At 42.2% G+C, this 144,179-nt stretch overlaps 1 protein-coding gene across 1 annotated transcript; it reads right to left on the bottom strand.

The window, feature by feature from the left end:
- Positions 1 to 35,534: 35,534 nt before the first annotated feature.
- chsy1 (chondroitin sulfate synthase 1) lies at positions 35,535 to 143,931 on the bottom strand. The gene is made up of 3 exons (XM_060941093.1): positions 143,182 to 143,931; positions 136,177 to 136,672; positions 35,535 to 38,416 (listed from the first exon to the last, which is right to left on the bottom strand). The coding sequence occupies exons 1-3, from the start codon at positions 143,505 to 143,507 to the stop codon at positions 36,821 to 36,823; spliced, it is 2,418 nt and encodes an 805-aa protein (XP_060797076.1). The 5' UTR covers positions 143,508 to 143,931; the 3' UTR covers positions 35,535 to 36,820.
- Between the last annotated feature and the right edge of the window lie 248 nt (positions 143,932 to 144,179).

Below are 144,179 nucleotides of genomic sequence, written 5' to 3'. Positions count from 1 at the left end.
CATGATGGTTTGTTTGTTTGTTTGTTTGTTTTATCTGTAACCGCTTATCCCGTGCAGGGTCACAGGGGGCAAGCTGGAGCCTATCCCAGCTGACCATGGGCGAGAGGCAGGGTACACCCTGGACAAACTCATCACAGGGCTGACACACACACATATAGAGAAACAAACAACCATTCACACTCACGGTCAATTTAGAGCCACCAATTAACCTGCATATCTTTGGACTGTGGGAGGAAACCCACACAGACATGGGGAGAACATGCAAACTTCACACAGAAAGGCCCTCACCGGCAGCTGGGCTCAAACCCAGGACCTTCTTGCTGTGAGGCGACAGTGCTAACCACTACGCCGCCCGATCATGATGGTAATGTTAGATAAAATTATGTGATGGATGTTGCTGTGTCCAGATTCTGAAAATCAGGTTTTGAATGTAGACATGACACATACTGACACAGTACATTAGAAATTAGCAAAGGTGGACAGTAACAAAGTATATTTACTTGAGTACTGTACTTAAGTACACTTTTTGAGTATCTGTACTTGAGTATTATTTTGGAAACTTATGACTTTAACTTCACTACATTTGAAAGACAAATATCGTACTTTTCACTCCACTACATTTCTATCAAGGCCCTCGTTACTTGTTACTATGAAGCAGCTTTGAAAGTGAATGTTTTTTTCTTTTTTTAAACATGATTGTTTTTTTCGCCAGTGACACTGAGACAGCCGATCAGTAATCACTAGGGTCACATCACGTCCATAGACTGGATAAAATCAAGTTCAGTGATTTCTCCGCAGCGTAATTTAACACGATCAGTTGATGGCAGAATGGGGAATGCACGCACTCATGGCTATCCCTAGAACCCATGTTTCAGTTTTCTGAAAGAAATAAAGATTTGTTTCATTTTAAATGTTTGCTTTGTTTGCCGAAAACGAACCACATCACAGCCTATAAAAACCCGCCGTCCAACCTGTGGACGCATATTGACGTATATAAACATTTTATTCCAAGAGAAAGCTTGCAATAAAGTTGTCTGTGCTTTTAGAGCTAGTGATAACGTTGCAATAGCTACACAGTCTGGTTAGTCAAATGACTTTCTATGGATTTGCCCGCCAAGTTGCTGTAGCCTTGTCCACGGCTAATGTTAACACACAGCTAGTTAACTTGGACACTGTTAGTTAGCATGTAAAAACGGAGTTATGCTAACATGAATAACATTTAACTTATCTGAAGTCCTTTCAGAAATATGTTTTAGCATAATCTTGCCAAATAAACAAAATGTAGAAATCTTTCTTTTCTAGTAACGTTAGCTACCCAATATGATTTTGAGTTTGAAAAGAGTTTGCTAGCGGGCGGCACAGTGGTGTAGTGGTTAGCGCTGTCGCCTCACAGCAAGAAGGTCCTGGGTTCGAGCCCCGGGGCCGGCGAGGGCCTTTCTGTGTGGAGTTTGCATGTTCTCCCCGTGTCCGCGTGGGTTTCCTCCGGGTGCTCCGGTTTCCCCCACAGTCCAAAGACATGCAGGTTAGGTTAACTGGTGACTCTAAATTGACCGTAGGTGTGAATGTGAGTGTGAATGGTTGTCTGTGTCTGTGTGTCAGCCCTGTGATGACCTGGCGACTTGTCCAGGGTGTACCCCGCCTTTCGCCCGTAGTCAGCTGGGATAGGCTCCAGCTTGCCTGCGACCCTGTAGAAGGATAAAGCGGCTAGAGATAATGAGATGAGATGAAGAGTTTGCTAGCATGTCAGGAGTTTCACTGACTAGCTAGCTTAACATTAAACCACCATGATGGCACAGCATGTGTTCATTTTGTGAATTCACATTTCTGTCTTTGGTAATGTTAACATTGTAGCTTTTGTGACCTTGCATAATTACTATAGCTATGACGCATTTTTTACCAGTAGCCAAAGAGGAAAAAACTAGCTAGCATTGATGATTCTGACACTGCCAGAGCTGTGTCAGAACACTACCATGCTGCTTTATGGGGGTGGGTAAGAGTGTTAAAATAAAAAAATAAAAATAAAAATCGCAATGGATCTTTTTTGTCAATTCAGTTGATTCATTTCGTAACATTCTACCAGGTGTTTATTCTACAGGTTCTACAAGTTAGTCAGTAAATCTAGTAGGTTGCTTCAGAGGCATTAGGTTTTGTCAGCGTTGTGGCAATAATACAATGCGTTGACAGAAAATGTACTTTTAATATTTAAGTATTTTTAAAAGCAATTACTTCAGCACTTTAACTTAAGTAAAAATTTTGACTGGACAACTTTCACTTGTATCGGAGTAACGTTTGACCAGTGGGATCTGAACTTTGACTTAAGTAATGAACTTTGGTACTTTGCCCACCTCTGGAAATTAGAAATATTTTTATTAACTTTCTAAAATTAGTCTTTCCACAGAGATATGCATGTAGATAAGGAGACAGTTAAACAAATATGGCTCCCTTTTCTCTTTTGGAGGTAATTAGATTTTAAAATCCTAAAACTTGAAATCCGGTTGGTACAGTATGTGTGCTAAACACAAACATATTTCAGTTCCGCCTGTAGTTTTCAAAAGTACAAAATTATATTGGTTATTTGTCATTTTGCTAGTAATTATATTAGATAACACCAAGTACACAAAACTAAATTGATGAGTATTCTTAAGTAATTTGTAAATATATTACATTTCCTAAGTAATTTAGGAGGAAAAAAGCTAATGGCAGTGTTAATTCATCACATGGAGCAGCAAGATACTGTAACTGCTGTGTTAGCACTCTGACTACACCAACAAATGGATGCATAACAATTAGGACAAAGCCAAAATTAGGTTGATTTTCTGTATAGGTCACAGTGTACAGTAGAACACAAAAATGTCTGAGTACAGAAAATACAGTAGTCATTGAATTATTTCTATTTTCTATTTCATTCTATTCTATTTTTTTTAGAAAAGATGAGATAACTGATGAGCCTGCTTACGTTTTTATCCCCCGCTGGCCGAAAGGCCCAAAGGGGGATTACATCGTGGCGATTTCCGTCCGTCCGTCCCGGGAAGGGTACTCACCTTCTGAAATCAACTCCGCTCACAATTTTGGGAGGAATTTCACAAAACTTGGCAGGATTCTTTGTTGTATGTCGGTACTACACGTTGTAATTTTGTTAAATTTGGTCACATTTTACCAGAGTTACAGCCCTTGATTAACAAAATTATACTTTGACAATTTCATGAGAGTGTGTTTTCCTTCTGAAATCAACTCCTCACAATTTTTGGAGGAATTTCACCAAACTTGGCAAAAGGCATTGTTATATGTCGGTAATACGCATGTTGTTATTTTGCTCAATTAAGTCGCATTTTACCAGAGTTGTGGCCCTTGATTAACAACCTTGTACTTTTACAATTTCATGAAGATGTGTTTGCCTTCTGACATCGACTCCTCTCACAATTTTTGGAGGAATTTCTCGAAGCTTAGCAAAAGGCCTTGTTATATGACGGTAATACGCATATTGTGGTTTAATTTCGTTTGTGAAAATTTTACCAGAGTTTTGACCCTTGGTTAAATAACTTGTACTTTGACAATTTCATGAGGGTGTATGTTCTTCTGAAATCAACTCCTCTCACAATTTGTGGAGGAATTTCACCAAATTTGGCAAAAGGCTTTGTTATATGACAGTTATACTCATATTGAAATTTCATTTAATTTGGGTAAATTTTACCAGTTATGCCCTTGATTATTCACAAACTTGTACTTTGGCAATTTCATCAAGGTGTGCTTGCTTTCTGAAATCAACTTCCCTCACAATTTTTGGAGGAATTTCATGTAATTTGGCAAAAAGTTTTTATTCCCCGCTGGCCGAAAGGCCTGAAGGGGGATTATGTCATGGCGATGTCCGTCCGTCCGTCCATCCATCCATCCATCCGTCCTGGGAAGGGTACTCACCTTCTGAAATCAACTCCTCTCACAATTTTTGGAGGAATTTCACAAAACTTGGCAGGATTCTTTGTCATATGTCGTTAATACACACATTACAATTTCATTCAATTCAGTCGCATTTTACCAGAGTTATGGCATAGTTGCCAGAGAGGGATATTGTGCTCTCAGAGCACTCTTGTTCAATCTACAAGTGAGCTGAGACAGAAACCTCTGCTCAGAGGCCCTCAAGGAATGCTGTTTAGACCACCTCAGCAAATGAATGAGTGTTAACTGAAGTTTTCACCCCAACATTCAGTCCTAAGGACTGTCAGCTTCAGATGATTGAGAGTTCTCTAGGACGCTGCTCCAGGGCTCAGAAGTAGGGCCCATATTACCCTCTGTATATAGGAGACATATAAGAGTTCATTATGACATACAGTGCCGTATGTAGTTAGATGTCTAGCTTCTAGCTGAATATGCAGGTTGAGGATTGAAAATACCATTGATCAGGAGTTTATTTTGCGATTGTCCATGTACAGTATCAGTCAAAAGTTTAGACACCCCTACTCATTCATAAGCTTTTCTGTATTTTAACTATTTTCTACATTGCAGAACAATACTGAAGATAGCAAAACTATGAAATAACACATGGAACATATATGGAATTATGTGGTAAACAAAAAAGTGTTAAAAAACAAAATGTGTTTGATATTTTAGATTCTTCAAAGTAGCCAGCATTTACCTTGATGATGCTTTGTACACTATTGGCATTATCTTAACCAGCTTCATGAGGTCGTCACTTGGAATGCTTTTCAATTAACAGGTGTGCCTCGTCAAAAGTTAATTAGTGCAATTTCTTGCCTTCTTAATGCATTTGAGATCAAACAGTAAATAATAAATGATAAAAATACAGTAAATAGCCCGATTCCACAACTGTAGCAATCCACATTATGTCAAGAGCAACTCAACTAAGTAAAGAGAAACGACATCCACCATTACTTTAAGACATGAATCATCTATTAATTAATAAAAATAAAGAAAAAAAACATTGAATTAGATGGTGTGTCCAAACACTTGACTGGTACTGTATCTTGTATCTTCTTCTTTAGTGTTCTGCCTGATGGCAGGTCCAGCTCCGACATCCATCACAGAGTTTCTAGGGAGCATTACAGTAGTGGTTTCCCATTGCCGTCTACTAGATCATCATAGAGGTTTTCTCCTCTCAACCATTCACACCTATGGACAATTTAGAGTAGCCAGTTAACCTAACCGCATGTCTTTGGACTGTGGGGGAAACCAGAGCGCCTGGAGGAAACCCACGCAGACACGGGGAGAACATGCAAACTCCACACAGAAAGGCCCCCCCATGTCTGCGTGGGTTTCCTCCCACAGTTCAAAGAAATGTGGTTAGCTTAACACCACACTCACAACCCGCTGTAAGTGTTTTGGACACGCACAGGTCACAGGGTTTGGTAGCTTGCAGCTGTGCCGCAGGGTCGCGGTGAACCCAGGGGAAAGTTTTGGGGAGGAGTACAGGCAAAGTACTTGTCAAGTACAGGTTGCACGCCTGACTTCCTCGAGGCGTGGGAAAAATTGTCCCGTTAGCCCGTGGAAAGCGTAGGTCTGACACATGTGATCAGTGCGTGTTGAATGAGTGTGGAGTGCGTGTGACTTACATTTTACCAGTTTCCTGCGCTAGGAGTACGGGCCGCACTTGTGAAGCATGTGTGACGCACGTGATTAGCACGTGACAATCACTCATGACTTGCGTGTGATGCAAGCCAGGAGTGGGTATAAAACCAGTGTGTCTGCATCATTCTGCATCTGTCTTTCGGCTGAAGAACAATATCGCTTTGTGCTGCTCCTCAGCTTCTATCATCTGCCTATAAGGGTCCAACTCCCTCAGTCGTTGCGGCGGTATGGCAACAGCCATCTTCTTCCCTTCTACCATGCTACACTTACATGATCGGTTCCTTGCGAATATATATACCCAGAGTCTTGCCCTGCGTGTCACATGTGTGTTGCGTGCGCTGTGTGCACGCCATACATAGGGATAGAAAGTGAGATGTACTTCTGTCTTGGGGGCCACACAAATAGCAAGTGTGGAGTACAATGACCGTGTGTCACTCGTGCGTCTTACTGTTATCGCAAAAAGCCCCTACTAGGTTTTTTTTTTTTTTGGCCGGGTCAGGCAGTGTATACAAATGTAGATATATTATATATACACAGTAGTGCTCAGAAGTTTACATACACTCATCATGGACATGAAAGTTATAGCAATATTGGGCAATGATTTTGTTGAACTGCTTGTTTTCTGGGGAAGAATGATTGTACAATATACATCTGTAATAGAAAAAAATAATAATTTGGTGTACAATTTTTACTTTGTTTTTTTTTTAATCAACACAGGGCCAAAATTATAAATACAGGGTCAAGAATATACATACCTCCACTTAGACTATTAATTCAGTGGTGCTGAAAGCTCCAAAATACCTTCTGACTTGCCAAGTCCAAGGCCTCGTAACCTCCTGTTAGTGATCATGATTGACTACAGCTGGTAACTTCTCTGTGCGAACAGAAAAAGGGTTTGTTTGACAAGTACAAATTATTGGGAGGTGCAGCCACTTTGCAAAAGTCTGAAAGAAGATCCAAAGTGTCACCTTCAGCTGAGAGGAAATTGGTTCAGATTGTCAAGAACAACCCAGGAACTACCAAGGCACAGACCTGCCAAGAACTGGAAGCTGCTGGAACACCAGTGTCACTGTCTACAGCCAAGCAAATTTTATATCACCATGGACTGAGAGGCTACCATCCAAGAAAGAATCCATCCATTATCTGTAGCCGCTTATCCTGTAGAGGGTCATGGTTGAGCTGGAGCCTATCCTAGCTGACTATGGGTCAGAGGCAGGGTCACGGGCGCAGATAGAGGGGGGGACGGGGGGGATTCGTCCCACCCAGATTTAAATTCACCTCATTCGGTCCCCCCCACTTATAGGGAGGAAAAAACGCCTATGCTGTCTTTCTTTGCATAAGGCAAACCTCACGGAAAAATCAAAAGACTAATTACCATTCGGTTTATTGAGGTGCACAGCAGTACATACATAGTTGCAACTGCGCAGACTGCACGGGTTGCGAGCTCGAGCTTGGTTGCTATGGTTACCCACAACAAGTTTGACAGGCATATCGGGGACAGCTCCTCCTAGTTCAGGACCCCAACACGGCATGATGAAGGGTGCCAAAAGGCAGAAAATGATTGCATCATTTAAAAAAAAAAACGACTGCAAGTAAACTGTGCCTTACTTTATCATATCACCTTGCAATTTTTTGATAGTCTGTTCAAAGTAATGTCGTAGTGAAAGTAAAATCGTACGGAGTAGAGATGCCTTTCTGGTAGCCTCCTTCTTTCAGTGGTAGCCTGTAGATACAGTGCTCAGAAGGCAGTTTTAATGTTTAATCTGGCGTTCCCTGCCATAATTTCAGCGAGCATATTGTTTCATAAGAAAACTTTGCGAAGAGTTGTTGACTGACTGCCGCTCACGCAACACACAAGCATAGTTAGAAAGTCAGGATGCACTGGTTTACACTTTACACACACACACGTAGCCCAGCCTCTCGCTATGTTTAACAGTTGGAACTTAGCGGTTTTAAAACTAGTTTAGTAGTTTTGCAATTTCTGTGCGTGATGATAATGTGTAAACTTTGGATTTCCATAGGCTATGTTAAAATGTTATCATTGTCCTGGCCTGCAGGTAGTTCCTGGTGATGGCAGTGAGGGAGGTGAAATAACATGTATACACACTACCGTTCACAAGTTTGGGGTCACCCAGACAATTTTGTGTTTTCCATGAAAAGGCACACTTTTATTTACCACCATAAGTTGTAAAATGAATAGGAAATATAGTCAAGACATTTTTCTGGCCATTTTGAGCATTTAATCGACCCCACAAATGTGATGCTCCAGAAACTCAATCTGCTCAAAGGAAGGTCAGTTTTATAGCTTCTCTAAAGAGCTAAACTGTTTTCAGCTGTGCTAACATGATTGTACAAGGGTTTTCTAATCATCCATTAGCCTTCTGAGGCAATGAGCAAACACATTGTACCATTAGAACACTGGAGTGATAGTTGCTGGAAATGGGCCTCTATACACCTATAGAGATATTGCACCAAAAACCAGACATTTGCAGCTAGAATAGTCATTTACCACATTAGCAATGTATAGAGTGGATTTCTGATTAGTTTAAAGTGATCTTCATTGAAAAGAACAGTGCTTTTCTTTCAAAAATAAGGACATTTCAAAGTGACCCCAAACTTTTGAACGGTAGTGTGTGTGTGTATATATATATATATATATATATATATATATATATATATATATATACACACAAAATGGAATCATTTGCTGACAGCTCAGTCCCCCCCAGTTCAAAAATCCTATCTGCGCCCCTGGGCAGGGTACACCCTGGACAAGTCTCCAGATCATCACAGGGCTGACACATAGAGACAAACAACCATTCACACTCTCACCTACAGTCAATTTAGAGCCACCAATTAGCCTAACCTGCATGTCTTTGGACTGTGGGGGAAACCAGAGCACCCAGAGGAAACCCACGTAGACACGGGGAGAACATGCAAACTCCACACAGAAAGGCCCCTGTCGGCCACTGGGCTCAAACCCAGAATCTTCTTGCTGTAAGATGACAGTGCTAACCACTACACCACCGTGCCACCCAAGAAAGAAGTCCCTGTTCCAAAATTGATACCTTCAAGTTCAACTAAAGTTTTCAACTGACCACATGGACAAAGACGCATCTTTGAAGAAAGATGACTAGTTTAGAATTGTTCTGCATAACCTCAAACCATCACCTAGACTGTTGAAACTTGGATTCAATTGGGTGTTCCAACAGGACAGTGAACCCAAACATACGCTTCCTGGTTATGGAATGGATAATGTAGGCTAACATTAAGTTTTTTGAATGGCCTTCCCAAAAGTTCTGACCGCAACCCTATCAAAAATTGTGGTCGGTGTAGGAAACCAACAAATTTATTGAATTCTACTAATTGTGGCAAGAAGAGTGATCAAACATCCAACCAGAATTCTGCCAGAAGCTTGTTGAAGCTGGTCAAGGTGTAACTTGCTAAGGGGCATTTAACTAGGTGTGCTGTATGGATATTTTTGACCCTGTATATATTATTTTGAGCTTGTGTTGATTTCATAAATCCCAAATAAATTAAAAACCAAATTCTTGTAACAAATTCTTGCTTTTATCTATTAAATGTGTTTTGTACAAATCATTCTTCCCCAGAAAAAGAACAGTTAAAAGAAATTATTGAAAGCCCAATTTTGCCATGACATTTCATGGCCATGATGAGTGCATCTAAACTTCTGACAACTAGAGAGAGAGAGACCCTATGTTGCATTAATTAGACTATTTAATTTGTTTATTTGCCTATTGGGCAGTATGGTGGTGCAGTTGGTTAGCACTGTTGCCTCACAGCAAGAAGGTTCTGGGTTCAAGCCTAGTGGCTGATGGGGGCCTTTCTGTGTGGAGTTTACATGTTCTCCCTGTGTCTGTGTGGGTTTCCTCTGGGTGCTCTGGTTTCTCCCACAGTCCAAAGACACACGGTTAGGTTAACTGGCTACTCTAAATTGTGTGTGAGAATCACTGAGAGGGGAAAACCTCTATAATAATCAAGTAGAAGGCAATGGGAAACCACTACTGTAATTCTTCCCTAAAGACTTTGATGGCTGAAGCTGTCAGAGTGGCCACGTCACTGCAATGATATGCCAGATAGATAGATTTGCCTATCAAAACAACAAACTGGTTCATATAGGTTACCCCCATCTCCCACTGCAAATCATTTCAATCCACCATTTGCTTTGTACAGTTCTTCAACTGAGGACAGCCATTTTGTAAATATTGAAAATAGCGTCAACGTATTTTATCAGCAGAAAACCCCGATTTTGGCTAGAACAATAATTTTTGACTGTTGGCCAGAGGTCAGCCACAGAGATATCTGCTGGGTTTTCCCAGATTGCCTCACATATGTGAAGGAAGACACCCTCCCACACTGCAGGAACAGGACTGGGGAACAGAGCTGTGGTGTCAGGCAAGAAAATGCTTTTGGTCTAGTTTGATCCAGCTGGCTCTGTTTGTGTAAACTGTCCTTCATGTCCATCTGGGGCGTGAAGACGCAGTAGCTCCCAAACAGCAGGAAAAAAAAAAACATAGCAAGACTTGTTCCTCTCTGAGTACTGTCATGTTTCAGGCTTCACACTAGCCAAGTAGCAATTCTCTCTTCTGCTTCCCTTACTGATCTCACACATATACACATCTCTATTCCATGGTTCTCTCCGACACAACACCAGACTTAAGCATACTCACATATGGGCAAGCCTCTGCATTCCAATAACAAGATATTTCCTTGCACACCAGTGGTCTTATATGGTAATATATAAAAACGTATGCCACAGTTTGGCTTAGCATAGGTGGATATTGTCTAGACTATTAAAATTAAATAAACTTTTGAATCATTTTACTGAATCTTGATATTTTTTCCACCTGCTGCAGTCAGAGATGGACAAAAAAAACCCTACATGAAATCAAAATGTAGCTATATCCTGAATGTAAATGTATCAGAAACCTCAATGGGAGGTTTGTTATAGGAAATCAATCAAAAACAGGGTTGTATTGTGTGGCCTGACGCAAAGCAGAGTTACTGCTACCATGCCAAACTGAATATTTTCCTATAACAGCATGTCCTGAGGTGTTTTATTCCCCTTAAACAATTTACCAAAAGTTAGATTTGTTATTCAAGAAAAACACATCATACTTTTTAAAATCAGTTTATAGACTCATTTTGTGGAACAAGTTCCTGCTATCACTTGCATTCCTCACCAGCCTCTTTGTTTTTCTCTCATTATATTGGGGAGTAACTGAAAAGTACAAAGTCTTTTGTCCAGAAAGTTTTCCTCCTGTGGCGGAAAACTTAAAGACTCTTCCTCCTTCCATAAATGTTAAATAAGTACATCTTTACCACGGGCGATTGCTCTAAGACAACAAGGGAGGCTCAGCCTCCTCTAAAAATGACAAACATCGTGTAGGATGAATTGCGCTAGGCTTATGTTATAGCCGACCTTATAACATTGCTATTTCAGATCCAGAATCATAGAAATATATGTGCTCAACCCAACTACAGTGTGAAATCATTCCGTTATAACTTTCCCCAGTTCACCTAATGTGTACGTGAGTTTTTCCCCTTCGTGAGAGCGCGATGCAGCCCAGCCTCAGTGGACTTCAATGGCATTTGGGAGCTCTGCGCTTTTCAATCTCAAAATGCAAGACGGTTATTGGACAAATACTGCGAAAACGCCCGCCCACCGGACTCCGAGCCTCACAGTGGGAGGGACATGGCAGTTTCCGCGAGGAGACTGGTGATTGGTGAAAGCGGCCGGATATTTTCTTTGATTGACAGCTCGTTTCAACTATAGACAGGCAGCGGTGAATCTCAGTTCAATCCCATGCGGATTCACAAGTGCTGTGGTGTATTGTAAGAGATCAGCTTACATTTCGATTTCATTCATTACATACGGTTTCTACCAGCTTTTTTAGTTTGTATATATTTTCATTGTAAATAAAGTGTAAATATAGGGCGGCACGGTGGTGTAGTGGTTAGCGCTGTCGCCTCACAGCAAGAAGGTCCTGGGTTCGAGCCCCGGGGCCGGCGAGGGCCTTTCTGTGCGGAGTTTGCATGTTCTCCCCGTGTCCGCGTGGGTTTCCTCCGGGTGCTCCGGTTTCCCCCACAGTCCAAAGACATGCAGGTTAGGTTAACTGGTGACTCTAAATTGACCGTAGGTGTGAATGTGAGTGTGAATGGTTGTCTTTGTCTATGTGTCAGCCCTGTGATGACCTGGCGACTTGTCCAGGGTGTACCCCGCCTCTCGCCCGTAGTCAGCTGGGATAGGCTCCAGCTTGCCTGCGACCCTGTAGAAGGATAAAGCGGCTAGAGATAATGAGAATGAGATGAGATAAAGTGTAAATATAGTGTTGTCAAGTTTGCTATCTTAGTTCCAGAAATTTCGTTTATTTCAGTGACTGAACTTGAACTTGAGGGGGCTAGTCAGCTAGCAAGAAAGCTGCGCACGGATGCCAAGCATTGCTGATTTAATTTTGGCGAAGCCATTTGCCAGTCTCCCTTTCGAGGAAAAAATTAAAATTAAAGAGCAGGGTAGACCAACGCCTCAAATTGACTTGGTGAAAAAGGTAGGGAATAATACTCGTTCCTTTCAGCTCTCCTGGTACGAGAAAGTGAATTGGCTAACAGCAAGTGACCCACATCAACAACAGTAAATAGGCTACTTTAGTAATATGTCATGGATAGACCAAAAATATAGAATCTATTTAAAATGTTTATGCTGAGTATATTATATTGGAATATATATTTTTCTGGATATGAATTAAACACAGCTACAATTTGGAAAACATTTTTAAACAAAAACACAGCCGAGAACATTTCACATTACAGACCTGGATTAAAAGTGAAGGGTTATCAAAATTGTCAATAAAACATTTCTCAGTCAAAATAAGTAAAATATAGGGAAAGTGCTATTGAATGAAATGTGTGGCACCCAGCTCTATGTTTGGCTCCCCAAGGTCAGTGCTTGTGCCTATTCCAGAACACTCTGCTGTTACTGCTGAGGTTCCTGACAAAGAACTACTTTCAATAATGATCAATTTTTAAACAACATGCCACAATTTTAAAATATAAAATGTTAAAATATACACACACACCCAACACCACCATCATGTATATTGGACAGTAGGCTAATGAGCCAAAAGAACCTGTTATTTCACAGTTTGTGACCCTGCCAACAATCAGCCAGATCAGAGGCAAGAGAATGGGCAAAATTGATGTGTTTTTTCTTTTTTCTTTTAAAATCTGGAAATATCGTGACCGACCAGCCTCACCTGTTTGAAAGACTACCAGCCGCCACTGATCTTTACAGAAAGCTTCATGTTATCAGTTTGTGAAATGGCACTTTTTATCTGTTATTTATTAGTCTTGGATTACATGGAGGTGGCACAGTGGTGTAGTGGTTAGCACCGTTGCCTCACAACAAGAAGGTTCTGGGTTCAAGCTCAGTGGCCAATGGGGGCCTTTCTGCCTTTCTGTGTGGAGTTTGCATGTTCTCCCCATGTCTGTGTGGGTTTCCTCCGGGTGCTCTGGTTTCCCCCACAGTCCAAAGACATGCATGTTAGGCTAATTGGTGGCTCTAAATTGACCGTAGGTGTGATTATGAGTGTGAATGGTTGTCTGTGTCTATGTGTCGGCCCTACGATAACCTGGCGACTTGTCCAGGGTGTACCCCGCCTCTCACCCATAGTCAGCTAGGATAGGCTCCAGCTTGCCTGTGACCCCGTACAGGATAAGCAGTTAGGGATAATGGATGGATGGATTACATGGAATGTCCACCATACATGTTCCTGTGAATGAGTTGTTTTTTATAGAAATGATAATGGATTCTCATGATCACATTCATATAAATGATTTGTTTGCAGATAGCATTACTACCAGAGCTGCTGTTATAGAAAACTGTTCAATACCTTCACACCAATCAGATTCAAGAATTTAACACTGGTGTTATAAACAAAAATTACTTGTCTCCAGTTTGTTTGGATCTAATTTATATACTGATTTTTTCAATGACCAATTATGAATTTAAAAAAAATTAATTTCTATAATTCATATAAAGTATGCATTTACCCAGTTATGATAGTTAATGACACGTGGTTTCATTAAGCAAAATGCAGGTTAGAAGCAATGGCCCACATATTTATGAAGAGAATGAGACTACCATTTTGTTAGAAATTAATAATAAGCATATTTTGTAAATGGGCGGCACGGTGGTGTAGTGGTTAGCGCTGTCGCCTCACAGCAAGAAGGTCCTGGGTTCGAGCCCCGGGGCCGGCGAGGGCCTTTCTGTGTGGAGTTTGCATGTTCTGTCCGTGTGGGTTTCCTCCGGGTGCTCCGGTTTCCCCCACAGTCCAAAGACATGCAGGTTAGGTTGACTGGTGACTCTAAATTGACCGTAGGTGTGAATGTGAGTGTGAATGGTTGTCTGTGTCTATGTGTCAGCCCTGTGATGACCTGGCGACTTGTCCAGGGTGTACCCCGCCTTTCGCCCGTAGTCAGCTGGGATAGGCTCCAGCTTGCCTGCGACCCTGTAGAAGGATAAAGCGGCTAGAGATAATGAGATGAGATGAGATATTTTGTAAATGTTATAATTGCACAGTCTGTTTTCTAGAGGTTTACTTTTTCAATAATTTTCAATTATTACTTCAGTAAGAGAGTAAGGCATGAACCGCATACTTTCAACTCCAGAATATTTCAGGTGTTCTCTAAAGGAACTCGTAGGCATGTACAGTAGGTTAAGGGTGTAATTCCACTTCCTGTATCTGTTTAGTATCTTATTAATCTATATCTGTATTTGGATTTAAACTGAATTGGCTGTGGCCTAAATGGGAACATTGTTTGTTTGTTTGTAATAAAGCCTATTGCTGTGTCTGTGAAAACACTGGCAATAAAACAGAGTTAGAAAAGCCAACACTGTCAGTATGGTTTGTTCATTCTTGCCCTGACAGTTCCTCAACCTCAGCTACAGTGCCTTGCAAAAGTATTCATCCCCCTTGGTGTTTGTCCTGTTTGGTTGCATTACAAGCTGGAATTAAAATGGATTTTTGGAGAGTTAGCACCATTTGATTTACACCACATGTCTACCACTTTAAAGGTGCACATTTTTTTTTTTAATGTGACACAACAATTAAGATGAAAAAACAGAAATCTGGAGTGTGCATAAGTTTTCACCCCCTTTCATTTGAAACCCCTAAAATAAAAGCTGGTCCAACCAATTCACTTCATAACTTACATAATTAGTTGATTAAGATCCACCTGTGTGCAATCAAAGTGTCACATGATGTCTGTATAAATCAACCTGTTCTGGAAGGACCCTGACTCTGCAGCAAGCAACATGAAAACCAAGGAGCCTCCAAACAGGTCAGAGACGAAGTTGTGGAGAAGTATAGATCAGGGTTGGGTTATAAAAAATATCCCACACTTTGAATATCCCACAAAGCACCATTAAATCCATTATAGCAAAATGGAAAGAATATGGCACCACTACAAACCTGACAAGAAAAGGCCGTCCACCAAAACTCACAGACCGGGCAAGGAGGGCATTAATCAGAGATGCAAAAAAGACACCAATGATAATGCTGAGGGACCTGCAAAGATCCACAAAGGAGATGGGACTATCTGTCCAGAGGACCACTTTAAGCTGTACACTCCACAGAGTGGGGCTTTATGGAAGAGTGGCTAGAAAAAAGTCATTGCTTAAAAAATCACATTTGGAGTTTGCCCAACAGCATGTGGCAGACTCCCCAAACACATGGAAGAAGATTCTCTGGTCAAATGAGACAAAAATTGAACTTTTTGGCCATCATGGGAAATGCCATGTGTGGCGTAAACCCAACACCCTCAGAACACCATCCCTACAGTGAAGCATGGTGGTGGCAGCATCATGCTGTGGGGATGTTTTTCATCTGCAGGGACAGGAAAGCTGGTCAGGATTGAAGGAAAGATGGAAATACAGGGTAATTCTGGAGGAAAACCTGTTTGAGTCAGCCAGATGTTTGAGACTGGGACAAAGGTTCATGGTCTAGCAGGACAATGACCCTAAACATACTGCTAAAGCTACACTGGAGAGGTTTAAAGGGAAACATTTAAATGTCTTGGAATGGCCTAATCAAAGCCCAGACCTCAATCCAATTGAGAATCTGTGGCATAACTTGAAGATTGCTGTACACCAACACAACCCATCTAACTTGAAGGAGTTGGAACAGTTCTACCTTGAGGAATGGGCAAAAATCCCAGTGGCTAGATGTGCTAAGCTAATAGAGACATACTCCAAGAGACTTGCAGCTGTAATTGTAGCAAAAGTTGGCTCTATAAAGTACTGACGGGGGGGGGGATACTTATGCACACTCCAGATTTCTGTTTTTTTTCATCTTAATTATTGTTTGTATCACAATAAAAAAAACAATGTGCACCTTTAAAGTGGTAGACATGTTGTGTAAATCAAATGGTGCTAACCCCCCAAAAATCCATTTTAATTCCAGCTTGTAATGCAACAAAACAGGACAAACACCAAGGGGGATGAATACTTTTTCAAGGCACTGTATATCACTTTAGCTCCTATCGTCTAGAGTTAGGACTGTGTATTATTGTTATTTTTTTAAACCCTGCTTGAACAGTTATTATTTTTGTTTCTACCTGGCCATGATAATTGCCATAACGAATTACCTACTAGTCTAATTTATTCCACCGCAAGCCTGACCAGGCAGTTACTAAAGATGAATGAATGAATGAATGATCATCACATGTGGCCTGCAAGCTTCATGCACACCTCTCAATCAGATGCCCTGTGAAAACCTTCTGGCAAGCTTCTTTTAAAAATAAAGTGAACCTCCTTTTCATGTGCATTGAATGTATGAACACAATTTATTCATATTCAGTTACTTCCTTATTATAGGTGAATCTCGGAGATGGGCACATTTCAAACTGTATTCGAATCACATTAGACTGAAGTGTGCAAGCAGGGCAATATATAATCTACTTTTCTTAAATACAACCACAAGTTGGCCTAGTGGTTAGCGTGTCCGCCTCTCAACCAGGAGATCATGAGTTCTACTTGCGGTTGGGTCATACCAAAGACCATCATAAAAATGGTACCTACAAATGTCTGGCAATACAGATGCAAGTAGGGAAGTCAAACTCTTCTGGTTACCAGAGGACTGGCCCCCCACTATAACCCTAGCTGTATAGGCAAGAGGCAGAGGGCTACAGTATGGAAACAGAGACTGGTGCTGCACCCATACACCTTAAAGAGTTGGTTAGTACTGGGACAGGAGACTACCTGGGAAAACCAGATTCTGGTGTGATAGGGACTTTTTTTTTTTTAAATACTTTTCTTAAATACAGCTCATGCAAATAGTTTGGCGTTGTCTCTTAGATGACCTAAGAACTTATTTGGGCTATTGTGTCCATGTAAACAGAGCCGCTCTCCATATCTGTTTCCCACAAGGACTCACACACAAAGAAAGCTATTGAAGAGTAAAACTGTGTAAACAAAACCGTATAAATGTGTTTCATTATTTGGGCTGCAATCAAAACCTGCAGGCGACTGGCAAAATTCCTCATCAATAACACAAAAACTGAAGAAGGTATTAAATAAGTGAGTTTCATGAAAGCTCTCATATCACATCTTGTCCCAGCAGATTGTAGAAAGCACAGCACAATAAATAAGAATGAAAAGCATGTAATCAGGAGCAGACCTGACTGTTCATAATCATGTTCTGTGAGAGAATCCATCTCCCCTGTGCTATTATGTTGCATATAACTCAGACTGTAATATACTGGAACAATAAGAAGAAGCTCAATGTAGTTTTAGAAAGTATTATTTGACAGGGGCATACAACAAAAATGAGACTGACCTGTCATCAGCTGGTCTGGCACACATCCCTTTCCCCCCCTTTTTGCACATCTGGGTCCAACTAATACTGCTGGTTTTGAACCAGATTGCAGAGAAAATCTGGTCTTTTCAATGTTGAATATATTATATAACACCTGGTGTATTTAACAGTCATTTTTACAGTGACATTAGTTGTCAATATGTACCAGTTACTATTAAGTGATGCAATTTAGGTGTAATTATGACCATAAATGCAAAACAGAGAGATTAAACAGCAGCACCGAGTAATTCACAAGGGGCTCTAAATATATGTGCTCAGCATTTCCAGAACAATGGCTCGGTTGTTCTGGGGTGTTTTGTGTTTGGTCCATATGCAGATACTGCTTCTTTTGCTCATTAAGCAGCAGCTGTTGCAAAAAAGAAAGAAAGAAAAAAACAGCCCCACTGTCTGAAACCCACCATCACCCTTTATATCATCATTGAGGGATTGCTGAGGAGAATGTGTCCTTAGAAGAAGCTATAGGACTTAATCCTATAAGCTATAGGACTTAATCCTGACAGCCAATGGAAGAACAAATGGCAGAAATAAACGTAGGTGAAGGTAAAATGTGTGCATTAATTTCTGACATCTTATCTCATTATCTCTAGCCGCTTTATCCTGTTCGACAGGGTCGCAGGCAAGCTGGAGCCTATCCCAGCTGACTACAGGCAAAAGGCGGGGTACACCCTGGACAAGTCGCCAGGTCATCACAGGGCTGACACATAGACACAGACAACCATTCACACTCACATTCACACCTACGGTCAATTTAGAGTCACCAGTTAACCTAACCTGCATGTCTTTGGACTGTGGGGGAAACCGGAGCACCCGGAGGAAACCCACGCGGACACGGGGAGAACATGCAAACTCCACACAGAAAGGCCCTCGCCGGCCACGGGGCTCGAACCCGGACCTTCTTGCTGTGAAGTGACAGCGCTAACCACTACACCACCATGCCGCCCATAATTTCTGACATACATTTCATAATTTACATTGACAAAATTATATCAACAAAATTTATATTTGTAGTTAACTGCATTACCAGACTCCAATATATAAGCTTAATTTAAATCACTTAATAAACATTTACTTAAAATGTAGGTAATTTTCTGTTCTGTGCTCGACTTCTAATATGTGCCCGGCTTTATAATACAGTATAAATCTTTTCACGAGAATGTGATGCAATGGTCTCAGAGGCCTTTATTCATATTTAAGCATGTGTCAAAAGGAACAGTTTCTCTCCTACCTCAGCAGTTTCTTTTAATCATGTAAGCTGAAGCCTTTATATTTGCTTGTTAAGTTTATTTCATCATGTCCAGTAGAACATTATACCTAAAGAACTGATGGCTTAAGAAGAAAATTGGTTAAATAAGTTTATTATATGGGCTAAATAAAAGGAATTTTATGGTTCGATTCCCTGGACCAGCAGGAATGGCTGAAGTGCCCTTGAGCAAGGAACCTAACCCTCACCTGCTCCCCAGGCTGCCCTAGGTATGTTGTATGTTGCTCTGGGTAAGAGTGTCTGCTAAACACCGTTAACGTAATGTCGTGGTCACTGATGCATCTGATCCAGGCTTGAGGCGAACCATGTTTGGTTGATTTGGGCAGAATTGCAGGAGTAGGGTGGTTTCCTTTCTGCACATTCACACACACATTCACACCTATGGGCAATTTAGATTGGCCAGTTAGCCTAACTGTATGTCTTTTGGACTGTAGAGGAACCCAGAGCACCTGGAGGAAACCCACACAGACACAGGGAGAACATGCAAACTCCACACAGAATGGCCCCCGTTGGCCATTAGGCTCAAACCCAGAACCTTCTTGTTGTGAGGTGACAATGCTAACCACTACACCACTGTGCCGCCAATGTAATGTAATATAATGCCATGTAATGTAAAAATAGATACAAGAATTAATTTGAAGGTAAAAAGAAGTTTGCAAAGCAACTGACTGAAGGGCATCAGAGATAGATGGAACCATACCTTGGTCTCCCATGAGCTAAGATAGTTCTCTTATATCGCGTCCACATGGGCAACGATCAGTAAAATATCAGGTCCATATGGCAACGCAACGCTTGCTGAAAATGATGCAATACACATGCCACACCTCTAGGGGCGCTGTAAGATGGTCCCTTCGGAGACACCAGAACAATAGAAGTAAGGACGCATGCGCATAAACTATTATGCGTGAGACTTCATATTAGCCACAAAGTCAGAAAAATCTGTTCATAAAATTACGTTATAATGACCAAATACAATGAAAAGTATTTTTCCAGTCTCACCTGTGAAAGGTAATCCCATGTGATCTCGTTTGGATGGCAAACCTGTTGGTACAGTTAAACGCAGCACATGAATGAGGCATCTTTATTCTCCGCTTTGACCCATCCAATATGGCGGCGAGGATGACGTATGATTCTACGTGGAAGGCGGCGTCTTTAATGGTCCGGAATAAATTGAATGCTACACGTTGATGGATTAATTTGTTCTTCTACGCCCTTTTTGAGGAATGTATTGTAGGACTTAAGCCAACATCTGAAGAGGTGAGATCGCTCCTTTTTTTCCCTATTTTTGCTGGCGGGATTGACTCTGCCCTAAGGGCAGAGTCTCTCACTCTCTCTCTCTCACTTTGCACCATTACACAATAAATACTCACAGTGAAAATATTTTGTAAGCGCGTTTCATGAACCAAGTTATAGGATTTGTTGACAACTCGCATCGAGTTCATTACACTTCTACCCGGCGTGAAGCACTCACAGTCATGTGGTTGTGATGTCATCGTAAACAAATCCGTTCTACTCATCCAGACGACTTCGCAACGGCAACGTTGCCAGATCTTTCCACTCTGGAACCCGTTCTCAAAAGATTGCGTTTTGGGGCACCCAAAACGCCGGTGCCGTGTGGACGCCAGGCCGAAACGATAAACAATTTTATCGGATTCACCTGAATCCGTTGCCGTGTGGACAGGGCCTTAGTCTCTCCCAAGAGTTGCAATCATGGGGTGAGAACTCAGGGAGATCAGACTAATCAACATTTTCAACTTACTGTCCAGCGACAGCACATCATAGTAACAAAAGGCAATATAATGTCCCATTTATGCCATAAGACCATACAACAACCCATCTTTACAAATGACCTTGAGTACCTCGTATAATAACACTGAACTACAGCCACGTACACAACTTACAGTGGTGCTTGAAAGTTTGTGAACCCTTTAGAATTTTCTATATTTCTGCATAAATATGACCTAAAACATCATCAGATTTTCACACAAGTCCTAAAAGTAAATAAAAAGAACCCAGTTAAACAAATGAGACAAAAATATTATACTTGGTCATTTATTTATTGAGGAAAATGATCCAATATTACATATCTGTGAGTGGCAAAAGTATGTGAACCTTTGCTTTCAGTATCTGGTGTGACTCTCTTGTGCAGCAATAATTGCAACTAAACGTTTCCAGTAAGTCAAGTCAAGCTTATTTGTATAGCGCTTTTAACAATAAACATTGTCGCAAAGCAGCTTTACAGAATTTTAATGACTTAAAATATAAGCTAATTTTATCCCTAATCTATCCCCAATGAGCAAGCCTGTGGCAATGGTGGCAAGGAAAAACTCCCTCAGACGACATGAGGAAGAAACCTCGAGAGGAACCAGACTCAAAAGGGAACCCATCTCCATCTGGGCAACAACAGACAACATGACTATAACATTAGCAGTCCTAACATAAAGTCAGCTTCGTTGATGCTATAAACCCCCCACCGACAGAAACCCGAGCGCAAAACCGTTCACAACAACCGCAGTCCCAAAGTCAGCAAGTCAACTGCAGTCCTAGAGTCAGCAAGTCAACTACAATCCCCAGCCACAAAAGCACCACTGCAAGAGTCCAGAGTGTCCTCCAGGTAACTGTTGATCAGTCCTGCACACCGGCTTGGAGGAATTTTAGCCCATTCCTCCATACAAAACAGCTTCAACTCTGAGATGTTGGTGGGTTTCCTAACATGAACTGCTCACTTCAGGTCCTTCCACAACATTTCGATTGGATTAAGGTCAGGACTTTGACTTGGCCATTCCAAAACATTAACTTTATTCTTTTTTAACCATTCTTTGGTAGAACGACTTGTGTGCTTAGGGTCGTTGTCTTGCTGCATGACCCACCTTCTCTTGAAATTCAGTTCATAGACAGATGTCCTGACATTTTCCTTCAGAATTCATTGTTTCATCAATGACGGCAAGTCGTCCTGGCCCAGATGCAGCAAAACAGGCCCAAACCATGATACTACCACCATGTTTCACAGATGGGACAAGGTTCTTATGCTGGAATGCAGTCTTTTCCTTTCTTGAAACATAATGCTTCTCATTTAAACCAAAAATTTCTATTTTGGTCTCATCCATCCACAAAACATTTTTCCAATAACCTTCTGGCTTGTCCACGTGATCTTTAGCAAACTGCAGATGAGCAGCAATGTTCTTTTTGGAGAGCAGTGGCTTTCTCCTTGCAACCCTGCCATGCACACCATTGTTGTTCAGTGTTCTCCTGATGGTGGACTCATGAACATTAGCCAATGTGAGCGAGGCCTTCAGTTGCTTAGAAGTTACCCTGGGGTCCTTTGTGACCTCACTGACTATTACACGCCTTGCTCTTGGAGTAATCTTTGTTGGTCGACCACCCCGGGGAGGGTAACAATGGTCTTGAATTTCCTCCATTTGTACACAATCTGTCTGACTGTGGATTAGTGGAGTCCAAACTCTTTACAGATGGTTCTGTAACCTTTTCCAGCCTGATGAGCATCAACAATGCTTTTTCTGAGGTCCTCAGAAATCTCCTTTGTTCCTGCCATGATACACTTCTACAAACATGTGTTGTGAAGATCAGACTTTGATAGATCCCTGTTCTTTAAATAAAACAGGGTGCCCACTCACACCTGATTGTCATCCCTTTGATTGAAAACACCTGACTCTAATTTCACCTTCAAATTAACTGCTAATCCTAGAGGTTCACATACTTTTGCCACTCACAGATATGTAATATTGGATCATTTTCCTCAATAAATAAATGACCAAGTATAATATTTTTGTCTTATTTGTTTAACTGGGTTCTCTTTACCTACTTTTAGGACTTGTGTGAAAATCTGATGTTGTTTTAGGTCATATTTATGCAGAAATATAGAAAATTCTAAAGGGTTCACAAACATTCAAGCACCACTGTATCTACGTTAGCTCACCTCATTAAAGGTGCATTAGGTAAGATTAGTTTATAGTCTATTCCTTTCAATATTAGATCTCTAATCGTTAGGTGGGTTCAACATTTGAATGATTCCTGCTCATGTTAACGAAGCTCCGCTGCAGGATTGTAGGTGGCCCATATAGTATCTTTAAAATGACAGAAAGCAGGCCCATCCAGACACAAACGAGCATAATAGACCAGCTGTCAGTTCTGACCCTATTTCAAAGTTCCTGTGTTGTTACTGGACAGGGAACCAAATGGAACAAGACCTGTACTGTTTTCCAGCAAGATGAGATTAAACAATATTTAATAGACAATAGCCCTCCTGGAGAAACTAAATGGGAGTTGGGACCCTTCAGGCAGACCGAGACTTCAATATGCATAAGTACAGTATGTACAGTATATACGTTCAGCATCTGGCCACAACCTGCCCACATGAGAGTTAAAATGTTTGACTTTTTTTGTTGGGTCTAAATGGATCCCAGTCATGGTCTGCACCTCTATTTTGATATAAACGTTAAGCAGATAATTAAAGAAATCATAGTGACGGCAATAAACTTGTGCCAGTGTGGAAACATTTCGGTTTTCCACAGTTCTGTACACATGGTGCGTGTTTGCCAATAACCAAAGCCAGCATGTCCTTTGCTGAAGCCATTGGCAGAAAAACACATTATAATGGAGATAGATTTTGCTCCGTTTCTAAGCACACATTGCATTATAAACCATCAGAATACAGCCCAAGAAAAGCAGTACAGATACACTATTTGACATATAGATGAGGGCCAGTCACAGCTAACCGTAGCAATTTTATGAATTAATAATCTGATTCATGCATATTATGTGAAAATGTCTTAAATTTTATTTTCTTGTACTTTTTGCTATTGTTATTTGTGAATGTGAAAAAACTATAATCCTAATCCTTTCCTAAGAACCTAATCTATACTGTACCTGTCCGATTCATTATAATATTACTTTCTCAAAAATGTTCAGATTCAACATTGAACATTTTCAACCTATTAAATGGTGAGATGTAAGAAAACCCCATACTGTTAAAATATGTGGAAGCAATTACACTTTAAAACATGTACGACGTCCTACAATGCAGCCTTTTTATCCATTCTGAGAACAATGTGGACATGTCAATGTCGTGTCAACACGAGAATGTTTTTCAGATATTTGAGGTCACAAGTGAGGTGAATATACACACAGACGAGTAAAGCTAAAATTGTTATATGGCTACTTCAATAACAAACAACTTCTGTTCCTTATTCTTGAGTAATTCTCTTTAACAGCACTTGTGTTCAAACAAATTTTCCCTGTAGCAGTAGTAGCTTCTCACTTCCTGTGCTTTGGCACGTAGCGTTATCAGTGTCACCGATTTGGTTAAATTATTCCGGATGTTGGTTTAGTGCTGATTTCCACTTCAGGATTTGAGAATTGTCTGGTTTGTGTTCTTGTCATATGCATTTCTAAAGAAGGCATGGAAGTTTTACCTGGAACTGCATGTCAGTGCAATTACCAAAGTTAACTTGATGAATAACATCCATGACTCATGTGGACTGACAGAGGTTACAACATGTCTTTTGAAATTAAACACTGTGTCCAAGAAAATGAAATACAAACCCACACAATTACGAAACAGAACATTTTATAAGAATTTGCAAGAGTCAGCTTGTAGATACGAGTATTTACGTAATGTTCCTATTTATCCCAATTGATATGTTTGGTGTTTAAGCCTTTCATGCATAAATAATTCTAAAACAAAGACTTTTATATGTTTTTATGACAAGAAATGGCAGGTCAGTTTAAATAAATGCTGACTTTTTCTCAAACTTGTACATTAAAAAGCAAAAGCTAGCAGCTACTGAATAACAAAAATATGGTTTAATAATTATTTCTAAAAATACCTGGGAAAAAATATGAATTTTTTAGGTCTCAGTTTTTAAATGCCATAAATGATTAAAAATGTCCATTCATTTATATATTGCCAAGATATGTGCCAAGATCTGTTACCGTCAGCCATGTTGGATTGGGAGTGTTGCAGCACCACTTAATCAGGATAATGGTTCAGATAACATGACGGTAATAGAGAGGTGATTTAACATAACTTATGTATTTCTTAAAGGAGAACTGAAGTCATTTTTAAACTTGCTTTATTTCTTAATTAACGTGTTATTCAATTACGTTTTCGGTTTTAGTAACCTTATATCATGACTCGTATTGGCAACTAATTGCAATTAAATATTATACTTATCAGCTGATTCGGTTTTTAGCTATGTTGAATTTAGTTTGTTTGGTCCACAGCAGGCGTCGCTTATCCACACGATCTTCACGAGACTTGTGTGAGACTTCGACACGTCAAGTGTCAGCACCGCCATTTTGAAAACTGTTTTCCAAATGAAATATTGCATAAAAACGAGTTTAAATGACGATTACTGCCTACTTTTTTCAAACTTTCCTGATTGCTATCAAAACAAACAAAACTACTGGCTTGATTACATCAGCATTCGAAAGAGGGCGCGCGTGTCTTTTGACAACGTTGGCAGATGTTGGTCACTTTGATTTCCGCTGTACGTTTTACTTCCGTCCTACGATGTCTCACACAGGTCTCAACGAATCTCGTTTACGGCCTTTGCTTTGACATATGGACTGATATATTACATAGCGTATTTCAAACACTCATAACTTGCTACAGCAGTGACAAAATAGCTATCAAAAATGCATTCCTATATTTAATAAAATGAGATAAATAGAATTTTGATTAAAAAAATTTGCCTTCAGTTCTCCTTTAATGAGGACACATTATACAAAAGTCCCTTTTTCAGTGGTAGTGCACATACATTTGAGTATCTGGTGTGCCTTTCAACCCACAAACTCTGAAATAAGACACCCAGTCAGTTTCTTTTGGGTCACCTATTTCAGAAAATATGAGCGTCAACAAGCCGTTCAGATTTGCCTCCTCTTTCTATGTCACAAGAGGAGCTCATTAGAATTATCCCACCCCCTCATGGCTTGAGAACTCCCCTTACAAGCGAACACTCATGAGGAAAGTGCTACCTGATTGGCCGGTTGAAGAAAGGGGTGGGGTGAGCAGTGACTCATCATTTAAAGGAACAGGTACTCAAATCAGCCATTTTGAAACGGTGTCAGAAGTATGTTATAGGGCTTTATTCTTGTGGAATTTTGACTGAAGCGTGTCAGATAATTGATTAAGCCCTCCAGGAACTGTGTCAACAGATGGAAAAGGGTTATAGGAGGTCACCTTTAAAACTATTTTAAAATGAGTTTATGAGTGTGGAAAACATACATAAAGGATAAATATTTCTTTAATTTTGAATTGAGACTAATGGGTAATATTGTAATGCAGCAAAGCCCCTTTTCTTTTTTTTAAGCTTATCATAAGCCAGGGAACTTCAGCTTTTTTTTTTTTTTTTTTAAGATTTTTTTTGGGCTTTTTTCACTTTTATTGGATAGGACAGCATAGAGACAGGAAATGAGTGGGAGAGAGAGATGGGGAGGGATCGGGAAATGACCTCGGAATCGAACCCGGGTCCCCGGATTTATGGTATGGTGGCTTATCCACCTGAGCCACGACGCCCCTAGAACTTCAGCTTTTAAGGGTCTGTAATGGACCAGAGAGCTTCAGCCGGTACCTTAAGCAAAACTTTTATCACTGCTACCTTTTAAAGTGATTGAATTGAATGATAATTTACATTAAAGTTCCCTTAAATGGCATTAGGTAACATGGGCAAATCATGTTTCAGCATTTGTCTCATCTCATTATCTCTAGCCGCTTTATCCTGTTCTACAGGGTCGCAGGCAAGCTGGAGCCTATCCCAGCTGACTACGGGCGAAAGGCAGGGTACACCCTGGACAAGTCGCCAGGTCATCACAGGGCGACACAGACAACCATTCACACTCACACCTACGGTCAATTTAGAGTCACCAGTTTGTCTTTGGACTGTGGGGGAAACCGGAGCACCCGGAGGAAACCCACGCGGACACGGGGAGAACATGCAAACTCTGCACAGAAAGGCCCTCGCCGGCCACGGGGCTCGAACCCGGACCTTCTTGCTGTGAGGCGACAGCGCTAACCACTACACCACCGTGCCGCCCACAGTAAGAAATATTAGTTATGGAAACCTTTTTGGTAAAGAATTACCAAAGGAATTTTGCCATACTTGCAAGTTGACATTGTAAGTATATAAACACACAAAGTGGTGCTTGAAAGTTTGTGAACCCTTTAGAATTTTCTATATTTCTGCATAAATATGACCTAAAACATCATCAGATTTTCACACAAGTCCTAAAAGTAGATAAAGAGAACCCAGTTAAACAAACGAGACAAAAATATTATACTTGGTCATTTATTGGTCACAAGTCGTTCTACCAAAGAATGGTTAAAGAAGAATAAAGTTAATATTTTGGAATGGCCAAGTTAAAGTCCTGACCTGAATCCAGTCGAAATGTTGTGGAAGGACCTGAAGTGAAGTGAGCAGTTCATGTGAGGAAACCCACCAACATCCCAGAGTTGAAGCTGTTCTGTACGGAGGAATGGGCTAAAATTCCTCCAAGCCGGTGTGCAGGACTGATCAACAGTTACCGCAAACGTTTAGTTGCAGTTATTGCTGCACAAGGGGCTCACACCAGATACTGAAAGCAAAGGTTCACATACTTTTGCCACTCACAGATTTGTAATATTGGATCATTTTCCTCAATAAATAAATGATCAAGTATAATATTTTTTGTCTCATTTGTTTAACTGGGTTCTCCTTATCTACTTTTAGGACTTGTGTGAAAATCTGATGTTGTTTTAGGTCACATTTATGCAGAAATATAGAAAATTATAAAGGGTTCACAAACTTTCAAGCACCACTGTGTGTATATATAATTTATTTTAATATATAAGCCATTTCTGTCTAACATTTAAATATGAGTGCTCAGGGCTTTTTTTTTTTCCAAAATGATTTCTAGGAATGCTGAAAACATTCCTGTAAGCAGGGTTTTAAACTGGGGTTCACACTTCAGTGAGTTAAACACTGACTAATTTGTTCCCATAATATGATCCACAGAGTATACGTCCTGAAACAGCACAGGAAGAGCAGTGCCAGGCTCGAAGAGCTACACTCCATGTTCAGACGACGACATGGGGGAATAGTTCATCTCTGCAGGGCCAACAGTTCCGTTCATGACATCTAGTATCAGCAGCTCCACTACAAGAACACTGGAAAAGTTAAATAATGCCATTGGGTGTACTTTTTATACGAGTATGATATACAGTGTACCATGCAATCTTACTATTTGATCCTGATTGGATCCAAATGATAAATTACTTTAATTATATCAGAATGCAACGATCTGTAATTTCTTTTTGACCTATATTCAACTGAATACAGTACAAAGACAAGATACTTAGTGTTCAAACTGATCAACTTTGTTTTTCGCTACACATGTTGTGACAGGGACATGCTTACAACTGCGTTACGTCACCTTTTATTTTAGCAACACTGAGTAAGCTTCTGGGAACTGAGGATGTGAATTTTGAACATGCAATTCTTCCCATTCTTGTTTGATATACGATTTCAGTTGCTCAACAGTCTGGGGTCTACTTTATTGTATTTAGCACTTCATAATACCGTACACATTTTCAATGAAAGGCAGGCAGGTGTCCCAACTTTTTCTGGAATCAGGGTTACATACTTTATATTATATATGAACACAAATCAGTAGAATACATTTCAATAGTACAGACAATCATTGATATGGTCGACTTTTCTGTGAAGACATTCTCCAGTGTCAAAGCTTTGTAATAGTCAAAGGTAAAGCTTTAACATTAAGTTTTCAGACACAGGAAAGTATTCAAGACAGGAGTTTATGGTTTTCTGGAAAATGACCAACTGGATTTTCTTTTCTAAAATACCATCAACATTATTATTATTATTATTAACATTGAAGCTGACTTAGATCAAGACAATCAAAAATTAGGTGTGGAGGCAAGTAGCAAGGCAAAACGGTTGTATGCCAAACCAATGGAATATATTTAGGTCAACTGAATACAATGCCCCCCACCTGAATTCAATTTAAAATGTCAGGACTTAAACTGCGAGATGAAATGCTAGGATGGTGTATATATAAAGTCAGTCAAATCGGACATTTATACAGAGCTTCACTGAGAATTTGCTTAATGGACGATCCATGTTACATCAGTGGCTCCAGCATGCCTTTATGCATGCAAGTATATCATCAGTTATATCCCTGCTTAGTTTCCTGTGGCCACAGTGGTTTACGGCAGTTGATTTCTCCATTTTTCTCTCATTTTAAAATACCACAAGTACTTCAACCCTGAAACAGATCTTGAGAATCTTAACTCATAGCTTTAATATACACTGTAGCCAAAAGCATGTGGACACCTGACCATCACACCAGTAAATGCTTTTTGAACATCCTATTCCAGATGTAGTCCCCCTTTACTGTTATAAAATCACTTGGTTGACCTCGGCCACGGGCCTGCAGGCGCCCCGTCAAACTTGGGGTTGACCTCCCGTCACTCACCTAGGAGCAATTTAGAGCTGCCAAGCCACCTCCTGGTATGTTTTCTGGGAAGTAGGAGGAGACCAGAGAACCCGGAGGAAACCCACACTGATCTTAACCTGAAAAGAATCAAACTAGGGACTCTACCCTTAAATAATTTGGAGTACTAAGCAAGTAGTGAAGGTTCTGGACTGTAGACCAGAAGATGGACTTTAAACCACAGCATTGCCAAAAACTACAACACCCTCCTCTGTGCACCATTTTACCGTCTGGTTCAACCTAGCAGCTTGAAGTTGCTTCAGTATGCCTCTATACTCAGACTCCAAAGGTTCTCGGTAGAATAATAATGGGTTTTCTGTTCAGTTTTCCATGAATGCTCCAACTCTACTATTAACAGCAAAACAAACCCAGACAAATGAAAGGAGGGTGGCAACCGTTTATGAAAGGACAAAAGCACCAGCATGGGCTCTGACCAAAAAAAAAAAAAGCCAAACCCAAAAATCAACAGCTCAGGCTGACATATTTTATGATTTGCAAACTCTTAAGATCATATTATGAAGTGGTGGAAATTAAACAATACAGCAGTTTACCAAATCCAAACAAAAACAGATTTTCCAGGCTTTGATGGGATTCTCAAACATGATACTGCCCTGAACGGTGCACACACTCCCACTGCCAGTCCACTGATGTCATTTCCAGCATGTCATGTTCTTGGTTTCGAACTTGAACAAGTAATACATCAGGAAAGTAGAACCATGGGACGAGAATCAACACCACAGATTCTCTACTCTTCATTCTGCTCACAATGAAGCTGGCTAATTAATAAATAAATAAAAATATTTTAAATAAAAGGAGTAGCCAAATCAGCAACAAGTCACCATATTTCACACCACCACAAAGCTGTTGCGTAATAACTAACTGTGACTGAAAGACAATCCAAGCAGTGACAGTTTCAAAGGATGGGATCGTCCAAAACAGTACTTTTTTATTAACTACATAAAGATAAAATGGTGGAATAATTCTGAAGCCATAAGGATTTTATAAAGCGGTTTGGCACCAAAGAAAATTAGATAACTAGAACCAGTTATGAAATGTCTGAATGTTCCCATGCCTGAAGGATATGCTGATTTTCTTATTACAGCACTCTCCATTATGGTTTATACCACAAATTTGGCAGTGATGAATTCATCACCACCAGGGATGAATAATTTATTAGGATAAAATTAGCTCATGTTTAAAGTCTTTATTTTTCTGTAAAGCTGCTTCATGACTATGTCTGTTAAGCGCTATGCAAATAAAATAAATTAATTTGTTTAATTAAAGAAATGCACTGTACTATTATCCATTCATAATCTTACTAAAATGTTTATTGCAAAACCAAAATTTTCATTCAATACAACAGGTTGCTGATTAGATTTAATGTTGAGTTTCATTAAAAATGTTATGAAAGTTCATGAAAGCAAGTTAGCTCAAGTTGGGACTTTTATTCTAGCAGCTAAACAGTTAATTCTTCATAAACCTCTCTTTTCGTCTCTTCAAATAAACAAACACAAAAAACACCAACTTGTCCTGTTTCTCAGAAATTAAGCACAAAGCTCTGCCTCCTGAAGGATTTTGCCTAAAGACCGTTACAAAGCGATGGCACTGGGTTCTCCTTTCAGAAACGTTAAGCTTCTTTTCCTAGAAAACGTTCATAATCAATTACACTTTTTTTTTTTTTGGGGGGGGGGAAATTTATTGGTCATAAAAGTACATAAAACTTTCTAGATTAACAGCTCAAGTACATAACTTCTCATCTCATTATCTGTAGCTGCTTTATCCTGTTCTACAGGGTCGCAGGCAAGCTGGAGCCTATCCCAGCTGACTATGGGCGAAAGGCGGGGTACACCCTGGACAAGTCGCCAGGTCATCACAGGGCTGACACATAGACAAAGACAACCATTCACACTCACACCTACGGTCAATTTAGAGTCACCAGTTAACCTAACCTGCATGTCTTTGGACTGTGGGGGAAACCGGAGCACCCGGAGGAAACCCACGCAGACACGGGGAGAACATGCAAACTCCACACAGAAAGGCCCTCGCCGGCTATGGGGCTCGAACCTGGACCTTCTTGCTGTGAGGCGACAGCACTAACCACTACACCACCGTGCCGCCCAAGTACATAACTTAAGCTGTTAACCCTTTGGTGACTGACCCCTTGAAAATGGTTCCTCCAGGAACCATGACGTTTCAGTTGTCAAGACAATGGAAAAACTAAAATACAAATACAAGAGCATTTTGTTTTGTGCACAAGAGCATTGTGACGTATCTTTCTGTTTTTGTATTTTAGTTTTTCCGTTGTCTTGACAACTGAAACGTCATCGTTCCTGGAGGAACCATTTTCAAGGGGTCAGTCACCAAAGGGTTAATCTAGAAATGACATTTTCATCAAGAACTACTATCAGAGCTGCTGTGATAGAACATTAAATCAACAGCATCTGACTAATCAGAAGTCTGTCATGCGGTATAAATCGAGGCAGTGTATTGTTCAACACTGCCACACGATTTTCCACATTTGAAACATTTTATATGCAAACCACGCTGAATGGAGAAATTTCACCATTCTTCCAGACCGTTTCCAAATCTGAAGCGTGCAAATTATGGCCAACTCCAAGCCTATGAAGAGAGATTGAAGGTTTTGTGAAAATGAGGATTGTCACACATTAAAGAACCCTTTTTCCTATTTGCTTGGCATGCTTGCTGCTTAGCACTGCCTTTCTAACAGGCTACTGGCAAGTGTTCCTTGTTGGCAGTCGTTTAAAAGTGCAAGCCCTGTGAAATCATCTAATTAGGGCTCTTGATCAAGAATCCCTTGGTCAATTCTCTTCATGTAACGGGCTTTTTACAGGAATCTCGCGCTGTCATTACTGAGCTAGATCTCAGACAGCAGGGTCTGAAAGATTTGAACAGACGTACAATTTAAAAGAACGACTCCTGCAAAAATAAGTTTACACACAAAATTCTCTAAGCCTAATTTTAGTAAAAAGAGCCAAAACATGGTGCCTGAAGTTAGCTTTAGTCCTGACTTGAGCTCAAGGCTAATTTGGGGAACAAGTTAGAAAAGCTTAGCCTACAGTTAAACATTATGTTCACTGAAGCAGACTAAAACAAAGTCTCGACTGATTGGGTATAACTAATCAGTTAATTTTATATATAAAATACACTGAGTGCAGAATTATTAGGCAAGTGAGTATTTTGACCACAACATCCTTTTAATGCATGTTGTCCCACTCCAAGCTGTTTAGGCTTGAAAGCCTACTACCAATTAAGTATATCAGGTGCTGTGCATCTGTGTAATGAGAGGGGGTGTGGTCTAATGACATCAACACCCTATATCAGGTGTGCATAATTATTAGGCAACCTCTTTTCCTCTGGCAAAATGGGTCAGAAGAGAGATCTGACAGACTTTGAAAAGTCTAAAATTGTGAGATGTCTTGCAGACGGATGCAGCACTCTTGAAATTGTGAAGATGTTGAAACGTGATCACCGAACAATCAAGCGTTTCATTGCAAATAGTCAACAGGGTCGAAAGAAGCGTGTGGGGAAAAAAAAGGCGCAAAATAACTGCACATGATCTGCGGAAAATCAAGCGTGAAGCTAACAAGCAGCCATTAGCATCCAGTTCTGCCACATTCCAGAGTTGCAACATTCCTGGAGTGTCAAAGAGTACAAGGTGTGCAATACTGAGGGACATGGCCAAGGTAAGGAAGGCTGAAAAACGACCACCACTGAGTAAGGCACACAAGATAAAACGTCAAGACTGGGCCAAGAAATATCTTAAGACTGATTTTTCTAAGGTGCTGTGGTCTGATGAGATGAGAGTGACTCTTGATGGGCCAGATGGATGGGCCTGTGGCTGGATCAGTAATGGGCACAGAGCTCCACTCCGACTCAGACGCCAGCAAGGTGGAGGTGGAGTACTGCTATGGGCTGGTATCATCAAAGACAAGCTTGTTGGACCTTTTCGAGTTGAGGATGGACCCAAACTCAACTCCCAGACCTACTGCCAGTTCCTGGAAGAAACCTTCTTCAAGCAGTGGTATAGGAAAAAGTCAGCATCTTTCAAGAACATGATTTTCATGCAGGATAACGCTCCATCTCATGCGTCCAAATACTCCACTGCGTGGCTAGCCAGTAAAGGTCTGAAAGGTGAAAAAATAATGACATGGCCCCCTTGTTCACTTGACCTAAACCCCATAGAGAACCTGTGGTCCATTATAAAACGTGAGGTCTACAAAGAGGGAAAACAGTACGCCTCTCTGAACAGCGTCTGGGAGGCCGTGGTTGCTGCTGCACACAATGTTGGTCGTGAACAGATAAAGAAATTGACAATCTATGGATGGAAGGCTTTTGAGTGTCCTCATGAAGAAGGGTGGCTATATTGGTCACTGATTTGTTTTTTGTTTTGTGTTTGAATGTCAGATATGTTTATTTGCAAATCTGGAGTTGTCATATCAGTGTACCTGGTGAAAATAAGTGAAATGGCTACATATTTGTTTTTTATTAAGTTGCCTAATAATTCTGCACAGTGAAAGTTACCTGAACACATACATATTCTCCTAAAATGGCCAAAACTAAAAACGCCCCACTCTAACTTCCATACATATTCAGCTTTGATATTTATGAGTCTTTTTGTTTGATTGAGAACATAGTTGTTGTTCAATAATAAAACTAATCCTCAAAAATACAACTTGCCTAATAATTCTGCACTCCGTGTAAAGTGTATTGGGGCGGCACGGTGGTGTAGTGGTTAGCACTGTCGCCTCACAGCAAGAAGGTCCTGGGTTCGAGCCCCGTGGCCGGCGAGGGTCTTTCTGTGTGGAGTTTGTATGTTCTCCCCGTGTCCACGTGGGTTTCCTCCGGGTGCTCCGGTTTCCCCCACAGTCCAAAGACATGCAGGTTAGGTTAACTGGTGACTAAATTGACCATAGGTGTGAATGTGAATGGTTGTCTATGTGTCAGCCCTGTGATGACCTGGTGACTTGTCCAGGGTGTACCCCGCCTTTCGCCCGTAGTCAGCTGGGATAGGCTCCAGCTTGCCTGCGACCCTGTAGAACAGGATAAAGCGGCTACAGATAATGAGATGAGAAAGTGTATTAGCTCACGCATTGGACAAAAATGCTTCAGTGTGCTGCTCAGTCTCTCGTTTTGTTCATCCATTTAGCCTAAAAGCTGCAGTTAACATAATAACATGGAGCTAGTTTTCTAAAATCACGTGCATTAACGAACCAGGGGAAAACAATTCTATGATTGACATTTTCAAAGAAAGTTTCTGATAACCATGTGATATGTGCGCCACCTCAACAACAAACAGCACCTAAGGCGTGTCGCACCATTGTGAAGGGCATTTTGCTTAATCATAGCCTACATAACACTACGGCCAAAGGTTTTCAGACACCTAACCATCACATCCATCCATGTGTAGTTCTTCCCTAAACTGTTGCTACAAAGTTGGAAGCACACGACTGTACAAGACGTCTGATGCTACAGTCTACCAAATTTCCTTCACTGGAACTAAAGGGCCCAAACATATTCCAGCATGACAATGCCCCTGTGCACAAAGCAAGCTCCATGAAGATATGGCTTGCTAAATCTAGAGCAGAAGCTTGCAAGTTCTGACTCGTTGCCCGACATCACTAATGCCTTTGTGGCCTAAATCAGGGGTGTCCAAACTGATCCATAAAGGGCCGTGTGGCTGCAGGTTTTCATTCCAGCCATGCAGCAGCACACCTGACTTGGCTCATTCAATCAACTGAACTGTCTCCACACAGTCAAATACTTGCAGCCACACCCACCCTTGATTAAAGGGTGGGTGTGTCAGTTGATTGAATGAGCCAAATCAGGTGTGCTGCTGCATGGCTGGAACGAAAACCTGCAGCCACACGGCCCTTTATGGATCAGTTTGGACACCCCTGGCCTAAATGGACAAATCTCCACCGTCATGGTCCAAAATCTTCTTGCCTTCCCAGAAGAGCGGCTGTTGTAATAAACAGCAGAGGAGGACCACAGCTGGAATGGGATATTCAACAAGCACATGGGTGTGATGGTCAGGTGTCCACAAAATTGCCATATAAAATGTACCAAATGAAAAATTTGTTTTGCGAAGACAGGTTGTTGAGTTTATAGTTGCTCAGCAGATAAGCATGTGCAACCCCCCCACCAGCCGATATCTACTTGCTCCAGGCCCTTGAGCTATTGAATTTTCCATCCCTGAAAAATATTACTTTAAAAGCTGTATACACCTGACACACCGTTACATAGGTTTTAAACAAAGCACAAAGACAACATTTAACAAACTTTTTTTTTCCCCATTTATTAATATATAACCTTTTCCCAGTGGGATGTGAGGCTAAACAAACAGAAGTACAAAATAACCCCCAGAAAGATGGTGTGTCAAACAGTGAGGAAGAGCAGTCCATGTGTCCCATAGGTGAGGTGGTTGGCAACATCCCCCACCTCCACACAGCATAGCTCCACCATGGAGAAATGATTGATCAAGGTCCTGCAAATTGCTTTACAATGTTAAAGGTGTAACAAGAGAAAAAAGTAAAAAACAAACAAAAAAAGCTGCACAGATTTGGTAAGACGTTTCGTAGAAATAAAAAAAAAAAAAAAACAAACAAACACCAAATCTGATTTTTTTTTTCCTACATAAAAGGTCATAAGTTGCAGGAGCATTGTAAATAATCCAACTGTCAGTACCTCATTCCTAATGTTCATGACTGTGCTACCGCCTGCATACACACCCACACGTGTACACCCACACACAAACACCTACAGCAACTGTGCAAAAAAAAAAAAAAATCTTTGGTAACCAAATTAATGGAGTAACAAAAACAACTCGATGATCAGGCTGGATCGATCGAATACAATCTAACACAACAGCAGTCTGATAACGCTACAAAAGACTGCATGAATCAATAAATTAGACAGCGGGAATGAGTTGGAAGTCAAAACCTAGATCCAGCAGTTCTATTCACACAAGTCAAAATTCATGAAATAAACAAAACAGAACAGTGTCATTACAGAAAAAAAAAAAAATATCGGGATCAACAGAAATGCAGACAGGTTTTATGGCCCTTAATTGCAATAATTTAGTTATTTTGTCAGCTTTTCTGACAAACGGGTTTGTGAGGCTTCCTGTAAACATTCACAAATAATACATTAAATTGTTCCTCAACACCACGTTTGCACATCTGAAGTCAGACCCTCATGAAAGAGTCTCTCCACTCGCTCGCTCTCACACACACACACACACACACACACACACACAGATGTGCACATCACTGAGGTACACAGTACACTTGGCGTCCTCACATGAGGTGCCATAAATACAATGCTGTTTTTTGGGGTTTGTGAAACAAAACACGTTAAAGTGTTCCAACAGTTGGGGGTCCGTTTTATAACCAATTTCTGGCACTGTTAAGGTCCTTGTTCTTTTTTTTGTATACTTTTTTATAAAGAGTTATTTCAAAATATAACCACAGAAGTCCTTTTTATGAAAAAATAAATTAGGTAGCTGAAAACACCATAAAGAGGAAGACAGGCAGGTCGAGGTCCTTGCTTGCAGGGCCTATGCTGTCCTCATTGAGCCATTGTTTGAACTAGAGATCCTTCGGAAGCCATGGTCATTCTTCTCCAGCCACAGTTCAGCCAGCTGCTGTGTTGAACCATGGGATGAGGCTTTGGAACCCAGGCACATCTTGTACTGTTTGGGATCCAAGTTGGGGTCACATATGACAGGGTGATGTACATGCACTATGCCAGTGTCTGTGCTCCTGAACAGTTTAATCCCTGACTGGACAAATTTGTTAAAGAGGTCCACATCTTCCATTCCCCACCCTTGGATGGAGACGTCAAAGCCACCCGCTTTAACCAGGTCACCTTTGTACACGCAGACGATGCCGAAGCCAAAGTGTCTCCACAAGCCTGTTTTGGACGTGAACACATAGTGGTTGTTGCTCGGTACTTTTCCCGCATAGACAACCTTTGGATCATATTGGCTAAAGATGATCGGAAAGTAGGTCTGTTCCCCGAATATGGTATTTGCACGACAACGCTTGAGGAATTCGGCTGTGAATAGCAAGTCCACGTCACAGTAGAAGAGCAAAGAGTCGTTGCTGAAATGGGCGGAGCCGACCTCCAGGGCAAGGGCGCGGGAGAAGGGGCCGGATACGGGCTCGATCTCCATGTCTGCTTTGGGATACTTCAAACGATACTCTCGCATCAGCTCGATCTGCTTCACACGCTCAGTGTTGTTGTCGGTGTTAAAGAGAAGAATCAGCAGGCGGACGTTCTGGTTTGGAATGAGGCAGATCTTCTCAAAGTTGGCCATAAAGCGTACAAATATCTCGTAACGTCCCGCCAGCGGCACGAGGATGTTGACCTTCTTCTCTTTGGGTTCTTGCTTGTCTGAGCCGGAGCCGCTAAGCTTGAAAGGCACAAACTTCTTCAGGGAGCTGGAGAGGAAAGACAGCGAGTCCGATCCCTGGTTGATCCTCGCAGCCAGTGCTTGAGCATCCATCTCGTCCTCTTCCAAGAAGTGGATCTTACTGAAGGTCTGCTGAAGATAAGCGTGTCTCCTGACAGGTACTGTCATGGTCTTCCCTTTGTGCTTTTTGTAAAGTAGCAACAGGTCAAGCACATATTCAGCTCCATACATCGGGTTAACCCTCCGGTAGCCATACTGAACCTCTTTGAAGTCGATGACTCTCCCTCGTGTCTTCGCATTGGCATTAATCATTTCCATAACCTGCATGATGATGTCGTCCAGTGCCATTTTCTGGGAGGAGTCCATGCCACGACGTGGGGGCTGCCCATCCAAGGCAGAGAAAATGTACTTCCCAGTAAGGAACTCCCACTCGAGCACCTCTTCCCGCTGGCGTGGGTGAAACCGCATGAACGACGGAGGTATACCAAGCTGCATGTCCTCCTTGTGCACTTCCGTGTTGCCATATCGGCTCATCTGCACAATCTCGCGGTGAAGCTGAATGGTGCGGTGGCGAAGTTCAGCAATTTTGCGGCTCAGCATGTAGCTGTGCAACCGATACTGATAAGGTGGGTTCTTGTTGGGATGGAGTGTGATGGCTCTGTGGATCTTACTGTTGTGCAAATCCCGGATGTAGCCCTTTTTATTTGGCTCGTAGTTTTCATAAAACAGCTGCTGCATCTGAAAAAGAAGAAAAAAATTATTAGTTCAACATATGCTTAAAAATAAATAAATAAATAAATAAAGGTCATGTCTTATTTAATTGAATGGCTGTTATTCCTGAATTAATTTATCCATCAAATACAAAGGAAAAAAAAAAGTCACTGCTGGAAGTAATTAGTGGTGGAAAACAAATGGAACTTAGCTGCAAAAAAAAAAAGCTCAAATAAGAACAAAAGGTCTGTAGGAAAAGGAGTAAATCTCCAATGTGATTGTGAAAAAGACTTTTGATGAAATGTGACAAATTGCGTCACAATCAATAAAAATAAAGCTCAGTCATACTCCACCAATTACTCCTAAAATACATGAAACTCCATTAAACAAAGACTTGGACATCACCAGACTCCAAGTCTGAAACTGACAATTCACCATCCTAATTAAAATGCTCCATGTGAAATCTTAATCTTCAGAAAAGTCTGGAGCTTTATATAACACAAAAGGGCTACTGCTCCCCCCCTCCACACTGAACCAGTTTCATCAGTGTCTCCTGAAGAAAGTTACAGCACAATCTGTAAAAGAAAGGGAAGCGCGGACTCCAGCGGTGCTCTCAAATCCAATGCCTACTGACTATGCCAGAAAGGGATCAAGCTTTAAGCTAAACGGCGCCAGAACGCTAGGTCAAAGGCCTCCAACTGGGACCCTGAGCAGCAGGTAATAGCAATCTGGCTCATGCTACTGGGAGGCAATGGGAGGCCCTCCAATTAACCGACCTCTCTGGTTGCTTCCTTAATTACTGTGACATGGCTCATAATTGACCTGCATGAATGCAGATATGAGGGATTGGGTAACTTTCCAATATTAAGCTTATTTACTCAAAAATGTTCTAATACCTACAGCCAACAATCATGCAATACTACGTGGCATAAGCCTACTGTACTTTGAAGCATAAATTAACAGACAAAACCGAATGAAAGGCTGAGACCAGTGTGACTGTGCTCTGCAAAAATATTAAAAGGGAGGAACCACAGCATCTTCCTACAAGTAACCTAATAAAACATCTTAAATAGAAAACGCAGCATGAGGAATTCTCTGCTTGCAGCACAATGCTGCAACAAATGCTGGCTTCTGATCCCCCCCCCATTGTTCACCAAAAAGTCAAATAGTAAGAGCTGGGTATGTGAAACTAACAGCTCTTACAGAGTAGGTTCTTGATTATCAGCCAGTATACAAGTCTAATAGCATAAACACCTTCCATGGCCACTATGGAAACCAGAGAAACATGGAGCCAAATACAAAGGTGTTGTGATGTCCATAAATTGCTTTATGCTAACGTTTTTTGGCATCAATATTGACAAGAACCAAAACCACCACCACACATGCATGCATATGCATCTTTGTACACATGATGTCCAAGCCATCAACACACATGCCCTACCAGTCATCAGATACCCAGCTGGAATAGTTAGCTGGCCACAAGAGGAGGAGATAGAGATGGCTTTTATCAAGACATGAAAAGTCCTTACAATGCATGGAGGGTTCCACCTGAAGTCCAGCACCCAAAGACTCTACAAGCCATGGAAACGGAAGGGCGAGGATCAGAACCACAAGGAAACAATGAGCATCCACAAATGCATCAGAAAGATGGCCCCCCAGGATGAACCAGTAAGTGTGCCTCAGGCAGCAGAAGACAGAGGGTAATAAATAAATAAAAATCATAGAAGACTAAGCCCCTCCATGGGATGCATCACCAGCAGATAGACAAAATGGGTGACATCAAGAAGTCCTACCAGTGGCTAGAGAAGGCTGGACTGAAGAACAGCACAGGTTTTGATCAGGGCAGCACAAGAACAGGCCCCAAAAATGAGGTCCATAGAGACCCATGTCCACCACAGTAGACAGAACCCAAGGTGCAGGATGTGCAAACATGCCCCCAAGACAGTCCAGCACATAGATGCAGGGTGCAAGATGCAAACTGGGACAGCATACACAGAGAGGCATAACCAAGTGGCTGGGACAGCGTACAGGAACATCTGTGCTGAGTATGGACTAGAAGTCCCCAAGTGCCTACAGAACATACCATCAAAAGTGGTTGAGAACAGAGCAACAAAAGATCCTGTGGGACTTGATGTTCCAGACTGACCCGCAGGCACTGGCTAACCAACAAAGATATAGTAGTGGTAGAAAGGAGCAGAAGAGTGGAGCTGTGATGGATGTAGCAACCCCAAATGACACTAGCAGCACAAGAAGATTGAGAAGTACCAGGGACTGAAAGAATAACTGGAACAGAAAGTCCGAAGTGGTCCTAGTGGTGATCGGAACATTACGGGCTGTGACCCCTAAACTGGGAAAGTGGCTCCAACAGATTCCAGATACAACATCCAAAAGGTCACTGTCCAAGACGACTGCAGTCCTACAAACAGCCAAGATGCTGCACAGAACCCTTAAACTCCCGGATCTCAGCTTGAAGACGACACACCGCACAGAGTGAGAGAGAGGTAGGTGTATGCATGCATGCACACATTATTTACATCACAGCATTTAACGATGTACCCATGTGTACTCGTAATGTAATACCTTTGCTTGAATTTGGATCCTTTTTGATACTTTAATACTTAGGAATCCTATGGTCACCATAACCGTTTTATGAAAATATTTAAACTGTCACCTTTAGACAGCAGACATGTCCCTGCAATGAAAAACAATGATGTAATGGAAGGCTGTAAAATTGCTTTTCATCAGAAGAGAATTAATTCACAGGCACTTCAATAACATCAGCAATAAATATCCCTGGGCCTAACATAATATATTACAGCTAGACAAAGCCATTTAATCGCCACAGATGAAGTGAAAAATCACTGGGCGGGGGGGACGACGACGACGACACACACACACACACACACACACAGCATTAGTCTTTTAGGCCGCGTTACGCTGCATTAGAGTCTTTCAGTTTATTGACACAGAAGCCAAGGAAAGATGCCAAAGTATCAGCAATATTTTCAAAACACACACAATCTTTAATTGGAATATGAAGTAATTTACTGGGTAAATCTGTACACTTTGGCACAGCAACCTGATAAAGTGGGTTATAAAAGGTCGTTTTATTCCTCTGTTTACTTCAGGCTTTTGCAGCAGGAGATGTTGGCATCTTTTAAGACAGATTTTCTGAAGAGAATTTAGACTCCTCCAGAACATCTTGTTCTTTTTGCTGATGGGTTTTGGTCCGATAATGGCCGCATCCAAACTCAAAATGGCTGAAGTTCTGCAAATGAAGTTTAAAAAAAAAAAAAAAAAAAAAAAAAAGGGGGGGATGTGGTCCAGGTTAGGGTTCAGGCAGGGAGGAAGTCGTTCAGGTTCTGTTGTATTATCCTTATCTAAAGCAGCAAAGAAGCTAAGCTAACTATAACGTGCCAGTTGAATAAGGCATTTTGGTAAAATAAGACAGAGCATGGGAACACAGAAAAGGAATTCATTTGCAGTAGTCGTTCATTTCCTTCCAGATTTATTGAGGTAAATGTTAAGCCTTAGTAACCACTACAGCCAATACCAACAATTTTTACTAAAATGAACATTTTTACTACTTACACCACACACGGGTAAATAATTTCCTTACGTTTGACCTACTCAGTGTATTCTCAAAACAATGTTGTAGTCGAGTCACTAAACCTCGAGTCCCCAGTGTTCAAGTCAGAGTCAAGTCCAAGAACAAAACTCCAACTGCACCATTTGACGGTGGCCATTGTAGCGCCAATAACATTAGCTGGTTCCTGGACATGACATATGAACAGATCAGTGTGCATTCTCTCTGTCAGGGACTGCAAAGTATTCTGTCAGAGATGGTTGGGAGACCGATGTAAATGCAGAAGGTGTGTTTATTAATACAAGTGAAGACAGGTAAACAATCCAGAACAGCAGGCAAAATCGTAAAACTGAAAACAGGCAACAGGTCGAGTGAGGCACAAACAAGCAGAATCAAAAACGAGAAACAGGAAATCAAGGATTAGGAAACAAGGCTCAGTAATACATCAACGCAACTCAATACTTCGCAAAGTGCGTTTTCACAGTTTTTAAATATAGCCGAGCTGATCACATCTTAATCCTGTGCAGGTGCGGGTCATTTACGGCACGTACGCAAGAGTCCGCCCGAGAGTCTCTGATGCATGCGCCGAAGTGCACAGGTGCGACACTCTTGCATGAAATTAGTACAAAAATTAATATGTTGATAAATCTCTTATGCCAAATTATTATGGCATGTTACCAAAAAAAAATAAATAAATAAAACAAAGTCCTAGTCTCCAATTTACAAGTCTGAATGCAGTTAAAGCACGAGACCGAGTCATCAGTGCTCAAGCCCAAGTCGAGCCACGAGTCCTTAAAATTAGGGCAGGAGACAGACTTGAGTCAGAGTCCTGGACTCGACTACTACAAGCCTGTCTCAAAATGTGGGAAAGTCTAATACACTCACTAGCCATTTTAATAGGATCACCAGGACCCCTGCTCATCCAAGCAAGTATCCACACAGCCAAATCATGCAGCAGCAGTATAATACATACAATCAGAGATACAGGTCAAACACTCAAGTAAACAAACACTCACAAAAATGGGGGGGGGGGGGGGGGGGGGGAGAATGATCTCGAAGACTTGGACCATGGCATGGCTGTTGGTGTCAAATGGTTTGAGAATTTCAGAAACCAAATGATCTGGGATTTTGACACAGTCTTGTGTGTTTCCCCACAATATATATATGTGTGTGTGTGTGTGTGTGGGGGGGGGGGGGGGGGGGGGGGGGGGGGGTGTGCAGCAGCAATTGTGCAGGTGGAAAAAGCCTCAACGATGAAAACAGGTCAGGGGACAATGGCCAGACTGAAAGTCTACAGTAACTCAAATAGCTACAACTGTGGAGAAGAGAAAAATCTCTCAAAAGCACGTGTACAAAACAAGAACGGGGATCTGAGGCTACAGTGGGCACAGGTAGCCTCCGATTCGTGTTTGGCTGACCGGAGAGGAACCTGAGATGGTCTCCTGCAGTTGTAGCCGATCCAGCTCAAGAGTCAGAACACTGCACTTTCCCCAGATGCTTTTCTGCTCAACACACTTGTAAAGACTTGAACAACCAGTTATCTAATCTGCACGAGCATTTCAATGCATTTTACTATTCAGAAGACTGTACTGTTGTAATGCCACATTAACAATAGCACTAGACCGAGTTTACAACACAAAGACCTCATATTCCAAACCCTGTAACTGGCTCGGTGATGGCAACATGTATGAACTAGATTTTGCGGAAATTTAACACGCTAACTAACTTTACATGGCATGCAAGTGATTAATTCAATAAGAAATATAGTTTCAAAGTAACAGTCCTTCCTGATGAGACACTGCAGTCCTCCAGCTATTACAAGTTAGTGTCAACAAATTTAGGCAAGACAATAGTCCCAGTCATCAGCATGCATGTTCACCAGACAAAGCTGATTTGCTTTACTTCTCCCTCCTTTGGTTGGAAAGTACAAACATCAAAAGAACCCATAAAAAATTAAATACTTGAAAGAGCTTCTTGTTGAAAACCCCCCCATTATTATGTATATTCACTTTTCTCCAAATTATGTTCATGTGTAAGCTATAATTCTCTGTTCAGGCTTGCTACATGCTGCGTTTTAGATGCACATGTTAAACCTCGTGTATGCTATTTCAGTGCATGCACAAGGCTGTAATAAAGTCAGCACTCAGCAACAGGCAGGGCTGTGTCAAAAGTGGTCCTTCAGCAGCGCTGTGGCGTTGTACATCAGCCTGAAGGTCAAAAACACTGAGGCGATGAACCACGTTTTATCTAATACAGAAAGGGGAAAAAAAAACAAAACAAAAAAAACCCACCCCATCGCTGCCATTCAGGCAAGTTAATTGAAAAATGCCTGTTTAATGGGCTCCACTATAGCATAATGAGTGCTGTGTAGACAACACCCCTTGTGCTTGCTTAAGATTAGCAATTCCTGCCAAGATGCTGACCTTAAACAACAGTAAACTCACGAACGCTTCAGCCAATATTTATGGAACCAGAACACCAAGTCACAGAGGGAGGCCTACAGCAAGCAATAGCACTTTGGTTTATAACAATGACAAAATTGCACAATTATTGTACGTTCTGAGGAAAAACAGATGAGAAGTTAGGGATGTACCAAACATACCACCCCACACACACTTATAACCCAAGCTGTTGAATAGTTGATACTGATCAGGTGGTGTTAAGTCCATTTGTTAATGTACACAGAGTGAAGTCCAAAAAAGTCAAAGTCCCTCTCGCGCCAGAATCTGGTCTTCCCAGGCAGTCTCCTGTCCCAGTACTAACCAACTCCAAGGCATATGGGTGCGGCGCCAATCTCCATTTCGATAACCCTCAGCTTCTTACCTACGGAGCACTTGCATGTGATGTCACAGCCGATCCAGATTGTGACAGACGCCATCGTGTCGGTCAAACGCCATATTCCGCCTTCTACTTCTGGTTCTACTTCTGCTTTTACTTCTACCTTTTCTTCTGGAAAACCCTACTATATACAATTCTACTACAACGGCTGTGGCTACAAGCTCTCCCTACCTGTGCATGTTTATGTTTTTTGTGTGTATTTTTGCGTGTTGTTCGTCTGTACCGGACTTCAATATCCACTACAACCGTATGGACTTACTGGACATTGGTTTCCAGCAGAAAATGACGGTTTGTAGCGATTTCCATCGCATGCACAACATTCTGGACGAGAGAAAAAAAAAAAAAAACATTCCGGACGAGATGGCGAGACCAGCGGGGTCTCCGTGGATTGTTATTGGAAGCAAAGCGAAGGAGGCGGCGCCGGGAGTGGAAGCAAAAGCGAGGCTACAGGCAGAGCCGGCCTGTTGACTAAGCTCAGAAAACAGCTACTCAAACCTCCACTGCCAAGCCTCTACCTCTCCAACGCCAGATCCATGTAAACAACACGGACGATTTGGAATTACCTTATTCTATTCTATAATCGGCTGGTCAGTGCTATACTCAATACTTAAGTGACTTACCCATCCAATGAGGATTATTTTCTTGTTCACAAGATGCCACATCTGAGTCGCTGACAAATCCTGAATTTCTGTACAGAAAACTGTCCAGAGATTTATAAGCACGCAGTGCTTCACCACTGAACAGCGAGGGAAAGTTAATGAGGTAATCATACACGTCCAGGTATTCTGCTGGCAGTTCAAAATCCGGTCGTGAAAACTCCGTCCGGAAAGCCATAAGGGTCACAAATCTGTAGATCGTTTATTTTAGACATATCTAGTTATCTGTTCATTAGAAAAATGAGCCGTGTAGTCCGTTGGTTGAAATTGATCCATTCTGTACACGAGTGCAGCAATATTCAGCTGTGTTTTTGACCGACAAGATGGGGGTTGTGTACTTTCCGGTCACATGACTGCAAGATCTCTATACAGCTAGGGTTACGGGGGGGGGGGGGGGGGGGGGGGGGGGGGGGGGGCACTAGTCCTCTGGTAACCGCAAGAGTTTGACTCCCCTCTTGCACCTGTATTGCAGCACGCCTTGCCAGATGGCAGTAGGTACCATTTTTATGATGGTCTTTGGTATGACCTGACCGCGAGAACTCGCGATCTCCCAGTCGAGAGGTGGACACACTAACCACTAGGCCAACTCACAGTTCACACAGGGTGGAAGCTCCAGATAAATAAATTACAATTAATGATATGGTTTCGGTGTTCTGTGAGATGATTTAAAAAAAAACATTGACCAAATACCATGGTACAAGAGAGAATACATTCCAGGACATGCTGTTATAGGAAAACATTCTACCTCAGGGTGGTGACGACAACACTGCTCTACATCAGGCCACAATAGTCCACTTTCCTTTAGCAGTACACCCAGATGTGACATTGTTCCACTCAGGTAACTGATAACATAGGATATTTTCATTGTTCTGCTGCTGTAACTGATAACTTGCAACATTGCCAACACATGGCAAAGAAAATCCCAGCATGTGAGAGCACACCACCCGAGTCAGGTTTTATGCAAGATAAAAACTAGTGTGTGAAATTATGGCTTTGTTGCCATTTCCTATCATGGGATCTATGAGGTTTGTCAGGGCAAAATAAATTGGACTGACCAGATGCAATGGGTTTCTTGAAGAAAATCAATGAACAAGGCTGATACTGGAGTCATTAATACAGTCACACAAGCACAATACCAATAACCTCAGTGAATAGCTTAAGCACAAATGATTTCACTTAATGTGTGAGGGATTACAGGGTTAAGGCTTTTCCCCCCATCCATTACCTTTTAGTTTGATACAATTTCACTGGGAAGCATAAATTGAAGAGCTAATGCCATCATTTGTACAATGGTTTTTAAAAAAGGCCAAAGAACAGATTTGGCATTTAGTGCTCCATTACAGCACAGCTGGGATCTGGAATGCAAATAGTCCCTTTCTCCAGTGGTTCTCATTTTTGTGCCCAGCTGCAACTTCCCAAAAGCTAAGGATTTCGCAACTCCTTTCCTCTCAACTGCCCCTAAAATCATACCACAGTAACCCTTGTTCCTCTGTGCAGGAGACATGGCTACAATGAAACCCTTTGGCTTTGTTATCCACTACTGCTATAAAAACATTACATTGCTACCTCTGCTGCCACTCCTGGCATGTTTGCAAGCCATCATATGGCACTGATTTCTAGAAATAACCCCCCCCAATAAATAAATAAATTTGTGGACACCTGACCATTGCACCCGTAAGTAGCTCTGGGTATTGGACAGGATTGCCTGGGACGCCTTTGTATTCTGTAGCATAACAGTTTCTCGAGAGCTAAGAAGCCCAAACCCATTCAGGCATGACAAAGCCCCTGTGCACAACGTCTGCTCCATGAAAACATGGTTGGCCAAGGCTGGAGTGGAAGAACTCAAGAGTTCTGCACAAAACCCACATCTCAACTCCACTGAACACCTTTGGAATGAACTGGAACGTCAATTGCAACCCAGAATTCCCCCACTCAACCTCACTAATGCTCTTGAGGATGAATGGGAATAAATCCCTACACCCACTATCCAAATTCTAGTGGAAAGTCTTCCCAAACGAGTGGCAGTTACTATAACCGGGGGGGGGGGGGGGGGGGGGGGGGGGGGGGGCGGCACACACATCAGGAATAGCATGTTAAAAAGCATATGCTGGTGTGATGGTCAGGTGTCCACATGCTCTTGGCATGTGGACGAGTATCATGGCTCAAGATACTCTCGTGGCTCAGATCAGGAGCCATTTCAGGGCTACAAAATACTTGTATTTTAAATGGTGAGAACTCAACTGAATTCGTCTACACTATGCATATAGTGCATCTATTTTGTGGCTAAGCAGCACTGCACTTTGCCTAGCGAGTTAGATGTTGGTTTTCCCCATGCCACCTTTATTCAGCCACTCACTCAGCTCATCAATCCAAGAGAAAGATAATTTTCTCAAAAAAAAAAGTTTCCCTTTGGTTTTTGCTTTATACATGCTCAAGGATGTGCAAAGAAAACGTGCAAAGGGCCTTTTGTAGCAAATGTTTTTAAAAGCATTCCTTCAATGTTCACCACTAGCTTGTGAGTTTTTAAATGATCAATTTACCGCGATATTTTTATACTGGGTTATCACATCATAATTTAAAACCCAACACCCCTACTCTGAACGCAAGCTAAGGTTGAAATCCTAAGTAAACTGACCGTAATCTACCTAATACTCATAATTTGGGTAAGCTCATTACCAGGAAAGATGTATTTTTACCTGATTGTAAACAGTGAAGAGTTTAAAAGCTCCTGTTTAAAATGAAAACTCCATTAAAATGTATTGATTTGAGTTTATTGGGCGCAAAGGGATTTTCATTGTAAAATGTACCATCATACAAAATCTACCATTTAAAGGGTTGGCGGTTTTTTTTTTTAATATATTTTTTTGGGCTTTTTCACCTTTATTGGATAGGACAGTGTAGAGACAGGAAATGAGCGGGAGAGAGAGACGGGGAGGGATCGGGAAATGACCTCGGGTCGGAATCGAACCCGGGTCCCCGGATTTATGGTATAGCGCCTTCTCCACCTGAGCCACGACGCCCCCTTGGCGGTTTGAATGATGCACACGCGTGCACCCCCCAATGATTTATGCAACATCAGTTAGCACCTAATTCAAGCTCCTGTTTGCTCAGTACTGAGCAAAAATATTGGCTTCATATACAACAAATGATTAGTTGGAATAAACACTCAAATCCTCGACAAAACATTAAAATGTCCAGATTTCACCACAGATGGAAGTGAGCAATAAAAGTTTTATGGACTACACTGATCGACCATATGGACAATTATGTGGACACCTGAGCATCACACCCATATGTGCATGCTAAATATCCCATTCCAGATTTAGTCCCTCTTTTGCCATTATAATCACCTCCAATCTTCTGACAAGGCTTTCACTAGATTGTGAAGTATTGCTGTGGGGATGTGTGCTCCTTCAGCCACAAGAGCTTTTGTAAGGTCAGGCACTGCTGTTCAGCAAGGAGACCTGGGGTGCAGTCAGAGCTCCGGTTCATCTCAAAGTTGTTCAGTGGGGTTGAGGTCAGGACATTGTGAAGGTCACTCAAGTTCTTCTACTCCAACCTTGACAAACCATGTCTTCATAAACATGGCTTTGTGAACAGGGGCACAGTCATGCTGGAACAGGTTTGGGCCTGTCATTCCTGTGAAGGGAAATCTTAAATGCTACAACATACAAAAAGACATTTTAAACAATTGTGTGCTTAGAACTTTGTGGCAACAGTTTGGGGAAGAACTACATATGGAAGGGATGGTCAGGTGTCCACAAACCTTTGGCCATATAGTGCATTTGCTTGGAGAGGACGACACAAGATATTTATATTTAAAAAAGAAAAAAAAGATACATTTTTAAAAAACAAAAAACCACACCCCCCAGTTAAGATTGAAGGAGTGAAGACTTCCTTATAAAAATAATCAACCAGATGATCATTTGGAAAGAGAAAATCAACACATCCAGTCCTCGTAGTAATGCATTTTATGCTACAAAAGACACTGCTGATCAAAGACATGAAATTAAGTCTCAACACCGTTACCACTGGTTTCGTCATGTGCCATTAGTGATGTCATGCTTTGTATGGCTGTACTTGTGTACACACGTTTACTGAAACCGAACAGATGTTGGCAAGTTTGCATATGAAAGGGTTTATTCTACTGAGGTTTAGTTTTATCTGTGCCATTATGTCTGACTTAGAATGGTATTCCACCAAGCAGTCACCAAATTTCACGTCCATTCCAAAAACCAACATGGGGAAAGAGGTCTGTTCCTAACTTGCATCTTAAGGTTAGCCACAATCTTCTGTCTTCCACAGAAGACTAAAATCCAATGATTGTCCTACTTTGTAAATAGCAAAAGCCTTTCACTTTGGGGGGGGGGAAAAGGCTCTATGGCTGGAGCCTTTGTTTTTCTACACAACTTTCACTGTAATCAAACCTTACGGTCAGAGATGGGCTTTTGATGAAAAACCAGTGATTTAGCTGTCACCACTTGTACAATGGATCATTACAGGGAATAATCAGTCCTTGGGGTCCCTCTCTAAAGAAAAGTCTGCCACAGATAGAAGGCAAGGCCAAAGAAAATTGATGGCTTTCTCCCACACCTGATTATTTAAGGTCCACACACTAAGGATAAAGAATACACCAGGGCATACAATCAACGCATACAACGTCTGTGTGGTGCAGATTGTGATTAATCCCTTAATTGAAAAGGCTAACCATGCTATGGAGAGTAGGTGTTATGCAGTACAGCATGGATGCATGAGTGGTGATGAAATGAAGAGCCACACTCATCATGGGCACCAGTAGTAGCTGCAGCAGGAGTATGTATGAATAGTAATATATAATGCAAAACTAAACTTGCTTAATCTCACTGCAATACGTTTTATTACTCAAACTAACCTATCTGGCTAAAATTTCAAAGTCCATTTAATCCCTGTCCAATGGCAAGGATTGTTAAGTGTAATGCAGAAACATCCCACAAGCACCGGCGGGTTTCTCCGCCTACAGAGACAGACAGTCTGCACTGGATACACAACCCCCCGGGGGGTGGGGGTTTACCTTGCCCTTTCAATGTTCAAGTGATTTATATCGTCTCAGCTGCCCATAGTTTGCTGCAAATCTAATTATCCCACCACGAAATTGTCTTCGATTTGGATTCTGACATGACTGTGACGCCGTATTTGTTGACCAATTCTTGTGCTCTGATTGGCTAAGCCGGACCATATGACCATGCCGTAGCATCTGCAGTGATGTTACAGAGCCAGGCAACATACAAAGGGTAACTGAGAAAGCCAAGCACACGCACACCTGGAAGGAAATTTCATACATACTTTGCAAGTATTTTACAGGGAAATGGTTTGTAATTTATTTGCTGAAAATGCACCAGAAGGCATGTAAATTTCAAAGTTTTCTGGGAGACCATGCCCCCAGTATCTTTGCCACCGCAAACTCCAGAGGCACCTACTACTTTTTTTATAATAATAATAATAATAATAATAAATTTATATAGCGCCCTTCTCAAAACACAAGGTCGCTTTACAATTATTTGGGGGGGGGGGGGGGGGGGGGGGGTGTCCCACCAAATAAAAGGTCAGAATGTCATTCCAGTAGTGTCACAGCCACAGTTCCACCAAAGGGCACATGAAAACAAGTCCCATACTGCCAGCACAGCCGCCGTGACACCGGGCAACATCACGCCATGGATCAAGCACAGATGCACCGCCACACAGAGCGCTGGTATGTCCCAAACCACCTGCTCAGCCGCCGCGATGCCACCGAGCAACATCGCTTGGAACATCATGCCAAACACAAACACTGCTACACAGAGCGCTGGACAACCATAACGTTAAAACTAGACAGGGACACTCTAACGAGTGCAAACCCCGCCTTTTCCCTATTAAAATACATTGGGCGAAAATTTCGAAGTTCTGCCATGACCTTGACCTTTGACCTCCAAAATTTAATGGTTTCCTTCCTGGGTGATTGGCAACACATGTACAAAATTTGGTCCAAATCGATCCATTGGTTCTTGAGATATCTTGCAGACACACAGACAGACAGACAGATACACACACACACACACACACAGACTGACGCAGGTGAAAATAATAACCCCTCCGACTACTGTCGGCGGGGTTAATAAGCAACAAGCTCACTGCAGTCCATAGCGAGGAGCACAGGCATCACCCATGGCAAACCAAGGCCTGGAGGGAACCGACGCCCAAAACTGGGTCCGGAGCTACACCGCAACCGGCAGACAAAACTCAAACAAAAACTACACAAACACAAAAAAGAAAGAGCTCTAGTGAGAAGCGGCAGCCAGAATGCGCACAGCGTACTCTCAACCAGAAATGGAAATGAAAAAGGCTGAAAAAGAAATGAATTATAGCCAGCGACTTTCAGATTTTCTGGAGAACCATGGTAATGTGATGCACAAACAAGCATAGAACAAACTATGCCATGGCCACATAATGAAAAAACAGGTGACCAAACATTTTAACTGCATTAATTTGGAGATGTGGCAGCAAGGGCATGGTCGAGCATCAGCTGTGAACAGCAAGGAGTCAGGTTGAACACCAGCAGGTCACATGTGACAAGTTACACCCGTGTCTAATTACTAGCTGTCTATTAATGCGCAAGGGCAAAACAAGCACATAAACGATAAAACCAAGGCAAGAATCTACGAAACCTGTATCCTCAGCTCCCTTCTGTATGGCTCAGAGACCTGGACATGCTACAAGAGGCACCAAAAGAAACTAAAACACACATACCACCTTCAATGTCTACGAAAGATCTTCAACATCAAGTGGCAGGACAGTCACCAACGTACTGAGAAGAGCAGGCCTGACCACCATTAGGACTCTGATTAGCCAAAGACCACCAAGATGGCTTGGCCACATGTCCAGAATGGATGACTGCCGAATTCCCAAGCAGCTGCTTGGCCAGCTGGCTACAGGCCTCAGATCCCTTGGAAGGCCCAAGCTGTGCTACCGAGGTGTATGCAAAGAAACCCTGAAAGACTTCCACATCCCATTCAGAAATTGGGAACGGTTAGCCAGAGAGCGCCACATGGAGACATGCAGTATGTACCAGTGCCGCAAGATACGAAGATGAGCTTGCAGAACAACAGGAGAGGAGACACCAAGAATACATGAAACGACTAGCCAGGCAACACCAGTCAACCTCACCTGCAGCCACTGCAACCGCCTCTGTTGATCCAACATTGGCCGTATCAGGCAAGAGTGATGTTGCAGTGACAGAAGACAATTTCCACACTGATGTGAACTGCTTTGACCGTCTGACTAGACGAAAAGAGCCAACAATTAACTTGTGTCTCTCGCAGATGGCCAGTAACAAGAGTGCGCAACGCGTCACCCCGGGTGCGTGTAGCTATGTGGTAGGAGTAAGGTCACTGAAAAGTGAAAGGAGCACAAACTTAAACACCCGTTTTGAAGCCTGTTTCCCAGTTCCTCATCCCCCTTCAAAGAATCATTACAGGAGGCATAATAATGGATTTCATAAGTTTCTTTGTAGCAACTATTAGCTAACCATATTGAATGTGTCATCCTACCAAACTTAAGATTTAGCCTGATATGTTGGCTATGGGACGGCACGGTGGTGTAGTGGTTAGCGCTGTCGTCTCACAGCAAGAAGGTCTGGGTTCGAGCCCCGTGGCCGGCGAGGGCCTTTCTGTGTGGAGTTTGCATGTTCTCCCCGTGTCCGCGTGGGTTTCCTCCGGGTGCTCCGGTTTCCCCCACAGTCCAAAGACATGCAGGTTAGGTTAACTGGTGACTCTAAATTGACCGTAGGTGTGAATGAGTGTGTGAATGATTGTCTGTGTCTATGTGTCAGCCCTGTGATGACCTGGCGACTTGTCCAGGGTGTACCCCGCCTCTCGCCCGTAGTCAGCTGGGATAGGCTCCAGCTTGCCTGCGACCCTGTAGAAGGATAAAGCAGCTAGAGATAATGAGATGAGATGTTGGCTATGACTTTTTGTAGTCTTTCCTAGGTGTGCCTTTCCTGTCCAATGAGGTGCCTACACAGGCCGTACACAGGAAAACTTGGCCACGTCATTGCCCCACCATAGATCAACATCCCAATACAAATCATTGGATCTAACCTGGCCACCCCATTATGAAAGGTCAGGCTGGGCCCCTGTTCACAACATACATTCAAGTCAGTTATTCAAGAAAGAGACAGACATAGAAGTAGTCTTTCCAAACAGATAATGGATTGTTTAGTGAAGGGTTACACAGAAAAAAAAAAGTCAAAACAACTTGGTTTAAAACAAACAAACGAACAAAAAAAAAAAAAAACAAGTCTTAACTGAACGCTTCATATTCACTGCAAAAATTCAGGCCCTTTGTTTTGAGGACTAAGTAATGAGCACTCCAAGTGAAACCCTCACAAATGACGCTGATGTGAAAAGTGGAGTCATGATTAGCACCAGCAGGATATTGCTTCAACTCTGAATACTGCAGTGACACTTCGAGAAGGCGTGCATGCTCCTTTCCAGCTGATCTTTTAAATAGAATCTGCCACATGAGGGCAGAAAGGGGGAGGGAGGGGGGAAACGACACTAAAAAGATCAAAATAAAAGGGGTATTTTCATGTGTACCCATCCTGTTCCTGCAGTATAATTGCAGAGATGTAATGGGATAATATTCCCATCATTATAAGGAGCTGTGTTTTCATCTGCACTTGCCTGGAAGTAAAAGAAAGGGATAACGGGGAGGAGGAGATAGAAAGGGAAGCACAAAGTTGGGACTAATTGGCATGCAGTCTGAGCAGACCACAAGTCCACCCAAAAAAAAATCCTACAATGAAGAACATCAGTAGAACCCGTGTTCCTGCGTATATTCATAGGACCAAGTAAATCTGATCTGACAGTTCATTACCAGGCATTTCCTGAAATCAACAAGAGTGTGTTAGAGCGAGGAAAGCATTTATTCCCACGTCCAGTGCTGGAGCACCATTGTCCTATACTACCAGATGTGGGGTGCAGTCACGCAAAACAACGTGTCAAATCAGAGTAATCGGACCTACTTCAACTACCGATGAGGACCTGGTAAAGAAACCAAGCCTGCCTACAGGCAACACACTGAAACCTCAGAGTCCAGATGCAGAAACACTGCCCTCTTGTACCCTTAAGTGCAGGAGCTCAAACTCCATCAGGTTCAGGACTGCGGTCTCATGAGTATGCCACATGTATATAATGCCTATGCTGGAGTGCTGACTGACTGAAGATACCAACATACCAAGAGTCAAGCCATGTCCTCCCCCCAAAAAAACCACCACCACAAAAAACACTGCAATCTGCCAACCAGTAAAGGAAAACAAAATCAATCCTTTAACCTGCCACATGGACTCATTATTGTATCTAGTCTGAAGTAGACGGATTGAGCAGGCGTCTCTGTGTAGATAAGAGCGTCCTGGCTCCACTCAAGAGTCTTGGCATTCACACAAATCAATAACACCCACCCACCCACCCACCCAGCAGTCAGTCAGGAGGCCCTGTTCTCTCCTTGGTCAGCAAGGCTGGCTCCTGAGGCCAGGCTGGTGTGATAACTCTGGTTGACCCAGACCATCCAGACTGTGATGCGAGATAGGGCAGCTTAAACACACAATACAATCCAAATAAGCTTGCTATCCAAATCCCCTCTCTAGTAAAGGGAAAGGCTATACGACTCGGCCCTCTAGAGTATAGTAAGGCACAATAGACACTACTGACGCACACTGCCAATGTCTTATTCATGCTACAATAACATGCTTTAATGTCGAATTTTACAATTAGGTCATTTAAGGTCAGTTACTTTATACAAGCCTCCAAAGAAAGTATATTTGCACCAAGCACAGTGGTGGAGGCTTATTTCCTAGTCAGGACATTACAGAGGAAGGACACAGGTACACAGATCCTCTCAGTCCCCCCCGCAAAAAAAAAAAATCTTTGGAACAAAGAAAACATTGTCAATAGCCCCACAGGCTTTGGCCAGTGCTGCTTAGGTCTTTGGGAATCCAAGATAAAAAGCCCTTCAACAGAACTGCTGAAGTCTTTATAAAAAGGTCTGGCTTGGTGGGATGGTGCTGAAAGCTTTCTCCCTACAAGCTTAGGGTTAGATTTCTAACCCTGGCAAGCCTGGTTGCTGCAGGGATTCCAGATCAAGGAGCTATACAGGAAGCTGAGAGAACAGGAGCTACTGTGGTGGGCTGATGGTGGTCAGTAGCTTCCAAAAGAGGAGGAAACTTTAGGTCAGTCATCACTAACACTATTCGGACCATTGTCAAAAGACTCATGGCCTAGTTGACATGAAAGAAATGAGCTTTAGAATTCTCAGTATCCTCAAGCTGTGATGTTCAAATGAGTTAAGAAGAAAAACGGTGCCCTCAGTACTTACCAGGTTTAAAGCGAGCCAAGCATGGCCTGGTTATTAGAGCATGGAATAAACCAAACGCACCTGCACTGAAAGAAAAGCACTACACCTCAGAAAATGAGACTGCAAGCAAAAATGGTTAGCGGCCGGTTTATATTCAGCAAAGAACCAACAGTAAATAAAATCCCGAACAAAGTTGAATTGCGTGATCAACCCGACTCATTTCTTACCAGTCTACTGTGAAAGTGAATGAGACAGACTTCAGATTATGTCCACCTGTATAACAGCACCTGCATTTAAATGTTGCGAGTTATCGATTTTTCATTAAAAAAAAGGGCTATAAACTACCAAAATCAACCAGAACCTAGTCTAAAAAAAAAAAAAAAACCCCACACCCCCAGGAAAATGAGCATTTCCACCATTTCAGGTTTAAGGAGAATAGAAGAGGGCATAATATCAGGAACTGCTTGCTAGCAGTGCAGTCTTGATAGTAAAACTGAAAGACACTCGCAATGTGTTAATTTTTAGCTACATGATCAAATTTTGTACCTTTTTATCAGGTGTGTACACGCTCACACCCAGTCAAATTAACCTATAAATAATGGATGGATGTACAGTAGGCAATCAAACCTTTTTTTTTTTTATGTTCCCTCAAAAGCACTTCGGTACATGCGTCTGGCTGAAGGACATAATTTATAGTGGGAGTTAATAGAGAAGACAAGACCTGGCATTAGACTTTCCCAGGCTGCTCGTACATTTTTGCGTGATTTGTGGTTTTGGCAGGGTATGAGTCTTCTACTAGCCATTTTCTTTCCATCCTTATCTCAATTTTTTTTCCCTGTCTTTTAAGCTTACAGGGTTTTTCTGCTTTGTTTTTTCATTCCATGATTGTGTCTAATGCATTTGTTCCTTGGTTGGCTTTCATCCTTTTTAGATGACTGTCCTCCATCTCAAAGGCATCATGGCCCTCTCGGACAAAAGACTGCGCTAGATGGCTGGTCCCCCGGTAGCATCTGAATGGCAGAAGAAATCTGATCAATTTTAATTCCTAGGAATTGCGGTGGTTGGTTTTTGTTTAACAAGCTTCCTTTTCCACCAATTTTTTTTTTTTTTTGTGTGTGTGTGTGTGTGTGTGTGTGTGTGTGTGTGTGTGTGTGTGTGTGTGTTCAAGTCTGGATGGTTTGTGTGTAATGCCCTTTAAAAAAAAAAAAAAAAAATCAATATATTGTAAAATGGTTTGATTGATACCTGCAACCAATTTCAAACAAATTAACTTGATAAAAGATGCATGATATAATCAGAGGTTCTGCTTTTAAATAAATAATCCCCCCCCCCAATATTTATTGAGGATGCCAACGTCAGTGATTTACAGAAGGGTCCTCGAAATAATAATGAAATTAAATAAACTATAAAAGTAATACAAAAAATATGAAAAAATAATTTAAAAGTGGTTTACATCAACCCATGAATAATGAGTGAACTGAGGGACGAAAAAAACTGTCCGATCAAAATCAATTAAAAAAAAAATCTATGACTAAAAAGAATAGATTAAATTTCAAGAGTTAATGAATTTCCTAGAAAAATATATTCCTGAGATGAGTGACTTTATATAAAAACCATACACACACTTGGCTTTTACCTACTAGTAAGCATGACAATAAGGCAAAGGGCAACTGAAACAGCAACCATTTGGTGAGATTTAATTGCCATCACTAATAATTGCATAAAATCCCTCTGATGAAAACCTGCTGTGACAAGACTAAGATAAGATCGTACAGAGGGAGAACTGGTTTATTCTTTCTGACAGGAGGTCCATCCCACAGTCCTCCTCTTTCCAGCTCTAAAACATTTCAGAGACATTGTAGAGGAGAAAGAGGGGGTGGAAATGTGTTGTTCCATTACAAGAACCTTAAATCTTATAAAATCCATATTCAAAACGAGTATTTGCACCACTTTTGCATAACTGAAGGATTAACCGCAGTGATCCCCCACCACACAAAACAGCAGGCAGTAGTCGAGGTACCATTTTCTTTTAAAAAGCAGAGAAGGGGTGGAAAAATGGGCTTTGTTGAGAAAAAGCGCCAAAGAACGTTTACACATGAATAAACATGATTAAAAGTGAAATCAAAAAACAGAAATGGTGTTTTAAAAAGCACTGATCTGTAAGTCAGTGCTTTACCCTAAACAGCTACCAATCAGAGTCTGCTAAAAAGTGCTTTTCGAGATCTAGCACATGCCAAAGGAGGACCGGCACAAACGGATGTTTAAACAGTATGGGACGGGTCCAGAACAGATTACAGCTGTTGTTTTTCCCCACAGGCCCAAGCATGGACCAGTGATGAGGGCTAAACCGCCTTCCTTCAGTCAGAGAAGGAACAACTAAAAACGCGTCTTCAAGTCAGTCTGTGTACCACCTCATCAAAAATCGCTTTCCTTCCACATGGTGTCTCACCACAAAATGAGTCCAGTCAGTCCAAAATACATTTTTATTGGATATTCCAAAACGTACAGTTAATTATCTTTGCAATAAGGCGTCATGTGCTTAATTCGGTGCAGGCAATCCAAAGAAGTTAGCAAAAAGAGGTTGAGGCATCACTAGTCTGGCTAACGTGACTTCAAAGCTCTGCGAGCATTTGGTCTGGCAAAGATATTAAGCCCAACCATTTTCCAAAGGCGTGGTTGACCCGCCTCCCTGAAATGCCTCAGTTTGCTACTGGTCGAAGCCAGAAAAGGCTGTGACGAAGCTTAAACCAATTACATCACTCTTTCCTCTGACGTATGTGACGCGACGGAAACTGCTTGAGTAACAGGAAGAAGATAAATACCTCCAGGGCTGCTCTTTGCTCCGTTTTCAATGAGAACTTCCCGTTGAATGCTTTCAATACAGCATCTACCGCTGTGTCAAAGGCTTGCCGCTGCTCCATGTTCGTAATGTTTCTAGTGAATGAAGCGCTTCCGGCATAGATTCTGTAAACAATCTATGGCTTCCGGTCGCAGTTCTACTACGTCACTGCCTTGAACACGCCTCTACCCAGGGCCGTTGGAGATGCTCAAAGTTGATTGGCTCCCGATTTTTCGGGAGCTTGGAAGAGCTGGAGATAGCTTGCCTTGCCAGACTAAGCTCGCAACAGCCCCCCGTGTTGCGTCACACTTAGGATGGGCGGGCCCAGGCTAAGGCATCACCATCTTAACAGATAATCAGCTGGTTTGTGAATTGAACATGATGCACATCACACATTTGCCCTACAAAGACATCTATTGGTGGTTTTACAGTATAATACCTTACTGACGATGCATTATAGATTATGGAATGCATTTACAGCAGAATTAGAAAAATGTATGGAGCTTTTTTGGATGCTTTCAAACAGTCATACCTCAGAATGAGTGTGTTACACTGGACTCATTTTATGGTGACACACCCCGTATGAACCTTGGTTCATCTTTAAATAGTCAACAACAAACTAAAATAGGGATGCAGTACTCTGCTCACCGTTCCCGCTGGCACTCGTCACTGTCGACCATAAAAGCGTCCCTCGCTACGTATCCGCTATTATATCTTGGCTGTTTTCTTAGTCCGTTTCATTTACTGCCTTGCAAGTTATTTTATATACCCCACTGGTGTAGCATGGTACGCATACCGTTTATTAGACCCCTTGTGTAGGACATCGCACATCACGTGATAATTACAGCTGGGGTCAGATGGACACCATCTTTCATGCAAACAAGACTTAAACCGTCTTCAATATGGTTAATTTTTGTGCCGTTTTTGCTTGTTCAAACAGAGAAATAGATAAGGCATTACTGTCTCCCCACCGTCAAGAAAAACGTTAACAAATAGAAGCAAATGCTTCAAGAACGAGAAGAGCTCAGCCTGAAAACTCCAGAGAAAGGTCACAGTTGTATTTAAAATGCATTTTACAAAAAGTCGGAAGCGAGTATGGAAGAGTTTGCTGAAGAATCTTGTTTTATTTTTTTCTGCTCGCATTCGAGTTAGCGCCTTCATGAAAGGTGTTGGATTTTCTTACAGGTGAAGCCGCTTCCTTATTTCAACACAGAAAACCCAGACTGGTTTCAAAACAACTCTGGCATTTAAAAAAAAAAAAAAAACACAAGGTGTGATAAATCCTGAAAGAACACAACAGATTAAGAGCAGAGAGAGCTGGAGCTTTGTATCTGTTAGAGGAACAGTCCTGTGCAAAATATTTATACGTCATTTCTTATTACATCATCCACCTCTAGGTTTATTTCATTTAAAAAAAAAAAAAACACCCCAGTGCTTAGTCATGACAGACCAGGTGCACTGATTCAGTTGCAGGTTGCCAGGTCTGTCTAAAACAGACCCGGCCCTTTGGTTCATTCTGACCGGCCCGCGTAAGGTTAATTAGAAATTACAAAATAAACGTATTTTCTAATTTTACCTCATGCATGGACTGAATGTGCATTGCTTTTATTTTGAAGTTGTGTTCAACAAAAACGCAATGCGCGCGACATTAACATGACATGAAATCCCACGAAACCTAATCCCGCGATAACTACTTCCGTAATTTGTCCAGACCAACCACAAACTTGTACGCCATCCTTCAAACGGTCCAGCCAATCATAGTGTGACGTCACCAGCAGGCACCGCAGCCCGAACCAATCTGTAGATCTGATTCCTACTTTTTGGTGAATAATCTCATTATTTTTACAAAATATTACATACACAAGTGTCGATATGCCAAATCCCCCCCTTCGTGGCCTGCTCTTAAGAATGAATTGTCCTTGTTACAAAAATGTCTGAAATATATAAACAATCCCCATGCAAACATACTGTACACATTCATAGCAGAAGTTATCCTTTCATAAACCCCTCGTTTTTTTTCCATTTTACATATATTGTATACAAGTTAAGTTTTCTTTTTAGATTATATTTTCAGAGGAGGTGTGATTTTATGTTGTAATATAAGGGCAATTCCATGTAAATGTCAACCTCACCATGCAAAAATAAAGCAACATGTAATACATCAAAACCACTCCCAGAGATATCACCCAGGCCTGTATTTTACAGATGTGAATAAGTTGAACCAATTTGTAACCAACCTAATATGTCACTGTCAGTCTTTCTTTCTTATAATGTAAACCCCAAGCTAAAATCAACTTTGATCATGTACAATTCTATATTATTGCCACAAGCCACAGAAATGTATGCTAAAATCCACAAAACAGCAAAACAATAGCCATCCTAAATATTATTTAAGAACTTTGATAGTTTTAGCTGATATTTAGAGAGTTTTTCAAAGGGTTATGGTGGTTAAATTGCTGATTTTCTAAACATATGCCATGTCCATTTCAGACGCGTCACATCCATAACGGAATTTTGTCACATCCATAACACTGACTTTTCCTTCCAAAACTCTGCATGAAATACAAAATATTTTAAACAAAGATTTTTTAATATTCACCTTGGACCCCTCTATCAAACGGATATCTCCATTTCGACATTAGGTTTACAATTTCACAGAGTTTGATAAAAATGTACAGTCACCCAAGAAAAGTGATACTTTTTCTGTCACGTCCATAACGCATCTTTTATTGGCGTTTTCTGGCATGCCCTAGATGTACTATGGGAATTGTTCTTGTTCTATCACTTCTCCAGTATGGTACAGCCTTAAAATATGCAACACCTGTTTAAATACTGGGAGACAATAAAACATGCACTGGGTCATTTGTTGCCATTTTGAGTTCAAGTGTCACGTCCATAACGCTGGAATTGCTCATAAAATAATTCTGTTTATGTTTGAATTTAATAAAAAAAAAAAAAAAAAAAAAGATCTGATACCTACACCGAATCGACTGATGATCATCTGTCAGCTGTGCTTCGCATCTCCACCTCAGACATTCAACCTGACTTTGATGCACTCGTTAAAGACCAACAGAGACTAGATTTCTCTCACTGAACAAATAAAAAACTGAAAAACACCAAAAGAGGTGATTAGACTACAAATGTGGGCATCATTATTATAATATGATGTATCTTGCTTGATATTTGGAGTAGAAAGACAATATTGTGATGTCTTTATTGTGTTTTGGGGTGAATGTGACTGAAAAAAAAAAAAAAGGGTACAAACGTTCACATTTTGTTAACCATTGTTTTGGGAAATTTGATTGAATAAATGACATTTTTTGTAAGGCAACCTCGTTTTTTCCATACTCTTACCAGTCTTAGCAGCTTGTAAAAACAATGATATTTATTGCTTTATATAAAGAAATACAATTAATATTATGCAGAATTTAGTTCAGCCTTTTGGTCCGGCCCTCCACAAAATTCTGTTTCTCATGTGGCCCCATGGAAAAAATAATTGCCCACCCCTGATCTAAAAACATCCACAACCTACACACAATTTTAAACTCAAACATTATCCTGTCTCATGACAGCGTGTTTTTTTTTTTTTTAAAATAAAAATCATCCACCTCTAGGTTTATAAACATGATATATAAATATTCTCAAAGACCGTACTGTTCAAAAGTCTTGGCACCCTATTGTTTTCTTCATACAAACTTTGTTAGATTTTTAATTTTATGATTGCTACATTACCGAGTAATGAACCTACAGTCAGAGTTCTACACAAAAACACACTGAACTTTACAACAGCTGCATGCATGTGAAATGGAAATAAATCGACTAAGGCAGGAAACACTATTTTGGATAAAATTGTCCATTACAAGTAAAAAGTAAGCAATAACAAAAAAAAAAAAAAATTATTATATATATATATATATATATATATATATATATATATATATATATATATATATATATATATATATATATAAAAAAAAAAACCTACTCACAAATTAGAAGGCAAGTGGAAAATTTACCCCCACTTGCTCCCCCAGGGCAAGTGGGTTTAAAAGTTAAATGCCGAGTGCTGCACAGTGACAAGTGTATTTATCATAGGTCATCTTTGATAGAAATCCCTACACAAACCCCTCCGTTTGCCAAAATCCAACCGCAGTGAAGAGACGGTGGGAAGACAGTGTAAACAATAAGTGCTTATGACCAAAAAATTGACTACACAATGACCGAATGAGCACCAAGCTTTTGACCAATCGCAGTGTGGTGGGGTGTAATTCTCTCTGCGTGAACCAAACAAATGGTGCAGTCCAAGCTGAGCAAGGTTTTGAGCGGGTTTCTTTAAGCACTGAAGATGATTTAAGGGCTGAACAGAGCAACGGGGAGGCACACTCAGAGCCCCAGCTGTCCCCAGGCACATTGTACAGTGTCAGTAATATAGGGGCTGGTTTATTATTTAAAAATAATTTTTAAAAAAAGGCCAAAGCTGAAAGTGCCGTCAACCAGCAAGCAACTGAAGGAAGCCATGTCTCGGGAGGTGTGTTGAGTTCCCATGAGACGTATGAGGGGAAAAATGCGATGTTACTCCGTGCTTGGTTCATAAATCGACAGGAAATTCAGATTCCTTCACTGTCTGTTGCTCCAAGACTCTTCTCGACTCTGTTCAATTGTAAATCAAGTTGTGTGTTGAAGTAAAAGCTAAAGGGAGTCCTAATACCGCTTTTGAATAATTCCATGCTAAAATAACCTGAAATAAGCTCAAACTAAAGGAGGTTCAATTTTAGCTTGATGGCGTACAGGCCGCCCAAAATCAGGTCTCTCTTATTAGAGGCCGGAGTAGAGCTCAAATTTTACATGTACGGTACATCTGTACAAATACTTGAATCGTGCCAGTTTGGTTGGGACAAACCTGTATTAAGTCCACTTTGATAAGTTGGTAACGGGGGTAGAGACAAACAAAACACCCTTTATTATTTCATCCATCAGGACCAGTTGGGGGAGAGTGAGCATCACTCAGCCTGTTATAAAAACACCAGCTGATCAGCAAGACCACAGGAAAACAAGGCTGCTGCAGGTGTTTAGCAACAAATGTTCATCCTGGCTGCACTGCACAAGTCTCAAAGTGAAACCATGTGCGTTTGGATGACATTCCATCCAAAAACCATGCGTCTTGACTAGCGATAGTTATACAATTACAAACGGCTCAACTCTTATCTTGTTTTAGGCCGAGATACTTCAACCTCACCAGAGGGAGGAAACAAAATAATTTAAAAAGCCGAACAGTTTGTAGGAGTAATAGGAGGTTTAAAAAAAAAAAAAAACCCCGTGCTGACAGGGTACCAGAAGACTCAACAGCTGACTCCGATCGCACCAGAAGCATGGAGGAGGGAAACGTAGCAGAACAGCTCCAAAACAAACCGTTATGGTCCAGCTGTGGTCAGAAATGACGACTTGTATTATGATCTCACATCCGACACTCATCACAGACAATGCAGGAGGATTGATATCCTACTTCTAGGCAGACTGCTGCAAATACCAAGGTGTTTTGTAAAATAAAAAAAAATTAAAAACCAGGATTAAGTAAAAACAACCCTGAGTTGGCCTAGTGTTTAGCATGTCCGTTTCTTGATCGGGAGATCGCGAGTTCTACTCGGTCTTTGGTATGACCTGACCACATCATAAAAATGGTACCTCCTGCCATCTGGCAAGACACGCTGCAATATAGATGCGAGTAGGGAGTCAAACTCACGGTTGCCAGAGGACTAGCCCCCCACTGCAGCCCTAGCTGTGTAATAGGCAAGAGGCCGAGGGCTACAGAAACAGATCGGCGCCACCCTATGCGCCACGTGGTACGGGAAGTACTTTAGATTTTTCTTTTAAAAAAAAAAAAAAACCCACAACAAAACCCCAGGTCCTCCAGAAAATCTGAAGCAGCCCGCTTTTATTTTATTAAAAAAAAAAAAAAAGTTCCCTGTAAAATACTTGCAAAATATGTATGAAATTTCCCCTCCAGTGTGCTTGGCTCTCAGTTGCCCCCTGTAGTACACTGCCTGGCTCTGTACCATAACATGGTGAGCTTATTTGGTGCATGTCTAATGTACTTTATGTACTTCTGGTGCGGTATCGTGCATTATATTAGTTTTAATTTCAGCGTAAATACAGGGTGTCTCAAAAAAAATGTACTCACACTTTGAATGACGAGAAAACCTTTATGAACAGAGTGAAATGGAATAGCTTCGAATACAGAAGACAAGCGTAATTGAAGAATCATGTTCGCAAATGTTCAAATTGATGACCATTATTGTCCAGACAACGCTGATAACGCGCACCAAAGGATTCACAAACGTCACGAAACAGGTCATTAGGAACAGGCTTTCGTCTAAACGGGGGAACAGGGGCGCTGCGCCCTCTTACTCTCGGCGTGCGCCCCCTTACCGACTCTGTGAAAACATCCCAGCAACACTACGTGACAATGTGTCTGATCATCAAATACGTTATAATAATTGCTCCAAAAATATTCCAATCATAGTAGATACACCACCAGACGGTGCAAAAACAATCTGAATTGGCGTTTTCCAGACTGAGGCGCCATGTTGTTTAGTTGTCGCGGCTGCTCTCACGAGATTTGACATGGGTTACATACAAGGTCAGCGGACTTGTAGAGCGAGATTTCTCGAGACTGAATGACCTTTCACCCACCGGCACGGGAGCTTTTGACAGAAGTAGTTCGCGAGTTGTTTTTGTTGACACTTGGGCATTTAAAGATGTCATCCCGCAGCACGAAGCGGAAGAAAGCCAAAGACTGTCCGGGGCAGAAGAAGATTACTTCTTTCTTTTTCAATGTTGACAGACAATTTGTTACAATTTCCCTCTCAGATAGCCTCAGAATGTCCCATTGGAGCATTTTTCAAAGGCTTTGCACGGCGGAGAGGGGGGGGACAACCGGCACCATCTCCCCCCCCGCTTCGCTCCCTCGCCATGGTGAGCGCCCTCATACTAAATTTTTCTAGAAAAAACCCTGAGGAACATCGCGACATTGTCTTTCAATTTCCAATTTCAATGCATCAATTGTTCTTGGTTTGGTGCGATAATTTCCTGCCATGCTGTGATTAATTAATTACACCTGCAACACAAAAAAGGCAGCATGTTAGGGACAGTTAAAGTGTGAGTACATTTTTCTGAGACACCCTGTATTTACACACTTATAAAGTGCAAGCGCTAATAAGTATGAAGCCTTAGCCAAGGGACCAGACACCTCTATCGGAATTTGGGCACTCCAGGTAGCTTCTGATATAATAGCTCTTATAAACTGTAATATTTTCATATCTATGTACAAACCTGCAGAAAAACTTTATTTGGCCCACAGGAGGTTTGAGTTTCTTTAGTGACATTTCATGAAAACCAATGGCCCTTTTCCACTACCCTTTTTCAGCTCACTTCAGCTCGCTTCAGCTCACTTCAGCCCGACACGGCTCGCGTTTCGACTACCAAAAACCAGCACGACTCGGCTCGCTTCAGCCCTGCTTAGCCCCTAAAACTCGCACCGTTTTGGAGTGGGGCTGAAGCAAGCCAAAGCGAGCCGAGTGAGGCTGGGGGCGTGAGCAGACACTCCCCTGTGCACTGATTGGTGAGGAGGAGTGTCCTCACATGCCCACACACGCCCCGCGAGCGCGCTGGGATCTGTAAACACCGTAAACCCGGAAGAATAATTACGAATTACGAGAATTTCTGAAGCCTTATGCGCCTCGCCTCATCTATACGCTCTTGCCAGTATCTGTTGGCGTTGTCGGTGACAACAAGCCACAGCACCAAGACCAGCAACACTAACGACTCCATGTCCTCCATGTTTATTGTTTACTATTCGGGTCGTGAGACTACCGCTTAAAAGCTCACTGATGTCACTGTTTGCGCTGCTTAACGACATCACCTGACGTCCACCCACTTTCGCTAACTCCACCCAATGTGTCCACCCACTTCCAGCCAGCACGGTTCAGCGCGGTTGTAGTCGAAATGCAACTCCAACAGCCCCACTCAGCACGGCACGGCTCAGCCCAACTCAGCTGCGTTGGTAGTGGAAAAGCGGCACAAGTGAAATCATCTGCAACGACCACCACCTACGTGGTCCGGCTCAGCCAATAAGAGTGTGAGAATTGATCAAACAAATATGGGATCGCTTCCGGTCATGTTAGATCTGAATTGAAGACTATTTTGTGGTGAAATAAATGGATTTGCAGCAAATTATGGACAGTGGAGACAATATAATAAAAAAAAAAAAAAAAAAAAACCACCTCCGCTTGAACATTGAAAGGCAGTTTATTATCCCTCCCCAGGGGATCGAGTAGCTGGCACAGACCATCTATGTAGGTGGAGAAAACCACCAGTCGCTGGTGCTTGTGGACATCTCTGAAAGATCAGAGTATGTATTTTCTGGTGCTCGTCAATACCGGTACTGAAAGGAGTAACCATTTTAGTACTGAGCAATTAAGGGTGTTATAGAACTCCTGAGTTTTATATTTAGGACGTTTATTTAAAAAAAAAAGTGCAAGTGCACGTCCCAGTGCTTGCAGAAGTAAACCGAGCTGTCTTACGTGTGACAATATAACAGCACATCCCTAGTATTATGATCACAGAAAGCATACAGTGAGGATAAAGAAAGATAAACAAAGTGAGAAAAGGTCAGGCTGCCCAGAGAGTTGGCAGAGGGCTGCTCAGATAAAAGATTTGTGGGGGGTTGGGGTTATTTATTTAAAAAAGAGGGGGGACAGGCTAGCCATCTTCAGTAAATGAGGCCTGAGAATGGGTGCCCATAATGACAGCCGTTACAGAAGTCACTTATGAGCAAGCATCAATGGGACGGATTACCCTGCCCAGGTTTTACACGCTTTCCACCCCACACTTGGCAGACACCTGGCTGCAAGCCCATTTTTTTTCCTCAGCCATGACTGAAACACACAGCCTATAATTCCTGGCCTGCCCCAAGACACCACCACAGCTCTGGCACAAAAGCCATTACCACCCCTGGACCAGCTCAGCAACACCATCCGATAGATGGATGGCAACAATTTGTCGTCACTGTTCCTTACGTTTCAAATTGCTGCCCGTGTTCATGCCCACAGCTGGATTTCCTGACCAAGCTTTGATTCACAGCACACATGTGGTGCAGAGGCAAACTAATTAATTGTGTTTACCAAGCTTCAGCAAAGCTAATATCAAACAGGGAGGCACAACGGGCATCACGCTGGGAATAATGAAGGCAGTGGAATGGGCACAGTGTGTCGCAAGATAATCAGTTTTTGTTGCCTGCCATGATTTCGTCACCTTAATAGGTTAATTGCAAATGTAATTCATGGTAACAAAGGCTTAAGGAATTGCATGTGTACAAGTTGGCAGGCTTACAGCCTGAACAGAAAAAGAAGTTTGATAAAATAAAAAATAAATTGGAAGCTAGTTTGGAATCTGAAGCCAGCTCCGTATCAGTCACCACAATATTAAAAAAAAATCCCATCCCTTTCCTGTTCCAATCTCTCTAACAAACCATTGCTTAAAGTAATTTTTTTTTTTAAATTGTCATTTATGACCACAAGACGTTAATCTGTGCTCTCAAGGAAAATCAAGCATCATACAGAAACTTCTTGCACAGCTTCTGATAGAGACGTGTGTACACGCCTTATTAAACACCATGAGAAAACCTGCACTCGTATCTGATACTCCAGCATCCAACAGCACAATTCTGACTAACAACCGATTCTCCTTGAAAACGTGCCATCTGAGAAGTCGTAATCCTGTCAATACACTGACCAAACAATAAATCTGAAAGTGGCTGACTTACAAACAAAACCTGCTATCCAGACATTGACAGCAGGAGCATTAGCCTTTGTACATAATTCAGCACTGCTTAACTGTAAACGTCGCAATTCTCTTTTTTATATAAAAAGTACTGAATTTTCAACTTTTTCTGCATGAGCAATGTAAATACCTCGACATGCTGCGTTAGAAAAGTGAGAAGGAATGACCGAATGGTGCCTCCATAGCGCTTTTGTTTTTACACATGAACATTGGGACAGGTTAGTTTATTTTGTACATATTTCTAAAGGCAGTGTTCACAGAAAGTGGCAAGATCTGCTACTTGCACAACATGGACACAAGCAAGGCTGTAATAAACAAGATGAAATTCAGGCTACGTTTACATTACGTCGAATCAGCGGATCATCAGATTAACGTTCTTAAAATGATTCGCGTTGACACTAAAACCGTTAGCCGTGCACACAGCAACACCAATACGCGGATACGCTCGGCTCCGCAGGCATCCTGCGCTCCAAATCACTCCACCCTGAACAGCGAGTGCCCTCTGGAGGGTGCGCACTCCGGCCCTGCGCAGCTCACAGAGTGCGCGAGTGAAGTGAACAAGCCACGATTCGGGACTGAGCCGCTGTGTGTGTGATCCCAGCGCATATCACTTATTACTTGCAAGTGGAAGGATGGCAAGCCTAAAGACAATCATAACTACACAGTGGGCAGTATTTGCATCAGTATTTGCAGTATTTTCATACTTTTATACTCTTTAATGAAAGGTGATACAAGGCGGAAGTCCGCGCCGTTTTTCAGCAGTCGCGTCACATGACCAACGCCAGCGAATCAGGAAGGTGGATGTCACAGTGACGTTGTCCAATGAGACGCCAGCTAGAGCTCAGCACAGCGTATTCGCGTATTCTGAATGTTTACACAGCACCGGAGCTGATACGATCTAGATTGAATACGTGGACGCTGGCGGATTCCCGTTTCCCCGCTTTTCCAGGGGGGTTAATGTAAACGGACAGTGCATCCGCGAAGAAAACGAGACAGATACGGTCTAGTGTAAACGTAGCCTCAGTTTTAGTCCCGATTTGATGGTTTACAAAATCACGCAGCAACAAGCAGCTTATTAACCATTTACGGCTGGGAGTTTTTCCAGTGAAGCGCAGCAAAATCCCATTTTTATTGCATTTTTCTGTTTCTAATGTTAATGCTGGCACTTACCACGCTTGTCATTGACGATCCATCAGCGACCAAGAGTAAAATTACTAGCAGTCATCACAGTGACTAATATACGTCATAATTATCATAGGTCATCTTTTATAGAAATCCCTCCACAAATCCCTCCGTTTGCCAAAATCCAACCCCAGTGAAGAGATGGCAGGAAGACAAAGTGTAAACAATGAGCATGTGCTTGTAATCAATTTATTAAAAAAAAGGACTACACGAGCACCAAGCTTTTGACCAATTGAACTGCGTCTTAAATTGGCCTGGTGTGGTGGCGCAATCATCTCTGCGTGAACCAAACAATGGCACAGTCTAAGCTGATCAAGGTTTTGAGCAAGTTTCTTCAAGCACAGATGATTTAAGGGCTTAAAACAGGCGGCACACAAAGCCCTGACCGGCCCCGAGCACATCGGACAGTAGCAGTAATACAGGGGTTGGTTTAACCCTCCCAAGTGAAAAAAAAAAAAGCGTCATCAGCTGGCAAGTGACAAAGGAGCTATGTTTCAGGCAGCATGGCGTGTTGAGTTCCAATGGCAAACGCGTGATGAAAGACACGGGGTCATTATTCTGTGCTTGGTTCATAAATCAACAGGAAATTCGGATTCCTTCACTGCCAGTTGTTCCAAGACTCTTCTCAACTCTGTTCAATTGTAAGTCAAGTTGTGTTGAAGTACTTCTTATCTTGATGGTGTACAGGCTGCCCAAAATCAGGTCTTTATTAGAGGCTGGAGTGAAGCTCAAATGTAATAGAGAGACCTAGCTGCATCTGTACACATTTGAATTGTGCCAGTTTGGTTGGTATAAACCTGTATTAAGCCCACTTTGATAAGTCGGCAACTAAGAGAAGAGAAAGAGGGGGAAAAAAAAACACTAAGTGAAGGGGAGGAAAAGTGAATACTTCGTTGACTTGATTTTTCAAGAAAAAAAAAAAATTATATATATATATATATATATATATATATATATATATATATATATATATATATATATATATATATATAATTTTTTTTTTTTTCCCCAGAACCCAAGGGGGAAATGCTGTTGACTGCTCTTATAACAAAATCTATGATAACACAGCTTGCCTTCAGCAGTACGAGGTGTACATCATGATTCTCAATCATATTGCAGCCACTACTGATTAGGGGTGGGCAAAAATATCGATACAGCAATATATCGCGATACTTTGTCTTCCGATTCAATATCGATACTCAATTTGAATATCGATATTTTTTCAAATAATAAATCATGTTTCAGACGGGTTGTAAATCCAGTACAACTTCCGCACCTCCGCTCCGCAAGGTGTCGCTACCTCACTGCAAGGCACTCTTCGTCTTCTCTTTTTTTCCCGGTGGTTGCAGTGAGGAAAAACAAAACAAAACAAAACAAGCAAGCATGGCTGTTAATGTAAACCTAGAGACGTCACCAAACTTTAAGGAAGATGTTTGGAGGCACTTTGGATTCCAAAGGAAAGGAGAAGGAAAAAAAAAAAACCACAGTGAGCTGGACAAAGAGTACTCACTTTGCAAAGCCTGTTTCGCTCCAATTAGATATTCAGGTAACACAACAAACTTGCGAACTTACTTAGCACGACACCACCCCGACATATTAGCTCAGCCGGAGCCACCGAAACCCGACCCGAAGCAAACTACACTGGACAGCGCCAAAGTCCTCCCATCTACTTCAGTGATGTGTGACTTACTGTAACTGTGAACTTAATTTTGTCATTTAAGACCAAAGGCAAGAAGCTGCACTTTATTTTGCATTTTCAATTTTAGTGTGTGAAAGACTCTGCATTTTATTTTGAGTATTTACTCAAAGTTCAGAAGAAACGTGATTCACTGAGGTTTCAATTCAGTTTCAGTGTGTGGACACTGACCCACACTGCACTTTGTTTCATAATTGTGCTCAGGGAGACTAAGATGCACACTGCACTTTTCAATGTGTTCCAGACAGTGTGTTGTTCCTGCAAATATGTTGTAACTTGCGCTTGTATAGTTACAATAAAATGGCATGGACAATTTGAATTACATTGTTTTGACTCAGTTTGTCCCATGAATTATCACCATCATCTGATGTACATACAACTCGGATTTTAAGATGCATAATGCAGTTTACATTTTTCAGTGAACTATGTAGAATATCGCAATATCGTATCGTGACTCAAGTATCGTGATGCGTATCGTATTGTGAGGTCCTTGGCAATACCCACCCCTACTACTGATCCTCAATCCTTTCACTGTTAAAAATAAAACAAAAAACCTGAACACTACAGTTAATAAACATGACTATAATGCTGTGTTCACACTTATACTGGTACGATAGTGGTATAACTGTATCGATACAAAGTATACCGGTACAGTTTAGTGCTTCTGTCCACACTAGCAAGAAATGCTTGCGGTTTTCTTTCACGGTAGTTGAAATGCGCGTGCGCAAAATGTTTCCATGGTTACCGAGTAACTTCCTTCCGAGAATATATGGCATCCATTATTTCGAGATCTCGAGAAAACAAAATTTCATGATCTCAGCTGGATCACTACATCTCCGTCGGTAGAGACGAAGCCGGGCCAGTCTTCTGCAGAGGTGCCGCGGACTAATTTTGAAATTATCCCTTATTAAAAGACTTAATGCAATCTCTCCGTGTCAACCCCTGATCAAAATATCGCCTTATTAGGTGATCGATTATTCCAGACATTCTAATGACCAAAGTTGCGTCTATACAGAATGAGAAATAGCCCCAAAGTCAGCATATCACAAGTCTCTTGGTGCACCTGAATGAACCATTTCTCAGCGGTTTACTCGAGATCATGAAATAATTGTTTTGTTTTCTCGAGATCTCGAAATTAGTTGTGTTGTTTTCTCGAGATCCTGAATTAATTATGTCGTTATCTCGGGATAACAAGGTGAATTAAAAAAAAAAAAAAAAAAAAAAAAGGATTATATGAAGGGCCTCTCGGCTTCCGTACGGATGAAACAACGTGTGCTTTTTGTCGTCAATGTACAGTCTGTATTTCTGGTGGTCAAAGTACCACCAGAATCAAAGTAGTTTCGTATCGGTACAAAATCCCTAGTGTGGACAGGGCTTAAGCTCATCCTGAAAAAAAAAAAAAGAAGAGGCCAACAACTTAATGGTTGATTCCTTTATTTACCTACAGCAACATTTGCTTATTGCTAGTTGAGGCAAATCCCAAATGGCTTTCTATTCACTTTGCTGCACCCGACATGGGATACAACAAATTCACCTGAACACCCTACCTAGTACCCTCACATGCAAGACAAGCAAGCAAACAAACCAACCACATTAGAAAGGCATTTCAGCCCTGAAGAACTGCTGGGTTTCATGTGACATCACATCCGCCTCATTAGTTATTCAAAACTTTAGCTGGTGGTCTACCAAAGCTCAGCTGATGCAGCGTTTGTACAGAGAAGGTACATTGCTTGCATGAAAAAGGCTTTAGGCTCGCGTTGTTTGAATCGATCAAACCGTGAAACTGATAAGCTTCTTCAGGGTTCCCGGTGAACTAATTAAAAAAAAGTGAACGAACACAGGATTTCACAAAAAGACGTTGAGAACGGTGGCTTTTGAACCTCACTGAAATCGAACGGAGCCGAGTCAAAGCATGCTCGAGTTTGCAGTGATCACTTGGTGAAAGGTTTGTACATCCCCTCTCAGCTATGTCCTTGGTGTTTTCCAAGTACTTTTCTTGCCAAGTGTCATTATTTTATCGTACTTTTTTTTTTTTTAAAGGTCACGAAGCGCTAAAGTCCCCAGCTGTTTCTTTTTTTACTCCTCAAAGTCAATATGCATGAAGGTTGCGACAAAATTCTTACCCAGCCATCCAGTTACAATGCGCCATGATCACTTCTCCGTCTTGTTTAAAGGTCATAGGCAATGGTTTTAAATTTTATGCACATTTGAAACTGTGTGTGTTAAAAAACCCTCTGTAATTTTCTTCTGGTCCCAAGAAGTATTAAGTAATAATTAAAATAAATTGGCGCGGATCGCGGCGAATTTCTGTTCAGCTATTTTTGTGACCACTCGGCGCATGACATCATTTAGGACAAAAACTGCTTGAGTGGAGTCCACTTCCACGCATTTTCATTGCCGTTCGGCTTGAGTACAGACATGCGTTCGGGAAATTTAAAAAAAAAAAAAAAAAAGGCCTCATTTGTTGTGCAGTGAACTATAACAACGGGCCCGGTTCAGGAAGAAGTTTTTACCTTTTACCGAGAGAGGAGAAGAGGCCGAGAGAGTGGATTGGCTTTTTCCGAAAAAGGAGATGAGGCAGAGAGAGTGGACTGTGCGCGTGAAGCCAGAGGGCTGGGGGTTTTTTTTCCCCCCCAAGAGGAGACGAGGCAGAGAGTGGATTGTGCGCGTGAAACAAAATTAAACATTCAAAGAAGAAACAGAGCAGCAACGCTCAAGCAAAAAGGAGAAGATTGGAGGTAAACATTTTTACTTTTGCTTGCAACTGACAAGTCAAGAATCCTGAGGGATCCTGTACAATCATTGTGGAAATGAGACAAAGGGATATTTCCTCGCTTAGAGTAGGCTATAAATAGTATAAATGCCACGGATGGCAGGCTAATGTAGCCTACCGGCGCATTGTCAAGTAATCATTACCTATATCCACTAGGGAGGGAGGTTTAATTATTCTTCAAAAGGGCTCTTGTTTAATATTACGATGAAAGTAAGACTTTTAAATCATAATTACCAGGATAAATCATTTGGGCACAAGTCTCGTTGAGGTCCGGGGTCACCGCGATCAGAGTCGGCCGAGTCGCTGTCCGATTCCGAGGCCGCCCGGTCAAACCAGTGAGCCACATTCACCGATTGCTTCACAACGGCCATAGGTTCATACATATATGGCTTCACCTCTCGATATTTAATTTGGAGAGTTCTTACTTCAAAATCACTATCAGACATTTTACACAACCTCTCACGACCAAAGTCTGTACACGTGTGCTCGGTTCAGAAATAAACACAGAGCTGCTCCCGGTCTGTTTGGCTTAAATGACATCACGACGGCGGTCCCCTGGCGGTGAAAGTGCACATAAGTGAGATGTAAACAAACCTTCGGAAATTGAGCAAAACAGTATATTTTCACCATTTTATTCAATTTTAGGGTGCAAATTAGACACTAGGAAGACTGAATTCACCTTTTGGGTCGTTCTTCTAGACAATAAAAAGTTGATATTCTACGTTTCACCTCCGACCGTTGCCTAGGACCTTTAACTAAGATCCAGGTCTTTAAAGGGGTTTCTGATGATCTTTGTGAACGATTTACCTGAGAAATAAGAGTGAACAAGTGAGAATCAAGCGAACTGTTTGTTTACACTTCAACTTGCAGCAATTCATTGTAAAGACCCAAAGCTTTTCTTATTTAAAAAAAATAAAAAGGATTCATTCGGCAGCGACTTGATACCGAGGTTCTTTACCCAGCCACGTACCAAAAAGTTGTAAGCCTCCATACTCTTCCACACTTTCATCTGTTTTGTGGTGTAGGAGGATGTCTAACACCAAATAGTTCAAGATATCAGGGAACTCGACTGAAGGGTAGTTTGAGATCATATGACAAATCCTTCTTTCCCAGACTGTAGGGGTCGATTCCATGGCACAATCTTCTGAATATATCTAAAGCCAGCAGTGGCTTCTAGAGTCCAAGCATAATCTGATAAGTTAATCGCTAGTTGTTTGCACTACGGCAGCTGTTTAGACCACCAGCTATTTCATTTCGAGTAAAACCGCTATGGAGTCACGTAACAAACCCAGCAATACCTTAAAAAAAAAAAAAAATTAATTAAAAAGTTGCATTGTCTGGCAAGGTGTGTATTCTCCATTTGCACGAAAGATGCAAATATTGTGTTTGGGCACGTGAGCACCCATTAAACCAAAAATAGAGGAACAGATTTTCAGTAAACATTACAGCATTGTTAAGCTTGTCCATGTTAGCTTTGTAATTATTAGGTCACTGCTGATAACCTCCAGGAAAGCATCCTCTTACTTTCTTGGGTGGCGTTACGTGATAGAAAAGCGACACTGACACATGCAGCCAAAACCTGAGATCTGATTCACATTTGTCGTCTGGTCCATGCTGTTCAGTAGTGACGTTACTAGCTAAATGCAAGACAGATCCAGAGATGGTAATGCAGATCTGAGAAGCTTGATAGCAGGAGCTTAAACAAAAAACACCCCACATTTCTCTCTGGCCGCCTTCTTCCATCTAAACAGAAATGCATTTGGATGCAGTCCAAAAGGAGAGAACGGGAAGGGAAGAGTGGCCAACATCTATCTTGCTGTCAAGACACAGACATTGCAGTCACTCTATGCATGCTAAAGAAATCCCAGCGAAAGCCATTCCTGTATTGCACTGAACAGAACGAGGCAGCTATACGCGATTCCAACTTGCTTCAATATCCTTTTATCCATGAAGCTGCCTACTAACTACCAAACTACTCAACTAAGCAGGGGGAAGCCGGTTTGCCTGACCCAATTCCTAAAAACAAAACTAGATGCCCGATAAGAATGCGATCTATTTCCTGTCTCCTTATATTGAACGTTTCTTCCAGACTGGGCAAGCCTGCTGTCTGCCTGCCCACAAGACTAAACAGTGCATTCCCTTCTGAAGGCTCTGTCTCGCTCTAAAAATACCTTTTTCAAAAGGTCATCTTCTCATACTTTCAGTAAATGGCTAGACCCACCTTGCTTCTGCAACCGTAGTTTTTCTGTATCGATGCCAGACTCTAAACCTTCCTCTTCAGTCCAATCACACTTCCATCATTGTTCAAACTCCAGTCATCTGTATTGGTCTTTGTGGAAATGCTTAAACCTACACTTACTTTCTAAACAGTCAGTGCGTTTACATGCACAGAGAAAATCGAATTTCTGCCGTTGCTCGACTGAAATCGAAGTTCTAAATGGCATGGAAACACCTTAGCTCGGCTGAAATTGAACCGAACTTGATTTCTCGGAATCAAGCTAGGCGACCTAGATTATGAGATTTTAGCCGAGCTACTTAGTGCATGTAAACCCTATCAAGCTACTTACTTCAGCGCTGCCCCTTCCGGAAGTGACGAGACCACAAGCAGGAAACACAACAGCCTCGGTCGGCATGACAACGAATCATGACAACGGCATGAATATTTTCTTTTTGTGGCATTGTTTGCACTGTTAAAATTTAGCTCACTTACTGTATCACCAAACAACATCTGTACAGCTGTTGCATAGCTGTGAATTGTGTACATAAACAAGTCACTGTATTTGTGTGTGTGTGTATATCTATCTATCTATCTAAACATCTGAAGAATGTCAATAAAAATAAAACAATTGAACTTTTTGTGTGTTTATTAAGACAAGTTAAATTGTAAGCAAAAAAATTTTTTGTAAGCAAAAAATGGACTTTAGAAAAATATACAATTGTGCAAAATAAGTTGTCTTACAAAACAGTGGTCTGCGCAGGACAGTTTGTAGCCATACAGTCTGTTAGAGCAAGCCTAACAGCTTGAGCACGGAACTTGTGAACACGGAACTGCCCGTGTTGCCAGATTGGGCGGTTTTAAGTGCATTTTGGCAGATTTGAACATGTTTTGGGCTGGAAAATGTCAGAAGTATCTGGCAACACTGCGATAACTTTGTTTATACTCTTGAATAGCTCTTCATGACGACAACCGGAAGTGTACCAACACGATGGGGCGTGTAGCGCCACCTGTGGCTCGGGTGCACAATGTACCTCACACAATAGCTCGATTTCCTTGTGTGCATGTAGGATTGGATTTCTCTGGCACCCCTGCTGGGACCCTTAGCTCGATTACCGACAGTAGCTCGATTTGGATGTGCATGTAAACGCACTGAGTGACAATGTAAATTGGAAAAGGGCGAGTTATCAAACTGTGGTTATTATCCAGCGAGACACTTCTTTCCCCTCTCATCACATCACTGCAATTAGCAGCACAGCAGCCAGGAAGGTCGAATCCTCAGCTTTCAGCTCCAATTTGGAGCCTTTTCATTTATTAGGAGAAAGAATGAGATTTAGACGCCGTCAATAAGCACGAAGCCTTTTTGGTTCATTCTCTCAGGCCACGAAAACAAACATGCATCAAGGGCCTAGTTACACAGAATATTCACCATTTAAAGAAAAAAAAAAGTTGGAAGACTAAATACACTTCAGTGTGCTAAATGAGGACAGGAGGAGACATGAAGTAAACTGTGGGTGATTAGAAAGCAACGAGTCATAGTCTCAAAAGCTTTGGGGAAAAAATGAGGCTTTTTTTTTTTAAATAACCGACTGCTACTCTGACAGCTGGGTGAACTTTTAAATATAGATCTGAGCTGAAGCAGGGTGGCTCTCGTCTGGCCTTCAGTAGGAACCCAGACAGAGCTTTCATTCCGCAGTGTTCCAGTCTATAACGGTGGCCAGGCTGCCAATTACGACGACGATTCAGAAAAATTGCGTTGCTGTGTCCATTCAGGAAAGACAGTGATGAAAATGCCCGTGTGTGAGAAAGTCTTGCATAGAACCACATACAAATGGTATTGCTGAGAATGAAATCTCATTCACTCAGACTACTTTAAACTGTTAATTATGCAAACGATTCAATACAACTAGGAGTCCATTCTGAGAATTATCCCATATACGAAAGGCGGGGTACATCCTTGACAAGTCGCCAGGTCATCACAGGGCTGACACACACAACCATTCACACCTATGGTCAATTTAGGCCAAGTTTACATTAGACCGTATCTGTCTCGTTTTCTTCGCGGATGCACTGTCCGTTTACATTAAAACGCCTGGAAACGCAGGGAAACGGGAATCCGCCAGGGCCCACGTATTCAATCCAGATCGTGTCTGATCCGGTGCTGTGTAAACATTGAAAATACGTGGATACGCTGTGCTGAGCTCTAGCTGGCGTCGTCATTGGACAACGTCACTGTGACATCCACCTTCCTGATTCGCTGGCGTTGGTCATGTGACGCGACTGCTGAAAAACGGCGCGGACTTCCGCCTTGTATCACCTTTCTTAGAGTATAAAAGTATGAAAATACTGCAAATACTGATGCAAATACTGCCCATTGTGTAGTTATGATTGTCTTTAGGCTTGCCATCCTTCCACTTGCAAGTGGTAAGTGACGCGCATGCCCAATATGCACTGGGATCTCACACACAGCGGCTCAGTCCCGAATCACTGCTCGTGCACTTCACTCGCGCGCTCTGAGCTGCGCAGGGCCGGAGTGCGCACCCTCCAGAGGGCACTCGCTGTTCAGGGCGGAGTGATTTGGAGCGCAGGATGCCTGCGGAGCCGAGCGTATCCGTGTATTGGCGTTGCTGTGTGCACACGAATCGTTTTAAAAACGTTAATCTGATGATCCGCTGATACGGTCTAATGTAAACCCCACCTTAGTGTCACCAGTTAACCTGACCTGCATGTCTTTGGACTGGGGGGGGGGGAGCACCCGGAGGAAACCCACGCGGACAACATGCAAACTCCACACAGAAAGGCCCTCGCCGGCCATGGGGCTCAAACCCAGACCTTCTTACTCTGAGGCGACAGCACCAACCACTACACCACCATGCCGCCCTTTTTTTTTTTAACATTACACACACACGAGTTTGAAACGTGTGGCAGATAAGGTTATGGTGTCAAGTCCCAGTGTATCATCAGGCAGTTACCTTAGGGCTGGGTGATACGGAGGGAAAAAAAAAAAAAAAAAAAATTTATATATATATATATATATATATATATATATATATATATATATATATATATATATATATATATATATATATATATTTTTTTTTTTTTTTTTTTGCTACATCTCGATATCTATGCAGGAAAAACAACCCCCAAAAAACAGACACACCAAATTCAGCAAGGTGTTTTTTTTTTTTTTTTACTGAAGTGCAAACAGGTAGACAGCCAAGTGCCTAGAGGTAGACAGGTACTTGTAACAAAGTGCTTGTGCACCATTTTTAACATGAATTATCAAACCAAGGAAGTAGAATATTGCCTTATTTTAATTACAAACATAAAACCTGAGGGTAGGCAGTTCTTATAAAGTGCGTCTTAAACATTTAAGATAACAAAAAAAACCCTCATTTCATAAATAATTTGACTTATAGAAATACATATTGCCTTCCTTTTCCTTAAAAACAAAACTCACACTCATCTCACTGCATTAACTTTTGTAGTAGTCAGTAACAAATACATAGCCAAAAACTGTACCTGTTGTGTAACATTTTTACATTTGAAGATTTTGCTCAACGACGGCAATGGCTGCCATGTCCTTTGCTATGTGAAATGCAACCGACTCCGTTATGCTGGCTCACCTTGCGCTCATTTTTTCGTATGGTACACCCCGGGGTAAAGCAGTGTGGAGTGTTGTCTGCTGTGGAGTCTTGGTAGAGGTGGTGGGTTTGGGCGCGACCCGCAGCCTGGCACACTCCTCGTACGAAAGTTTGTGGCATACCTGTAAATGGTTGAACAGGTTCGTGGTGCTCGACACTTTGGTTGCCACCAATTTCTTGCATTGCCGGCAGGAGACCTCTTTCTGTTGTTCGTCCGACGGTTTATAACCAAAATATCTCCATATAATGGAGCCATTTGTCCTTTTTTTTTTGGTACGAGTTCTGCCGCCTCTGGGCTTTCTGTGGGCGCCGCCATGTTGAATGAGTTAACACGCCGCCTACGGGGAGGGGGTACAAATGCAAGGAGGCGGCGGGGCAGGCAGCACCATAGCACAATGAAGGAAATTAAGCACAGTGACGAAATCATTAATTTAGAGCATTATCTCGATATATATACACACACACACACACACACACACACACACACACGATATGCCAAAATCTTTTTCGTGTTCATAAAACATATCTATATATCGATAATCGATATATCGCCCACCCCTAAGTTACCTTACCACTAACTTTTACAAAATACCAATTAATCCCCCCCAGCACATCACTTCCTCCCCCAATCTTGTAACGAGTGATGTTCAGCACTTGTAATCATATTCTCAAAAATCTCTTTTGTGCCTTTTCTTCAGTTTAAAGACACGACAAAGTGCTCAGTTTTGTTAGCTTCCACCAAAACCAAGTGCAGACAATCAAAATAGACACTGATTTTAAAGGTCCTCCATTTATAATTTTTGCGTTTCATCTTTAGTTGGTCATTAGTAGAGACCGGAATGCTAGTTGCTACTGTAGAGGTACAGTCTACAGCAATGTTATGGGCACGTGACCTATTGATCAAGCACAACTTGCGTAGCCATACATGCTATGACAAGGAATTATTAAAAAAAGTTTAAATACTGTACTAAAACAAGTGTTGCCAGGCAAAACAAACCTCGCCCAGCAGCACTTATTTTATACCTGTATGTTGATAATGGTAATATTTCTCAATCAGCCGTCAGGTTATAGGCCTATGAAAATCCATGACCTCGAGTTTGACATTTCAAAGTCATAGGTCATGGTGCCAAACGAAAGCCCATATGGCACTTCCTACAAGTTGATAATGGTAAATATCAGTCTACCATCAACCGTTAAGTTTTAGCCCTCTGAAAATCCATGACCTTGAGTTTGACCTTTCAAGATCCAAGACCATGATGGCAAATGAAAAGCCATATGGGGAGTTCCTGTATGCTCATAATAGTAAACATTTGTCTATCAGCAACCGTTTGAGTCATAATGGAAAAATGTTATTTTGACTGAAAGGTTGACCTTTCGTGGACTCCGTCCCGGGTAAGGTAATAAGCTTTCGGTTGCATGCATGTAACTTTTAGCGTAACAATCAGACGTAGATTGAGAAGAGACATTCTCCCATCTACAAAGATGCGCAGAGAGTCGTCCTAATCAGCATACCATCAGCATGGTTATACGAGGTTCTATAAAATTTTTAAAAATGTTAAGACCTCCAGCAGCAAACAATATTTGTACAACGCTGTCTGTCTTGTAGATAAGATTTTCCTGACTGTTTTGATGACCAGCCACATTTGTGGGACTTTTACTCCCACTGTTAAAAGTTTTAGCAGCTACACTCTCAAAAAAGGGTATTAAAACGTCCTTTGCTGGGGTGGTACCTACAGTACAAGGGTAAAACATTCATAAATAAGGTGTATATAGCAGCGTTTCTCAACCTTTCAGTCACGGCACCCTTCAGAAGCATGCAAATTCTCAAGGCACCCCCATATAAAATATACGCAGTCACGCTGACCATACGCTGACCCCGACAGTGACGTTGTGACATGGGAAAGGGGGCCATGAGACAAATTTTGATGATGCATGAGGCAGCGATGATCTGCATTAGTGTAACTATCGTTTCTTGGAATTTTAATTCATTTCAAATGTTAGAATATATAATTTTTTGACGGCACCCCTAATGAAGCCAGACGGCACCCCAGTTGAGAAAGGCTGGTATATAGTGTAGCGCAGGGCTTTTCAAAGTGTGGGGCGCACCAGAGTTCTTCGGGGGGGCGCAACGTGTGGAAAAATAAACCAGAATAAGTTACTATTGCGGACATTTAGCGAACTTCAGCTAGCCTTTACCAGAGACAAAATGGATTGATTTTTAGTACCTAAACCTACAGTGAGTGAGGAGACAAAGTCTGGGCCAAGCAAAAAAACAGAGCCTCCAGGATGTTGCGATTTGCAACTTCAACCAATCCCCGCAAATTCAGGGCGGTGTTGCAATTATATCCAATCACCGCAACCTTCCCGCAAATTTGACCAATCGTTGGCGTCGTCTTGAGGTGACGTCGACAAACTACCTTCCGCCTTACTTCCATGTTAACGTTCAAGAGAAGCAGCATGTGCGCAGTGTTGCCAGATTGGGCAGGTTTAAGTGCATTTTGGCAGGTTTTGAACAGGAAAACGTCAGCAGTATCTGGCAACATTGCATGATGTGCGAGTCAGTGTTTATGTAGGCTTAAATTCTGTTACTGAAAGTGTGTTATGTTTACAGTGAAGGACTGTGTGCACATTTTTTTTTTTTTTTTACTTAATACAAGAAATTAATGGATGCCAACATTTTTGTCAAAATGGTATTTTATTTTCCATTGTTTAGGCAGCTTCAGCATCATACTGTGAGATTCTGTTCAAATTGTTTTTTTCTTCTATGAAGCCTGAGCCATTTATTTTATTAGTTTATAATTATTGTTTAATTTAGTCTTCAGGAGAGACTGCCTGCACACAGCACTAGTATTAATAGGGTTTTTTTTTCTTACATGAAAGCTGAGGCATTTATATTATATTTTAAGGTAACTTCATGTTGTGCTGTGAGGTTCTATGCACTTTAACTTTTGAACCAACAGGTGCATTTGGATAAGTAAAGCCTATTTTTCTGCATTTTTGCAGTCCTGGTAATCTTTTATATTGGTAAAATTGTTTATAGGACCATTTCTCAGTGTCTGTTTTTTTTAATCAATAGTTTTTCAGTAATAACTTAATATTTAACACATCACTCAATTTTAATCGTAAAAAGAGAAAATCGCAACAATTTCTCGCAACTTTCACTTCCTCCCACAATGTAATCGCAACAAAAACCTAAAAAACACCGCAACTTTCATCACAATTTTTTTGGAAAACCCCCCACAACAGACATTTTAGCCCGCAACAATCACAAAAAAGGCCCGTGGAATCCTGGGGGACTGAAAAACGAAGGAAGTATGACCACGATTATTTAAAGTTTGGATTTTCATGGACTGGATGTGAAGATGCTCCACTGCCACAGTGTGTGTCTGCCAAGAGGTGCTAGCTAACAATGCTATGAGATGCTTAAAATGTGTAAAACAAGATGTTTTAAAAAGCACAGATGTTTAAAATGTGAAACAGAAAAAAAAAAAAAAAAAAAAAAAAGGTACACAACCATTTTTTAAAAATACGAATGGAACATCAAGTATAGCAACAACAAAAATTGTAAGGGGGGGCACTGCTGTTTATTTGCTCTCTGAGGGGGGGCTCACTCTCCCACACTTTGAAAACCCCTGGTGTAGTGTAAAAGGATTTAACTCAACATAAAATGGAATGATCATAAAAAATTAAGACCACATAAAATAATCCTGTGAACCATTTTCACACACGAAATTTATTATTTATGCCGTGGGAATTCCCAGTCGAAACCTAAACGACAAGCTGGCACATGCTTGCATGTAAACAAAAATGTCAAGTATAGTTTCATGATTGAAACCGTGAACAAACAAACAAACAAAAAAAAAGGGGGGGGGGGGGGGGGGCAGGCAGCAGAAAATCCTGTTTTTTTTTTTAATATTTAGATGGTGAGGGCGCAATCAACTAGATTAAGAAACTTTTGTATTGTGACAATATAGGCCTATAATATGCACACATCCACATGTCTGTGTCCAATCATTGACAAAAGCACCAACATATCGAGATTTCACATGAAATGGATATTTGAGAGTTTAATAGATTACAGGAAATGTAGTATAGTAGTGCTTTTAACATGCAGAGGTACTTTAAAAATCCCTTCATTCTGAAAGCCTTTGATAAGCTGCTTTAAAAACAGCATTAAAGACTTCCTTCTCGCCTCTGGTAGGGCCAAGTTAACAATTCAGTGCCTCGTGTGAAAAAGCGAAAGCATATAATCATGAAATTTGGTGACAGTCTCTTCAGAATAGCTTGATCTAAGCTCCAATTTCCTCTCCACACACAAACCACAAAGTCTGTGACAAACAGCTTATACGGAAGCCAAAAGCAAGTCAAACAAAATCTCCCATTCGGCAACATTAGCAGCAATGACTATTCCCACAAGCGCAATAAGCTGAACGGTCCAACACCTGAGAAAGGTGTTAGAAAATATGGAACTTTTCCATGCCATCTTGGCTCATTCAGCGGCAGAGAAAACTTCAGCTGGGCTCCTGACTCAGATCATCTCCCAATTCCTAATGGAAAGAGGATAAGAAGGAAATTATGTGCTTTTTTTTTTTTTTTTAAAGACGTCGGCTCGTCACGTCCAGCAAGACTTGGTGAGGCAGCACTTTCCACAGAGCAGCGAGAAGGATGAGATGCTGGAAAAAGTGAGAGGATCTACAGGCCAGCTAGGCTTTCCCCACTGGAAAGAGAGCAGACTCACCAGCACTCGTTACTGCAGGAGCAGACGTCGGTAGTTCAAGGCTCTTTTATTCCTCGTCCATCGCCAGTAGCAGTGTCCTAAGAGCTCTATAAATTAACCCAGCAGGGCCACTCGTAAATATCCCAGCGTGTTTGAAGTGACCAGACACAAAAGATCTATTGACCATGATGAAGGGAAGGCAGATCAACTTGCAGAGCCCATGCGTGCCTAGTCATGTGGGATAATTTACAATCCTGAACAAATTGCTTTAATTACCACTCTTCAATGGGAAGCTTTTCTTGCCCAACACAAGGGACAACAGCCATGCAGCACAATAGCAGTCATGAAAATGCTGGCACTACACAAAAGCTGGAGTTTCTCATTCTTGTCTGCTACTGAGAGTGACTGGAGAGAAGGATGATTAATTGCCACTGTGTTGGTGAGGAGGAGTAGGACAGACACCAAAATGAACATCTGTCAATTAATACAAAAAGTGCAGTCTCTGCCAGAACAAATACCTCTAAGAGGGCCCTGTACTCGGCTGAGTGTACAGCTGCGAGACTGTGGCAGGCCGTCACTCACAGATAGTCTTCCAGTTGATGACAATCTCCGAAATTCTTCTACAGTCCCACACTGACAGTGGAGCCTAAAAGGAAACCTTTGTAGGCTTTATGAGCAATGATCAATTAGGACAACATACCACTGACTTGCATCAAGTGAAGCTCAGCACCACATGATAATCCAAAATCGGGACAGAACCTTAAAATGTTTGTATTTAGTCATGGTGAAAGGTATTATTCTTACGCTACGTTCACACTGCAAGGCTTAATGCTCAATTCCGATTTTTTTGTGAAATCCGATTTTTTTGTGAGGTCGTTCACATTAACAAATATATGCGACTTGTATGTGATCCTCAGTATGAACGAAAAGCGACCTAAAAGTGTTCCGCATGCGCAGTGCAGGATACGACGACGTCACATGCAGTGAGCATGGCCAGTGTTTACGGAAGTAAAACCGCCCGGTTGCGGTATGACCCATCCAATCTAGCTTGAATAGCTGCATCCCCCCAAATGGAAATCAGCTCCCTAACCTCTGCGTCCTTCCATTGAGAAGATTCAGAACCTTCACAGCCCGAAGCGTCCCTCGCATTGATGTCATGCGCAGGGGCGCAGATACGTTTTTTTGAACAGGGGGGGGGACAAAGCTGCCAGCAAACCAACCCCAACCCCGATATGCCTGTCAAACTTGTGGGTTACCATAGCAACCAAGCTCGAGCTCGCAACCTGTGCAGTCTGCGCAGCTCAACCAACCGAATATCAGTCTTTGTTTTGTTTTGTGAGAGTTGTTGCAACTATGTATACACTGCTGTGCACCTCAATAAACCGAATGGTAATTAGTCTTGATTTTTCTGTGAGGTTTGCCTTATGCAAAGAAAGACAGCATAGATGTTTTTTCCTCCCTATAAGTGGGGGGGACCAAACGAGGTGAATTTAAATCTGGGTGGGACGAGTCCCACCCTCTATCTGCGCCTGTGATTATGCGCCATGTTGTTGTAACTTTTTTTGAGAGACCCGCCGCCTACTTCAGCGCAGAATAGTGACGTTTGTGGCTTGTTGATGACGTGCAAGTCGGATGAATGCGACCTGGCGGTTCAGACTGAAGTCGCATATGAAAAGAGCGGATAGGAATCGGAATTAGGACCACATATCCAAACGGCCTGGGTCGGATTTGAAAAAAATCGGATCTGTGTCATTCACATTGTCAATAAAGGATCGGATACAGGTCACATATGGGCGAAAAGATCGGATTTGAGTCACATCAGCCTGCAGTGTGAACGTAGCCTTAGTCTACGTCAGCATTTTGGTGGAGAATTGGTTACAATGCCATTGGAATGGGAGCTTCCAAGACTATACGGCAATGAACAATCATTTCAGAGGTGAGAGGCCTTATTTTTGGCCAAACCAAAAGTGTACAAATGAACATGAAACCGCATAATTCTACCCCCAACTTGCATTTAAACAAAATAATAATAATTTAAACACACAAAAGGCAAAGTCTTCCCCGACAGTTAGGGGTGGGTAGATGTCAGCAGATGAAGCTGAAATTGCATCCAGTGATTTGCTGTCAAAGTTACGGCAAGGGCGCAAATCTCAACAAGCTATAAAGAGTTGCAACGAGACCTTTCACTTGGAATACAAACTTGACTTCACTTTATGTTCTGTCAAGTATCCGTTTCCATTTGAGAGTACACTGTGCGCATTCTGGCTGCCACGTCTCATGGGAGCTTTTCATTTTATTTTCCCTTTTGTGTAGTTTGATGTGCGGGCGGGCGGGGTGTGTGTGTTTTGTCCACAGGTTGTGGTTTAGCTCCGGACCCAGTTTTTTGGGTGTCGGTTCCCTCCAGGCCTTGGTTCACCGTGGGTGATTGCCTGTGCTCCTCGCTATGGACTGCAGTGAGCTCGCTGCTCTTTTAACATCGTGGCTGTCCCGCACTCTGTGCGGCAGTGCTTTTGTGCTTGGCGCGGTGTTCTGAGTGACACTGCTCAGTGGCGTCGCAGCGGCTGTGCAAGTGGTTTAAGACATACCAGCACTCTGCATAGCAATGCTTTTTTGCTCGCTTTGTGGATCCATGGCGCAGTGCTCCTAGTGATGTTACCTGGTGCTGTCGCGGCAGCTGTGCTGGCAGTGTGGGACTTGTTTTCGTGCACCTTTTGGTGGGACTATGGCAGCTACACCATTGGAATGATATCCTGACCACCTTTTGGTGGACTTCCCCCCCAATTGTAAAGTGACCCTGGGTATGAGAAAGGCACTATATATAAATTCAACCAATTATGATTATAATCATGTACTTGCACCGTCAAAAATGCTGAAAAAGCATATCCCCGATTAACAGTGTGGACAAAATCCCCTTCGAGCATATTAAACTGATGGTGTGTGGAATACACTTGCCTTCAAAACTACATCTGGAGAGGTGCCTAGACGTGAAATAAAATGACTTGACTGAAAACTGGAAACTGTCAGCACCACCTAAAAAAGGCTAAATACCCACAGTGCAAATGGCCATAGAAAAAGATCTGTATATGGATATGATCTTCAAATCTGTTCCATCGCTCTGCATAATCTCCAAAAGAAGCAGAGCTGAACTGGCTGTAGCCTTAAATTTAGTGCTCCATTTAAAAAGTATAGCTACTGGAAGAAAAATCGAGACATTCCAGGGCTCTGTTCTTTGCCCCTTCTCATGGACACCACACCCCCCTCCAAGCACGCATACCCACACACAGAGAACGACTGTAATAGGCAAGATGTAAATTGTCGACACAGGCAACCTGAGCTGGCTTAAAGTCTTCACCTGCTTCAGAGGTGAACAGAGAGATCATTCTACAGTGAGCCCTTTGGGAAACGACCTCGCCCCTTGTTGTACTCTGGTAGAGAATCATCCCCCTCCAACTATTTCTCTACTCCCTTCTTTTAAGCTGTTTCAACAGTCAGGTCCAACGCAGGGAAACTGTAGAAGCAGGAACATTAGTACTGACCAAATCACCTCCAAGGGATCTATCAGTGTGTGGGGAACAAGGGGACACAATTGGCCATCAGCAACGGAGCTGTACCTCTTGCTATCTCTCCATCTTTCTCTCACTCGCACACCTCCTCAGAGAAGTTCATCTCCAGTTCTACTAAGGCTGGTGTAATCTACAAACAGAACCCAGGAACTTGGAAGATAATCAAGGAGTTTGGTAAAGTGATTCTCAGCAGGGACGGCTGAACCCCATCGTTGTAGACAAAGGCCCCGTAGTACTAGAGGAGCTCCTTGGGGAGCATTAGTGAAATTCAAACCTTCAAAAATCACCTAGAGCTTTATCGTGGGGTTGTTTTGCTGACCCGTGACCGGCAAAGCAACTGCTTTGTCTGCAAACTTTTAATAAATAAATAAAATAAGTCATAATGCTTGCTCTTGTATCCCTCATTTGTAAAAGGCATGCCTTTGGTGTAGGGATGTCCATTTCGTATTTTTTTCGTTACTGATAGACGACACTCCTTAAGGGCCCGTTTACACGAGGACGCTGTCGGGTAAAAATGACTACATATTTTATCGGAAGTGCCTTTCGTCTACACGGGGACGGCGTTTCCGAGGCTGAAAAACGGAAAAAATTGAAAACGCCTTCCAGAGTGGATAAGTTAAAAACAGCCCCCGTTGCATATCCGTCTAAACTACCCAATACGCGAAACTCCGCTCGGATCTGCTCACGTCGGGTACGCGTTTACGTCATACATGTGTCATATACTGTACATGCCAGCCCGGGAAGTAAGAAAGTAAGTAAAAAAGTAAGAGCATGTCTGTTTACATCGATCCAACGGACCTTCAAGCTGCTCTGGCAGCTTTAATAAACGTCCAGGAGTCCTTCGAACATCTATACCGAATCTGCACATATACCGTTAATGAACAGAGGCGGGTATAGTATGCTCTTACTTTTTTACTTACCATAGCCAGAGTAGTCAAAAGTTTTCGCGGCGCAGATGTGCAGATCAGACAAGACGGAAGACGTTACACATGCGTGCAGACATAGCGGAGGTCTTTCACAGCACCACCTAGCCGCCTGGCATGCACATCCAATTGAATTCCACACATTTATGCGTCACCGTATAGACGCAGATTTCCTCCTTGAAAACGGTCGCGTAGACGTGGAAAAAAGTGAGAACGAAAACGGACTTGTGTTTTTGTTTCAGACCGTCCCCGTGTAAAGTGGGCCTAAATCAACAATTAACCGATAAGAAAATGTAGGCCTATTTAGAATGGCTGACGGACTGAGACACCGATACAAAAAATTGCCTTGGAAATTAGAAGTTTTATTCCCCCCCCCCCCAAGTGCAAAGAATTCATAACTTATGCAAATAATTTGGCAAGACGTTGCCAGACTTTGCAGTGAACAAAACAGATTAACAAAACAACAAAAAAAAAACCCCAAACATTTAATCCTCCAGCACCAAGTACGCTTAACTGGCAGCCTACGTCTCCAGTGTAGGAAAATGTTGGAAAATTCAGGCCTATTAAAATGAACAGCAAGAAGCACACTTTCTAAATGTACAAGCAGGAAGAGTGCTGTAACGAAAATCAGCTCTACTATCTGGCATGTTAATTTAATTAATGAACAGACATTTTAACAAAATGGAAAAAAGAAATCACTTTCACACCTTTTTAAAAATAAAGAAAAGAAGAGAAAGCACAACTTTATTAAAATCACGCACTTGTGAAATTTCCTCTCTGCATTTAACCCATCTGAAGCAGTGAACACACATGAGCAAACGCACATACCCAGAGCAGTGGGCAGCCATGCTAACAGCGCTCGGGGAGCAGTTGGGAGTTAGGTGCCTCACTCAAGGGCACCTCAGCCCGAGGCCGTCCCATATTAACCTAACTGCACGTCTTTGGACTGTGGGGGAAACCGGAGCACCCGGAGGAAACCCACGCGGACACGGGGAAAACATGCAAACTCCACACAGAAAGGCCCTCACCGGCCACGGGGCTCGAACCCAGACCTTCTTGCTGTGAGGCGACCGTGCTAACCACTACACCACCGTGCCACCCACCCCACAACAAAGACTCACACCCACCCCATAGCCTTTTTCAACCCAGACAACATGTTTACCGATTTTTATTCAGAAATAGAAACATGTCGAGATGCTGTGGAGTTAATCTCGTGCGCGGTCTGTCTACTGAGACACCCACGGCAGAGAATACCTGCTCAGATGGCACCAATATCCCCAGTATGCTCCTGAAAACCCTCTCCACAGACCACACAAATGGGCAAAATATCCACACCTTTAAACAAATCCTCTGCGTTATCTCCTCAGACCTCTGGGAATCACATCTCCTGGCTAACAAGAGGGCAAAGTTTGTTGTCCATCACACAATGCTTATGGATGTTTACTGCACTGCCGTTGCACTACTGCTATATTTCAACACTGCACAAAATATAACATCCTTTCAGTTGAAATAGTCCTAACATTACTTTTGGCTTGTTTCATTTCGTTCAGACTGCAAATATGGCTATAGCATGTAGGTAAGATAAGAAGAATAATAAGAAACCTTTGTCACATGCACACTTCAAGCACAGTGAAATTCATCCTCTGCATTTAACCCATCTGAAGCAGTGAACACACACGCACACCCTCCGAGCAGTGGGCAGCCACACTACAGCACCCAGGGAGCAGTCAGGGGTCAGGTACCTTGCTCAAGGGCACCCCACGTCAACCTAACTACATGTCTTTGGATTATGGGGGAAACCCACGCAGACACGGGGAGAACATGCAAACTCCACACAGAAAAGCCCTTGCCGGCCACGGGGCTTGAACCCAGAACCTTCTTGCTGTGAGGCAACCGTGCTAACCACTACACCACCGTGCCGCCCAAAGGTATCCATTGGTTGCATGCGTCAGTACACCCCTACGAGTTGATGGGCTAACTTTAAGCCCTGTCCCATGTTTCTTTTATCCTCTCTACATTTTGTGCATTTACCATACCAAACGGGTTTTTGTTTGTTTGTTTTTATAAACTAACTGTATTAAATCGATTAAAACTCCTTGGTTAAACAGTGAAATCTCTACTTTGATGGTTTTAAGAGAGCCAACTTGTTATAAAGTGCCACTGTAGAAGGGGAGCCAGTGATCATCCTTCTACATGTCAAACATCAGGGTTCCAAGGGGTCAGAAGTTAAGAAAACAAACCCTTGGGAAGGTATACAAAAACGCAATGAGCCTTTTCACTGTATCCATTTCCTGAAACCACCCCCAGAAGCTCTTGAGCTTAAAATTAGTTAAGCTGTGTGGCTAGATTTTATTTACAAGTCCATATACCCATCGTAATACTCTCACTTGTGTGGGGTTCAGGGAATGAGCCCATGTGTCCTGGGCCAGTGTGGTAACTCTGATCTAAAGAGGATTTGTGACAGCCTGTTTGAATGTGTCTCTACATTGGAGGAATCCCAATAAATAGCCAAAGGCATGTTTGCTTTTCCACACTTAACTATGTGGTTGAAAAACTGGGGACTCATTCTTTCACCTTCTCCGGTACGGCTGTTCAAGCTTGCGTGGATCTTCGATTAAATTCGACACATGAGAAGAAAAGCCACAGCTGTGAAACTAATAAGCTAGAATCATTGCATGGATTGGACACTCATTAGTCCGTGTACCCGTCAGACACCTTCAGCTTTAAAACTATTAGGAAGTAATCCAGTTAAATAGGATACAGGTTTAGGCCAGAGAATCTTGCTAATTCCCTGGAGAATACTATGCAGACTCCTAACCAAACGATATGGTACATAACCCACATCATGGAAGCGTCTGAATGTTAGCATAGTGGGTCCAGAGGACGGAATCACATCTACTTTGGATGTTTCTACTCACCATAAGGAGGCTAACTGTAGATCCAGCATTATTTCCATGGACTTATGGATTCCAAGCTAAAACCCTCAGACCCAATGCCATTCATACCCATGTATCTCTTGGCTAAAGTGTACATCCTAAAATCAAATGAGAGAGAGAGTTACACAACACTAAGTGGAGAGCAATTCAACATTAAGTACTGAAAATGGCTGGGACAGACAGGAAGGAATTGCAAACTAAATTAGAGAAGGACTGAAAGAAGGATGGGGCAAAAGATCTCCAGACAAACACTGCAGAAGGACGTGGGACATTCAGCAGAAAGGTGGAACAATGCTTGCAACTCCGTGCAATAGTGGTGCTGCTGAAGCTATTCACAGCACAGAGACTGACAAGGCAGTGACTAGAAGAAAACAGCCAGACTAGACAGACTGATCAGTGCAAGGACACTGATTAAGCAGCAGGGCCAGCTGACGTCAGCAGGGAGCACCACAAATAAGCTTTATCCCCTGGACAGCTGACCGACAGTTCAACTTTCGCTCCTTTCTTCTTAGGCCAAAGAGCAACACTGAAGACAACATGACCACCCACGATAAACAGACATATAGACAAATGGTTTGATCTACACATGCACATACCTAATTAAATATACATGGTGCGTAATTTCATGGAAAAAAAATATATATAAAAAAAAAAAAAATTCACCGAGCTAACAGCATGCCAATACTTATACACTGCCTAGCCAATAAATAAAGAAAAAGAAGTCGCCATTTGGATTTAAAAATGAGCAAATACATAAGAGCCTCTGATTGGATAATTTCTGCAGTGATGAATGTTTCAGCTGGCAACAATTATTTTAAAAATTTAACTGATGCAGTGAGTAGCTTCTCATTTCTTAAACACATCGGAAGACACATCCTGTGCTCATGGAAATGTAACCATGTTTGATGCAGGCCAATAATTTGATCCTCCTGAAGCAAAAGACGACAACTAAGGAGATTACTGAAGTGACTGGAATCAAGTTAAGAACTGTCCAATGCATTACTAAAACCTGAAAGGATATAGTGCTGAACCATCAACTTCATGGAGGGGAGGGGGGAAACCACACACCCATGGTTGGAAAAAAGATCCTGACTGACCATGATCAGAGATCACAAAGACTTGAAGTCGAAGCGTTTATATATTTAAAAAAAAAAAAAAAAAAAAAAAAAACCAGAACTCAAGGCTAAGTTCAATAGTGAAATTAAGAGCATTTCCACACTCAATGTGATGAGAACTCCCAGGATTGGGACTAAACAGTTGTGTGGCCATAAGAAACATTAATAAATGAGACTAATCAAGAAAAAAAAAAAAAAAAGGCTCCAATTTGCTAGGGAGCATAAAGGTTAGACTCTGGAGCAATAGAAAAAGGGTCATGTGGTTTATTCAGTCCAGATTTTCCCCAATGCTGAGTGATTGGTGTCTCAGGGTAAGAAGGGAAGCGTAGGAAGTGATTTATCCACGCACAGTGGCCACTGTACAAGCCTCTGGGGGCAGTGCTATGATCTGGGGTTGCTTCAGTCGGTCAGGTTGAGGCTCAGCAACATTATGGGGCAATAAAATGAAAATCAGCTGACGACCTGAAATGTACCGAATGACCAGGTTATCGCATCAATGAATTCTTTCTTCCCTGAAGGCATGGGCAGAAAATTAGGACTCAGATTGTGAAACAGTGTTTCAGGAAGCACGAGGAATCGTTTTTCACACATGAACTGGCCACCACAGAGTCCTGACCTTAACCCCATTTACCCCTTTTCCACCAAATCAGTTCCAGGGCTGGTTCGGGGCCAGTGCTGGTTCACAACTCGTTCAATTTGCGAGCCAGCTGAGAACCAGTTTGCTTTTGCATAGCTCGCGGGGCTAAGCGGAGCCACGTCATTACGTCGCTGCATACGTCATTACGTCACTGTATACGTCAGTTACGTCGCTGTATACGCAAGTTACAGCGCTACGTTTGCATAAACCCTGGCGCGAATATCAAAGCAAAAACACGGAAGAAGCAGCAGCGGCAACAACAATAATAATAAATTACTTCGCGTTTGTACAGCTGCTGCTTCTCGTAGCTTAAAAATGGCGATCTTTCGCGGTCTTATTGTTGGTCTTAACAACTCCGCCCCCCCCGCTGACGTAAGCGGTTCTTTCCTCTGGCCCAGCAGAGAGTTGGTGCTAGCCTGGAACCGTTTTTTCTGGCCCCAGAGCCAGCTCTTTGTCAGTGGAAACAGAAAACCCGGTTCCAAACTAAGCACTGGCCCCAAACCAGCCCTGGAACTGCTTTGGTGGAAAAGGGGCAATTGAGAATCTTTGGGATGTGCTGGAGAAGACTTAACGCAGTGGTTTGACACTCCCGTCCTCAACACAAGGGCTTGGTGGAGAAAAAAAAAAAAATCATACAACTCTGGACTGAAATAAATGTGACCTTGATCACAGCATGCATTCGCTGGCAAAGCTAAAGGCAGTCCGACCAAATATTAGCACGTGCAACTTTTTTGCCATCTAAACTTCATTCATTCAAATGTTGGTCCATTTTTACTTTTGTTAACCGTTTCCTACATTACCCACAATCCCCTTTCTTCATCTCGGCCTCAGGAGACTGGTGCAACAGCACTTTAGTCTGTCCGCTTCTCTCCACAGAGATATATAAGAGTTCCAAAGCTTCAACTTCTGAACTCAAACCAACTGTATTTGATCTCAGACTGCTAACAAGTTGAGTTGGTAGAAACATTGGTTGAGCTTATTACAAATAATTTCCACAAATTTGTTTTGGACCAGTTTAACTCAGTTTTCTTGCAATTTGGTAAGTCAGTTAACACCTGCTCTAAAATGCTCTCTGAACTGCTGCTACCAACCCCGAGTGTAATATCTTGTGTAATATGGCATTGCATAATTATTCGCCGAAGGCAAGGTGAATATCGCTGAAAAATAACCAAGACGAAGTTGAGGTTATTATGAACTGAGCCTGAGGCAGATCATTGTTTCAGTATAAATACATGGGTGCTTTTTTTTTTGGGGGGGGGGGATTAAAATAAATAAAAAAATAAAAATCAAACTAAACTTCAAAAGCAGCATGCAAACATAACGGCATTGTGCAGACTTGTCACTCATCTATGCAGACTCCCATAAAATGCTTTGAAATGGATAAGTCACAATTGCACCTTACCTAAATTTCACTGCATCTTTAGGTGCTTTTAGGAACAGTATTTCTCTTTTGTAATTCCTCAATTACAGCGACGAAACAATTGACTGCCATTTTCCCAAGTCACTTGAAGTGATTAATGAGAAATAGTATAAATACAGAGGTGATCATAGGAAATTGCGCACACTGAAAATGCTGTTCCTAAAAGCACTCAAGATGCTACAAAGTTTGGTATAAAACTATTCAAAAAGGTAAGCTGGAATTCAGATGCATTTTATCCATCGTTTGCAACTCGACATAGAAGTCTGCACGCATTACATTTGCATGCCACTTTTGAAGCTTGAAATACTCGAAGGTAGTATATACTCAACTTCGTCTCAGTCCTTATTCACCGATATTCACGTCGCCGCTGCCGCGGCACAGTGGCGTAGTGGTTAGCGTGGTCGCCTCACAGCAAGAAGGTTCTGGGTTCGAGCCCAGTAGCCGACGAGGGCCTTTCTGTGTGGAGTCTGCATGTTCTCCCTGTGTGGGTTTCCTCTGGGTGCTCCGGTTTCCCCCCCCCCCCCCAGTCCAAAGACATGCAGGTTAGGCTAACTGGTGACTCTAAATTGACCCTAGGTGTGAATGTGAGCGTGGATGGTCGTTTGTCCATGTGTCAGCCCTGCGATAACCTGGCGACTTGTCCAGGGTGTACCCCACCTCTCGTTCATGACCAGCTGGGCTAGGCTCCAGCCTGCCTGCGACCCTGTAGAACGGGAAAAGCGGCTACGGGGAGGGAAATTCATGTCGCCTTTGGTGAATAACTGTTATAGTCCGAATCGCTCGACCGATCAGCATGCATGATAGACAATTTAGAAACCGCATGCCTCTTAGGAATTCACTGACTCATTAGAGCAACAGAAAACGGACAAACGTTTATTGATCAGTAGACTAGTCAAATTGGCCGGTGCTGTAGACGCGACGACATTTCTCACACAACAGACAAGGTTAAACAGCATGCCATCAGGGTTTCACACCGCTCTAGCAGACTGTCCTGCAGGCTACAGGAGACCAAAATAGCAAAGGAATGACCTTTGCTTCGACCTCCGTCAGAACTTCCAGATGAATCCATACATGGCACCATATGGCTGATTTTTCGTCTAGCTCCACACTGACTCATCCGTACTCAAACATTTCCATACCATTTCTACACTAGTGAAAACTCAGCATAGGGAAAGTGGTTTGGGGGGGGGAGAAATCCTTGGCAGTTTAAAATCTACTTCGCCAGTTCCACTGTAGGCGGTAAATTATAGATTCAGTTCTACCTCTGAAGGCTGCCCCCCTACTGTTCATGTTTCCTCTTCTGGAAAAAGAAGAAATGTATGGCTTCAAAGACATATTTGAAGACCAAAAGATACAGGATTTATATAGAAAAGCTCAGTTTCATTCTCTTCCTTTACACTTAAAGGAATTATAGTCTACTTCGTGGTAGTTTTTAAACTTCTATCAGTGTCTAAAGAGCTACACTTTAAATAAACTGAACAAAAGGCATGCAAGCCACAAAAAAAAAAAAAATATTGAAAGGGGGGAGGGAGCGCGCGACCATTCACTATGGCCTTTCACAGTGGAAAGAACACTTTCTACCTTCTCTACCGAGAATCTTTCTGCAATACTGAGCAGGACTGAGAAAGAGAATAGTGCACAAGTTTTGCTTTTCACTAATAAGATGTTTAAAAAAAAAAAAAACCCACACCCTTGCCGGGTTGCTACAAACCTCAATGTGTGGCCAGTTTAAAAAGGAAATGCTGTTGTAAAATGATCAAATAAGGAAGCAATCAGAGAGATCTTGTAAACTTAAGAAATGTCCCAAACCTCTCATTGAGCAACTGCAGGATTACATGTTAAGACAAGACTAGAAAGCAGGGAGTGTTAAAGTAAAATCTGTAAACGAGAAGTTGGCCTTCCTTAGTGTTTGCATGGTTTCACAAAAATGCATTCCTGCTAAATTACAGCAATTCCTGCAAAACAGTAAATATTACTCAAACAGCTTGCATCCTTCCACAGTTTTACTGCGATTTCTCAGGGTGTGTGCTTACTTTAAGTAATGAGCATCCAATCAATCGTATGGAGACAGACTGAAGACTTGTGTATCTGTATGAAGTACTTTTCGGCCCTGTCCACACGGCAACGGATTCAGGGGAATCTGATAAAATTGTTTATCGTTTCGGCCTGGCGTCCACACGGCACTGGCGTTTTGGGTGCCCCAAAACGAAATCTTTTGAGAACGGGTTCCAGAGTGAAAAAAAAAAAAAAAATCTGGCAACGGCACCATTGCGAAGTCGTCTGGATGAGTAGAACGGATTTGTTTACGATGATGTCACAACCACATGACTGTCAGTGCTTCACGCCGGGTAGAAGTGTAACGAACTCGATGCGAGTTGTCAACAAATCCTATAACTTGGTTCATGAAACATCCTTACAAAATATTTTCACTGTGAATATTGTGTAATGGTGCAGAGAGAGAGAGAGAGAGAGAGAGAGAGAGAGAAAGAAAATAGCCCTTAGGGCAGAGTCTTTAGTCCAAACACTGCGGAAGCAGTACCAAACTGCGCACCGCCCGTGCGCTTTCCAAAAACAAACAATCACGCCAGCAAAAATAGGGGAAAAAAAAGGAGCGATCTCACCTCTTCAGATGTTGGTTTAAGTCCGACAATACATTCCTCAAAAAGGGTGTAGAAGAACAAAGTAATCCATCAACGTGTAGCATGCAATTTATTCCGGACCATTAAAGAATTCTGGAGGATATCAGAATGTTGGCGTACCGGCTTCCATCTACCCCTGTTCATTCCTCTTTCCGCGTCTTTCGTTTTACGCTACTGATTAATAATCAAAACTTTATGTGGCTAATGCTATAGAAGAAGGGGTTTATGCGCATGCGTCTACTTCTATTGTTCTGGTGTCTCCGATGGGACCGTCTTACAGCGCACGTAGAGGTGTGGCATGTGTATTGCATCGTTTTCAGCAAGCGTTGCGTTGCCATATGAACCTGATATTTTACTGATCCGTTGCCCATGTGGACGCGATATTTAAAAAAAAAAAAAAAAAACCTCGTTGTCGTGTGGATGTAGCCTTAGTATATGGCCTAGACACCGAACCATTATGCTCACTTTGTTTTCTGTATGTGAAGGGGATTATCATAATTTGCGTGTGTGTACATGAGAACACACACACACACCTTTAAAATCAAAAAGACTTGGGCGACTTTGCACTCAAATACTATACTATCCAAAATTTAACTCTTGGTTTGTGGCTATGGGGAAAGCCATGGCCTAATGGTTAGAGAAGCAGCTTTAGGATCCAAAAAGGTTGCTGGTTCAATTCCCTGGACCAGCAGGAATGGCTGAAGTGCCCTTGAGCAAGGCAGCTAACCCCCAACTACTCCCCAGGCTGCTCTGGGCATGTTGTACGTCGCTCTGGATAAGAGCATCTGCTAAAATGCCATTAATGTAATATAATTAATTAATTGTTATAGGACAACACTCAAAGTAGAAAACCTTAAAACAGATCCAACATAGTTTTAAATCTTCCGTCTCTGGACTTTAGGGCACAGTCACTTATAGCCTTACAGTCATAACTGACAAGGCTGTGCAGAATACATTATGCTAAATAAGTTAGTCTCATCATGTTTGTTTATTTATTGGCAAATTCTGTATGAACACAGCAGTTATTTTCTAAATGGTAATATCCTGTCAAATGCTTTTCGTAAAAGGAAAGCATTTATTTTCCTCCGTTACTGAGTCTATTACAGGAAAAATGGAACATGCCATTACAGCAGATCATATATTACTCATCTGGCAGCTGACAAGTGAAGCAAGGTCCAGGCTCAGCACAGACATGAGCAGCTGAGGGATCGGAGCCATGCTAAAGGACCCAGCAGTGGACAGACTGGAGATTTATTCATTTGTGCCCAACTTTAAAGGTGCAGTATGTAGAATTTAGGGGGCTCCATGAGCAGAAATGGAATATAGTATTCTTAAGTATGCCTTCCTTAATATATAATTACCTGTACCTACAAACTGTTGTACAAGTTTAGAACGAGCCTTATATCTACATACGGTGCAGGTCCACTTCCACGGAGCCACCATGATGCTCTGCTACAGTAGCCCAGAACAGACAAACTTCTGGAGACGCCTTTTGCGTTTCACGGTTTTACAAGTGGCAGCATGAATAAGGAAGGAAGGTGAAGACAAAAAGAGGAGGAATCAATGTTTGCTGGTGCTGCTTAAGTTCAATAACCCAAATTTTGAACGATGGAGGATCATACTTATTTACCATTGGTGGGGGATGAATGCAAGTATTGAAAGTACATTTCAGGCACATGACTGTCATCAAAGGAAGGCCATTCAGTTGGTTGAATCCTATATAGCGAACCTTTAACCAAAGGAGCTCGCCTTGATCCGTTAAGACCCGAGAAAGCCACCATCTTTATCAGAGCAATGAAGCATTTGGTATAGCAAACCAAAATTTGTGGAAATTAAAGCCATAATAGCACAATCTGCTCCAGCCCCATGCCTTCTTACCCTAAGGAGTGCGACTGACTCCCAGTTCAATACCGAATTAAGATATTAATAAATCGCTTAATAGGATATCCCCCAGCTATTTGGCAGAGCAGCTAAATTATCGCCGTGTGCATGCCAGATCTTTATGATCCAGAAGTAATGAACTGCTTGTGGAACCAAGAATCATTTACAAAGACTGACAGGGACAGACTTACGGTGCTCCAGTTTGTGCACAGAGACTACAGAACAGGCTACCGATTTCAATACGCAAGATAAATAGTTTAGTTAATTTTAAAAAGGCTCTGAAAACCCATTATTTTAAGCAATTTTTAGACAGTCATTCCTTGTTATCAACTTTTTAGGGTTTAGAATTTTAGTATTGCAGTTTTTGTATTTGGCGTTTCATAACTATGCCAGTCGAATGATTTATGTATCTATTGTAATTTATATTGCTGTAAAGCGCCTTGAGCTATGAATAAGCGCGGTATATAAATAAAGTCAGTCAAGTACCCTGCATTCTCCGTGACAAACTGACAGGTAGCCGTGCATTTTCTGCACATGTGCATGATGCAGAGGTTCACTTTCAGTGGCCGTGGCATACGACAAAGTGAAAAGGTGACATCTGAACATTAGGCATGATGCAGTAAACAGAAATCGAAACGAGTGGCTTGAATGACTCGTCAGGCCAGTCGTATGCAGTGTGAGATCTGGCATTTTGTCATTAGTTCCCAACTAACAGCTTTAGTTCCCTTTTACAGATTTAAATGGAAAAAACAGAAGAAATGCATCTAGCTGTGGTTTCATTATATCCTGTATCCTAATCCTGTGCTTGTGGAGATCTGTATAGCTACTACTCCCACTGGAAACAGTGGTTTTAAAAATAAAGAAAAACACACACACACGGTCCCCATACACACACCTGCCAAAGGCACCAAGAAACATGAGAAACTTGTTACTCAAACAAGGGTTAAGTAATTACATCCCTGCAATACCCTTTATTTGGTTTTCTTGCTTTAAAGCATTTGTAGCATTTAAGGGAAGGGCCCATAAAGTATTTGAAACAATCATAAATATAGAAGAAAGAAACTAAAAAAAAAAAAAAAATCACTAATTTTCAAACATTACTATGGCAAGCTCTGAAACAATTAACCAGGTCATATTTAGTTTGTTGCATGGCAACAAAGACAATGACTGGCACTGAACAACTTTTGCTTTTCTTCTACACAACACTGCTTCACAAAACCATGCGATCTTTGTTGCTAGTCAGAAAGAAAGGAGAAAGAAAGAAAAAGGAGAGAAAAAGAGGAAAAAAAGGAGAGAAAAAGAGAAAGGAGAGAAAAAAGAAAGAAAAAGAGAAAAGAGAAAGAAGAGAAAGAAGAGAAAAAGAGAAAAGAGAAAAAGAGAAAAGAAAAAAGAGAAAAAGAAAAAGAGAAAGAAAGAAAGGAGAAAGAGAAAAAGAGAAAAAAAAAAAAAAAAGAAAGAAGGTGGGGTGCCAGAACTTCTGTTCATGTCTGTCCACACTTTCTTCAGGTTCTGTCCAGACTTGCAGCAGCTCCCCCACCAAGCGAGTGATTGTGCAACATAGCCATTACTCACCCACGGAGGAAGACCATCCATGTCCCTACCACATCTAATCCAACACCTCAGGTCATCTGTGAACACACTTTCCAAAACATCTGCACATCATTTAATGACACACAGGGATAAGGATTGGACACATGGCATCGCCATTACACACCATGACGGAGTTGAGTGACAGGTCATCTTTTTGTCAGACAACACAGATGTGGCTCGCTCTCTTCTCTACACAATCCTACTATCCGCATCCGTTTAGTACTCCAAAGTGGATTCAGCCGAAATGAGAAATTGTTTCCTTTTTAATTAACCACTACGCCCCTAGAAACACTAGAAAAATGCCCAGGAGAAGAAATGCCCGCCTTCATGGTCTGAATTCTGACAGTTCCTCACCTTCAGCGACATCACTCGAGGGATGTGCACGGGACTGCACGTGTCCTGCTCACGTGGTTGTTTTTTTTGGTACCTGCCCACAGTATTTTTAAAATTTACTTGCCTCAAATTAGTAGACCAGTTTAAACCACCGTGACCCTGACCAGGCAGCTACTAATGACCATCATATTTCATGCTCATGAACACAAGTGGATACTTGAGCTTTTTAATCCAACAGCCATATGAAAGAAACCTCCTGTTCACACAATGTCTTTGTTGGGTCCTGTAGGATCCCTGCTCAGATGCACACCGCTAGTCTTGACCAGCTGCCCTGTGAACGTTTGATTTGTATCTGGATTTGCATCAGTCCAACACAAACGGCGTATTCAGTTACATCCCTGACACAGAGTGAAATTCTCTCAACAACAAAACGTGAGCAAGCCCCGTGCATCAACTGATACACTTCAACTGTCCTTTCCATATAAAGGACATAAGTGGAAAGTGTTACGAGGGTCACCTGCTAGGAGCCCCTTTTAAAAAAAAAGCACTATTCCATAATACTGACAAAGGCACCTCAATATTCCAATTTTAATGATTTACACTGAACCAAATAAAGCCAGCCAGAAGCTGCAGCAGTGTATGGTTTTTAGATCAGTGCCGAGAGTTTTTTTTAAATATATTTTATTTACTCCGAGAAGACTGGTGTTGCTTTCAAACCAATGGCGGGTGAACAGAGTGTTGGTGCTTTTGTTAGCTGTGCGCAGTTATACTACTCTTCAAAAACAAGTTGCTGAGCATCATATGCAACATGTAAATCATAGTAGCAGTCTCAATATACAAGCCATAACATACGTGTGTGTGTTCGTGTTCTTTAGCTGAGCCGACTTTTCCAGGAGAGGGTCAGAAACCTGCACTCGCAAACACACCACGTGCGCACACAGAGCGAGAAAATGCATCACAGTGAAAAGGTAATGAAGAGAGACTCATGCAAGCAAAAATGTTTGATCAGAAACATGTTGAAAAGAACATGAGAAGAGCTCGGAGGCAGAAAGGCACACGGACCTTTAACGTCGGAGACATTTGAGTTCGTGCTGGTCTCGGAAAGAACAACGTCGATATCAAAAATTAAAAAAAAAAACCTGTCCCACCGTGCCGGCTGTCCCGTTTACGCAGACGTCAATTCTGGCTGTTATTACCAATCGTCCCGACTCAGATGCAGAACACCACAGACAGACACCCCCCCGTTGCATATCCTAACATTTTATAGAGAATGTGAGGTGGAATAAAGGCACAAGATTCCTGCCTTGAACAGGCTGTGGAAAAGGGGCTAGAGACTGCTGTATTTTAACAAAAAATATGAGACCTTCATTAATAATAATAATAAAAATAAAATTTATATAGCGCCTTTCAAAAAACCCAAGGACGCTTTACAATTATAAACAAAAGAAAAAAAATAGATAATAAATAAATAGTAAAAAGTCCACCGAGTAGGGGTCAGGATGTAATTCCCATGGTGTAGCAGCCACAGTCCCACCAAAAGGCGCACGAAAACAAGTCCCACATCTCCAGCACTGCCGCCGTGACGCCGCCAGCAACGCCGCTCAACACCACGCCATGGATCCACAAAGCGAGCAGAGAAGCTCCACCACGCAGAATGCTGGTGTCCCCCAAACTGCCTGCACAGCCGCCGCGACACCACCGAGCAACATCGCTCAGAACATCACGCCGAGCGTCAAAGCGCTGGACAACCACGATGTAAAATGAGCAACGAGCTCACTGCAGTCCACAGCTGGGAGCGCAGGCATCACCCACAGCGAACCAAGGCCTGGAGGGAACCGATGCCCAAACTAGGTCCAGAGCTACACCACAACCGGCGGACAAAACACTCAAACTACACAAACACATAGAAAAAGAAATAAAAAATAAAGAAGCTCCGGTGAGAAGCGGCAACCAGAACGCGCATGACGTACTCTCAACCGGAAACAGAAAAGACAATTAAGACAATGATTTATGACTCCTAAAGCACTGGTGGATTGACTATAGGCTGGGGACACATCAAGTCAAGATGTACAAAAGGAGCTTTGGCAATTTTTCTGAGCCTTCTAATGAAATTCAAATCCATTTACTAGAATCCTCTAAATGCTATAGCAGCACTAATTTGGTATAAATAACTACAGCAGTCCTATAATCATAAGTAATGACTGGCCTGTAAGAGCCCAGAAATGCACTGGCACAAAGGCCACCTTGCCAGAGTCGTAATAGGACTTGTCGTGCACCACACTACAGGACCAACACACCACCGTTAAACTGACTGCTAGTACAGTCTCCACCGAACATCTCTGAAGGATCACAAACTCAATCCAGGAGTGCCTTTCAGCATGCACAAACCATGCATACCAGCAAAACCTATACAACGGCCCGAGACTCTCGACGAAACAGCTAACGGAAGTCGTAACTCTCCCGGTACCATTTCACAGACGCACCATAGTGCATGAACTCCAAGGCAGCACTTTGTAAAAGCAGGGTGAAGAACGCAGCAGAGATCAGTGAGGACAAAGTATCCTAGTGCCAACACTCATCTCCGTGACAAAAAAAAGTGGTGCCAAGACTGCCAATGTGGCGAGCCAAAGTCTTGCGGCACAGTAGCAGCTCTGGAAAACTACAGTCCTTCCTCAGAGTCTGTTAAATGTATCCTGGCAGGGTGGTTCACAGAGGACACATTTAAAACAATTTATTTTTTAAAATAAACCCAGCAACAAATGTAGAGTGCGTGTGTGAAAATAAGGTGGTGGTACAGGACTGTACTGGAGATCGTTTTGAATCGCATTTCAGAACGAAGTTCCTTTGAGCATCATCGATTGACAAATCAATTTGCGAACCGCCCCTCCCAGCTGAATTGGCGTGAACTTGGTAACCGCAGCCGTGACAGCATTTGATTAGGGAAAACAGTCAGGCATAGAAACTTACTGCTGGCTTTTAGTTAAAATGAGAAAAGCAGACAGACACTCTCAGAGTAAGACTTGGCATGCTTCAAACAGATTCTCGTTCAGGGAGGTTTAGAAAGAACCGGAACAGAGGGCATGCTGGGTACTTAATGTAATCTCCGTAATGATATGCAAAGCCAGTCTAGCCCTGAATGCAGTGATGACCTGCTTTGGTTATCAATTACATTAATTACCATCCTTTCAAGCCGAGCCAACGACGGCTCTTCTTTCCCAAGAGACCACAATACTGCCCATATGACCTCAAATCAGGAGCACATCCAGATATCTTCCTGCACTTTAAAATTAACCATCACGGAGGATGAAACCTATTTATACCCCTTATCGGGGGGGACCCCTATAGCAATTAGTGCAGGAAATAGGTGAGGCCCACCCGAAAAAGTGTACAATGATCCATTAACATACTTTATGGCAGGTTTATTTAAAGGGGGGGGGGGGGGGGGGGTGATGAGGAGGCCTCATTCCAGTAACTTGAATTCTATTCATTCCAGCTACCATGCAACAGGACAATGCCAGGAACTCCAGAGATGGTTGTGCGCTTTACATTGCTTCCAGTTCCAAGAGGATTGCTGAATAAATATAACAAAAATAGGATGTTTCACTTGAGAAGAAAAATTTGATTCCATCCAAGTGTTTCCCCTTGCTTCAGCGATTTGCTTATTAATTAAAGGGCAAATCCAAAAGCAAAATTAAACCGTGGAATACACCCGACAGGTTATCACCTTCCGTCACCCACTCAAAATTACAGAAATAACCCAGGGCAAATGGTAGCTCTGCAAGCATGGATCTCAGATCACCTGGTGGAAAAAGGTCCATTAAAAACAAAAAAGACAAGTGTTCATATCTGCCTTTATGCATCTCCTCAGCGCTCGAAATTAACGGTGTCCCGACGTCCCGGGGACCATAAAAAATGTCATCGGCACACAAAATTATCATATCTGGGACAATCCCGGGACAATGGAAAAAAATAGATCTAAAGTTCTACATTAATATTATTTACACATATTTTATATATATATATATATATATATATATATATATATATATATATATATATATATATACACATATATATATATATACACACACACATATATATATATATATACACACATACATACATACATACACACACACACATATTATAACACATACGTAGACATTCACCTAATTTGTCAATTTTAATTTTAAAACGTTAACAGCGAAAAATACATAGTAGCTACACTTTCGATGCACCTGCATCCGTAGGCTACAGAGCAGCGCATTCTGTTCTAGAATCTTCGGCCGGAGTCCGCATTATATGGACTTGGAATGGAATTGCTGCTGCACACGCTGCGCCGACTCTTGCCAGAACAAAAATGCTGAAGTGGTTGAAGCGGACCGATCACGGGGAAGAAACTGAAAGCCCAGACATAACGTCTCCGTAGGGTATTAGGCAGAAAAAGAAATTTACCAGTCAAAAATAATATTTTATATAATCCTGATAAGCGCCGCAGGTGCGAAGACGAGCGCCGCAGGCGCGAAGTCCCTCTAGGGGGGTCTGGGGGCATGCCCCCCCAGAAAATTTTTGAAATTTAGACTTCATTTCCTGCATTCTAGGACATTTTCAGGGTGAAATGGCGTGTAATTTTTGATCAGAAATATTGCATATTTTTACTTTGTATTTTTTTCAGTTTCACTCCTGAATGTATCAGATGTATGTATGGTGTTTGATTTGGTAACAAAAGTGAAAAGAAAATAAACAACAATGAATTGTATATAATCTTTTGATCTAGTTACAGTATTTAATAAAAAAAAAAAACCAACAGTATTCTATTTTACCATACCCCAATGAACCCCCCTTGTTAATCAATGTATCACACATACCTTTTCTGTCTTTTTGTGGAAAAACGAATCAGTTTTTGTCACATTCAATTTGGGGCGTTTGTTGGGATTCATCTTGATCCAGAAGAGTGAGTCAGCAAAAAAAAAAGCGGTTCTCCCGCCAAGAAAGAGGAAACTACAACGCAGGGTGTTTGGCAATTTTCGACCAATCAGAATTCGCGATTTATTCAGTCCGCATGTTACAAGATTCAGTGCGGGCCAAAATGGCGGAAACGATGAAATATTCTGATTTTTCATTTCAAGTTTTCAGTATTTTTCGTATTAAACTGTGTTTCTTACGATTTGTAAATGATGGCGGAACCACACACGGACTGGCCATCGGGAGTAGCGGGAGTTTTCCCAGTGGGCCGGTGGTTCAGTGTGGGCCAGCGGAGAAAAAAAAAAAAAAAAAAAACCAGTTGTGCGCTGGCCTTTAATATGATAAGCAATGTTAACAGTTTCTTTAACAAACTGTTAACATTGCTTATCATATTAAAGGCCAGCGCGCAACTGTAATAAGCAATGTTAACAGTTTGTTAAAGAAACTGTTAACATTGCTTATCATATTAAAGGCCAGCGCGCAACTGTTTTTTTTTTTTTTTTCTCCGCCGGCCCACGCTGAACCACCAGCCCACCGGGAAAACTCCCGCTACTCCCGATGGCCAGTCCGTGTGTGGGCGGAACATAACTGGATTTATCGGATGACATGTGGGAGTATTCATGTGCGAAAATTTTCGGCATTATCGTCCGTTTCAGTATCCGTCTGTGTGTATACTTGCCCGTTGAAATCGGCAATTGCCCGTCAAATTTACGGGTGGACGGGTCTCTGCCTAATACCTTACGTCTCCGGGACCTTCAGGATCCAAAGTGTCATCGCCTGGTCTGCAGGCAACGCTAGCAACTGAATGAACTTAATGAACACTGTTAGACACGTTATAAAATACAACAGGAATGATGTGGATGATATTGACGGAAGATACCGTTCAACAGAATAAGTGAGTTTTCTTGGTGTCTTTCTAGTTCAGAAAGTTTAGTCAGTCAGCAGCACAACTAGGCTCGGACCTGCTGGCACTATGTTGATGTTGCTAACATTTGCACCCACGTTTCGGCAGCGAAAGTTCATAAAAATGGATAACGGAAAGTTCATAAAAATGGATAAGGGTAATGGTGAAAATTATAAGTTGGCCTTATAAGTGCCAACAGATATTCAAGGTATAAGTAGGTGAAATGAACATAAAAGGGGTCTTATTTTCAACTAAAGTGTACTGCAGATGTAGGGAGTTGAAACATTTTCTGAATGAGCTAGTTGGCCCCTTTAAATAAACGGGTATCTATTCATACAGTGAGATCGCCAAAGTTTAATAAACTGAAAATGCAATAACTAATTTTGAAGTAGATGATGTATAGGACATGTGTCGCTTGTGTCTTGTGACTTATTGTAAAAATGATATAAAGGGTTCAAAATCGCATAGTTACAAATATAATAGTAACTTCATATGATAATATTAACCACTGGTTATTTCAGAGAGGAAAAAAAATGTGGACACTATTGCTTCCATTCGGGACAATACAACACAGAATTCGGGACCACTGGGGGACACAAAGAAAAAAAAAAAGTTAATTTCGAGCCCTGCATCTCCTGGAAATGTCTCTGCTGAGATATTGATCCGGTCCTTTAATTTAATACAGATTTTAATTTATGGGCACTTCCATCAAGTCTTTAAGATATTCTTACCTCCTTTTACACACGATTCTGACTTCATGGTAGCTGACCAGTTGGGAGATACACCCTTTAGGTAAGATTTAGAATGTGTTACAAGTTTATCTTTCCTTATACACAGATGTACGTCACTGATGAATGCACTGTGTGCCGATCATGTGTGATTCTTAGGGTGTATTCAGACCAGGATAGTTCGATAGTTCACTTGCTTTGGTCCGAACCAAATGTTTTTTTTATTTTTTCATTTTGGTGCGGTTCGCTTTCACACCGTACATTTTAGTAAGCGGACCAAAATCTGTCAACAAAGCCACGCGCCCTGAGGTCGTTCAGCTATTGGTCAGAGACGACACGCGCACAAAGCGTTAAGTTCAAAAGTAGTCACGGAGGATAGCGATGATGAGCGCACATCATGTGACAGTTCTGGCTCTTCACGCAAGTCGCTAGTACTGCCACTTTTTTGAAAGAATGTCCCTGATTTTAATGTAGGTCTGACGGAGTTTCTTCACTTTTAGCCAACACTGTTCTGGGGAGCGCGTGAACCCCTTCTTCATTTTCTCACTGAATACAGCAAACACGTCGGCATTTTTGTGTGTTCTCTCCAAAAGCTCAGATATGTGGACATCTGCCCATATATCCACAAGGGTGCGCGTTTCTTCCTCGGCCCACATTTGCACCCTACTCATTTTTGTACTCTGTAGTCTAGCCTACCACTGGTCTGAATGACTGAACGACTGTTGTAAGGTTCCCTTGACAACCGAAACAGTGTTTGCGCTTTGCGGTGGAGCGTCAAGACTCTGTTTCCCATAATGCTCAACAAACGACGGAAGCTCCCGAGGTACAAAAAAGCAAAATTGTCGGATTAGGTCCGGTCTGCTTTCACACCTCCAAAAGGCCCGCACCAGGGTTCCTTTGGTCCGGACTGAGTCCGACCTTGCAGCTCGGTCTCGGTCCGCTTGTTTGGTCCGGACCAGAGTGCGGTGGTTTGTATTCAGACCAACCCAAAAGGTCCGGACCAAGGGAAATTTGGTTCGTTTGGTCCGGACCAAACAACGTAGGTGTGAATACGCCCTTAGTCTGTCTATCCATCTCACACACCTTTTCATCACACATACACTTGTGAAATTCCTCTCTGCATTTAACCCACCTGAAGCCATGAACACACACACACACACACACACACACACACACACAGCTATACTACAGCACCCGGGGAGCAGTTAGTGGTTAGGTGCCTTGCTCAAGGGCACTTGAGCCCAAGGTCTCCCCATGTTAGCCTAACCACATGTCTTTGGACTGTGGGGGAAACCAGAGCACCCAGAAGAAAGCCATGCAGACACGGGGAGAACATGTAAACTCCACTAAACTCCACACAGAAAGGCCCCCATCAGCCACTGGGCTCAAACCCAGAACTTTCTTGCTGTGAGGCGACAGTGCTAACCACTACACCACCGTGCCGCCCATATACACACCCACTTTTTTTTTTTTTTTTAAATTGAAATTTTTTTTATATATGCATCTAATGCAAGTGTATGTGCATGCATACATTATAGAGCACAGAAACACCACACAGTATTTGAATTGCTACGGGGTAGAGGAGGCAAGTGCCAGCTCATCTCATACGAATATGTATTTTGTCCACCAACGCTCATGTCAGTTTTCTACAGAAACGGCTCATTCCACCATGCTGTAGAACAGAGAGACCTGGAAGGGTTGTGTGCTGACAGTAAATTCTTTATTTTCACGTTACAAAGCGCAAATTGGTGGTGGAAAATGGTTAGGTGATTGTTTTAAAAATATGCTAACCCAACATGTTTGTGTGGATTATTATTTTACAACACGTTTTCTTCCATGATGGCTTTAAAAACAAGCAAACAAAAACACCCCATGGACTAGCACATATACGCTACGTTCACACTGCAAGGCTTAATGCTCAATTCCGATTTTTTTGTGAAATCCGATTTTTTTGTGAGGTCGTTCACATTAACAAATATATGCGACTTGTATGTGATCCTCAGTATGAACGAAAAGCGACCTAAAAGTGTTCCGCATGCGCATTGCAGGATACGACGACGTCACACGCAGTGAGCATGGCCAGTGTTTACGGAAGTAAAACCGCCCGGTTGCGGTATGACCCATCCAATCTAGCTTGAATAGCTGCATCCCCCCAAATGGAAATCGGCTCCCTAACCTCTGCGTCCTTCCATTGAGAAGATTCAGAACCTTCACAGCCCGAAGCGTCCCTCGCATTGATGTCATGCGCAGGGGCGCAGATACATTTTTTGAACTGGGGGGGACAAAGCTGCCAGCAAACCAACCCCAACATGCCTGTCAAACTTGTTAGTAACCATAGCAACCAAGCTCGAGCTCGCAACCTGTGCAGTCTGCGCAGCTCAACCAACCGAATATCAGTCTTTGTTTTGTTTTATGTGAGTTGTTGCAACTATGTATACACTGCTGTGCACCTCAATAAACCGAATGGTAATTAGTCTTTTGATTTTTCCGTGAGGTTTGCCTTATGCAAAGAAAGACAGCATAGACGTTTTTTCCTCCCTATAAGTGGGGGGGACCGAACAAGGCGAATTTAAATCTGGGTGGGATGAGTCCCACCCTCTATCTGCGCCCGTGATTATGCGCCATGTTGTTGTAACTTTTTTTGAGAGACCCGCCGCCTACTTCAGCGCAGAATAGTGACATTTGTGGCTTGTTGATGACGTGTAAGTCGGATGAATGCGACCTGGCGGTTCAGACTGAAGTCGCATATGAAAAGAGCGGATAGGAATCGGAATTAGGACCACATATCCAAACGGCCTGGGTCGGATTTGAAAAAAATCGGATCTGTGTCGTTCATATTGTCAATAAAAGATCGGATACAGGTCACATATGGGCGAAAAGACTGGATTTGAGTCACTTCAGCCTGCAGTGTGAACGTAGCCTTAGTTTCACCTTATATTTTGCACTGGCAAATCAAAACCGCATTGTATTTCCTCCGCTGTATACACACAAAGCCTGGACTTCTCTGTTCGTACATTTGTCTCCTCTCCCCCCCCCCCAATTTTTTATTAAAATGTGAACATTAAGTGCTGTTTACACATTTAAAATGTTCTTACACAGATTTTTAAAAGGGATGGTTGCCAGTGCTGCATTGGCTCATGTGATCAACCAAGTCAACCTACACTTATGTCTGGATCAAACATGCATCGCTCATGGCTCCTCTTGTCCTGGGGGAGAACCGACTCTGAAGTAGATTTATTGAAAGGGAGGAAAAAAAAAAAAGGCCCCTTAAAACGACGTTCTGAAAACTGATAATCCTCAGTTCCTGTAATGCAAAAAAAGTAGTCAACTTCCTCCAATAATTCCAAGAGCTATGAAAAAAAAAAGTTTCTCTGGTCTGAAAGCACTTACTAACCGACACCCTTGGAAGCCCCGCCCCCATTTCATTTGCATCACTTTTCTCATCTCCATCACCACACTTGAGATGTGCCACACAATTTCTCGAAGGTAACTAAAGAATGCATCGAGTTGATTAATGTGCAAAGAAAGCCATCAGTGCATGTCTGAATTCAATACATCAGCATGGTCAAGCCCGTCACAGTAGAAACTGCAGTGAGTGAGCAAGCGAAGTGTTAACCATCAGGTTCTTGAGATGCCACTTGTGTTCTCATCCATGTATGCCAAATCAGTCTACCTAGAACATGAAAAAACACTTGTCCCAGGCACCCAAGGGCTACTCATTTGTCTGCCACTGAGCGAGCCAAAGAAAAGTGCACTAAAATAGTACAAATCCTGTGACTAAATGTTGGGCGCGGTTAAATTAAAAGGGAATTTCTCTTTTCTTTAAAGCCTTCCAAAACTCTACTACAGACCTGCAGGCTGGGTCACCAAGTCCACTGTTCTACACAAATACAGGTTCTCTCCAAACCCTACAACTGGAGCTGCAGGAGGATGGAAAGAGTAGCAGCACTGCCTTTTGGCATTCTGGTGGAAAGGCAAAGACGGCGGTGTGTCTAAAGGAAGAGGGTGTGTCTGGGAACAAGCAGCTGCCACATCACTTCAGTCCGAGCTGGGTGGAGAGACATGCTGAAACAGGACAGTGCCTGAGCTGAAGGAGCTCTACTCTTTTGCTTCCTTTCACCACCTCTCCTTCTGTTCCCCCCCCAATCTCTGATTTTCAAATCTTAACTTTCTCGGCTTTGGATTTTACATTTTCTGGACTCTCCTCATGTTCGCCAACCATCTCCGTTCACTTCCCATACCCTCACTTCATTTAGCCATCAATACACCCATAAAAATCAAAAAGGTACCAATTTAAAAAAAAAAAAAAGGGGGGGGAGGAGGAGAAAAAAGTTTAACGTCAAATTGTGGACATTTTCCTCCTTGTAACAGATATCAGGGATAAAATTAGCACAGACTGCATGCAACATTAACCTCGAGATCAAGGTTATATTATGAATTCTGCAAGTCTTGGAATTTTCACTGATTGGAGATGACATTCAGACCTGTGACAGCTAATCCTGAACAATCAAATCGGAGGTCAGCTTTTTAAAAAAAGGTCACCTATGGAGAAAAAAAAAATCCTTCGAAATGACAGCTACATCAAATTCCTTATTCTTCTAATGATCTGTTAAAATAAATAAATAAATAAAAAAGACCGTTTTTAATCAAATATTCATCATGGTTCAAAACTCCACTTCAAATTATGAGGTTCAATGATACGAATGCCTTCAAACAGCTTCAAAGCATGGACTAAAGCTATTTTAAATGAACGCTGACCTCTGGTACATCTCTTAAAGTGGCTGAGGACAACACAGTCTGGATTTTTGGCTCTCATGGGGAGGGGGTGTCCAGAAAACTTGAGCATCTTGATTAGCTCTGGAAAGTGAAGCGAGTTCTGTAATAAGCTCGATAGTGGAAACGATGGGGGTTCAAAAGGTGTCCGATGGTAAGAACTATGGCCAACAAACCACGAGCAGAAACAAAATGTAGGTGTGAGAAAAGAAGCATTGACCTTTTATTGACGTGACCTTCTGGTCTATTGCTTTAATCTTTCAAGGCAACATTAGAAACATATTGACTTTCTTAAAAACAGCCATGCTCATCAACACACCACCATATACGACATACACGCATACGATATCACACAGTCGTGCAAAAGGTGAACATATTCACGAGTGAGTGACGCGAACAAGTGAATATTTTCAACATAAGATAAACTTCATATCTTCACATAACCGTGTAATATCCTCCACGCTTACTCATTATATCCATTCACCACTCAAAGAAGAGATAAACTTCCTATCTTCGCACAACCGAGTAGTATCCTTGATACATGTAATCCATCCACACACCCACGGAATCAGGCTGGGTGCCAGAAGCCTCACTGAAACCGATAACATTAGCACCCTGGCCTGATGTGTGCTCTCAGAATGGAGCTGCTAATCAGCCAAGTCTAGCACTTTGTCTCCAATGACCATGTCCCATTAGACAGGGTCATTTTAAGCATGAGGAAAATCTAACGGCGCATGTTTAGACAGAAAGTGGCTATTTCAGGTGCAGGCACTAGGAAATATGTGGCTGCCTGCCAAGTCATCCATTTAATTCAGTGCCTATTATTTCAACAAAAGCATACATGTTACAAAATAATTCCTGACCAGATTCGTTTACATTTGGCTGATACCTTTACCTACGTCAACTTACAAGGGATACGGGATACAACTGAGCCGTTAAGAGTAAAGGGTCTTGCTCAAGGACCGACAGTACTATGACAGCTCAGCAGTGCTGGGATTTGAACCCAGTCTTCCGATCATTAACCAAAATCCTTTACTACTGAGCAACCAAATCCTCTGCTTTAGTTCTAATCTGGATTTGGCAAGACCCATGATGGGGAATAGTGTGAAATTAGCCTGAGATACCTCAAGGTTCAGTCATGATTCCCACAAAATTAAGTGTAATATGGGTCTCATGAATTTAACAGTAGACCAGCTAGGATTTAACAGCACCCAAGAGCGAGTTTATGGTGAGGGGGCACCAAATCACTGAATAATACACCAGCCAGTTAAACTGGAGACCAGGAGTGAAGGTTTTCAAAACCCCAGCACTGCCAAGCTGCCATGGAGGAGTCTTTTGGCAAGATCCTTAACCCACAACTTCTCAAACGAATCCAGCCTCAATTGAAAATCACGGTGAATAAGAATTTAAAAAAAAAAAAAGTCAGCAAATGAACCACAAATCTTTTACTGAAGTGCTCAACATCAAGGGCCATCAGGGTTTGACGTTGGGTGACCAAGGAAAGTGCAGAGTCAACAGTTCGGCCACCAGAATGGAAGCCAATTGGCCAGTCTGTGGTAGGGTTATAGCTGTGAAAAACTGCAAAAAAGAAGGTTTTACTGAATATAAAAATCAATAAAAACATCAGCTTATACTATTCTTACTTGCAATGCAATACCAAGGACTCCATGTTTCATTTGAGCACATTTGTTCTGCCACAAAATAATCTGAACTCTGTTCATGCATCGATAGCGGACTATTTCAGCCTGAATGTCTCCATGTGATCAAGGGTTGTGTGCCAACCTGATGCATCCTCCTCCTAACTGTAAGAAGCAAATCTCAGCATCACAGACAGGGCCATTCAAGTAATTCAAACTCATTTATGACTACCACCAAGGTCACAGGTTTTGAGGCTAGAAATTAATTTCCTAGAATCTCTTCTATTCCCACTCTCTAACAAACTGCTATAATCAAGGTTCATAATGTGTCTACACCTTATACCGACCTTAAGGGTCAGTTTTTTTTTTTTTAAAAAGGAACCACCTCCAATAATCAAGGGTCACTTTCTCCAGATGTCTTGGCTCCCCAAACACTATCCAGAGGCCTTGGAAGTGTAGGGAGGAGGAGAGTCTAGACTGGACCCTCCACCTAATGCTCCTTCCCGCCTTCAAAAAGCAAGGGGGGGGGGGGGGGGGGGGAGCGAGCACTACCCACCCAAAGGTCACTAAATATGTAGGCGATGTAACACGGGACATGCTGACGGGGGGGGGGGGGGGGGGGGGGGGGGGGGTTAGAGGAAAAAAAAAATTAGGTAAATGGTTTAAGGGTAGAGTAAAGGGGCTGAAATAAAAGGGGTGCTATGGCCAGGCCACAAAGGGCCTCTTGTTTCAAGGTTGTCTAACTCCAAGAGGGAGAGCAAGAGCGAACTAAGATTTGGCAGCAGGCAAGGAGGGATGGGTCGGGCCTTGAGCCGACAAGGCTGAGACCTGGAGAAAGCAGAAACCGCCGATATTCATTAGCTGTGCTCTGGCAAGGCTGCCTTTTGGCACAACGATAGCGAACAACCGCAGAGGCAGCCGAGCTTGAGCCGAGTGTCTAACGCGCTCACTGTACTTGCTGTTGCACACAAATCCTGTGCCCAGCTAAACTGGCACACTGTTGTCGTCCTCTCCCGCTTAGAATCCTACCAAAAGGTGATACCTGACCTATATAAAAATGTCCATGCTTGATAAACCAACAAAACTAAAACAAGCAATCATGCTCCAATACTTTGAGCTACAACAGGACTTAACCCAGTGGCTGTCTTTAAAAAGAAAGAAGGGAGAAAAAGAAAAAAGGGTGCATTTCTATATAGGCACACTGAATGTACCACACAGTATTTTTGCACAAGCTCAAGCACTTCGCTGAAGAGAAGCAGCGACAAAGATGGTGCTGAAACTGACCTTAGGCTTTAGTTCACAGACACAAGTACGAGACTGAAGAGATTTTGTATTCTTAACTGTGCCTGTGTCATGGCCTAATGGTTAGAGAAGCAGCTTTGGAACCGAAAAGGTTGCTGGTTCGATTCCCTGGACCAACAGGAATGGCTGTAGTGCCCTTGAGCAAGGCATCTAACCCCCAACTGCTCTGGGTACGTTGTACACTGCTCTAGATAAGCGCGTGTGCTAAATGCCTAGGAGTATTGCATTACGTTATTTCACATGCTCTTTTCCCATGCAAAGTTGATTTGCATAATGCACATTACGCATGAAGGTCAGATTCTAAGCGGTCCCTGTGATCTTTTAGTGTCTGTGGTTAAGACAGGACACTTGTTAACCTGGACTCCTACTCTGTGTTAAAAGAGACAGCTATGACACCCTAGTTCCTGTTAAACTGAAAGTGATCAGCAACCACGCACTTCCTCAGATAGCTGGTCATGGGCTGTGCTTACACAAAGCTTTAATCAAACCGAATGACTTCATGCTTATTGCAGATTCCTTTCATATTATAGATTAACGCAAGCTTGTGAAAAAGGATGAAAGTCACTACTTTTAGCCTCAGAGAATTATCCTCCAGATATACTAAATGAACAGAGATTAGATTTAATACCACTGCTTCCAAAAACAGTCAGTCAACGACAAAGTTCTGGCATTGTCAAACTTTTTGATTAAAACTTCACTGTGTCTCCGATGCCATGATGGCTGTCAATAGGAAAACAAGAGATGACGGAGGTGGTGGTGGTTGTTATACAACCCTGTATTCTGCAAAAGCCTAAATCAAACTGATGACCAGAAGAAATGTAATAATTTTTTTTAAAGGGGAAAAAAAAAAAAAAATAGATCAGTATGACCAATCACAGTCAAGGATCAAATAATCGGAGAACAAAGTTATACAATTCAAGTATGATTTATTGGGCTCATCTCGTAGGGTTTGTCAAAATCTTAAAAGAACGCTATAATCCCACGGCCTACAACTGGCTTAAGCAGAAAAATTTGTAGCTAGAAATGTGGCCATGGTCACCATCTGGAATTAATGCGCTTGCACACAATGTCCTAAAATGTCAAAATTTAAAAAAAAAAAAAAAGGAAGATTACCTAACTTTTGATTGAAAGGAACCAGACTGTTAAAAAAAAAAAAAAAAGCTGTATGGAAAAGAAAGAAGGGCGAGGGAGGGGGGGAGAGGGAGGGGGAAAAGGGAAGGGAAGAAAAAAAAAAAAAAAACCACCCACGCCACTACCTACAACCCGATCTGGGAGCTGAATCAGGAGCTTGCACCTTTTTTGACCCTCATTTGACTAAGTAGGTAGACGCACTTTCCAGGGAGGAGGAGACCCAGTCCATTATTACTCACTGATGATGCTTTTTGTGGTCTTCTGACTGGCTATTAACAATCCATGCTTGAAAAATGGGTTCTTACCCATCTCACAGTACATTAACAATATTTATATAATTGGTAGCCTTTTTCCAAATGAAGGTCTTGGACAGGAACAGGGGAACGGAGCGCTGTAACTCGGCCAGGCCCACACTATTAGATTCTCTTTGCCAATCAAATCATTGGTGAATCAAAAGGAGATCAAAAGAAGCAGTTTTCTCTGGCACACTATAGTCAGGGCCGGATTAAGAAGTGTATACTCAGCATTATTGAAAAAGAACCAAGCGTCAAAGATGAGAAACATTGTGCTAATTCCCCAAACAAATGCCAGATTAAGAGAAAGCATTGCGATGAAGCGCCTGCAGTCCAACAGGAAGCACAGAACAGAAAGCAGCTCGACTCACTCAGGAAGTCGATCAGCAGGAATTGTATGAAAACCTGCCTTGCACCAACATCTCCCAGGGCGCCTTCAAGGATGCGGGGCTGTGGAAACGATGACGAGAATAAGTGGGGAAACCCGAGATAAGAAAAATGGGACCTCACCTCAGAACCATGCATAAAAACCTAGATGGATGGGCATACATTTTATAGCTAATGAACTCGCTGACATCAAAATGCTGAACGTCCCACAGCTTACACAGAAGGAGTGTTTCAAGGCTCGTTCTGGAGCCCAATGCGTACACCGAGCTTTTTAAACTTGGCTTGTATTTATTTTTAAATAAAACTAGTAAACATTCATTTGCTCGTTGTGGCCCTAATTTTAGCTGCCTGCCCGGGAGCAACAAAATAACACATACATCAGCCCAGTGGCCACAGGATGGCTGAAAATACACCCGCTTTGCCACATGCATGACTGCTTGCAAGAGAGACGGAGAGAGGAGGAGGGAGTTGAGAAAGGCAGTCAGGGTAATAACTCAGACATCTCATTCAAAATGCAAGACACAAGGCAAGGTGTGTCACATTTAGCTGGACATTCCATCTGCAAACCTATAAAACCTGGACAGGACCCATAAATAGGGGAGCTGAGATGGGATTAAATAAATTAAAAGGCAAAAATCATACATCCTGAGTCAGAAATGGACAAATTAGGAACCTGGGCTCCTGGAACAAGTTGGGTTTGTGTCCTTTGATTATTCATTAGACAGACAAGTGGACTTTAAAAAAAAAACAAATTAAAATAAAATTACAAAACTGAGTGCAGAGCGCCAAGTGGTAATAAGTACATCAGCAGAAGATAGAGATGCTCGCCAGACAACTCTTCGATGAGACGATGTGATGAGAGGGACACAACAGCCCTAAAACCATTACCCAACAACTTGCTAGTGCTTCAACAGAAACTTGATTAAAATGGAGCACTTGCATGTGACGTCACAGCCGATCTAGATTGTGACAGACGCCATCTTGTCGGTCAAACGCCATATTTCCGCCTTCTGGTTCTACTTCTGCTTCTACCTTTTCTTCTGGAAAACCCTACTATATACAATTCTACTACAACGGCTGCAGCTACAAGCTCTCCCTACCTGTGCACGTTTATGTTTTTTGTGTGTATTTTTGCGTGTTGTTCGTCTGTATCGGACTTCAATATCCACTACAACCGTATGGACTTACTGGACATTGGTTTCCAGCAGAAAATGATAGTTTGTAGCGATTTCCATCGCATGCACAACATTCCGGACGAGATAGCGAGATCAGCAGGGTCTCCGTGGATTGTTATCGGAAGCAAAGCGAAGGAGGCGGTGCCGGGAGCGGAAGCAAAAGCGAGGCTGCAGAGCCGGCCTGTTGACTAAGCTCAGAAAACAGCCACTCAAATCTCCACTGCCAAGCCTCTACCTCTCCAACGCCAGATCCATGGTAAACAAGACGGACGATTCGGAATTACAGCTGGAATTACCTTATTCTATTCTATAATCGGCTGGTCAGTGCTATACTCAATACTTAAGTGACTTACCCGTCCAATGAGAATTGTTATTTTCTTGTTTACAAGAAGCCACATCTGAGTCGCTGACAAATCCTGAATTTCTGTAAAGATAACTGTGCAGAGATTTATAAGCACGCAGTGCTTCACCACTGAACAGCGAGGGAAAGTTAATGAGGTAATTATACACATCTGGGTATTCCACCTCTGGCAGTTCAAAATCCACTGACACAGTCATGAAAACTCCGTCCGGTAAGCCATAAGGGTCACTAATCTGTAGATCGTTTATTTTAGACATACATCTAATTATCTGTTCATTAGAAAAATGAGCCGTGTAGTCCGTCGGTTGAAATTGATCCATTTTGTACACAAGTGCAGCAGTATTCAGCGGTGTTTTTTACCGACAAGATGGCGGCTGTGTACTTTCCGGTCACGTGACTGCAAGATCTCTATTGGATAAGGATATAACCACAGTCGTCCTCTCCATGGGAACTCGTAGACTAGGTTGTATCCGTTACTCTGTATTAATGCCCTGAACTATCCAAACAACTCACCATACATTAAAGTGCATATCACGGGTAAATTCAGGAGCAAGATCAATGCAATTCTATTTTATAGAAAACTTTGGTCAAATATCTGTAACATTCTGCATTCTCAGCAGTTTTTTTTTTTTACCTTGCACAATACCAGAAAAATTCAGTTGAAATCAAGCCATTTAAGGCGAACTGGTCCGCCTCTGAAAAAGGGAAAAAAAAAAAAAAAAAAACCCTAGGCATTTGGATTTCCTGGGAAACGTTGATTTCGTGATGTCGCATGTGGGACGCCTCCTTCTGAATCCTACGTTAGCGCTGGTTTGTTTATGAGAAAACGACCTGGTGGTTTTCTGCAAATTTCTTCAACATTATCACGTAATTATTAAAATGGTTAACAGATGTATCATAGGAGGGTGTAGCAACACCAATCTTGATGGGATTACTCATTGTTTCCCAAAAGACCAGACAATGAGAGAAATGGGAGCGCTTGGTCTACACAGGCTGTGCACTGAAACCGTGCAAAGCTCGCGCAGCCTGCTGGCGCTTCCGCAGAGAACATCATGATTCTGGCTCCAGACTCCCTTGGGATTTTTCCAGACGTGTTTTGTTTTATTTTTCTGCTGTAGACAGATGGCCTTGTGCAAAATTACCCTTCTGGATGTGTGTGTTAAGGGACATACTTTCATATAAAAAAATAAATAAACCCGAAACTGGTCCAGAATGCGCCCTTTAACACTTTTTAGCCAAGGCTTCCGGGCAACCAAATCTTTATACTTACAGTGAAGCTTGTACTTTCTCGGTGGCCTAGCTATATTTAAAAAAAACTAAATAAAATAAATAAATGTCCACCCCGACACCCCAGATTAGGGTTCTGAACATTTGTTAGCCCACTAATAAAAAGCTCTGCTATGGACACAAGTAGAGTCATGAACAAGCAATACTGTAAGTTTAACAAGCTCAGCAGGGCAAATCTAATTAGGTCTTAACCATAAAGCAGTCATAAAATAAGTAAGGGGAAAAGAAAAAAAAACAAAAGTTATGATCTGTTCCTGATTTCTGAGACGGCCTACTTCCAGAAGGCCGAAACAAAACCTTGTAAAACACACCGAGCGATGCTGTAGAAACAAAAATGTCACTGGGTCACAACAAGAAATCCTTCAATTACTTGTTCAAAACACAGGAATCCAGGCAGGCATTCTTCAACAGACGACTACACATTTCCATTTTTGGCATGACCAGCCTGGTTTTCCAGCTCATCATCACACAAAGCCATCCCAGACAGATCTTTATAGAACAGTCTGTGAAAAGACCAGTGAAGTACAAGACTACAGCAGCGATACAACTGCAGGTTTTGCTCTGAAGCAAGAAAGACACTTTCCCGATATGCACATGGGAGAATCACTTCTTGTATATGCATACGTATTGGGGGGGGGGAAGCAACCGATCTGCAAACTTTATGAAGGACGCAAAAGGACAGCAGTGTTTCTGCTGACAGGATGCATAGGAGCGTGTGCACACAAGAAAACCTTTGTGGTTTCACTTCTGCTGCATCAGCATGTGGCTGCGATTCGACAATTTCCGCAACAGGGTGCTTATTCAAGATCAGCTAGATCTTAATGCTGGAACGTTGCCTTTGCGTTTCTTGGAGGACGCAACAGATGAAGAGACTTTTATTCTCATGCAACACTGGCAGCATCAAGGCACAAATAAACGTTGCGTGTCATGTAGTCCCTTGAAACAAACGAGTATCAGTGTCCCGTATCGCTCTTTATATTTAAACGAGATAATTAACGGTTGTTGTGGACACTAAAATATCTACGCTGTCCATGCCTTCATGGTGAAGAGGTGGACTAGGTAAGCAGCAATGCAACGATTTGCACTCCCAAAAAAGCTGCAAACCCAGACAATATAATGACAGCTTTATTTTGGAATAAATGGTAAACTGAACAGCACGCATCCTCCACAGTCTATAAGAGACACTGTGGAGGCTCCTTTGTGGTCAGCCTTATGTTCTCCTTACAATTTAGCAACGTTTGTTTCATCAACCAGCCCATCCGCTTAGAGTTCAGAGCAACACACCATTGTAACCCTGCCCACCAAAATGAATACATCTTCATTTTATTATAGAACAGTAATGAACCAATATTGCTCAGAAAAAAAAAAAAAGACTAGTTTAAATAAATTGACTGCAAAGTTGGCATTCGGGCTGCTGTGCTGAGCCAGCCAGCCCTGAGTGCGTGATGTCACAGCGGTTACCAGTTTTAAAGCCGAGGCCTCTGACAAAGTCATAAACATTTATGGTGAAAGTAAGAAATACCGTTACCGACTTGCTCAACCAAGACTGATTTGACTTCATTGATTGTGGGTTGACTCATCAAAACAGGATGGGTGTTATAACTTATGCAAACATGCGTGCATTTTTCACTGATAAAATGTAAAAGGCTAATTAAATAAATCAGATGAACCAAGAGACACATTCTGAAGCAAATTAAATCTTATACCGGTAACTTAAACACGTTACATGTATTAATCTAAATGCAGGTAAATGTGTTGTTTTGTATCCAAACAAGAATCGCAGTTTACCCGTCTGTGTTCTCACTTCTTGAAGGCCGATCGTTTTGAAACAATCTGACTTTTAGTTGTTCGTTCAGTTCTCTGTTCATTCGCTTCTTCCACGTAAGGGCAAGATATTGCTGCTGAGGCAAGCATATCCAGTGGAGAAATCAGACGGCTGCTCCACTCATTCTCCATTTTCTCCATACGGAGTACTCCGCTATTACTGCTCGGCTCAGGCAATTACGAAAACCTGGGATGCAACATCACCGATTTTAGCAATAACCGTGGGTAGGTCACTGCCCAAGCGATGAGTCACGTCCCATCCCAGGTTTTACCAACAACCCTCAGCTCACACTCCGGGAGAACTGGTGCAACTGAACTTACTTTCCTTGTAGTTTTCTTTAATTGTTGGTACTGCACCCTCTTTCAATACAGGCTGATAGCCAACACTCCTCAACAGATCAGAGGTCTCGTACGAGTCTTCAGTAAAACGTGCAGAGCAGAGGAGACATCACTTTGTAGGCGCCCAATGTGCCCATGAACTTCACAAAATGCATCCAAATCTTTGCAGTCTGAACATTCTTGGGTCATGAATGCAACAGAAATCCACCTTCTGTCATGTTGCTGCACCAGCCAGCAACACATCTATGTGGCATGGCAATAAATTAGCTCAAAATTGAAGCTTGAACTTGCAGTCAGCTCTGTGCTTTAGTATAGCGGAAATGGCAAGGAGACCGATAGCCTTCCTGCAGTGATGTCACAGATGTCAAGGTCATTCACTCAGACCGCTACCTATATGAAATCACTTTAATTATAAAAATTACCATTAGATTTATTGTTAATGCTTAAAACCATTCCTGTGCCATTCTTGAGGTCTCAAGGCATTTATAAACAAAAAGTGAGGCCATGGTTCTGCGCATCTCCTTTAAGAGAACTCTGGGCTGCAAACATCAGAGGGCATCATGGGTATTCTGTACCCAACACAGTACATACTGCGCTATAGAGATCTTGCATGTGACGTCACAGCCGATCCAGATTGTAAACAGACGCCATCTTGTCAGTCATACACCATATTTCCACCTTCTACTTCATTCTGGTTCTACCTTTTCTTCTGGAAAACCCTACTATATACAATTCTACTACAACGGCTGCGGCTACAAGCTCTCCCTACCTGTGCACGTTTTTTATATGTTTGTGTGTATTTTTGCGTGTTGTTCGTCTGTATCGGACTTCAATATCCACTACAACCGTATGGACTTACTGGACATTGGTTTCCAGCAGAAAATGACGGTTTGTAGCGATTTCTATCGCATGCACAACATTCCGGATGAGATAGCGAGACCAGCGGGGTCTCTGTGGATTGTTATCGGGTCTGGCAGGCGAAGGAGGCGGCGTCAGGAGAGGAAGAAAAGGCGAGGCTGCAGAGCCGGCCTGTTGACTAAGCTCAGAAAACAGCCACTCAAATCTCCACTGCCAAGCCTCTACCTCTCCAACGCCAGATCCATGGTAAACAAGACGGACGATTTGGAATTACAGCTGGAATTACCTTATTCTATTATCGGCTGGTCAGTGCTATACTAGATACTACTGATATATCTAGTATCAGTACTAGTACTCAATACTTAAGTGACTTACCCGTCCAATGAGGATTGTTATTTTCTTGTTTACAAGATGCCACATCTGAGGGGGGCTGACAAATCCTGAATTTCTGTAAAGATAACTGTCCAGAGATTTATAAGCACGCAGTGCTTCACCACTGAACAGCGAGGGAAAGTTAATGAGGTAATTATACACATCTGGGTATTCCACCTCTGGCAGTTCCATATCCACTGACAGTCGTGAAAACTACGTCCGGTAAGCCATAAGGGTCACTAATCCGTAAGTCGTTTATTTTAGACATATATCTAGTTATCTGTTCATTAGAAAAATGAGCCGTGTAGTCCGTCGGTTGAAATCGATCCATTTTGTACATAAGTGCAGCAATATTCAGCTGTGTTTTTTACCGACAAATGGCGGCTGTGTACTTTCCGATCTCTATAGGTCTGAACAAACCGATTGCAGTGCATTGTGGGATTTTACAATTATCCAATATGCTTCTGGACGAGGCTACAGAACTCCAACTCTTCACACAGTGTACTATAGAGGGAGTTGGGTGCTGTTCTACACATACCGCAGGTTTATTATTTTTTTATAAATGTGGAATTAAATTGTTTTAACCAGTTACGTAGTTCTGTACCCGAGTCAAAAGGAAACTAAAAATTGTTTGGTTTATTTCATGCAAAGTCATTGCACACATGAAAATAACTGAAGCTTTTAACATGTTGGTGATGAGATATACGAGGTAACAATACAAAAATGTTAACCCATCACAGAAGTGTTTGTTCTGTAAATGTAAAATTGTGCTAGTTGAAAGCATTTGGTGGGACACTCGTGTTCCATGGGTAGGAGATCATTTCTAGCCTAGACAAATGCCGCTTTTCCACTACAAACGCGGCTGAGTCGGGCTGAGCCGTGCTGAGTTGGGCTGAGTGGGGCTGTTGGAGTTGCATTTCGACTACAACCGCGCTGAACCGTGCTGGCTGGAAGTGGGTGGACACATTGGGTGGAGTTAGCGAAAGTGGGTGGACGTCAGGTGATGTCGTTAGGCGGCGCAAACAGTGACATCAGTGACCTTTTAAGCGGTAGTCTCACGACCCGGATAGTAAACAATAAACATGGAGGACATGGAGTCGTTAGTGTTGCTGGTCTTGGTGCTGTGGCTTGTTGTCACCGACAACGCCAACAGATACTGGCAAGAGCGTATAGATGAGGCGAGGCGCATAAGGCTTCAGAAATTCTCGTAATTCGTAATTATTCTTCTTCCGGGTTTACGGTGTTTACAGATCCCAGTGTGCTCGCGGGGCATGTGTGGGCATGTGAGGACACTCCTCCTCACCAATCAGTGCACAGGGGAGTGTCTCCTCACGCCCCCAGCCTCACTCGGCTCACTTTGGCTCGCTTCAGCCCCACTCCAAAACCGTGCGAGTTTTAGGGGCTAAGCAGGGCTGAAGCGAGCCGAGTCGTGCTGTTCTTTGGTAGTCGAAACGCGAGCCGTGTCGGGCTGAAGTGAGCTGAAGCGAGCTGAAAAAGGGTAGTGGAAAAGGGCCAAAAAAGCATCTTATGGTCTCAAGTAGCCTAGGTTACTTGAACAGAAGGGGGGGGACGCTCAGGCTGACATGTAAACAATGTGGGTGTGCAATTTAACCTCACAAAGTAACTCAGTGAAGTGAGTGTGCAAAGAAAGTATTATGCATGACAGCACTTCTGTTCTGCAACCATCAAATGTGTGTACTTAATATTTTACAGGTTTCGCAAACAGTTTCCAATTGCTGAGAGAATAAGAGAATTAATAAATCGAGTCAAGACAAAAGACAGATGAGCAGGCGAGACGTTGCCTGCTATTATAACTACAAAATAACGAGCTTGCATGCGTTACACGGCCGGCTTTTTTTTTCGTGAGCTTTCGAATCATTTAGTGGAAGCGTTTACGTGGGGGGTGGGGAGGAACGGCTGTGAGATGAATGATGAATTGCAGGCCTTCAACAACAAAAATCCTCCCTCAGCCACCGTGAATAAGCCCTCTGAAGTCATACAGCAGGTGCCATGACAACGAAACCCAGCATGCGAGGTGCAAAATGAGGACGTTATAGAAGTCTGAGGGCGGCTCGACTACTTCACACTTTAAAGTCACCACAACACGACTCAATCGTCACAATACTGCATTCAGAGCATCACAAAACTAAGTTATAGATTTTGTTCATATTGTTGCACTAGTTTGGAGCACTATACAAATCAACATATTGAGCATAAACACATCGAACGTGAAAGACTTGACGCTGCAGTATCTACACGGTGTGCAACATTGCATGAGTTGGCTTTTTAGTTGTCTCTTCCCACCTCCAAACTGCCAGTCCTAGTCAGTCAATGAAATTCATTATTGAGCCAAAAACACTGCAAAGATGAATATAATAAGGCCATTATTAAAAAATGTTCTGTTTCCGGTCCACCGGCCGGGTGAGTGCCGTTTGTGTGGTTCAAAATTTTTTTTTTTTTTAAACGCCGGTTTTTCGACATTTTTCGGGTTCGTAAATCTAAAATCGAACTTGACATTTACGCATTCCCAGGGCTTTCCACTAAGGCTCATACTAGCCAGCCATGACAAATAAGTAGCCGGGGGGGGGAGTAAAACACAAACTCCTGTGCACGCAGTTCCCAGGATTAAATGTATTTTCCACAGACCATTTATTTATTCACTTTACTCAAATACAAAGTAAAATGGCAGTAAATATTTTCTTTTCTTACGTATTGCATCATGAGGCAATCCTGGCTTGTAAATCTCTTATTTTCGGTGCATGCCACATTCACGCAGCTGAGCATGCTATGAATTAACAACGACAACGGTCTGCAGTGGCGGCTACACAATTAAACACTCAGCGAACATTTCTCCATTTGTGTATGAAAATACACTCCAACCACTCAGTTTGGTTTCATTTACAACCAACGGTGTCTTTTGATGCCAGCACGTAATTGAACAAGAGAAGACTGGTTTACCAGAGACAAAATAAGCGTTATCTCTGCTTCTGTCCCCTCCGACGGCCCCGACACACTACTGCCTCTGCCGAGTGCGCGCGCACTCTGAACTGAATCAGCTCTGTGCATGTGCCGTGCGGCACAAAAAAAATGGCAGCCACCATGAAGGAAGGAGATCTAGAGTTTTCAAACATTTGCTTAAGTGTAAAATCGCAAAAATGGTATTCTAACGAACAAAATAGTAAAGATTCAGAAAAAATCATCACTGAATGATTTATTTAATAGTGTAATTTCATCCGAACTAGGCCTAACGGTCGATTTAGAACTACAAAAAGTCCGTGTCGGACATTTTAAGTACCTTTGTAAAAAGTTTTGCAAATGTTGCAGTCAGCATTTAAAATGCTAACTTAAAGTTTTTGTACAAGTTTCAGTTGATTAAACTGTCATTTTATTAAATGTGTCTGCTTTTGCAATAAAAAAAAAAAAAAAAGTACTGAAAGAAAAAGCAAACAGCATTGCGATTTCTTATCCATCCATTAAAAAAAAAAATAAAAAAATACCTCCTTCCCGACTGAAATTTTTTTTGCTCACCCGGTGGACAGGAAACGGATTTTTTTTTTTTTTAAGGATGGCCTAAGAAAATGACGACAGTGTTCATTGGCTGCACTGGAGCTACACAAAAGGCTACTGATGGTAAGATGAAGTTATGACTGTCAGCAATGGTTATAACATACTGATGTCCGTTTACCACAAAATAATAGGTAAATGTTTGTTTTTTATAGATGTTCAACACAAATACCGTGGGTACCAAAAGAAACCGGCAGCATGTTTTAATTGACTTTCTGATCTTTCTCCAAATTAAAAGAACAGACTTCACTCCTGGCAAAACGTGATACATAAATGTGAGGTGTGGAGCTGTTATTTGTTTATCAAAAGCTGAAGTACAGGGTGTTTAAAAAAAAATTTGATGCTATTTGAGATATAAATATCCCAGAAACTACACAGTCTAGGCAAATGAAACTGAACAGGCTTAAAAGTGCGTATCACGGGTAAATTCAGAGGCAAGATCAATGTAATTCTCCTGTTTTATATTAAACTTTGGTCAGATATCGGTCACATTTTGTGCAATTTTTTTTTTACCTTGTGCAATACCAGAAAAATTCAGTTGAAATCAAGCCATTTGAGGCGAATTGGTCCGCCTCTGAAAAAACTTGGCATTTGGATTTCCAGGGAAACATTGATTTTCGTGACATTGCGTGCGGGACGCCTCCCTCTGAATCCTACGTCAGCGCTGGTTTGTTTATGAGAAAACGACCTGGTGGTTTTCTGCAAATTTCTTCAAAAGTTATCATCATGTAATTATTAAAATGGATCACAGATGTATCGTAGGAGGGTGTAGCAACACCAATCTTGATGGGATTAGTACTCATTGTTTCCCAAAAGACCGGACAAAGAGAAATGGGAGCGCTTGGTCTACACAGGCTGTGCATTGAAACCGTGCAAAGCTCTCGCAGCCTGCTGGCGCTTCCGCAGGTAACGTCACGAATCTGGCTCCAGACTCCCTTGGGATTTTTCCAGATGCGTTTTATTTAATTTTTTCTGCTGTAGACAGATGGCCTTGTGCAAAATTACCCTTCTGGATGAGTGTGTAAAGGGACATACTTTCATATTAAAAAAATGAAATTGGTCCAGAATATGCACTTTAAATGTTGAGGAATATAAGATTTATTCCTCAAAATCTGAATGAGAAATTCAACAACAAAAAAAATAATTCCATGAACGATTTCACACATTTTCAACTTGTTCGACACAAAATGCCTTCTTTTCCAGTGAACAGCATTTCTATATTTTTTATTTTAAAACACCCCGTATATAGCAAAAAAAAAAAAAAACAATTAGGATCTGCCCGCTCTTTATTTTTCCACCTTCACTGGAAGTAGTATTTATTCTAACTCCCCCCAGTGCAAAAACTTTGTGCAAGATTTACCCTTCGAATGTCACTTTATTCATCTCCTGTACATGTATATTTATAGACACATTGTTTAGTTTTCTTGGCATAGATTTGTGCCTAGCTTTATTTTACCATCACCCTTTTATTTACAAATAATTAGGTATCTACAAGCTTGCTCCGTAGGACACCTCGCTGTACTTGTACATTGACAATCTTGAATACTGAATCACTACATAGTCTTTTTGAAACTGAAGGGACATTGATGAATGATTTAACATTTAAAACCAAAAAGATACAAGCCTATGTTGTATTTTCTTCCGTATAAACTCTGAAAAGGAACGTCTTTCAAAAGCCTGTTTCGCCGACCTCTATCACGGTTATGCGGTAGAGCTGGGGCAATGTATTGACGTCATCAATGACGTCGACGCAAAATCTGCGTGCCGACGCGTCGGACCCAAAACAAAGATGGCGGCACCGGAGAGTAGTAGTGATGCGAGTGGCTCTTCAGAGTTTCAAAAGTCTTGAATGACACACGTGGTATTCTTAAGGTGAAAGAAAAGTGGCAGAGTGCAAGTTGTTATTTGCATGTGAATGAAGATGCACTTTTTTCAGTACGCTAGGCCTGTGTGTTAAACTCTGTTGGTTGAGGAAATGATGGGCTGCCAGCTGCAACTGCAAGCTGGAAAAACACTTTCTGTATTAGCCTAAAGCCCCCAAATTTACATTAGTTACTGTAGGCGATTCTTTCAATTTCTCTAAGAAAGTATTCTGGGTGACCTTTTTATTTTTTATTGAAATGTTAGACATCAGAATGCATTATTTTGCACTTGTAGACTCTTACTTGAATTGTATTTTGGAATTTTGAGTTTAAGAATAAAGGTGAGTGGCAGAGTGTATTATTATGGAGCTCTTGCAGTCACGTGACCGAATCCCGGCTGGAATGTAAACAGCCGCCATCTTGTCGGTCAACAACACAGCTGAATATTGTTGCACTCGTATACAAAATGGATCAATTTCAACCGACAGACTACACGGCTCATTTTTCTAATGAACAGATAACTAGATGTATGTCTAAAATAAATGACCTACAGATTAGTGACCCTTATCGATTACCGGACGTAGTTTTCACGACCGTGTCAGTGGATATGGAACTGCCAGAGGTGGAATACCCAGACGTGTATAATTACCTCATTAACTTTCCCTCGCTGTTCAGTGGTGAAGCACTGCGTGCTTATAAATCTCTGGACAGTTATCTTTACAGAAATTCAGGATTTGTCAGCCCCCCTCAGATGTGGCATCTTGTAAACAAGAAAATAACAATCCTCATTGGACGGGTAAGTCACTTAAGTATTGAGTACTAGTACGGATACTAGACATATCAGTAGTATCTAGTATAGCACTGACCAGCCGATTATGGTTGAATATTTTATATTATCAGTTAGATCAAGTATCAGTAGTCTATCACTATTACTGTATATATGGTATACCTGATCGCAGCAATCCATTTTGCACGCCTGTCAGGGTCCCGTGGCAGCCTATGAAACTTTCTTCCCGATTTCTGACCTCTCCTGTTGTGGCATTTATATGCCATACAACTCTCCGGCATTGTGGCACGGTAATATTTGCAGATTTGGGCGAAAAACAACGAAAGTCAGTGTCGGTAAATTGCGATGGTGGAAACATGGCATTTGACCGACAAGATGGCGTCTGTTTACAATCTGGATCGGCTGTGACGTCACATGCAAGTGGACTACAAGTTATTTTCATCTGAATAAATAATTAAGAAGCACCATTTTCTGTAAGCTAGACCTACGTTTTCAACATAAATTCTGTTGGTTCAGAAAGGACACCATGACGAGCTGCTGGCTCCCACTGCTGCTATTTTTGTTTTTATTTTTTTTTGTTGGAAAAACACTTACTGTACAGTATTAGCTTAAAGCCCTCAAGTTTACATTAGTTACTGTATTCTTCCAATTGCTCTAAGAAAGTATTCTGGGTGACCTCTATTTTATATTAAATGCTACCTCAGACACAGAATACATAATTTTGCACTTGTATATTCTTACTTAAATTTTATTTTGGAATTTTGAGTTTAAGAGCAATAAACATACATTGCAATGTTAAGGAATTTGTGTTCTCATTCAGACATGTAAATCAACATGTATAAATGGCTATACAAGTGAAGTAATGGGAAAATAATCATTAATCGAATTGAAAAATTAATCGTTAGATTAATCAATGCATCAATAAAATAAATCGCTAGATTAATCGTTTAAAAAAGTAATCGTTTTGCCCAGCCCTATATCCGCGGCATTTCTGAATACTCCTTTCTGATTGTAGAATGCTGCAATCGACCCGTCTTATTTCTGCATAACCGACCCCTGCTACGGATCACATCATTAGTGGAAGCAACACATTTTTAAAAGTCAATAAAACAATTTGCATCAAATTGATTTCTTTAGCAAGCAACCGTGTAACAAGCGGAACAATATACAGCAAGCCGGCCACCATTATGAAATAAACCCCTTCAGGGCGATTGAGGAGTCCATCACACAGTCAGAGTTTATTTTCTGTACATGATCCTTACACATCAGCTTTTATAGTTTGTTAGGTAAATCAATAATGCACACAAACATGAAAAGCAGCAAAGAAGTCATGCTATAGCCTGGAGATAGCTGGTGGAGAACAGAGTCAACGGAACAGACCGACGAGGTCCATGGCATTGTGGGAGAACTCAGGCCTGCTGGGTTGAACAAATGGCCAGGTGATGAAAGGTTAGTTCACACTAACGGGGGCGACTACACCAGCCAAGGCCAACACCGCCTCTGTGTACATCATAGCACTGCCTCAGAGAGCAGCGAGCCGTTTTAGACCTCGTCACAGAAGGTAATCCCAGCCTGAGACGCAAACTTGGGTTTAGGAAGCCCTTAAATATCAAAATGCAAATTTTTATACATCCTATACACCTAGCAGAACCAGCAGAGACATAAAACTTGCTCATACTTTCAGCATCTTCAGAGGAAAGCATCTTTATTTAACAGAGTCGCAAGCCACCATTTTGAACGGCAAACTCCTTGATCTTTGAGGTCACTTTACAAGGGTAAGTCTCTTAGGACTTGTTGAAACTTGCGATGCAGTAGGTCTTGGCCGTGTCTATAAAGGACTGCAGGCAAAATGCTCTGACGTTAATAGCAGGTTGCCCAGCTGTGCTGTCTCTAACCAGACCTGCTCGACTGCAATTAAAGCACACATCAAATGCACATTAAAGCCCCCACTGGTCCCAGGCACAGGGGGAAGGCATTTAGAAGCACAGCCTCCTCTCCAGGCACGTTCCACCTGCCAAATGCTGCCTGTCATTTATTCAGAGGCTTCTGATATCCTTCCAACCTTAATTTCATTTTGCCTATTTAAGATCACCACAGTCATATTTACAGTCAGTCAAAGACCGTGTACACGCCTTATCAAACCGGCGAGAACGGAAAAGAGGTAATTTTGCCGAGATGGATGGGTTTAGTAGACTAAACGCTTCAGGAAGACTTAGCGAGGAATGGGATAGGAAGCAAATATGCAATCATGGCTGCTGGAGAATTTGAAAGTACATCTTATTTCACACAGCCCCAAATGTTTATCTGAAGGCGCTGTAGAGGGAGGCGGAGAGAGGAGCCAGCCAAAAGACAAAAGCTCGGCAGTATGCGAGGCGCATATCAATACACTTCAACAGCTGCTTCTTCAGTTCTTTACTGGTACGCAAACGCACAAGAGTCACTCCATGAAGCAAACACTCAGCTAGTCAATGCTCACAGCAAAGCATTCAGGAAGCTGGGGAGTCTGGTATGCAGTACTGTTTTATGGTCAGAGGGCTATCAATTGGCAGTCTGTGGTCAGGACGCAAACCCAGCAAAGTATTTCAGCAGATCGAACCAGGTTTGTTTGTTTGTTGTGTAGCAGATCAGACCAGACACTAGCTACAGGGCTAGAGGTGTTAGAAACAGATTAACAGATTTCAATTTATCTACCCTTTCTTTGACCGATTCCGTTCAACTTTTCCCCCTCCCCCTTCCAACAAGCCATGTCAGCTCAACATGGCTGATTACGAAAACAGAATATTTGAAGAACTGCATTTTCCTCCTCTCCAGGTCAAATTCAAGACCATGGCATCATCCGTTCAGAGCGAATGACACTAGAAAACCGCAATAATGTGAAGCACCACTACAAAAAGCAAAGACTACAGGTAACTTGTCCTCATTCGTTCATGTTAGGCGTTTATGCAGAGTTTTATGTAACTGCCCCTTATTTTAGTTAAGCAAAAAGCCTCCCTCAGCATCATATGCATGCTTCTAAAACAGTCCTCACTCCTGGAGTAATAATTAGTTTTCTATACATAACAGTTGCTCTCAAGCACTTATCTACTGGGGAGTGGTGACTCCGTGCTACCAATAAACATCAGCCTCAGGCAACCTCAGCCAATCCACCCAACACCCATCGTCACACTGGTTCGAACAAAGCCATGGCTTCAACTGGCAGTCACATCATAACATCTTTACTGGAGTGAACCAAATTTAGACGAGGAACACAGTAGCTCAGTGGAAAGTTCTCAAGCAGGCTGGTTTAGACTTCTGCCATCATGACCGATGTGAGGAAATTCGCAAAGCAAAAAGTGAGCACGACTTAATTAGCAGCCCCTCGATGTCCGTGGACCATCCACAGGCCACCACTTCCAAGGTTTATAAAGTCACTGGGTTAAAGTTCACCTAGATAAAACTGACTTCTACTGGAAGCAACTTTTTATTTACCATAACTTCGTATTTATCTTACTTAGCATCCATTTACCTTTCAGCAAATTTGCTTCTCCCCCAAGGCAGAATGCATTTATGTTTGGTCCGAGTGCCTCAGTCAAAAAAAGTTGCTTCGGAAATAGGACGTATAAATAGCTATTTTACGCAGAAATGAAACTATTCTGAATCCGCAATCCCCTGCAGCTGTGAATGAACCAGTTGTGAACAAAGCTTTGATTGTTATGCAGACTACCTCATTCTGAGAGAAGAATGCACACAATTTAGACCTAAACAAAGATATAAAGCAGTGCCTTATAAAGGAGCTGCACTGGTTAATGACGTACAGGGAAAAATTAGGTTTTTTTTTTTTTTGGGGGGGGGGGGTCCTTTGTGCCAAGTTGCACCCTATAATTTCGCAGTTGAGAGGTTGCATATTAAAATGCAAAGATTTTAGAACAATGTGCACTACAGTAGGATTTCAGATGGCAGCAATGCTTTCCCCATTTAATCACTGCACTATGAACTTCAGTTTCCTGAAGGTTTCTGCACATTACACAAAGGACTGATTGCTGAAATTGGCACACAAAAAAAATTCCAAGCAGCTGAACAGACTGCAATTGACATGCGACTTCTATGGACATCTATGGTCTTTCATTCAGCAGGATTTTCTCGGTGCTATTTTAGTAGTAATAATGCAACTACATCATCATGGAAACCGGAAACCACCCAGATGACTGAAAAGCCATCTCATTTCACCTTTTTCAACCAAGTCAAATACTCAACCATCTGAAAACTTGGTCCTCGTTTGGGTTAGAACTCAATTCCACTCCATCGATATTCTGCTTAGTGCTCCAAATATTCTCACCTGCACCTGAATTTAAATTGGAATTGGCATGGCCCAAACCAGAACTGCAGAATGTATTTCAGAGGTTCGAGGTTTTTTTTTTAAATGAAAACTGTTCCCTTAGGAAAAACGCTGGGGGGGGGGGGGGGGGGGGGTGTAGAAATGCCAGCACTATAGTAGTGCTCCTCGCATTCATACTCCTGTATTCATTTAGAAAAAACATTACCATCCTGAAGAATATGGTTGTAGAGCCAATGATTTTCCGTTTCAAAATCTGGCTTTTTCCATTTCGGACAATGAAAAATTCCGTTTCACAATTTCAGTTCAAAAGTGTTCTGTTTGGCTCCGATTTAGTAATTCTGGCTGACAGTTTTACTCGGGTTTCAAAGTACTGCATATCTATCTATCTATCTATCTATCTATCTATCTATCTATCTATCTATCTATCTATGTGTATACACACAATTACACTGACAGTAGGCTGATAAATTGCATTAATTAAAAAATTAAAGTGAGATCACAGATTGAGACAACTCAAAATACTTTAATACTGATAGCAAAATCAAGAAACTAGGATCACAGTTAACTAAATCCATCTCAAAAAAAGTAATAGCATATATAATCTCAATATAATATTGACAGTACTGAAATTAATATTCAGTAATACTTACTGAGCCTGTAATAACCATAATTCACAACTGACACCAACAATACTCATAACTGACTGTTTAAAAATATTACTCTGTAGCCATCTTTTTTTAGTACACCACAAACTCATGAAACAATGTTTCCCAACGAAAACACAGAACACACTCTCAAACAGACTAGAACAGTTTAACTCATTGTAACGACAGTCCTGAATAGTCCTTGCAGATCAATCATTGAGCGCTTTCAGAGTACCTAGAAACACTGCTCGATATCACCATTATGACAGAGCATCATAAGTTGTTTAGTGTTGGTCTCCATGAGACTGAATCTGTCATTTAGATGTTTATGAAACGCGCGTTTTTTGGATTTCAGGTGGTCCTTGCACACGTCAACCCTGACGAAAATCAATGCTGTGGTCACAAAACTTACAAAATAAGATGTCATTGTCAGCGTAGAAGTCATCTGGAAATTGCTTCGCACGCTCAGAAGCCGTAACTCTACTGATAGGATGCATCAGTTTCTTTTTTGCGGTCGCCATTCTGGTTGCGACGCGGGGAGCGAACCTGAAAACGAGCAGCTCACTGGCTGGCTAGGTGTGCCACAAGCCAATCACAATCACCAAAGCTGCCTTGACCGGAAAGGCACGTCTGCTTGGGCGTTAGCGGCAGTTACGCAGAAGCCTTCTGCGGCAGTTATACTTTGACACGCAAGCAACGTTGAAAAAAAATGAATACAAGCACAGATACACTAAAAAGCATTTCCAAAAACTGTTTGGCAGTCAAAAATTCCGTTCACTATAAAAATTCCGTAATTTCCGTCCGTTTTCCGCCATTGCGGAAAATCATTGGCCCTGTGTTTGTATTCGGTTGCATCCCTATTAAATGATCAGCCCCACCCAAATCACTCACCTCATAAGACCAGACGCACTGCACCCCGGCAAATCGGCGCACGCAGCGTCCCACCTCCACGTCCTCATGCGTGGTGTACATCTCCTGTAGGCACTGGCGGATGTGCGGCACCATCCTTCGCAGCACCTCGCGGCTCATGATCACGCCCGGGCCTCCCATGCAGAAGTTCTCGCCAGGCTCCAGTGCCAGCTTGCCCAGCTCATCACGAGCGCCCATCCCTGTCTGGCCCAGGAAAATAAGCTCGCTGCTGTTCAGACTTCGCAGGAAGCTTTCCAGGCGTTCACTCTTGATGTAGACGTCATCGTCAGCACGCATGAACCACTCGAACCGGTCCAGGTAGTGGTCGTGCATGTACTTGAGCATCATGAAGGATTTCTTCTGGGGAGGGTAAGAGTCGTCCACGTTTTTCAGGGCCACAATAGGGATGGGGATGGACGTGTCTGAACCCTCGCTAGAGAAGAACTCCACTTTGCCTGGAATGGTCTGAGCCCAGGTCCTGCACAACACACACAGGCGATGAGATGAGTTACAGTTCACAAGATGATGGTGAAAATTAAAAGTAATGTTTATTCTGAAATCTCTTTGGACATCCTTGCAAATATGCAGAAAAATGCAAAGAAACACAGATCAAATTCCATAATTGTTCTTTCTGTACAAGACTTCCATATACAACCCCGATTCCAAAAAAGTTGGGACAAAGTACAAATTGTAAATAAAAACAGAATGCAATAATTTACAAATCTCAAACTGATATTGTATTCACAATAGAACATAGACAACATATCAAAATGTCGAAAGTGAGACATTTTGAAATTTCATGCCAAATGCTAGCTCATTTGAAATTTCATGACAGCAACACATCTCAAAAAAGTTGGGACGGGGCAATAAGAGGTTGGAAAAGTTAAAGGTACAAAAAAGGAACAGCTGGAGGACCAAATTGCAACTCATTAGGTCAATTGGCAATAGGTCATTAACATGACTGGGTATAAAAAGAGCATCTTGGAGTGGCAGCGGCTCTCAGAAGTAAAGATGGGAAGAGGATCACCAATCCCCCTAATTCTGCGCCGACAAATAGTGGAGCAATATCAGAAAGGAGTTCGACAGTGTAAAATTGCAAAGAGTTTGAACATATCATCTACAGTGCATAATATCATCAAAAGATTCAGAGAATCTGGAAGAATCTCTGTGCGTAAGGGTCAAGGCCGGAAAACCATACTGGGTGCTCGTGATCTTCGGGCCCTTAGACGGCACTGCATCACATACAGGCATGCTTCTGTATTGGAAATCACAAAATGGGCTCAGGAATATTTCCAGAGAACATTATCTGTGAACACAATTCGCCGTGCCATCCGCCGTTGCCAGCTAAAACTCTATAGTTCAAAGAAGAAGCCGTATCTAAACACGATCCAGAAGCGCAGACGTCTTCTCTGGGCCAAGGCTCATTTAAAATGGACTGTGGCAAAGTGGAAAACTGTTCTGTGGTCAGGAGAATCAAAATTTGAAGTTCTTTATGGAAATCAGGGACGCCGTGTCATTCGGACTAAAGAGGAGAAGGACGACCCAAGTTGTTATCAGCGCTCAGTTCAGAAGCCTGCATCTCTGATGGTATGGGGTTGCATTAGTGCGTGTGGCATGGGCAGCTTACACATCTGGAAAGACACCATCAATGCTGAAAGGTATATCCAGGTTCTAGAGCAACATATGCTCCCATCCAGACGACGTCTCTTTCAGGGAAGACCTTGCATTTGCCAACACGACAATGCCAAACCACATACTGCATCAATTACAGCATCATGGCTGCGTAGAAGAAGGGTCCGGGTACTGAACTGGCCAGCCTGCGGTCCGGATCTTTCACCCACAGAAAACATTTGGCGCATCATAAAACGGAAGATACGACAAAAAAGACCTAAGACAGTTGAGCAACTAGAATCCTACATTAGACAAGAATGGGTTAACATTCCTATCCCTAAACTTGAGCAACTTGTCTCCTCAGTCCCCAAACATTTACAGACTGTTGTAAAGAGAAAAGGGGATGTCTCACAGTGGGAAACATGGCCTTGTCCCAACTTTTTTGAGATGTGGTGTTGTCATGAAATTTAAAAATCACCTAATTTTTCTCTTTAAATGATACATTTTCTCAGTTTAAACATTTGATATGTCATGTATGTTCTATTCTGAATAAAATATGGAATTTTGAAACTTCCACATCATTGCATTCCGTTTTTATTTACAATTTGTACTTTGTCCCAACTTTTTTGGAATCTGGGTTGTAAATCTCTTACACCAATACTTATGTTGACACAGACAGGATGTGAGGAAAGAGGAAGTGTGTTTAAAATCCAACTACAGCCAAAAAAGGAGGGATTTTGTTTAGTTCTGGTCACCATGACCATGTTCGTCAGCATGTTTGATAGGCATCACGTATGACAAAGTTCCAAACAAGCTACGAGTGGCAGCAGATGTAGTTTACAACAGCCGTGAAGTACACAGACAGGGATTCAGTGCAGTTCTAAGGGGAATCCAGATGGAGAGGGTTGCGAAATCAAAACATTGCCAGGGAGTCACAGCTGGACACAAAAGTAATACAAACCACTGGCGTATGGGGGGAGGAATCATCAGGAAAACAAACATTTAAACCACAGGTTAAAAAGTCAACGATACGGTAACCATCTGATCATACACCATAACCATAGATTAGACGATCAAGAAGAACCACTGGTTAAGTAAATTGTTACAGGACGTATGCAAGAACCTTAAGTGTAATATGATAACGTAAGCTACAATAAGGGTCACAGAACTAGACCCACGTATCAGGCATGTATTAGAGCATTTGAGGGACAAGACAAGAGTCTTGCTCTGGGCTCTCTAGCAGTCTCAGAGTACGAACCCAAAACATCCTGTCACTAGAACATAATCCTGACCGACTATTCTCTAAAGTCACGTTAGAACAAGATTATACAATAAAAGAGATTGTAACCGGAGAACTAAAGCTTTGTTCCTGTCGTACACAGCCCAATCTGGTCAAGTTGGCATATTTTTCCCCCCCTCTACTGTGGTAAACTTTCCCATGAGGAACAAAGGTTGTGCTGCTGTGTTAATTTTTCCCACGTGAAGCCCGGGTGTGTCTCAAATGGAGTGACAAAAATAGTGTTCAATATGAATCATGTCCACCATGAAACCCACTTTTCTATCAAGAAATTTAAAAAAAAAAAAAAGTAACTACAAGTACCCTCAATAACAGTTTCCTCATGTCAGTGTTTCCCTGGGCAATTTTCTCTGCACCAATCTCCATTTGAGCCTCATGAAGAACTCAAAGGAAGTGAAGAGTTTCCACCTTAACAGTCGGAAATGAAGACCAAGAATGGGACATGATACTTTTTTTTTTTTTAAAGGAAGGTTTAAGTTATCTTTCAGGTCAATCTTAACACGGGTGGAGAAAAAAAAAATCCAATCTAGTTTAGAAAATTAGGCCAACGAACCCAAGACTCTAATTTTGCATCTGAATACAGGCCTAAAGCGTTCCATGACTGCATGTGGAGGCAAAAAAAAAAAAATCAGCGTCTGAAGAACGTTTTCTTCTCAAGCCAATGTTTAATTTTTATCTTTAGCACACACACACACTGCATTCTCAGCCTAACATTTTGAAGCTTAAACATATTACTAGCTTTTGACTGACCAAGACAATGATCTGAGAGAAAGTATAGAATGCTAGGGACCATTTTATCAAATTAAGGTAGCAAAATTACATTTCTTGTTCATCTTTGAACTCTACAAAGTTATACGGAGTATCCCCCCCCCCCCCCCCTTTTGAACCCTGGTGAAGTCCAGAAATTTTCCTGGTGGGCCTCTCCATGACACTTCTACTCAGTACTACATGTGAACTAGTCAGTCAGTCTGCTAAATTTTGCTTCTGTGGATGCATGTAGACTACACAATTGAGGAGAGGCAGTGGAAAGGTGGTGCAGAGAACACAGGATAAAAGAAACGAAACGCTTTGCTGGCAGTTACAGCGTTTTCAAAAATAAATTAAATGAACTCAATTCCAAATAAGCTGTTAGTGAGGTGGTTGTAACGCTGCCGAGAGCAGCACTGAAAACGTAGGTACATACATGGTGGCACAGCCCAGCAAATTACAGTGCTTGATTAAAATAGATTAGATTTGTGCAGCATTATTGGTCATCCATTTTTGTACTATTGTTTTACATTTTCAAAACACACACACACACACACACGTGTATTTCTGTGATATTGTATACGTCGTCCTAATGTAGCCCTTTGGCATAATACTAATTGATGCCCCTTCATGCGTCATTGTAGATAAATATAGCAGGACCCACTTTAAAGCAAATTCCAGGGTTCGTTTTCATTTCCAGTCCAGCCCTGACCAGCCCAGCTAAATTACCATACATACGAAAATTCACTCCTACAGAAGAGCTTCCAGTTTAAAAATAAATAAAAAATATAATAATAATAATAATAATAATAATCTGCCTGGAAGCCTACGCCAGGTGTCATTTGTTATCCTATAAATGTATAATGAAAATTAATTGAACTAGAAGTATTAAAGCAACCACATGCACAGTGATACGGTGTATAGTGTTGCTGCCTCATAGATCCTGAGTTCAGGTTACTGTCTAGAGTTTCTCTGTGTGTGTGAGAGAGAGCGAGAGAGAGAGAGAGAGAGAGAGAGAGAGAGGTTCCTCCGCTTTCTTCCCACCTCCCAGAAGTCAGAAAGGAAACTCTGAATTGCGCGCACACACACACACGTGTAGTGCCCTGTAATGGTTTCCCATCCAGTGTGTATTCCCACCTCACTCCCAGTGTTCCTGGGCGATAAGCAGGATTAAGCATATACTGAAGATGAATGAATGAACGAATAGCTCAAATGAGCCAGACGCAACAACACTGAAGCCTGATGGATACATTACACTCCAGAGCTACACAAGGTAGTAGTTACTGAAGGCATATGATCACCACATGTCCATGGTGAATATGATAAACACCTGATGGAGCCCGTCAGCTGAGTTCTTTTATTTTTCCTCCCATGGTGGGAGTCTCTTGTTTGTGTGGAGAATAACAGCTGCATACATCTAACACCCCCTTGTGTGTGGTGCTCTTTCAGGATTTTCACACTCAGTGTGATGGCTGTGTGCCCTTTCAGGATTTTCACACTGTGATGGCTGTGTGCACAGGGTGCTCTTTCAGGATTTTCATACTCAGTTTGATGGCTCTGTAGGAGACTGGTGCTCTTTCAAGATTTTCACTGTTTGATGGCTCTGTGGTGTGTAGGGTGCTCTTTCAGGATTTCTACTCAGTTTGATGGCTGTGTGGTCTGTGTGTAGGGTGCTCTTTCAGGATTTCTACTCAGTTTGATGGCTCTGTGGTGTGTGTAGGGTGCTCTTTCAGGATTTCTACTCAGTTTGATGGCTCTGTGGTGTGTGTAGGGTGCTCTTTCAGGATTTTCACACTCAGTTTGATGGCTGTGCGTGTGTAGGGTGCTCTTTCAGGATTTTCACACTCAGTTTGATGGCTCTGGTGCGTGTGTAGGGTGCTCTTTCAGGATTTTCACACTCAGTTTGATGGCTCTGGTGCGTGTGTAGGGTGCTCTTTCAGGATTTTCACACTCAGTTTGATGGCTCTGGTGCGTGTGTAGGGTGCTCTTTCAGGATTTTCACACTCAGTTTGATGGCTGTGCGTGTGTAGGGTGCTCTTTCAGGATTTTCACACTCAGTTTGATGGCTCTGGTGCGTGTGTAGGGTGCTCTTTCAGGATTTTCACACTCAGTTTGATGGCTCTGGTGCGTGTTTAGGGTGCTCTTTCAGGATTTTCACACTCAGTTTGATGGCTCTGGTGCGTGTGTAGGGTGCTCTTTCAGGATTTTCACACTCAGTTTGATGGCTCTGGTGCGTGTGTAGGGTGCTCTTTCAGGATTTTCACACTCAGTTTGATGGCTCTGGTGCGTGTGTAGGGTGCTCTTTCAGGATTTTCACACTCAGTTTGATGGCTCTGGTGCGTGTGTAGGGTGCTCTTTCAGGATTTTCACACTCAGTTTGATGGCTGTGTGTGTGTAGGGTGCTCTTTCAGGATTTTCACACTCGGTTTGATGGCTGTGTGTGTGTAGGGTGCTCTTTCAGGATTTTCACACTCAGTTTGATGGCTCTGGTGCGTGTGTAGGGTGCTCTTTCAGGATTTTCACACTCAGTTTGATGGCTCTGGTGCGTGTGTAGGGTGCTCTTTCAGGATTTTCACACTCAGTTTGATGACTCTGGTGCGTGTGTAGGGTGCTCTTTCAGGATTTTCACACTCGGTTTGATGGCTGTGTGTGTAGGGTGCTCTTTCAGGATTTTCACACTCAGTTTGATGGCTCTGGTGCGTGTGTAGGGTGCTCTTTCAGGATTTTCACACTCAGTTTGATGACTCTGGTGCGTGTGTAGGGTGCTCTTTCAGGATTTTCACACTCGGTTTGATGGCTGTGTGTGTAGGGTGCTCTTTCAGGATTTTCACACTCGGTTTGATGGCTGTGTGTGTGTAGGGTGCTCTTTCAGGATTTTCACACTCGGTTTGATGGCTGTGTGTGTGTAGGGTGCTCTTTCAGGATTTTCACACTCGGTTTGATGGCTGTGTGTGTGTGTGTGGGGGGGGGGGGGGGCTCTCAGGATTTTCACACTCAGTTTGATGGCTCTGTGGTGTGTGTGTAGGGTGCTCTTTCAGGATTTCTACTCAGTTTGATGGCTCTGTGGTGTGTGTGTGGGGGGGGTGCTCTTTCAAGAATTTCACACTCAGTTTGATGGCTCTGTGGTGTGTGTAGGGCGCTCTTTCAGGATTTCTACTCAGTTTGATGGCTGTGTGTGTGTAGGGTGCTCTTTCAGGATTTTCACACTCAGTTTGATGGCTGTGTGTGTATATAGGGTGCTCTTTCAGGATTCCTACTCAGTTTGATTGCTGTGTGCGCGCTTGCTCTCTCTCTCTCTCTCTCTCACACACACACACACACACCCCACTCACCTATAAGCCGCCACTGCGCGGTTGTTCAGGTATTTCTGTGCGGTCATAACACCCACGAAGAGGAAATTATGGCTACTCTGGACGGCTTTCTCTGTTGGCGCCGGCAGCAGCATGCCGCTCCCCTGCGCCGGCCACCGCACCCCCCCGCCGTGCTCCTTCCTCAGCGGGCCGCTGATGCCGCAGCCTCCCCCGCCGCTCGCACTGCGCCTCTGCCCGGCTTTCTTCAGCTCCGTGGCGCGGGGTAAGATGAGCCTGGAAGCCAGAGTGAAGCCCATCACCAATCCCAAAAGCACACTGAACCATGCTCTCCGACTTCTGGTTGCCATTCCACCAAAAAACAAACAAAAAAAAGCCACACGATCTCCCGCTTCTCCTCGGGTAAGCGCGCGCGCGCGTGTGCGCGTGAGAGACTGTAGGCCGGTTTTAAACACAAGCCGCCCGCTGGAAACCCGGCTCGCGCGCTCTCATGGTAGCAAAGCGTCTCCTGCCACTAAAGCGCACAGCTTTCCGCCACATTCCCGCCGCACTGCGCCCTCCGCCGCTTCACCCAGCGCTCCCCGGTCGAGCTACAACAAATCCCAGCTCTCATGCAACAGATTTACGGAGTCCAGACAACGAGCAGCGTTCCCATTCCTCCTGACTGACTGACTATCTCGCCATTGTGCGAGCGACTGAAGAGCTGAGCGCTTTGCAGCGACGCGGCTGCTTCTTCTTCTGCGTCTGCTTTTACCTCTTCTTCTGCGGTGTGGGCTCGGAGAGGGGTCGGGCGCAGAAACGAACACAGCGCCGCCCACCGACCGGACTGCGAGCGAGCAAGCCCTTCTGATTATTGCTTTAGCTTTGGGGGTTTAGTAGGAACAGTGTGAACTCCATCAAATGTTTGGCTGCAGTTGCTGCATCTGTGTGAAGAGAACTGAAGTGACATCTGAGCATTTGTTTGGAATGGACGTGTAAAAAAATAAATGCTTTTTTTTTTCTCTAAATACAGTGGTGCTTGA

This window comes from Neoarius graeffei, chromosome 15 (assembly GCF_027579695.1).
Source record: "Neoarius graeffei isolate fNeoGra1 chromosome 15, fNeoGra1.pri, whole genome shotgun sequence".
Classification (NCBI taxonomy): Eukaryota; Metazoa; Chordata; class Actinopteri; order Siluriformes; family Ariidae; genus Neoarius; species Neoarius graeffei.
This window is presented reverse-complemented; position numbering and strand designations above follow the sequence as displayed.

Bases quoted from the DNA above. Each gene is read 5' to 3' on its own strand.
- chsy1 (XM_060941093.1), bottom strand. From the start codon at position 143,507: ATGGCAACCAGAAGTCGGAGAGCATGGTTCAGTGTGCTTTTGGGATTG. The intron at 136,673-143,181 runs GTGAGTGGGGTG...TGTGTTGTGCAG, and splicing joins CGCGCAGTGGCGGCTTATAG to GACCTGGGCTCAGACCATTC. The intron at 38,417-136,176 runs GTGAGTGATTTG...CTTCTTTTTCAG, and splicing joins AGTGCGTCTGGTCTTATGAG to ATGCAGCAGCTGTTTTATGA.